Source organism: Mobula hypostoma, chromosome 11 (assembly GCF_963921235.1).
Source record: "Mobula hypostoma chromosome 11, sMobHyp1.1, whole genome shotgun sequence".
Lineage (NCBI taxonomy): Eukaryota > Metazoa > Chordata > Chondrichthyes > Myliobatiformes > Myliobatidae > Mobula > Mobula hypostoma.
This window is the reverse complement of record NC_086107.1, coordinates 49,264,027-49,408,205: the sequence shown is the minus strand read 5'-3', so window position 1 is coordinate 49,408,205 and position 144,179 is coordinate 49,264,027. Positions and strand designations below refer to the sequence as shown.

General features: G+C 41.0%; 1 protein-coding gene across 1 annotated transcript; it reads right to left on the bottom strand.

The window, feature by feature from the left end:
- Nucleotides 1-25,485: 25,485 nt before the first annotated feature.
- On the bottom strand, nucleotides 25,486-138,379 carry saxo4 (stabilizer of axonemal microtubules 4). Its single transcript, XM_063063198.1, has 13 exons — nucleotides 138,300-138,379; nucleotides 111,874-111,996; nucleotides 107,521-107,638; nucleotides 106,548-106,701; nucleotides 102,151-102,279; nucleotides 95,921-95,978; nucleotides 76,729-76,841; nucleotides 74,229-74,300; nucleotides 68,614-68,700; nucleotides 51,936-52,121; nucleotides 47,793-47,887; nucleotides 44,707-44,871; nucleotides 25,486-25,564 (listed from the first exon to the last, which is right to left on the bottom strand). The coding sequence occupies exons 2-13, from the start codon at nucleotides 111,977-111,979 to the stop codon at nucleotides 25,486-25,488; spliced, it is 1,362 nt and encodes a 453-aa protein (XP_062919268.1). The 5' UTR covers nucleotides 111,980-111,996; nucleotides 138,300-138,379.
- Between the last annotated feature and the right edge of the window lie 5,800 nt (nucleotides 138,380-144,179).

Here is a 144,179-nt window from a genome sequence, read left to right as displayed (position 1 = left end):
GGTGAGCTGTTTGATGTCTATCACCCTGTAGCACTCACAACGACCGTGATGAAGTGCTTTGAAAGGTTGGTCATGGCCAGAATCAACTCCTGCCTAAGCAAGGATCTGGACTTACTGCAATTTGCCTGTTGTCGCAATAGGTCTACTGTGGATGTAATCTTACTGGCTCTCCACTCGGCCTTGAGTCACCTGGACAATAGTAATACCCATCTCAGGCCGCTGTTTACTGACTGCAGCTCAGCATTCTCCACAAGAATACCCTCAGTTCTAATCAACTGTTGCAAAACAACATTATTTCACAACACATACAAAATGCGGGAGGACCTCAGCAGGTCAGGCAGCTTCTGTGGAAATTAATAAACAGTCGACGTTTCAGGTCGAGACCCTTCTTCAGGATTAAAAATGAAAGAGGAAGATGCCAGAATGAAAAGATTGGGGGGGGCGGGGGAGAAGGAGCTGGAAGGTGATAGGTGAAGCCAGGTGGCTGGAGAAGAAGGAATCTGATAGGAGAGGAACGTGGACCATAGGAGAAAGGGAACAAGCAGAGGTACTCGGGTGAGGTGATAGGCAGGTGAAAACAAGAAGTAAGAGGCAGAGTGGGGAATAGAAGAAGAGAGAAGGGGGACTGGAAGTTAAAATCAAGGTTAATGCCACCAAGTTCGAGCTATATAAATAAACTAATATAAAACAAGATAAATACCATGACATATGCCAGTGATATTAACCCTGATTCTGATTCTGAATATCAATCCGGACATGAGTGACTGGACTACACATAACATTGTTTGCGAATAATAATTGTTGCTTTGACACTCTCATGCCTTTAGGGATAGTGTCACGTGACACGTGTTCTCAGGGCTGCGAGAACATGTGCGGTTCCAAACTGTGGAAGGCCTGGGAGGAAACTGCATAGGCCTTGTGTGAGTTGCTCATACCTCACATGTATCAGCCTTTACACTGTGCAATGGATAAGAATGAACTGAGCGCAGAGGCTTTACAATGCCTAAATAGTGCAATACTGGAACTCTGGAAAAAAGATCGCTGTGGATTACAGAAATGGAGGCACAAGACCTGAACTTCTGAGATGTAATTTTGATTCAATTAGTATTTAATAAAACTACCATATGTTTGAGTACTGTTCCAGAAGCACATTAATCATATCCTGTCAATTCCTGATTTCAGTTTCTTTTAATAATTTTTCGGTTGTTCTTTCTATTTCCAATGTGTATTGCAGGTTTTAATACCCGAGGTCCCTGACCCAATCTTATTTCCCTCTGGATCACAACAACCATTGAACACGTGGCTAGTTCCTTCACACAAAAAGACTAAGATGCCAAATGATCTTAAGCCAGTACTTTCACACAGTTATGTACAAACTATGGTAACCAAAGGCAAAGGATTTTTCTCAAGTCACCTTCCTGCAATAACTTGGAAAATAGATTGGATGTGATGCTTTACTGGGACAACATGAAGTCCTTCACTGCCTAGGCAGAGACTGACAGATTGCCCAGATGAATGGGCAAAGTCTAGAGGGTGAACATCTCAGGTGGCAAAATGCAGAGGCGCTGGACTGGGAAAAGCAGGAAGGGACAACTTGGAGTCCTATGAAAACTAAGGGGCTTTCTAATATAAAAATTATCTCTGATGTTAAAAGTGATAAAAATATTAAATCAAATTAGGGTAATTCATGGGTTCTCAGGTATTTATAAAAGGAGATGTTGTGTTGACTAAACCTGTAATCACCATAGTTTAGATGACAGTGAGATCTAATTAAATGATACAGAATCCTGATAGTATGGAGGAAGAAGACAGTTCCTGACTGGGGAGATGAGGTGGGGGAAGGATTATTTTGACCTGCAGGGTTTATTGTTCCAGAATGTGGAATAAGGCAATTAGGCCTGAGATGAGGAAAATGTTCTTCACTCAGAGTTCAGTGATCCCCTGGAATTCACCGCAGAATTCATCACAGGATTCAGTCATAGTCATAGTCATAGACATACTTTATTGATCCCGAGGGAAATTGGTTTCCGTTACAGTTGCACCATAAATAATTAAGTAGTAATAAAACCATAAATAATTAAATAGTAATACGTAAATTATGCCAGGAAATAAGTCCAGGACCAGCCTATTGGGTCAGGGTGTCTGACCCTCCAAGGGAGAAGTTGTAAAGTTTGATGGCCACAGGCAGACCAAGAGGAGACCAAGTCCATTTAAGGAAGTGTTAGATCCATTTCTAGTTGTAACAACTGTTAAAGCATATGCAGAGAGAATGGGAATATGGTATTGAGACAGAAGATTACCTATAATAATAATTTGAAGTAGGTAACTTACCCAATCCTTTGCTTGAAGTCCCTACTGTAAATTTCAGGGTCTTGGATCCTAAATCAGGTCTTCCCTGGCATAACATGGTCCAATGATGGAGCACAGTGACAGATGCAGCGCCATCTGTCAGCCACCAAGCCTTGGCCTTCCAAGTTCTGCACGCTGGCTGAAAAAACCTGAGATTCACTACATTTGCTGACTCTATTCAGCAAGATTCACCATAGTACATATGTAACCAGTGAGTATTATTTATCCAGTTGTACCACAGACGGAAGACAAAGATGAGCTATAAATAGGTTCTTTTCAGGTTGGCAGACTGTAACTAGTCGGGCATTTCAGGGACTGTACTTGGGGCTCAGCTACTTGTTAATGATTTCTCACTTAGTCTGATGTATCCAGAAGTGCTAACAATATAAAGTTAGCAGGGAAGTTAGCAATGAAGAAAACAAGGTCAGAATGGTAATCGATGCATGGACCCAAAAGAGATGGGGAGATCTTAAATTAATTTTTTTGCATCTGTATTTACTCAGGAGATGTACACAGAGTCTATAGAAGTGAGGCAAAGCAGCATCAACATCATGGACCCTATACAGATTATAAAGGAGGAGGTGTTTATTGTCTTGAAGCAAATTAGGGTGGTTAAAATTCCAGGGCCTGACAAGGTGTTCCCTCAGACCCTGTGGGGGAGAAGAGCAGAAACTGCCGGGGCCCTTGCAGAGATATTTAACTCATCCTTAGCAACATACCAGAGGATTACAGGATAGCCAATGTTGTTCCACTGTTTAAGAAAGGCTCTAAAAATAAATCAGGAAATTATAGCCAGTGAGCCTTACATTAGTAATAAGATAATTATTGGAAGGTATTCTATGGAACCAGATATATGAGTACATTGATCGACATAGACTGATCAAGGATAGTCAGCATGGCTTCATGCGTGATAGGTCATGATGAACCAGTGTTAGAGAGTTTTCAAGGAAGGTACCAGGAAAGGTGATGAAGCCAAGGCAGTGGATGTTGTCTACATGGACTTTAGCCAGGTATTTGACCAGGTCCTACATCGGATGTCAGTCAAGAAGGTTCAGTTGCTCGGCATCCAAGATGAGATAATAAATTGGATTAGATGTTGGCTTTGTGGAAGAAGCCACAGAGTGGTAGTAGGTGGTTGCCTCTCTGACTGGAGGCCTGTGACTAGTGGTTTGCCGCAGGGATCGGTGCTGGGTCCATTGTTGTTTGTCATCTGTATCAATGATCTGGATGATAATGTGGTTAACTGGATCAGCAAATTATGGGATAACGTCAAGACTGGGGGTGTAGTGGACAGTGAAGAACACTATCATGGCTTACAATGGGATCTGTACTATCTGGGAAAGTGGGCTGAAAAATTGGCAGATGGAATTTAATGCAGAAATGTGTGAGGTGTTGCACTTTGGTAGGACCAACCAGAGTAAGTCTTGCTCAGGGTAAGGCACTGAGGAATGGGGTGGAACAAAGGGCTCAGAGAATACTGATCCATAATTAACTGAACGTGGCATCACAGGTGGATAGGATTGTAAAGAGAGCTTTCGGTACATTGACCTTCATAAATCAAAGTATTGAGTACAGGAGATGGGATGCTATGTTGAATTTGTATAAGACATTGGTGAGGCCTAACTTGGAGTTTTGTGTGTAGTTTTTGTTACCTACCTGCAGGAAAGATGTATATAAGTTTGAAAGAATATACACAAAATTTCCAAGAATGTTGCTGGGTCTGGAGGACTTGAGTTATAAGGAAAGATTGAATAGATTAGGACTTTATTTCTTGAAATATAGAAGATTGAGAGGAGATTTGAAAGAGGTATACAGAATTATGAGGGGTATAGATAGTGTAAATGCAAGTAGGCTTTCTCCACAGAGGTTGGGTTGGACTACAAATAAGGGTGAAAGGTGAAAAGTTTAAGGTGAGCATGAGGGGAAACATCTTTATTGAGAGGGTCATGACAGAACGGAATGAGCTGCCAGCACAAGTAATGCACACAAGTTCAATTTCAATGTTTAAAATAAGTTTGGAAAGGTACATGGATGGTAGGGGTATGAAGTGGTCCCGGTGCAAGTCGATGGGACTAGCCAATTTAAATGGTTCAGCATGGACTAAATGGGCCAAAGGACCTGTTTCTGTGTTGTATTTTTCTATCACTCTATGTCTTGTGTAAATTACTAAATCTGTGACAAGATGACACAAGATTGTACATGGAAACGTGAAGCTATATATTTTGATAATAAATTCAAAAACACATAACAATACAACTTAGTGCTTAAGTATTGATAATCAGATTTATTTGTGGTTCTTTGCACACAAGTCACAGAAAGTTTGCATATAGATACAGTGTGACAGCTGGAGAACAAATATCCTACCTAGCATATAATGCAGGGGATTGAAGTTTTAAGGATAAACAAATTCAATTTTGATGAAGCTCTCTATGTTGTTTGGATACTTTTCCCTTCGACCCAGATATGCAATTAACTTACAGAATGAGTTTTCCTATAAATTGAATAGAAAGAGCTTCTATTCTCTGATATTTCGAAATCGATGATTTCACTGAAATGCTTAAAATTCCAATAGGGACTAAAAGGCTTAGCGGCAGGACAGATTATAACTGGGAACATAATTTCAAAATGAAGTGCCAGCTATTCAGGGAAGAGTTCAGGAGAAAGGTCTTCACTAAAGTTGTCATGAATCCTGGGAATGTTCTACTGCTGAAGAATTTTGTTGTTCACTCATTAATTCTATGTTTTTCCTCAGTATGACTAACTCTCAGACAAGGTTTCAAGTTACATGGAGATAAAGCAGAAAAGCATATTTCAGGCAAATTAACATTCAATCTAATTGAATGGTAAAGCAAGTTTGAAAGTCTGGGTGACCTATTCTTGCTTTTATTTTTTGTCTCTGTATTTATTTTCAACGTGCTGGGGTAAATCAGTGACAGAAAAATCACCATGGTCCAATGGGATAAAGGCAGATTTCCCTTTAATGACTGAGTCTCACATTGACACTGCTTATCAGAAAGAAATATCACTAAATATTAAAATATTTCAAAAGAACTTAAACCACTGTAACATCCACTTGATCAATGAGATGACTAATGTATCATAATCCCACTCACATAAAAATTCAGTTTTGCAAAATAATGCTGATTGCTGGAATTTTTCTATGGGATATTACATATGGTAAGAAACATAATTTTGAATTTGTCAGAGTAAGAAGGTGGAGGGGGGAGGAAGAAACACAAGGTGCGAGGTGAAACCGGGAGGGGAGGAGGAGTGCAGTAAAGAGCTAGGAAGTTGATTGGTGAAAGAGATACAGGCCTGGAGAAGGGTGAGTCTGACAGGAGAGGATTGAAGGCCATGGAAGAAAGAAAAGGGGGAGGAACATCTGAATGAGGTGATGGGCAGGTAAGGAGATAAGATGAGAGAGAAAAAATGGGAATGAGGAACGGTGGGGGGGGGGTGGAATTTCTGGAAGTTTGAGAAATCAATGTTCATACTATCAGGTTGGAGGCTACCCAGATGGAATACAAGGTGTTGCTCCGCCAACCTGAATGTGGCCTCATCAGGACAGTAGAGGAAGCCATGGACTGACTTGTCGTAATGGGAAGTGGAATTAAAATGGGTGGCCACTGGGAGATCCCGTTTTACAGGTGGACAGAGAGTAGGTGCTCAGCGAAGTGGTCTCCCAATCTATGTTGGGTCTCACTGATACATAGGAGGCCACACTAGGAGCACTAGATATAATAGATTACCCCAACAAACTCAGAGGTAAAGTGTCGCCTCACCTGGAAGGACTGTTTTGGGGCCCTAAATGGTAGTCAGGGAGGTTCCACACTCGTGATGAGGCCACACTCAGATTGGACGAGTAACACCTATCACGTGACCGGCAACAATGAATATAGAATTGAATTGAGTCAGGTTTTATAAAAACAATCAAACATTTATTCAACTCCGCTCAATATAAAAAATATAAACAAACTAAAATCTTAACCGGAAGAAATTGCTACGCGGTCACTTAACAAACCGTCACTCAGTACTAGTTCTTAAAGCAATAAATGCGAAAACAGTTCTTAAAGCGGTAAATTCAAACACAGTTCTTAGAGTGGTAAATTCGAAAGTCCAAGAAATTTATACATTCAATTAGGAGGGACTTTCCTGAAGTAAAGAATTCCTCGAAGACACGAGGTCATGCCAGTCCCAGCCGGATCCTGCCTTGTTTGCAGGATTCACGACGACGGAAATAAAACAGTTTAAAGGCACTGATCCTTCCCTCTAGATACTAGATCCTGCGCAGCCTTTTCTGCCACTTTTAGCAGAGGCTATCTCATGCAGATCACGCTTTCTTGAACAAATTCAATAATGGTCGATCCTTTCAATCATCGAACAACTCCTACAGGTTCCTGTCTTCACTCTCCAATACTACTGAAAAGATACATCAACAAACCTGGCAGCGATTGATTAAATTGCCGGCCCAACACTGTTGTACCTGACAATAGAACGTAAAACTCCGTTTTAAATTGAAACTACGTCATAAAGCAAATGCGCAGCGGAGCAGAGTATCTGACTAACATTCTAACTAGAAAGCCAACTGCATCACCACAGGGGTCTCCTTTTATACCCGTGGTGAACATGTCATCACGTGACCTCTCATTGGTGGGAAAATTACATCAGGTGACCTCCAAAAGACCTTTACATCATCCTCACAAGACAGTCACAAGATATCCATGAGGTATGTAACACCTCCCTCCAAAAAAAAGTTTGGTCTTTTTAGGAGCAAAATTTTAACAATTAACTATTTACAAAAAGAATGTATAAAATTTACAACATACACAGTATACACAGTATCATCATACAGCACCTTACAAACTAATATACAGTAGCAGTGTTACAAAGATTAAAATATCACTCCATAAAAAAACTTACATTGTACATTTAACATCTAGATGGACAATCAGCGATCACATTATCTTTACCTTTAATATGGGTTATCAAAATATTATACTCCTGTAACATCAAACTCCAATTTAATAATCTTCTATTTTTGTTTTTCATCTTACTCAAAAACACTAACGGATTATGATCTGTGTAAACTATGAGTGGTTTCTGAGTAGTACCAACATACACTTCAAAATGTTGTAAAGCCAAAACAATAGATAATAATTCATTTTCTATTGTTGCATAATTCCTTTGATGGGCATTAAATTTCTTAGAAAAGTAAGCTACCAGACGATCAACTTCATCACCCTCATCTCTTTGAAACAACATTGCTCCCGCAGCCTCATCACTAGCATCTACAGCTAATGAAAATGGTTTTTCAAAGTCAGGGGATTTGAGCACAGGTTGACTACAGACTACAGTTTTCAATTTATCAAAGACCTCTTGACAAGGTTCTGTCCAAATGAACTTTTCATTTTTCTTCAAGAGGTTAGTTAATGGAAGAGCAATGTTCACAAAATTCTTACAACAAAATTTCCTGTAATATCGTACCATACCCAAGAATCTTCTAACAGTTTTCCTACCCGTTGAAGTGGGTACTTCGAAAATTGCCTGAACAGGAGCTAATTTTCCTTGACCCACAACATAACCAAGGTAGGTTACTGTGGCATGGCCAAATTCCCTTTTAGCTAAGTAAATAGTTAAGTTAGCTTTTGAAAGTCTCTCAAATAGTCTCTCCACTGCAGTAACTTGTGCATTCCACGTATTATTTCCTGTAACTAAATCATCAATATAGGCATCTGTATCTTTTAACCCATGAATCACACTATTAATCATCCTTTGGAAAGTACCTGGTGCATTCTTCATTCCAAATGGAAGAACATTATATTCATATAACCCAGATGGGGTTACAAATGCAGAAATCTCTCTACCTCTATCCATCAAAGGAACACACCAATAACCTTTTAACAAATCAATCTTTGTAAGGAGCTTGGCTTGTCCAACTTTATCCATATAATCATCTACCCTAGGAATTGGATATGCATCAGTTTTTGTCACAGCATTCACCTTCCTGTAATCTGTACAAAACCTAATACTATAGTCTGGCTTAGGCACCATAACACATGGTGAACTCCAATTCGAATTAGAAGGTCTAATCATATTATTCTCTAACATATACTTAATTTCTTGTTCAGCAAGTTCACATTTTTCCCTATTCTTCTGATACGGATGTCGTTTTATGGGTTTTGCCTCTCCAACATCTACATCATGCGTAGCTATGGTGGTTCTTCTAGAAACATCTGGAAATAAAATCAAGTGTTTCATCTGCTCTCTCTGCTCTGGCTGTAAATGAGCTAATTTCTCATCAATATTTTCCAGAATTTTTGAGTTTGATAACCCGGCAGAAATAATGTTGGGTTTAGAATGAGTTTCAGATGAATCATCCATTAAGTTTTTAGAAAGATCAGACTCATTATTGACCACAACAGTCATGGTAGCAGCTTCTCTCTCATAATATATTTTTATCATACTTATATGACACAGCCGTGTTGGCTTTCTCTGATCTGGAGTTTTTATCATGTAATCCACATCATTTACTTTAGATTTAATCTCATAAGGACCATGAGATTTGGCTTGTTATGGGTTCGTTTGCACCGGGAAAAGAACCAACACCTTATCCCCAGGCTTAAATGACCTCATTCTAGATTCCTTATCATACCAAGTCTTCATCTTCTCTTGAGCTAATTTTAAATTTTCCTTGGCCAAGCTATAAGTTTTATTTAATCTTTCTTTAAATTTTAAAACATAATCCAGCAAATTAGTGTGTACCTCTTTATTAATCCACTGTTCTTTCAACAAGGCCAAAGGTCATCGAACTCGATGTCCAAACACAAGTTCAAAAGGACTAAAACCTGATGATTCCTGCATCACCTCTCTTACTGCAAAAAGTAGTAAATGTCCTCCTTCACCCCAGTCCTTTTCATTTTCCAAACAATACATCCTAATCATATTTTTAAGGGTAGAATGGAATCTTGCGATTCTGGATGACATGCAGATGATGTAATCTGTTTTGCTCCCAATTTATAAACTATCTGCTGAAACAATCCAGACATAAAATTACTACCTTGATCCGACTGTATTTCCTTAGGCAACCCAAAATAAGTAAAAAATTTTATTAGAGCCTTTGTCATAGTTTTGGCTGTTACATTCCTAAGAGGTATTGCCTCGGGAAACCTAGACACTGTGCACATAATGGTCAACAGATATATAATAATTTTGGAAAACGGCTCACCAAATGCTGGAATCAGTTGCAGTGGGGCCACTGGAGTAACTTGATTAGGTTTACCCACAATTTGACACGTATGACACGTTCTACAAAATATCGCCACATCTTTTCTTAAACGAGGCCAATAAAAATATTTAAAAGCCTTGTTCATAGTTTTCGTTACACCTAGATGACCACCCAAAGGAATACTATGAGCCACAGTTAAAATCTCATTTCGATAAACTTTAGGAACAACTACCTGGGGATTAACTTCCCATTCATCACTTGCAGGAATTGCAGGTGATCTCCACTTTCTCATTAATACTCCCTTTTCAAAATAATATCCAACTGCCACCTTCTCAATTTCACTATCTGGAAGAGCTTGTCCTTTTAACTTAACTATCTCAGGATCTCTACGCTGCTCTGCTATCATCTCCTTCCGAGATAAAGATAAATCTTCCTGGTCAGACTTACTACCAAAATCCTGATCAAATAATGAAGGTAAGAAAGTTTCTCACACATCCACAAAATTCGCATCCCGAGTTGAACTGTCATGGGTAACAACCTCATCCTGTACATCAGTCTTCTTAGCCATAGCTCGGGTTACAACACGGGAAGAATCTGTGTTGGAATCTCTCTGTTGTTCCTCAGACATAGGCTTTATTGTCAAATGTACATCAGGAAAAACTTGTCCATTAGCTAAGTCATTCCCTAACAATAGAGCAACATAGTTCACAGGTAAACTGGATTGTAGTCCTACGTTAACAAGCCCTGTGTCATGGTCCGGATCGGGGTCCCTTTAAATTTACCTTGTTTATGTTACAATCCAGACCATTGATTCCCTGTTTTCCCGTGTCCCTCGGCTTTGATGATTAGAGGCAATCAACATTCGGCTGAACCGGTAGTTTATAGTCTCCGGCTTTCAGCCGTTCGGTGCGGGAGTGTTTGCAAAGTCACCAAGGTACGGTGTGCCAATGTCATCTGGCCAGAGCAAGCCTAGTCTCCGCCCGAAGCGAGTGCCGGTAATTCACCTTTCCTCACCGGAGCAACCTTGTCAAGTTACCTCGCCAAAGCGAGCCTGCAAAGTTTCCTCACCGAGGTGGGTCCGTCAGTTAACCCACCGGAGGGAATCAAGAACCGCTGTCTACTGTTCCAGGGCCGAGTCGAGAGCTCGCCACTACCCGGAGGCTCCAAGTCAAGTCCTGGCCCTGGAGGCTTCCCAGTTCCGAGTCAAGTCCTGGCCCTGGTGGCTTCCCAGTTCCGAGTCAAGTCCTGGCCCTGGCGGTCTGTGATTCCTGTCCTACCCCCCTGTCTGTATCCCTTCTCTGCCCCTCTCGCCTCTAGCCCTCGTCTGCAGCCCTCGCCTGCACTTCGGTCTAGTTCTATCGCCAGAGCTAGATAGGTACTGTCTGGTGTGCTTTCATGTTGGTCTTGTCTTGTCCTCGCCTCCGTGGGGTAAGTCAGGCTGTCTTGCCATTGCCCCGTAGGGGGTCATGTCTTGTCTGGTCCTTGCCTCCGTGAGGTAAGTCAGGCCGTCTTGCCATTGCCCCGCGGAGGGTCATGAGTCCTGGCCCTATGTCCTGTACCCAAGGAGGGGTCCTGGCTCTCTGTTCTGTGTGCAAGTCCCGGCCCTATGTCCTGTATCCAAGGAGGGGTCCCGACTCTGTGTTCTGTGTATGTGTCCATGGTTCCGTGTACCTGCTCTCCCGAGACCGAGGCTCTGTTTTTCCATGTTCCTCCTCTCCCTAGCCCATGTCATGTCCATGCCTGGTTCTGGGGTCTGAGCTCGAGGCAAGACCCAGGTATTGGGTCCTTGCCCAGTCTCTGGCTCAGAGTCCATACCCTAGCTTCTTCATGTCTCCTGTAGTTCTGGGAGCTTCCGAGTCCAAGCCCAGACCCTTGTCCCAGCCTAGTAGTAGTCCTGAGTCCTTGTCCAGTTCGCTACTCCTGCTTCTGCCTTGCTCTCCTGGTATCAAACAATAAACTAAATCTAATTAACCTCACAAGATGTGAGGTTAAATTTACTCTATGTAAACGTACCGGCATAAGGGCACTCCCAACTCCTCTTATATAGTTTACCTCACCAATGTCGGACTCATCACTAAACTATAGAACACTGTCTAACATTAGTGATTGAGAAGCTCCAGTATCTCTTGTTACGTACCCCGTAACTGGGTTGCCAAACCAGCAGAAATGGATCACTCAGTTGGAGTCTGGAGTACTAGAACTAAGAAAGTTTTATTAAAGAAACAAGCAACACAGTAATCGAAAGGATAATAAATGCAACAATTCAACAATGATAACCACACATGTGCACAGAATTAAGATAACAGCATCAATCAAGCTCTATCGTTGTCTAGGGGTAAATGACCAATTTCAAAATGACTCAAAGTTCAGTCCAGTTAGTAGTTCAGTTCGCAGTAATCGTTGCCATGGCGATGGACAAGGTGGGGGAAGAGAGACATAGAATAGGAACAACTGATCATTCAGAACGGCTTCACTCACAGACCAGCGAGATGGCTCACAAACAGCATTTGGGCGGGTCCTTGGTGATGTCACCTGAGGTCACCGACTGTGACCCCTCCTCCAGATGCGGTCGATCCTCTGCAGTGAACCCGGCACCCAGGCAAGGGCGGACACACACCGGGTTCCCGCTGATCGTACCTTTCCACCCTTGTCGTTGTCTGACACTTCTCACCCACTCGTGAGAGGCGCACCGCTTCCAGGGTCTCGTTACCTCGGGTGGCGTGTGTGTCTGTCTTAGCGAACCTGTCCCTTTTTATCCCCCTGCTGGGGTATCGCCTGTCCATCATTTCAAACAGTTCAGGGTTCAAAGGGGGAGCCGCTCCAGACAGCTCTCTCTCCCACGTCCCTTCATTACACATCTCCAGACGCTGCTCCATTGTTCCTTATCTCTCCTTCCCCTGAGGGCAGGTGGCAGACCAACTGCTGATGCCACTGATGCTAGCCCAGGCCAGCAAACATCTTAATTTTATGTGTATTCTCGTAACACTCTAAGTATTCTTATTGGTACAGGATTGGATCACTCTTTCAAGGATACGAATCCTTCAGCTATAAAATGTTCATATCCCCTCTTAACTTGGTCGGATTCTGACAGAACTTCATTGGTATTTATCAAACTCTGTGGATTTACAGGCATTTCAATATGCTGCACACAAGCATCTGGGACTGCTTCCTTCTCTTTCTTTTTCAATCAAAAACAGCTATCACATGTCCAGGTTTCTTACAATAATTACAAATAATACTAAAATGTCTTTCCTTCACATGTCTCCCTTCATCCTTACCTTTCTCACTAACTTCAGATTTAATTTCTGGTTTACCTTGACTCTCTGTGCTATTTTTCCTTTTAAAGATTCTACCTGGAGAAAATTTATTCTTATGAATTAAAGTATACTCATCAGCTAATTTGACAGTCTCCTGCTAATGTAGCAGTGTCCCTTTCATTTAATTATGTTCTCACTTCAATAGGAATGCTCCCTTTAAATTCCTCCAGTAAAATCAACTCTTCTAATTTATTATACTCCCCATTCACATTTTTAGAGGAAACCCATCTCTCAAAACAAACAGGTTTCTCGTAGGCAAATTCCACGTAAATTTTTTCCACAGATTTCTTCAAATTTCTGAATCTTTCTCTATACGCCTCCGGAACCAATTCATACGCCTTCAATATATGCTGCTTCACAGTATCATAATCCAGTGCTTGCTCAGCATTTAAAGCTGTATAAACTTGTTGTGTCTTGACTCTAATTACACTTTCTAACATCACTGGCCATTGCTCTTTTGGCCACTCTAAACTCAGAGCAACAATTTCAAAATGTTGGAAATATTTATCCACTTCTGTTTCATTAAATGGAGGAACCAAAATATCCTCACGACTTGCTACAAACTGTTTCCTAGAACCAGAAGACTGATTTCCCATCCTTAATTTCTCCATCTCTAGCTGAAATTTCCTCAGGTTTTCAACTTCTCTTTCTTCAAATTCCCTTATTTTATTTGCCTCTCTTTCAGCCATTTCTGCTTTAAATTGCTCAAACTTTATCTGTTCAGGATGTAACTGCATTTCCAGTGTACTCATTGGAAACCTCCCTAACACCTCATCATCAAACTGTCCCAAACTTATATAATGCTCAGCAATTTTTCTCTGAATTACGGGCTTTGTTGTACACTTCATAACTCCTTTAATATCCAACTTCCTAGCAAACTCTGACACCTCAGATTTTCTCACATTCGCTAAAAACACCAGGTCAGGCAAATCCATAAAGTCGTCAATATTCATTGCTGCCGAATACCACTCACACACCAATCAACCAAAAGAACCGGGTATTTCCCTGTTCCAAATCAGGTTGATTTAACAAGCACTTAAGCTCAAAATCGGAACATATCTGAATGAGCCCCCAAATTTATGTCACATGACCGGCAACAATGAATATAGAATTGAATTGAGTCAGGTTTTATAAAAACAATCAAACATTTATTCAACTCTGCTCAATATAAAAAAAAAACAAACTAAAATCTTAACCGGAAGTAAACTGCTATGCGGTCACTTAAGAAACTGCCACTCAGTACTAGTTCTTAAAGCGATAAATGCGAAAAAAAGTTCTTAAAGCAGTAAATTCAAACACAGTTCTTATGATGGTAAATTCGAAAGTCCAAGAGATTTATACAGTCAACTAGGAGAGACTTTCCTGAAGTAAAGAATTCCTCGAAGACATGAGGTCACGCCAGTCCCAGCCGGATCCTGCCTTGTTTGCAGGATTCACGACGACGGAAATAAAACGGTTTAAAGGCACTGACCTTTCCCTCTAGATACTAGATCCTGCACAGCCTTTTCTGCCACTTTTAGCAGAGGCTATCTCATGTAGATCACTCTTTCTTGAATGAATTCAATAATGGTCGATCCTTTCAACCATCGAGTGACTCCTTCGGCTTCCCGTCTTCACTCTCCAATACTACTGATAAGATACATCAACAAACCTGGCAGCAATTGATTAAACTGCCAGCCCAACACTGTTGTACCTTACAATAGAACGTAAAACTCTGTTTTAAATCGAAACTGCGTCATAAAGCAAATACGCAGCGGAGCAGTGTATTTGGCTAACGTTCTAACTGGAAGACCAACTGCATCACCACAGGGGTCTCCTTTTATACCCGTGGTGAACATATCATCACGTGACCTCACATTGGCAGGAAAATTACATCAAGTGACCTCCAAAAGGCCATTACAAAGGCCATCTCAAGACAGTCACAAGATATCCATGAGATATGTAACACACCCTATATTCCAACTGGGTAGCTCCAACCTGATGGTATTTACATCGATTTCGCAAACATCTGTTAATGTTCCACCCCCCCTTCACCATTCCCCACTCCCATTTTCCTCTCTCACCTTACGTCCTTACCTGCCCATCACCTCTCTCTGGTGCTCCTCCCTCTTTTCTTTCTTCCATGGGCTTCTGCCCTCTCCTATCAGACTTCCCCTTCTCCAGCCTTGTATCTCTTTCACCAATCAACTTCCCAGCTCTTTAATTCAACACTTCCACTCCTAGTTTCATCTATCAAGTTTTGTTGCTTCTTGTCCACCCCCACCTTCTTACGCTGACTCCTCATCCTTTTATCTCCAGTCCTGATGAAGGGATTCAGCCCAAAACATCGACTGTACTCTTTTCCATAGATGCTGCCTGGCCTGCAGAGTTCCTCCAGCATTTTGTGTGTGTTGCTTGGATTTCCAGCATCTGCAGATTTTCTCTTGTTCACTTTGAATTTGATGTGTTTTGTTTATTTTGAGATACAGCATGGTAACTAGGCCTTCCAGCCCAATGAGCCCATGTTGCCCAGTTACACACACGTGACTAATTAACTTATTAACCTGTACGTCTTTGTAATGTGGGTGGAAAACAGAACACCAGAGAAAATCCAAGCGGACACACAGAGAATGTACAACCTCCTTACAAGTAGCAACAGAGTTGAATTCTGCTCACTGGCACTGAAATAGTGCCAAATAAACACTGTCAAAGAGAACCTTCATATGACAATTACTTCATAACTATAATTTAGTTCTGTTTTTTCTTCCTGTTCCTTCACCTCACTGTTGTTACAGCTGATGGGATACACAGCAGGGGTGATTGGGAACAGAACAGTGTTACAGCGGTGAAACTGACATGGAATTGGACATTCCTTTTCACTCAAAACAAATTCCACAGGTTCCTACACTTAGTGCAACAAGCTCAATATGTTGCCTGTGCTGTCTCAATTGGCCCACAGCAGTCCCAAACCACAAACCACAGCAAAACAATTCCTTACTAATCATATTAGTTCACAAAGTACCTTATCAGCTCTTAGTGTTTTATGATATTGGTGCATTTCTTTTCTATCTAGAAGTGATATCAAAATAAATTTGAATTCATAATTATGAAACCAGAATCACATATCATAAACCAGGGAGAATCAGAGTCTCAGGATATGCTGTACAATTTTCTTAAGACAGAGATGATATGAATTTTTCTTGATTTGGTCAATAATGTTCATGTAGAGTAAATAGTAGGGGGTGAAGATCAAGTCATTGAATACTTAAGATGGATGGAGTTCTTGGCACAAAAGGCATCCAGAGATATCGGGAGAAAGCTGGAATGCAGAACTGAGATAGAGCATCAACCATCATCCCATTGATTGGTGGAAAAAGTTCAAAGGGCCAAATTGCCTACACCTGCTCTATTTTTTCAGGTTTCTAGGCTTAGTGATCCTAAATTCCAGAGAAATTCTTAGACAATCCCTTTTGCCATGTCTTGAGCTGAACTGAAGGTTAAAGTTACAAGAAAACTTCAATGTTTGTGAAGTCAAACATGCAACTTGAAAAAAATTAAAATAAAACTAAAAATTAAGGTATCTAAAAACAATTGAAAAAGAAGCACGTGACCTTTTATCTACCCTCTAAAGTACCAGTAAATTTGGAGCAACAACCACAAAATGCTGGAGGCACTCAGCAGTTCTTCCAGCATTTTGTGTGTGTTGCTCCAGATTTCCAGCATCTGCAGTCTTTCTTTTGTCACGAGTAAAGTTGGGATTCCTGCAGGAATGCTAAGGTTCCTAACCTGCCAGTGCTTCTCAGCTGCTCACTGCCATTGACTCCACATGGAGCACAATGGCAGAGGGCAACTTTTCTTACAGTACATTCCCCAGCACTTACACCAGGGAATCTATTCCTGATTGGTTAGAATACGGCATGCTTCACCGAACCACATTTAATGAAGATTTTATACCTTAAGTCTTTGCCTTTAATCAGCCATTCAGAGTCACTGAAAATACTTCACAGTTTGACCAGGGTTGTGGTTTTGATGTGCCTAATGATTGCTCAGCTTTCTTTTGGATGGCAGGGTCAAGACAGGTTAAATAAATTTGATAAATTCAGTTCAATGAAACAGTGCAAATTACATGAAACTTACCTTTCAATTTGCATTAAAGCTACTCTTTACGCTGATACAAGATCAGCTGGAAGATTTCCTAGTATTTCCTGGGATTCCATAGCATGCTACTGCTGAAATTAAGGCACTAAATAGCTGTGATGAAGTTCAGGATAGTACATACTTCCCTGCTTGCATGGAAGTTCAAAATTCCTCCTGAATGTGGGGATAAATGTTAGCAGATCCAATTTTTGTGGAGATTTCTGTTCAATTATTTTGCCTTAGGGTGCTTGCTGTTGGTTTTCAAGAAGTTTACATATTTGTAAAAGGATAATATTATATCATTTTTGACAGCTGTGGTATCACTGGTCACTAAGTGTAACGTAGGATAGCCCTTCAAAAGCTCTCTGATCATAACAGGCCATGTTTTAAAAGCATCTGATTAGCCACCACCAACCTGATCAGGATCTTGGAACATTTCCTACCAGAGGATAGGAGACTGCATCAGATGTTGAAAAAAAATTCAAATTAAAATAGAATGCAAAGAGCTTGACCTTCTAGGCAGAAAATGCACCCATTATTAATCATTTGGAGTTGGCTTCCATCAATAACAGGTTGGCAGACAAGCAGGTACAAGCTATGCCGTTTGCTGCAGCTGTACCTTCATGTAATATACACTACAGAGTTTACACATTGTACCTCTGTGGCCTTCTTGGCATGTTGCAATTTAGACCACTGTGGATGACGTTATGAAATGGCACAGATTAGGCTTCACTCCATGCATTCTTTTCATGCAGCACAAAATATTCTATTAACAAGCATCAAACAGTGAACTGTTCCCTAGGATGTTTTCTTCACATGACTGCAAATTCACAATTGTAACCTTAATTTCCTTTCTTCATATATTTGACTGCCTTCCTTCATTCTTCTTCTCTTTGTCTAAACAGAATTTGCTAATGAGTTAGTTTCCAGATCCTTTCAAGCTCCCAAGTTGCCCCACCCTTTTATTTTGTTGCTCCCCTTAAATTGGTTCCTTTTTTTTTGCATTTAACTTCAAGTTATCCGTTTTGCTTTTCTGCTCCCTGAATACGTTTGAGTTTACATCAAGTGTTACAAAATATTCAAGTTAAATTTAATGATCAACAGAGTTATCTAGACAGAACTTTTACCCATTATTAATCACCTACAGCTGGATAATATCAATCCTGTTTAAAACTGTCCTCAAAAGGACTTAGCGAGGCACTGTACAAGTTAAAACAAACATTGTAAAGTTGTGTGGGTGATAAGACCTCTGCAAATCAGGAAACTTTAACATAAACAAAGGTCTATAATTTGCAGTGAGAAATAATAGTGAATCTGTAAGTGCTCCCCATTATGATGAAGGTTAGAAGTAATCTCTGCAGTATAGTTATGTGTGGTTAAAGAGAAAAAAAACACAGGTGTTGCTGATTCAGTGATGCTTTGTGCTTCAATTGAATGCATTGCTGCAGCCTTCTCTGGTATAAACTACAGAAATCAATGAACTTACGAGAAATTCATGACAATAGAAAACTACAGACACTGTAAAAAAAAACTTGATATGTTCTGCTTCAGTGTGTGAGGTTTGGATGAGCTTGGATGTGTACTGAATCATATGTACTGCAGAAAAGAGTCCCAAAAACCCCAACGTTATATATCATTGTTAAAATTACAGAATTCACATGTTAACTGTAATATTTATTTTAGTGCTTATGACTTTTGAACTTCTAACTAAGTATAAATTCCAAATTTTATAGTTGTGGTCTGCAAAATATTTAAAACATTACTTAATAATTGTGCATTTTACTTCTGCTTTGTTATCAGTTGAGATCAACTTATCTGGTACCTGCTTGAGGACAAGCATATTGATGGACAGGAGAAGATATTGGAAATTGACATCCGACAACCACAGATGGGCTAATATGCATCCTGTTAAACTGATGAGATTTTTCTGCGAAGCTTATACCAAGGACAGCACATTGGTATGCAACTGACTGCAGAATTCAGGACAAACAGCACGATTCATTAACTGCTCACATTGTGCACTGAACTAATTCAACTGAGAAACTATTAAAGTAAATATGGTAAATTTTGATAAAGCTTACAATACTGCAAAGAAATCAAAGATCATCCTGCAAAACAGAATAAAAATAACAACAATATAAAGTCAGGCAGTAACTACAGAGTACTTGTCGACTATAAATGATTGCTAAATTGGATATAAAATTTTAGACAAGAAATAAAACTTTCTGAAAGGTTGACATAAAAGGAAAGAAATGAAGAACTAATAGTAAACTTTTTGTGACTTTAGTGTAAGTTAAAGAAAGGGGATGACAATACATTAGGCAAGTTTACTCTTATTAGTCTGCAAAAACATTAGTGTTTTTCATTATTTTTACTATAACCAACATCCTGGACATTATGATTGATCAGCAACTCAACTCTACCAGCCATATACAGTAAACACTAAAGTACTTTCTGACTCCTAAGTCCTTTCTACCATTTAAATGGATGAAGTTAGAATTTTGATGAAATACTCTCCACTTGGCAGGAAAGTTGACATGGAAGGCATTTGATTTTTTACACTATGCGCTACTCTAACTATTCATTCCCTCCACCACTGAATCATTGCAATTTGTACCAACCTCGGGATGTGCTGCAGTAATTCATATACTGGACACACCAGCAGTGCCTTCCAATCCCTTGACCAATACCATTAGGAATGATATGGACTTCGGGTCTACATGAAGACTGCCACATGAGGTTTCCCCTTCCACTTGAACAATATCTAGGTTTGGAGATGTATCACCATTTCTTTAGCATTATTGGATTTCAATCCTGGAATGCCTTCCTCAATAGCACTCTACAAGCATCTTCTTTAAGAAGAATACAATAGTTCAAGAAAAAGCTCACTGCCATCTTCTGAAGTAGAATTGGTTATTAGTAATGTACACTGGCCTTGACAATGCTGTCCAGATTCCTATACATAATTTTTTAAAAATACTGGATGTATCATATGGATGAACTTTAAAAACCTTCTAGCTGACTCACATAACAGAAACTTGGAATTCTGATATCACCTAGACCTATTCAACCCAATAACTAACACCATGATATCTCTGTGTATTTCCAACAGCCACCAGAAATTGCCTCTCAAGTTGTGTTTGCAAACTAGGTCCTTCCCCCTTTGTCTTCTCTTTTCCATCTTCCTTATATACGTAGATATCCCCTGTGAGTGTTCCTTATGCTATATGTGTTACTCCATTCATTAGCCAGCCTTCTAATCCTGATTCCTATTCTGACTATATGTAGTTGCTATTCAACATTCATTCTTTACTTGGGTAAAATTGGTAAATTTGTTTCAAGTGTTGATCTCTTTCTTGAATGTTGTCATCATTCCACATAGATCATGTTCTGGACCCTCTCTGCTTTTTACTGTTCACTATGAATATAACTTTCTTTTAATGGTTTTCAAAATTGATGTCTGTTCCCAGAGCCATAGAAATCTTTCCTTTCACACAGCATTCTTTCAAAACATTCCGCTAAAATCTTTCCATTGGTCTTTTCACATTATTAAAATAGCCAGTGCTTTGTATGACATCATGAGTCCAGTCCATTATTGCTCTATATAATCCTCTGTGATCTTTCATGCAACTGAACACATCATCCTTCTGCAATACAACAGATCAGATCATGTGGAATGCATTACCCTCCTGCACCTACCTTTACAGTGAAAGTTAAATAAATATTCCTCCAAACTTAAGACAGACCAAGTTCAGAGAGACAGGTAGGCTTCAGGCTATGAATCACTGAAGCCATCCTCAAAGGTGTTCTGAAAGCAAAACCAAGTCAGAGGGAACTAAGCCAACTCCAGACAGACTTATAGCAACTTCTTCTTCTGCAGTCAAAGGAGATGGATGTGAAGGAGGACCTCAGAGAGGTGAATGTTAATGTTTTATAACTCCATAAACTAATCAAAAGAAAAACACGGGAGCCTGAGGATAAAAGGTGCCTACTCTTCATTTTTACTTTACTGAGGTGGACTCTTCTGAAGTGGTGGTGTAGTGACGTATCCCATTCATGTATTTTTACATATAATGAATTATGTAAACAACAAGCTTAATCAAACAATATATTTACAATATTACTGAAATATTAAATAGACTACACTCCACATTGCTTAGCTATAAACTCCAACTCAATATAGAATGCATCTCAGCTTACATACAGACAGACACACACACACACACACACACACACACAAACACACACATATAGACACATGGTATTTTACATAATACACTACTATATAGATATCCACAGCATAGTAAGTTTTAAATTGTCCCTTTCAGGCCTATAGATTTACTCGCTGTGGAGCATTTCTTACTCATGGTATAATGTCTTTCCTGACTAGGGATTCATTCTGGTTGGCCAGGGTGACTTGTGGCTGTGAAAAACAATCTCAGATTCCATGGTGGTTGTAGAAGTTGAGTCTGCAACTGCAGGAAATGATTCTGACAGCTCTGGACACCTTTCTTCTCTAACAATTGACTCTGCTCTCCTCAACTGATTGATGTGTTGTCTCCAGATGATAGCAGACACAATCTCCTCTGTGTTAGTGAATGGTCCATTTCTGTCCTTAATCTTTCCAAGTACCCACTTTTGATCACCTCTGTAGTCCCTTGCTAAGATTGCTTGACAAGGAGTAAGACATGGAACCTCCTTGTTTGAGGAACCCTCAATTTTATTTTGGCTGTTTGTCCTGCATATTCCTTCAGAGATTAAGTCTGAGCAGATCCAAGTTTGAGGGCAAGGGATAACCCAGCAACAGCATAGCTAGTATGGAGTGTGATGTATTGCGATAGGCAAGGAGGAAATTGGCGAGGTTCGGATTCAGTGTCAGTGCAGTGTGTTCTGCTGACGTTGCTCTCAGGGCATTCTTTAGACTCTGGACAAACCTTTCCACCAAGCCATTTGTAGCTGGGTGTTATGGTCCAGATGTAATATGACTTATTCCATTCATTTTCAGAATGACTAAAACTGCTCTGCAACAAACTATGGTCCATTGTCACTGACTAAGTGTTCTCCAACACCAGTCCTTGAGAAGAAGCTTCTCAACACATCAACAGTGTGTGAGGCTGCAGAGGAGGCTATTGGGAACACTTCTGGCCACTTTGTAGCTGTATCTACTACTAACAAGAAATATGTGTGCATAAATGCTTCAGCAAAATCCACCTGAGTCTTCTGCCAGGAGAGTTGAGGCCATTCCTAGGATGGGGACGGCCTGTCCTTGGCATCCTCTGGATGTGTTAGCATCCCAAACGCTGCAAGGCAAGCTGTTTGATCTTCTGATCTATCCCAGGCCACCAGACAAAGCTTCCAACCAACGCTTTGATCATTTTGACCATGACATGCACAGTAGCTTCTCTAACACATTAGCTCTCAGCTTGGATGGTACAACCTCAATCCCCACATAGGAGCTAACTAGCTCGATTCATTCATTTGGCAGAAATAAAGTTCCCGGAAGTAACATCTTTCTGGCAGAATTGTGTTTGGCTCTGTGGGACTGGATGGGCCTGGACCTTCTGGATGGCAATATATCAGACTCCATGAGAAAGGTATCATTACTCTCATCAAAAACCAAAAAAGGGAGAGAGTACATCAGGAATTGGAGAACCATTACACTGTTGAATGTGCCAATAAGATCCTGTCCAAAACCATTGCCAAATGGGTCAAGTCTGCTCTGGGACAGGTTATCCACCCAGACCAGATCTGCGCAGAATCAGGAAGGAAAATCTCTGACAGCCTTATGCTATTCAGGATTACCATCACTTATGCACAGGACAAGAAGCTTGAACCAGAAGGCCTTCGACAGGATATCACATATATTCATGATAGATGTACTCTCCCTAAGTGGGTTTTGGGAAGGGAATCAAGATTGAATCCAACTGCACTATACAGATATCTGCAGACTGGTCAAAATAATTGGGTGGGAGGCAAATTTCCCCTTCAAATCTGAAGTCAGGCAATGTTATTCACTCTTCCCTCTCTGGTTTGTGTGCTGCATAGAGCCCTTTGCCAAATCTATTAGAAAGGATGAGAGCATAAGAAAGGTGACATTGCCTGGCAGTGGAGCACCCAAGTCAAATTTCCTCTGTACATGAATGATGTCATTGTCTTTTGCACAATGTATGATCAGTTCACAGAACAATCAGCATCTGTGATGAGTTTGAACTGGCACTGGAGACCAGAATCAACCACTGGAAAAGCAAGGCCATGCTCCTCGGTAGCAGGCTTAACCATTCCAATCTCCCCTTCACTATCAGGTCCGACTGCCTGTGGGTGCTGAGGATCTAGTGGAGAGGGCTGAGGCAGGTAACAAGATTTGGCTGGAGTGGACTCGGAAAGTAAAGCAAAAATTGGACCTGTGGACATGGCATTCTCTGTCAATAACTGGGAAGAACTTACCAGATGTGATATATTCTCAGAGATGCTATATTTGATGCAGGCAAGGCCCATTTTTTCCTATTCTACCCCAGTCTTCATCTGTGATATCTTTCAGTTTTAAAAAAGAGTTTACAGTACTGAATATAAAGACCAATAATGCAGAAGTGATTTTTGCACTGTATCTTCCTTTGCATAAATTTTTATCATGAATAAAGTTTATTTTATAAATATAAAAGAAACCCTTAGAACATCAATTTCACAAACTTCCTGTAATACCCTCCCCACCCCTTCACCATTCCCATCCCCTTTTCCCTCTCTCACCTTATCTCCTTATTTGCCCATCGCCTCCCTCTGGTGCTCCTCCCCCCTTTTCTTTCTTCCATGGCCTTCTATCCTCTTCTATTCGATTCCCCCTTCTCCAGGCCTACAAGATATCCCCTTCACCAAACACCTTCCCAGTTTTTTAATTTCATTCCTCCCCCTCCTGGTTTCACCTATCACCTTATGTTTCTCTCTCCCCTTGTAAATCTACTCCTCATCTATTTTTCACCCACCCTGCTGAAGGATTATGGCCTGAAGCATCGACTGTTCTCTTTTCCATAGAAGCTGCCTGGCCTTCTAAGTTCATCCAGCATTTTGTGTGTGTTGCTTGGATTTCCAGCATCTGTAGATTTTCTCTTGTTTGTGTTTAGAATATCCTGATTGCATTTTGCAACTTACTGTTGTCAAAAGGTTAGGAAATGTTTTCAAATGTCTTTTTTGGCATATTTAAAAGGCAATCAAATCAATGTAATTTTTAAAGAAGATAGAATTAAAATGCAACTACATTTGAAAATATTAAATGATAGTTAAAACTATTAAAATAAAGAAAAATAATCTCCACTTTCCTTTCTCCACATTGTTAGTTATGTCTATACACCAGTCCTTCTCTGCATAAAGTATATTAGGCCACTCTTCAGGATCCAAGTGTGAGCTCAGCCATGGAGCCGAAGGCTAGATGTATGGGCATTTGATCTCCAGCTCATTCTGAACTTTTTCACACATGCACAAATCCTTGGGAGTTCATTTTGATCTACCTTTTGACCCATCTCTGATACAGAATTTTATCTCTCGAAAAAATAATTGTGCAGTGGTTAATCTCCAAGTATATGTTGTTGGCATCCAGCTCTACCTCTCCACTGTTTCCTTCATATAACCAGAATATCGACTGTCTGCCTGCCAGTTTTATATGAAATAAAATTTCTTTGTTTGCATTAGGAAGAAGAAACAATTGTTCTTTTAACCTTGTTGCAGGACTTCCGTCAGCACACTGGGACATTGCCTTATGCTACAGGAGACAGTTCAGTGATTCAGTGGTTCCATTCAATATTAGAGAATGTATATAGCATACAACCTGAAATTATTACTCTTCACAGACATCCACAAAACAGAAGAAATTAATGAAAGAAAAATGTTAGAACTCCAATACCCCTCCCCCCTCCCACACATAAGCAGATAGCTCACGATCTTAATTCTCAACTCAAGTTTTTAAAAAATATAAAGTCAAAAGAAAAAAAATATATTGTTTGTCATATTATCACTCTACAAGACCATTGGCCAAGGTGTTAAGTATTTTGTTCTTCTATATCTAAAATATACTAACATTTTGATAACATTCCAGTCGGCTTAATATAACAAAGTATCTATTACTTTAATGTGCAATTTATCTAACATTCTCAATTAGATTCTTTGGCTGCTTTCCAGTTTCTCATTATGCCATGTATTAACTTTCGAAACTACTAATTTATGTTCTAGTCTGGAGTTTACTTCCATTGTCAACTTTTCTTCATTTACCTTCTGAATAAATTTCTAAGATTCAGTTGTACAATGAAGATCGTTTTAATAAGTAGCATATCAGTTAATCGGAATTTGTTCTATGGTAGCCATTCTCTGTATTTTAACTAATCTGAAAAAATAACTGATTTATGATTGGTAACTTAGTTAAATGCAGTGCACTTTTGAGTTTACTGATCCCCAGTGGAATGTTTCACCCTGTACAGAGACCAGTACTTACTCTCAGAAGGTCAAACCAGGTGGACGCTGTTTATGGTCATGTGTGTGATCATCATGATGTTCATCAACAGACCTTATTGTTCTGTCATAAAAAGAAAACAGGAGGTCCATGACTATTATGTTATGAAGAGGCAGATTGTAGTCTATTATCCCATTGTTAATTTGAAGTGTTCTATTATACACACTTTCCATACACAATTATTTCACAAGGAACAATTGTTAGTTAAAAATACATTTAAGCCCTGGAGAATATGGTATTGAACTGATTTCTTGAATCACTACTAATTTCTGTTGAGGGCCCTTCCACAGTGATGGGCAGGAAGAGGTTAGACCCAGTTACAATGAGAAAACATGTTCTACATTCAAGTCAGTGGCAGCTAATTCTGACAATGTGTCTGCAGGTACATTGTTCCTGCTATCCTTCGTTGAGGTGATAGTGGGCATAAATGAATTTAGTGTTATTTGATGGAGTGCCAATCAAGCTGGTTGCCTTGTCCTGTATGGTATTGAACTTCCGACCACCACTGAGTGTTTGACCATCAGTGAGTGTTTTGACCACCACTCAACTGAATGCATAGATTACCTCCTCACGCTCCTGACTTGATGGTGGAATGGCTTTGATGAGTTCAGGGGTGAGCTACTTGGCATAAGATACAACAACTCAAAATGCTCTTGCAGCTACAAAGTTTATGTGGTCATTCCGGTTGAGTTTTTGTTCAATAATGACTCCCAGGATGTTGATGATTATTAATGTTATTTATTAGGCTGTGTGTGGGCATGTGGCCAAGTGGTTAAGGCATTGCACTAGCGACCTGAAGGTCGTAAGTTCGAGCCTCTGCCGAGGGAACTTGTTGTGTCCTTGAGCAAGGCACTTAATCACACATTGCTCTGCGACGGCACTGGTGCCAAGCTGTATGAGTCCTAATGCCCTTCCCTTGGACAACATTGGTGTCGTGGAGAGGGGAGACTTGCAGCATGGGCAACTGCTGGTCTTCCATACAACTTTGCCCAGGCCTGCGCCCTGGAGAGTGAAGACTTTCCAGGCGCAGATCCATGGTTTCGCAAGACTAACGGATGCCTTTACTTTATTAGGCTGTAGGTGGTTAGAATCTCCTTTTGGAGATAGCAATGTTGGGCATCTGCGCAATGTGTATTATAATTGCCACTTAACACCTGAATGTTATCTGGAACGTATTACAGGTACACAAAGGAAATTTTCTGAACAGCTACAAATGAGTTTGAGCAACTTAGAAATCAGCATTATAATCCTTGATCTGATTACAATGTAGCAAAGATCATCAATGAAACAGATGAACATTATTGGGCCAAGGACACTGCCCTCGAAATTCCTGCTTTGATGTCTTGGGACTGAGATCATTGACTTGCAACAACTACAGATATCTTCCTTTCAAAAAAGTATGACTACAGTCAGTCAACATTAAAATGAACACCTGTTAAACTGACTGCATTGCAGTGCATACTTACTAACAATTACTGGACCCTAAAGACTACTTGCTTTTAAAGGCCTTAATAAATTCCATTATTAAACCCTGCATAAATATTGGAAAAATATGCCAATCAGAGAAGCTCAATATAACTACAGCCAAGCATTTTGTTAATGCATTGGCCCAGTTTTCACCTGCACATAAAAAAGGGAAACACTATGAGCTAAGCACTATGAGATAATGAGAACACAACTTTCTTGAAAGCACTTAACCTGAATTGGTTGTTCACAACTGATATACACTCAGTGGCCACTTTATTAGGTACACTTATACACCTGTTTATATATGCAAATATCTAGTCAGCCAATCATATGACAGCAACTCAATGTTTAAAAGCACGTCACATAGTTAAGAGGTTCAGTGTTGTTCAGACCAAAATGGGGAAGAGATGTGATCTAAGTGACCTTAATTGTGGTATAATTGTTAGTGCCAGATGGGGTGGTTTGAGTATCTCAATAAATGCTGATTTCCTGGGATTTTCATGCACAACAGTCTCTAGATTTTACGGTGAATGGTGCGAGAAACAAAAAAAAACATCCAGTGAGCAGCAGTGCTGAGAGTAAAAACATCTTGTTAATGAGAGAGGTCAGAGGAGAATGGCCAGACTGGTTCAAGCTAATAGGAAGGTCACAGTAACTCAAATAAACACATTGTTGAATGCACAATGTCAAATCGTGAACTGAATGGGATACAGCAACAGAAGACCACAAACATACACTCAATGGTCACTTTATTAGGTAAAGAAGGAACCTAATAATAAAGTGGCCACTTTGTGTACAGCAAAACTGAACGAGTGCATAATTAAAACTGAGCTCCTGAAACTGAGGCTCTATGTACGTAGTTGTTTCTATATGCCATAGCTGTTTGCTGTATATTTGCATTATCATGGAAATATTTTCTATTTAGAATAAGGATTTCTTTCTATGTAATGCTTCAGTGGGTTCTAAAGTTTTATTGCCCTGGCAAGAAAATAAAATGAGGCAAGGGCAATGCTGAGGGCTCTATTACTGCATCAGTTTTCCCACTGCAGTATTATTCTTCAACAATTTTCATGCCACCAATATATTATACCAGGAAAGAGAACACAGCTCAAGTAAATCAAAAGTATTTGTTTAAACAATAGGCCTACTGAACAAGAACCTTTTATTCCATTGAGGAGACATCTGGCTATTAATGATGTTTTGTGTAAATGATTGTTCATTTATTATCCTCAGGTAGTGATTCAGGCTGGGACACCACTCTCACAACATTAGCAAACACTCTTAGCCTGAGTTTAGGGTGAAAATATATATATTTCACAGTATTGTATACTATATATTACACAGTATCTATATGTCAGACACTATGGTTAGCAGCACAGGGGCACCTCAGGGAACTGTCCTGCCCCCCTTCTTGTTCACTGTCTACACCTTGGAATTCAGTTACAACTCGGAGTCTTGCCACCTGCTGAAGATTCTGGCGATTCGGCAGTTGTGGGCTGTATCAGCCGGGCTCAAGAGGCTGAGTACAGAGGAGTGGTGGACAATTTTGTGGTGTGGTGTGGTGTGGGCTGAATCACCAGCAGCTCAAATCACTAAGACAAAGGAGTTGGTGGTGGACTTCAGGAAGGTGAAAACACCCTGCATTCCCATCTCCATCAAGGCAATGGATGTGGAAGTCATTTGGGACTACAAATACCTGGGAACTCACGTTGACAATAAACTGGACTGGACTGAAAATACAGGGTCTCTGTACAAGAAGGGACAGAGCCGACTGTAGTTCCTGAGGTGGCTCCAGTCATTCAATATCTGCAGTTGTTCCATGACTCAGTGATGGCCAGAACTCTATTCTACACTGTTGTCTGCTGGGGCAGAAGGGTGAGAGCAGTTGACTCCAAGAAGATCGATAAGCTCGTCAGGAAGACTGGTTCTGTTCCGGGGGTGGAACTGGATTCTCTGATGTTTGTGTCTGAGAGGTGGATGCTGCAGAAGCTACGGAGCATTACGGTCAATCCCTCTCACCCCTCCATGACATACTGGACAAACAGAGGAGCACCTTCAGTAACAGACTGAGGTGCACCACTGAACGCCACAGGAGATCCTTTCTCCCTGTGGCTATAAGACTCTACAACTCCTCCTTCTTAAGTGTATATGATTTCATTGCACATCTGTATTTTGCACTATTACGTTTTAATGCACATTTTGTATTCTTTTCATACCTCAATACTTACATAGTGTATTTTAAAGTATATATTTCTGACTGAGCAACCTTGCAACAATAACTTCCTAACAGGATAAATCAAGTCTATCTTATCTTATCGTATATATAAGAAGTGAATCCAAGCAATGAGTGCTGAAGAATGGAGCTGTAGCCTCTCCTAGCGCTGCCAAACTAGAGGCTTATTCATGTCCACTTGACAATATGAGCCAAAGGACACCAATAAGAAGCAAAAACGGAGCTCAGGGTTCATTTCAATGGCCCTTTCAACATCAAACAATTATAACATCTCAATGTCCAGCTAAGACTGACTAACTTACTAACTTATTGAATCTTAGTAATCTGTATCGTCATAACATACATTTGCATTTACTGACCCGACATTAGGAGGGTACAAAATTATAGTATTTTGGAAATCTTCATACACTCATTTTATGGGGCCACACTGATAATACTGTTCTTTGTGCTGTGTTACACTATTAATATGTGTGCTAGGATAGATTCAGATCAGATCTAATTGAGCAAAATTGGACACCAAGAAATATACTAGGTCATTAGTAAATTAACTTTTAAAATCCATAACATTCTGTACTTCAATGGGCAATAGCTATCACATTAAGGACTTGGACAATTTTCAGGCATAAGCTGATTACTGGCCAGAATTATACACATCATATATGAGCCAGGCCCTCTCTGACAAGCGAGAGTTAAACCACCTCCCGTTAGCATTCAATGACATTACCAACATCTCATGTATGTCTCACCTTCAACCTTCAAGGGTACACCATTGACATGGAACTTAACTGGGCAGCAGCATAAATGCCATGACTTTAAGACGAGATCAGAGGATGCCTATCCTGTAGCAAGTGAGTAACTTAATGACTGCCCAAAATCTTTCCATAAACTGAAGAGGCAAATCATGAGTGTGATAATATTTCTTCAGTCCCAATAAGATTCAACATTCAAGATTTCAGCACCTTTCTGTATATATGTATACGTCCTTGATAGCACTGAGCAGTTTTGACTACCCATTGTAGAGCCTTCTTGTCCATTCCGTACCAAACAATGATGCAGCCTTAGAATACTCTTTCTGTGCACCTTAAGCAGTTTGAGACACCACCTAGGAAAATGTAGCCTGCTTGGCCAGCACCTTAAAAACATTCTCTTCTTCAACTACTACAGCAATGCTTACATGTACATGATGAACCCAAGGCACTTTCTGCACATCCTATTCTTGCAGCCTCTATCATGTCGAAGGACAAGGATAGAAGCGCTACTAGCTGTAAGTTCTCCCACAAGTTAAACACCATCCAGACATTTTCTTCAGCTCTTTCCACTTTCTCCAGACTCAATGGGTACCCACATTGGCACCAGCTATGCCAGCCCTTTTGTTTGCTACATGGAACAGTCCATGTTCCATACATTCCCTGGTAATGCTCCCCAACTCTTCCTCAGCTACATTACCGACGGCACTGGTGCTGTTTGATGTTCCCATGCTGAGTTCATTAATTTCATCATATTTCTCTAACTTTCACCTTGCACTTAAATTCACTTGGTCCACTCCAGACACCTCCCTCCTCTTACACCCTTCACATACATGAGGAGTAAAATATTTACGTTACATCTCCATCTAAATGTCCATTGTGCAATTTATCGTAATTTGTAATAAGCAGTAGTAGTAAATAGTATGTACAACAGGACAGTCAATATAGCATAGAAATGCAATTGTATCAGTGTGAATTAATCAGTCTGATGCTCTGGTGGAAGAAGCTGTTCTGGAGCCTGTTGGTCCTGGTTTTAATGCTGTGGTACCGTTCCCGGATGGTAGCAGCTGGAACAGTTCATGGTTGGGGTGCCTCAGGTCCCCAATGATGCATCAGGCCCTTTTCAACATATTGTACCTGTCTTTGTAAATGTCCTGAATAGTGGGAAGTTTACATTTAGAGATGCGCTGGGCTGTCCTAACCATTCCCTACAGAGTCCTGCGATTGAGGGAATTACAGTTCCCATACCAGGCAGTGATGCAGCCAGTTATGATGCTCTCAATTATGTCCCTGTAGAAAGTCCTTAGGATTTGGGGACTCATGCCAAACTTCTTCAAACATCTGAGGTGAAAGAGGTGCTCTTCTGCTTATTTCACCATACAGCTGGTATGTATAGAGCATGTGAGATCCTCGGTGATATGTATGCAGAAGAACTTAAAGCTGTTCACCCTCTCAAGCCCAGATCTATTGATGTCAATTGGTGTTATCCTGTCTCCATTCCTCCTGTAGTCCACAACCAACTTCTTTGTTTTTGTGACATTGAAGGAGAGGTTGTTCTCTTGATACCACTGTGTCAGGGTGGTGACTTCCTCTTTGTAGGTTGCCTTGTTATTATTAGAGATAAGGTCAATCAATGCAGTATTGTCAGCAAATTTAATTAGCAGATTGGATTTGTGGGTGGTGACACGGTCATGATCTCAATCTCCCTGTCTATTTCTGAAGAGAAACTGTCAACTGACATCTTTTATAAACCTACCAATTTCCACGGTTATCTTGACTATACTTCTTCCCACTCTCTCTTCTGTAAAAATGCTATTCCCTTTTCTCAGTTCCTTCGTCTCTGCCACTCTTGTTCCTAGGATTGGCATTCCTTTCCAGGACATCAGGGATGTCCTCCTTCTTCAAAAAAGGGGGCTTCTCTTCCTCCAACATTGATGCTGTCCTCACCCACATCTCCTCCATTTCATGAATATCTTTACTCACCCCATCTTTCTCCCAGCTTAACAGTGATAGAGCTCCTCTTGTCCTTACCTACCAGCTTCTGCATCCAACACATCATTCTCCACAACTTCCAACTTCTCCAAAGGGATCCTACCACCAAACATATCTCTACCACTCACTCCACTTTCTGAGGGGATCACTCTCTCCATGAATCCTGTGTCCATGCATCCCTCGCCACGAATCTCCCTCCCGGCACTTATCCCTGTAAGCAACCGAAGTGCTACACCTACCCAATCACTTCCTCCCTCATCTGCATTCAGGGCCCCAAACAGTCCTTGCAGGTGAGGCAACACTTCTCCTGCGAACCTGCTGGGGTTATCTATTGTGTCCAGTACTCCCGATGCAGCCTGCTCTACATTGGCAAGACCCATCAAAAACTGGGCGACCACTTCATCGAGGACCTCTGCTCCATCCACCAAAAGCAGAACTTCCTGATGGCCAAACATGTTAATTGCAATTGCCATGCCCAATCCAGCATTGTCCATGGCCTCCTCTTGTGCCACAATGATACCACACTCAGGGTGAAGGAGCAACACCTTATATTCCATCTGGGTAGTCTCCATCCTGATGGTATGAACATCGATTTCTCCTCCTGCTAAAAAAAAACATTTCCCTCCTCCTCCCTTCCTCTTCTATTCCCCACTCTGACTTTTTACCCCTTCTCATCTGCTTATCACCTCCCTTTGGGTCCATTTCTCCTTCCTTTTCTCCTATGGTCCATTCTTGCCTCCTATCAGATTCCTTCCTCTCTAGCCCTTTACCCTTCCTATCCACCTAGCTTCACCTATCACCTTCTAGCTGTCCTCCTTCTCCTCCGCCCATCTTTCTATTCTGGAGTCTTCCCCCTTCCTTTCCAGTCCAAGAGGGAACTTGGCCCGAAACATCAGCAGTTTATTGATTTCCATAGATGCTGCCTGACATGCAGAGATCCCCCAGCATTCTGTGTGTGTTGCTTTGGAAATATGTTACCATCTCTTCATTATCACTGGGTCCAAATATTGGAACACCTGCCCCAGCAGCAATAATAGATTATGTTTAACACAAAAGGTGCAGAGAGAATCTCAGCATTACCAAGAACAATTACTTTTAGGCAATCAACACTGGTCTTGTAAAGGCAACAACATCATGGTTTTGAATAAATAATCAACAATACACAAAAAAAAACACCGTCTAACACACCAGAAAGAACTTTAATTATCTCTTTTGGCATTATTGTGAGACAGGTATTATCCTTAATAAACTCTCAGTAACTTAAGGAAATATATCCTTCTAATTTTACTACAAAGCATAACACCAGAATAACTATTGTTCTTTAACAAAAATAGTTTGTACTTGTTTATACCTTATCTTTAACAAAATGTTCTAAGACTTTCCACAGAAGGTTTCTCAAATAAAATTAGACATTAAGTCGTGTATGGAGATATTAATGAAGGTGGACACAAACATTATCCAAGACACAGGCTGCAGGGAAGGTCTTAAAGGAGCAAAGATAGTTAGAGGGGCAGAGATTTAAGTGTCATTCTTTTAAAGGCCACCTGTCAGTAGTGGAGTGATTAAAACTAGGGCAAACCAGGAAGCCAAAGTTAAAGGAATATACAGGGCTCTGAAGGACTGCCAGCTGGAAGGGGTTACAAAATGAGAAATGGTCGAGGTTATGGAGAAATTTTAAGACAAGTATATGAACTTCAAAATTAATACACTGCTCAACTGAAAATGAATGTTATCACATGACTAATAGCAAACAAGACATGGACAGCAGAGTTTTGCATCAGCTCTGCATTCATGTCCAGAAATATCAAATGGCATCAAAAAGTGTTGCAGCAACATAATAATGGAGGCAGCGGTGGTAACAGGTGGCATTGTATGGGTGAAATTTGAGATCTTTGAAATGGCACAAATATGCTCCTGAAAATATTATAAGGTGCAAATGTGACATCACGGTGGATAAAAGTCTGGTGCAGGCTTGGACAATTGTTAGACGATTGTTAATAACAGAGTCAGAGCTTGTGATAGAATTGAAAACAATGCCTTGGAATATCCCAACATTTAGTATGGGTCTGCTTATTCTCTACTGGCACTGCATATCAGCCTGTAGACTGACCGTTTAGAGACAATGGTGGGGTCAAGAAAGCTACCTAGAGTATGTGGGTTCATTCTTTGAAGAAAATCCTTTTTGAAAATGAATTCAAATATTAATAATTTCTCATACAAATTATGAAACAAAACTGATCAATACACAGTCATAGAACACCTTAACAGGCCCTTCAGCCCATCTGGTCCATTCTGCCTAGTCTATTGAACCGCATCTGGGCTATAGCCCTCCAAACCCCTCCCATTCATGTACTTATCCAGAATTATCTTAAATGTTGCAGTGGAACACAATGGAACCGTGGTACCACTTCCACTGGTTGTTGTTTCACACTCACGTCACCTTCTGAGTGAAGAAGTTTCCCCTCAGGTTTCCTTCAATATGTCAACTTTCACCTTTCTGTGTTAGGGGGCAGAAGTGAGTGTAGTTGCTATTATAAAGGAGAAAGTGTTTGGGAAGCTGAAAGTCTGAAGGTAGACAGATTACATGGACCAGATGGACTACAACCCAGCGTTCTGAAAGAGGCAGGTGAAGAGATTATAGAGGCACTAATAGTGATTTTTCAAGAATTACTTGATTTAAGATTGGTTCCAGAGGACTAGAAAATTACAAAGGTCACTGCACTCCTTAAGAAGAGAGGGAGGCAGAAAAACAGGAAATTACAGACCAGTTAGCTGACTCCAGTGGCTGGAGTCCATTATTAAGGATGAGGTTTCGGGGTACTTTAAGGCACTTGAAAAATAGCCAAAGTCAGCCTTGTTTCCTCAGGGGAAATCTTGCCTGACAAATCTGTTGGAATTATTTCATATAATAACAAGCAGGATAGACGAGAGAGTCAGTGAATATTGTTTACTTGGATTTTCAGAAGGCCTTTGATGAGGCACCACACATGAGGCTGCTTAATAAGTTAAGATTGCATGGTATTACATGAAAAATGTAAGCATGGACATAAGATTGGCTGTCTAGCAAGAGGCAAAGAGTGGGACTAAAGGCGAACTGCTCTGGTTGGCTGCCGGTGACTAGTTGTATTCCGCAGAGGTTGATGTTGGGACTGCTTCTTTTCATGTTATATGTTAATGATTTAGATGATGGAATTGATGGCTTTGTGGCCAAGTTTGAGGACAATATGAAGATAGGTGAAGGAGCAGGTAGCGTTGAGGAAGGAAGGAATGAGTCCGCAGAAGGACTTACACAGATTAGGAGAATAGGCAAAGAACTGGAAGATGGAATATAGTAGGGAAGTTAATGGTCATGCATTTTTGTAGAAGGAATAAAGGCAAAGTCTATTTACTAATCAGGGGAAAAAATCAAAAATTTGAGGTGCAAAGGGACTTGGGAGTTCTCACACAGGATTCCCTAAAGATTAACTTGTAGGTTGGGTCAGTGGTAAGGGACGCAAATGCAATATTAGCATTCATTTCAAGAGGACTAATATATAAAAGTATGGATATAATTCTGAGGCTTTATAAGGCATTGGTCAAGGTGTAACATATGAGGAGCATTCAGAATCAGAATCAGCCTTCTCCTTCCCACCCTCCCCCCACCTTCTTTATAGGGCCCCTGCCCCTCCCTCTTTAGTCCTGACAAAGGGTCTCGGTCCGAAACGTTGACTGATCGTTTCCACAGATGCTGCCCGATCTGCTGAGTTCTTCCAGCGTGTTGTGTGTGTTGCTTTGAGCCCAGCATCTGCAGAGTATTTTGTGTTTAAGAATCAGAATCAGGTTTAATATCACGGGCATAAGTCATGAAATTTGTTGTTTAACAGAAACAGTATACTGCAATATGTAATAATAAAAACCATTAATTACAATAAGAAATGTATATAAAGAAAGAAAATTAAATTAAATAAATAATGCAAAAAGAGAGGAAAAGTACTGAGTTAGTGTTCATTGGTTCATTGTCCATTCAGAAATCTGATGGCAGAGGAGGAGAAGCTGTTCCTGAAACATTGAGTATATGTCTTCAGGATCCTGTAGCTCATCCTTAATGATAGCAATGAGAAGAGGGCATGTCCCAGGTGATGGGGTCCTGAATGATAAGTGCTGCCTTTTTGACACTGAAGCACCTTCAATTATTCCAAATGACTGAAGTAGGGTAAATACTGAAAGGCTTTTATTCACAGTAAAATATGACTTCCAGCATGTTGCGTGTCTGCCCCTGGACTGAGGGGGAGGAACAGGGCGAAATCACCTTTATTCAGGGGTCTGTGGGAGGAGCCACAGGGGCAGTCAGCAGAGGGGCGTGTCCAGACAGTTAACCCAGTTACAACATATAAATACAGTTTACCACAGACACATTGCCTTTTGAGTGTCCTGGGTGCTGGGGAATCTAGTGTCCATGATCGAGCTGGCTGAGTTCACAACTTTCTGCAGCTATTTCTCATCCTGTGCAGTGGCCTCACCACATCATATGGTGATGCAACCAGTTAGAATACTCTCCAAGGTGGTGGTGGTATGAGTTAGTCTTGCAAGACCATGGATCTGCGCCTGGAAAGTCTTGCTTCAGTCTGTGTTAGAGCAGCATCTGTTGTGGCTGTAGAGACCCACACAGGAGTGACAGTCTCAGCTGCAGCGACTGCACTTGAAGGCGCTGTCCTCCAGTGTTGTCTTGGTGCTGTTTTTCCAACAAGTGTGCTTTACTTCAGCAGCAAGCCTCAGCTTCTCTTCTCCTCTTTTTAGACCTCTGCGTAGTTCCAGCCTCCAGTGAGAGTGATCGCTTGCGATGTCCTCCCACCTCTGAACGTTCATTTTCAGTAACTTCATGTCTCTCTTGCAAACGTCTTTGAAACGAAGATGGGGTCGCCCTTGTGCTCTCTTGCCGAAGGCCAGTTACCCGTACAGCAGGTCTTTCGGGATCCTTCCGTCTGACATGTGGTGTACGTGGCCCAGCCAGCGGAGACGGCGTTCTTGGAGCAGGGTGAAGAGGCTGGATATTTGGGAGCTGGCCAGGACCTCATTGTTGGTGACTCAGTCAGTCCACATGATGTCCAGGATGCGTCTCAGGCTGCGAAGCTGGAAGGCGTTGAGACGCTGCTCTTGTCTGTAGTAGAGGCTCCAGGTCTCGCTGCCGTAAAGCAGTTTGCTGAGGACGCAGGCCCTGTAGACTGCAACTTTGGTGTGCATCATCAGCTTTCTGTTCTCCCAGACTCTCTTTGTCAGCCTGGTGAATGTTGAGGCTGCTCGTCTGATTCGTCTGTTGACCTCGGGGTCTAGGGAGAGGGTGTCCGTGATGGCGGAGCCAAGGTATGTAAACTCGTGAACTACCTCCAGCTCATAGTTGTTGATGGTAATGGCAGGGGGGGTGCTCAACACCTTGGCCCAACACGTTGGTTTTCTTCAGGCTGATGGTCAAGCTGAAGTCCTGGCAGGCTCTTGAGAAGCTGTCCGTAAGGCGTTGCAGTTGCTCTTCAGAGTGTGTTGCCAGTGCCGCGTCGTCTGTAAACAACATGTCCCTGATGAGTACTTCACGAACCTTGGTTTTTGCCTTCAGCTGGGACAGACTGAACAGCCTCCCGTCCGATCTGGTGTGGAGGCAGACACCATCAGTTGATGTTCCAAAGGCATGCTTCAGCATGACTGCGAAGAAGATGCTGAACAGGGTGGGGGCAAGCACACAGCCCTGCTTCACACTGCTGTGGATGTTGAAGGCATCCGAAGAAGAGCCATCGAACTGAACGACGCCCTTCATGTCTGTGTGGAATGACTGAGCTATCCTGAGGAGCCTCGGGGGACAACCAATCCTAGTGAGGATCTTGTACAGGCCATCTCTGCTCACAAGTTCGAAGGCCTTCATGAGGTCAATGAAAGCGACGTAGAGTGGTTGTCTTTGCTCTCTGCATTTCTCTTGTAGCTGTCGAAGGGAGAAGATCATGTTGATTGTGGAGCGTTCTGACCTGAAACTGCACTGAGATGTACCTCTCTGAAACCACACTATAGATGTACCTCTCCAAGGTACATCTACAGAAACTTGCAAGTGTCTTTGGTGACATTCCAATTCTCCTCAAACTCCTAAAGAAATGTAGGCACTGCCATGCCTTCTTTGTAATTGCATTAATATGTTGGGCCCAGGGTAGTTCTTCTGAGATGTCGACACCAAGGAACTTGAAACTGTTCACCTTTTCCACTTCTGATCCCTCAATGAGGACTGGTGTGTGTTCTCTCAACTTCCCCTTCCTGGTCCATAATCAGCTGCTCGGCCTTACTGACGTTGAGTACAAGATTGTTGCTATGACACCATTAAACCAGTTGATCTATCTCCCTCCTGAACACCTCCTCATCACCATCTGAAATTCTGCCAACAATAGATGTGCCATCAGCAAATTTATAGATGGCACTTGAGCTGTCCTAGTCACACAATTGTGGGTGTAGAGAGAGTATAGTAATGGACTAAACATGCATCCTTGAGGTGCACCAGTGTTGGTTGTCAGTGAGATGTTATTTTTGATCTACACAGACTGAGGTCTTCTGATGAGGAAGTCAAGGATCCAGTTGCAGAGGGCAGTATGACAGCTCAGGGCCTGTACTCATTGGAGTTTAGAAGAATGAGGGGGGATCTCTTTGAAACCTATTGAATATTGAAATGCTGGAGAGCATGGATGCGAAGAGAATGTTTCCTACAATGGTTTTGTCTGGGACCAGAGGACACAGCTTCAGAACAGAGTGACATCCATTTAGAACAGAGATGAGAAGGAATTTCTTTAGTCAGAGGGTGGTGAATCTGTGGAATTCATCACCACAGATGACTGTGGAGGCCAAGTCATTAGATACATTTAAAGGGAATGTTGATAGGTTTTTGATTTGTCAGGGCATGAAAGGTTACGGGCAGAAGGCAGGAGAATAGGGTTGAGAAGGATAATAGATCAGCCATGATGGAATAGCAGAGCAGACTCAATGGGCAAAATGACCTAATTCTGTTCTTATGTTTTATGGCTTATGGTCTTAAACTATGGCTTCTAGTTCTGTCTCACCCAACCTCAGTGGAAAATGCCTGCTTGCATTTACTCTACCTATACCCCTTATAATTTTCTATACTTCTCAAGCTTCCCCTCATTTTCTCACGCTGCTGGGAATAATGTGCTAACATAGTCAAGGTTTCCCTATAACTCAGGTCATCAAATCCCGGCAACATAAATTTTCTCTGTCTCTTTCAACCCTATTGATATCTTTCCTGTAGATAGGTAACCAGCGTGCACAGATATGCGCTAGGGAAATTCTAGGCAGTTTCTAGAGTAGGTTACATGGTTGGCACAACATTGTGGGCCGAAAGGCCTGTAATGTGCTGTAGATTTCTATGTTCTATGTTCCATGTTCTATGTTCTATATCTTCTATGTTACTAGTTCACACAGAAGGCAGTCATGGAATATAGTCAGATAATTTGATAAATATTTGACAAAGTGAGCAATTGTTATGTGTCAATTTTGAGCCCAACCCGTTAGGGCGGTGAGTAGAATTTCCTAGACCCTCACTTTCTGTTATCCCTATCCTTGAAGGGTGGCCCACTTCTTGCCTGGATCATGCTCTGCAGCTGAGTCATATACAGTTAATATCTTTATGTAAAATATCACATTTCAATTATGTAAAGTGAACATAAGAATCAAAATGTGAGCTTGCCACATACTTTGAGGTTTGGGAATTGGGTTGAGATCTATTTGTGTTCAGAGACTTATGGATTGACTTCCTTATCTCCACTGACGTGAGGAACCACCAGGGATAACTTGAAGCAAGAGGAAATTAAATGGCAGGAGCCTATTGCACTGATGTACAGAGGGATCTTGGGTGCAAATCCATTGCTCCCTGACAACACAAGCAGCTAAGATGGTAAACGAAGCTTACGACTATTGGCTGATTATCAGTCAGGGCAATGAGTATAAAAATTGCCAAAGCATGTTGTAGCTGTATAAAAATTTAATCAATTCAAGTATAATTGTCATTGAACCATACATGTATAGTCATGAATACAGCCAAACAAGACAGTGTTACTACAGGGTCAAGGTCCAATCACACATTACCAACAATCAGACACAGTAAGCACACAAAAGATCACAATCACCTATTAAGAGTAAAAGTTAGACCACATCTGGAGAACTATGTGCAGTTCTGGTCACTGCAATACAGGAAGAATACGGAGGCTTTGGAGAAGGTGTAAATGAGGTTCACCAGGTGGTTGCATGTGTAAGGAGAGTTTGGATAAACATTAATTGTTTTCTCTGGAGCTTTGGAGGCTGAGGAATGACCTGATGAAAGTTTAGAAATTTATGATGGGCATTTTTTTTTGTGCGTCATACTCCGCCAAAGCCTCGGTGACCACTTTTTCAAGTGGTTATCTTGGAGGAAAGATTCTATCAGTGGTCCCCCACATCCTTCTCACAGTGCAGTTTTTTTTTTATGAGTTGCAAGCTCGACACTCAACTCGGCACGAATGGAAAGTGTGCCCGGGAGCGGCCCGACTGGATTCGAACTCGGGAACCTTCGCTCCGGAGTCCGGCGCTGATGTCACTGCGCCACCAGCCAGCATGATAGGCACAGATAGCCAGAATCTTTTTTCCAAGGAGGAAATGTCAAATGCTGGGGTTAAGGCAACAGGGGGAAAGTTTGAAGATGATCTGTGTGCAATTTTTTTAAATAGAGAGTGGTAGTTGCCTGGAATGTGCTGCCAGGGGAAGTGGTGGAAGCAGATAGCAATGTTTAAGAGGCATTTAGACAGGCATATGAACAGGCAGGGAATTTGCAGAGAGATGGGATTAGTTTAAATTGGTATCATGATCAGCACAGACCATGTGGGCCTGCCCCTGTGCCATACTATTCCAGGTTCTGTGTTCTATGAGTACAAAACTAATGGGAGATTTGGTTGTCTGTTAAGGCCCACTCAATTGGAAAAAAAGAGATTCAAAGGCATTTATTTAAACATAAGAACTTTTCAGTTGGAAGAAATGTGTGTGATGTTATCTTCAATTAGTTAGGTTTCCTTGTTCTGAGGCATCACTGCAGCTAGTCACTGAAATTATGCCTGACACCAGTGGATTTAGGCCTCATCTTATGTAAACTTACTTCAAAGTTGTGTGATTCTGTTATGCTTGTTTATTCTTCAAATCATATAAAGAAAAAATGTGCAAAGCAATAAACAGTCCTGTTCTAAATATTAATCATGTGTTCTATGCTCCACATCGTAAATGGACCCAGGAAAACACTACAAGTATTGCAGTGAAATCTACTGACCTGTCAATGCACAGAAATCTAAATGAAACATATTCCCAAAATATTGATGAGTGTACCATTCTCCTTAGATGTAAAGCAAGTGAACTTCTGGGGGATTGTATCGACAGGAGTTTGAGCTGTGATCATCACTATATTCTTCCCTTCATGAGGAACAGTCCTTACCAAAGAGTAAGGCATCACTGCAGTCCAAAAGCCCCAGTCGTCTGCTCTCTCATTGCCCATGATAGCTATCTCCACCCTTCAACTGTTGTTACAAGTTAAGGTCAGAAGTAGCATCACCAGGAAAGGAGAAGAGCACAGTTGGTCATTGACAGCTTTTAAGACAGAGCATTTTGATTCACAATTTTTTAGAACTAAGGAGAATATACAGATATAGCTTTGTCATTTTATACAGCCCATAGCTTCCCCAAGATTCAGGTTACAGTCGGTGATACTAAAACCACATTGATAATGCCTAAATATATTGAATTAGCTATCTTAGCAAAAAGGCGTTTGGCTTGTTCATTATCCTCAATTGGCTTTCCAAGGGAGAGGATAAAATTAGTAGTTGGCTTCTGGTCTAAGCAGTTTGCCTTCTAAATTGTTGCTGAAACTGAAATCTCTGAACATCAAGAGAAAACCACCTCAATGAGGCGTATGCAGATTTCAAGCCACCAATCAAAAGGTTAAACACGTAGTTTAAAATATGTTTCCACGAACTGTTCTGATTCACAGTATAATAAATTCCTGCTGGAGACTCTTCACAATATAGCAGTTCAGGAAGGATTGAGACTTGATATATTTGCAGAGGAGTCAATTAGCCAGGTATATGCAGACGACATATTATGTCTGAATGAGGAGTCAGGCTGCAGGGCTATAAGGAAAATGCCTTCTCCTCGAGATAACTCAGTAGACCTCTTCATCAGATATCCTATACCTCCACGTAAAAATAAAGCAACATTCTTTAACCCACTAGTCGTTCCACAGCAACACAACACTCTAATCCATTCATCCCGATGATGCCTAGCCATTAATAATCCCTAATTTAAAAAAAAAGTACTAATGCATTTATCCTTTCCTGTGTGACTGTAAACTCCAGGAATTTTTAAATGTGTCTTTTCAGGGCAGCCGTTGTACACATTATAATTATAAAGTGAACCCAGACCATTTCACTCTTTCTGACTACCATGTTTCCCCGGGCTCATTCAAATTGCCACCAAGAGCTTGGATGAGAGGATGTGAGTGGTTCCTCCAGTACAGAAGAGCCATAGAAATACAATTTTTCCACTAATGAATGGCACTTGGCCTGAAATGCTCTTGGCTACACCTCTAAAGGTTGCTCTAAAGTGTAATGGTCTTCACCCTGAGCTCACTGCCTACAGCAGCCCTTCCATATACATCTGCCACTGCCTGACCCACATGCTTCTTTGATATAATGGCCTTGGGGTGAAGTCCACTAATCTGACAAATCCTTAAGTCCAGATGAATATCAGCATATGTCAGGTGGACCCCACTAGGCTCTATCTCTTCTCCCATAGAAAAGTGGTCTTGCCAGCCTCATGTTACACATTAGGTATTAGCAAGGAAATTAGCAAATTCACCTGCCTTGACACCTGGTATTAGTCATAAACCCCATTTGCGGCTATTTTTAAGATTTACGATTTCAAGTTATTAATTCTTTTTTTCTTCCTGTGAAACAGTCAACAGGATTACCTATGTTCATTTTTCCACCCACTCTAGTTCTGATTCTCTGATAAGATGCAATTCCGTCACACATCCCCCTCAGCTCATTACACATTGGCTGGGGGAGGGAAGGAAGAAAGGCAAGAGAAATAAACAAGCAGCGTTGCATGATAAAACAATGTCAACTAGCTGTAAAATAGCAATCACAAACTATAAAACAGCTTTAATCTTCTCTTAAATGTATTAAATATTTTATGTGAAATATTACTGATAAGCATACAATTGCAACACACTTTACTGGAAGCTTATTTTGAGCAGAGAAACCAATGTTTTCTTACTAAATAGATTAATGGATTCTATGCTTTCAGTTTTCTCAGTTAGCTGGTGCTAAGAATTTTCTATGACTGGGTACAGAACTTGTTGAAGTTTTCCCATTTCAACATGGTTGACAAAATGCTACACATCCCAGGAATTACACAATAAGTATCTAGAGGCCCACAGTAGTGGCTCCAAGGACATGAAACTGGAGAACACAGGCTCCCGAGTCTCAAGACGACACTACTCAGTCCAGAAAGATACAAGAAAGCATGCACAGCATAAGAAAACAGAATAGAATGCCAGGACATAAATATGTAAAGCACAGGATCCTGAGGGTAGATAGCAAGGACATCATGAATCTAAAGCCTCAAATCACAGATCCTGAAGAAATATTAATTTACAGCGCAAGTTCTAGACACATGAAAATATGCACATGAGTTTTAAGGTTGCATGTAGGTATAGGAACAATAAAGTGCATAGCACAGGCTGCTGGTTCGAGGGTGTAAGAATATGAAATCCAGGGCTAAAACAGAAAAGGGAGCTTGGTTTATGCTGAAAGAACAGGAGAGTACAAGCAAATACCAAAGAATGTGACTACACTGCAAAGGCAGCAACAACAGTTAAGGCATCAGGATCTATATGCACAGCAGAAGCTCTAAAACAACACAGGTCCCAGAGCTCAGACTGCAAGGTCATCCATGGTGAAGTCAAAAACACAATGGCACTCAAACTCTCTGAGTCAATTACTAAATATTTCATGAGCTGTTCAATCAGGGCTCAAAGTGGGAATGATACATTTTGTTGCTCAGTCTCAGCTACTGTCTGTGTATGCTTGCAATGCATTGACCAAACAATGGCCCCAAATCAAGAAGAGAATCCCCTTACTTCCTCCAACAAGGTCTCTACTTTCAGGACCCAGATACTGGAAAACTAGCAGAAGAGAATTATTATTGTATGAGCAGCTCTGAGTTGGATTCAGCTAAGGCCCATCACTGAGATCCCACTGGTCTCTTTGCTGCTTGAACAGGCAGCCATGTGGTACATTCTGCCAGTTAGAACTAAGTCTCTAAGGTAATTATTTTGTTCAAATCTTTATTGCCAGATCAAATGAGTATTTGCACATTTTTTCCAATTAAAAGAAAACAGTAAAACTGAGACTAACTTTGTCAAAGCAGTAGAGAGGATCATTGAAGAATTCAACAGTTTAGGGTCCTGGCATGTGAAGAAATAGACAAAAATGATAGTATAATTAAAACAGGGGATGCATAAATAGCCAAAACTGAATATGTGTGAAAATGTTGGGGGTTTCAGGAGATGGAGAAATTTACTGCTGTGGGGAGAGGTTAAACAGTAAGAGATCTGATCATCCAACTGGAGGCTAAAGTAGGCCAACACACACAGAACTAATGGTTTAATGGAACAATGAGTACCAGGACACTGGTATCTTCTGGTGAACCTTCAGTTTAGTTCCTACCTGGCCACATGGGGGTGAATCTGATGTAAATTTTCAGTTATGTTATAGTCAGGTCCATGCTTATGAATGATGCTGCTTCGAACAAAACCATCAGCTAGCTGTTTCTGGATACCTCCTCTTGTCCAACCCTCTCTGTCTTCTCCCTTTGGTGTTTTGTCATTGTGCCTTACAATTTAAAAAATTAGGAAAGAATTAGAATGTGAATTTTCAAATTGCCCATTAGATCCAACAAGCAAATATGCTTCCCTTGAATCAGTTTCATCTATTTGCCTCCTCGAAGTATACTTTAATTCCTACTTCCTGCAGAAAAATCTTCCTATGGTCACATGTTTATTTTCTAGTTCAATGGCTCTCTCTGGCAAGTTTTTCATTGCCTTTTGGCTGAGGGAAGCTTTTCAAATTCATTTCTCAGGAATTGCGCATCATTGACAAAACCAGCACTTATTACGTATCTAATCTGCCTTATGAAAGATGGTGGTAAGGTTTTTTTTTGAACATCTGTAATCTTTCGACTGAAAATATTCACGGAGTACTATTTGGTGTGGACCTCCAGGATTTTGATGTTGCGATGTAAAGGAACACATTTCCAAGTCAGGTTCATGTGCAGATTAGAAGTGAAGATATATTTAGAGGTATTCCCATGCCCCAGCTCCTATTGTTCTCAGTGGTAGAGGTTGTAGGTTTGGGAGGTATTGTTGGAATAGCCTGGGTGAATTGAGAACATTCCATCACACTGCTGACTTGTGCTTTATAGGTAAAAATAGGTACAGAAATATCAAGAGTGAATTACTCACCACAGAATACCCAGCCTTAACCAGTTTCTGGTTGATGGTAACCCCGGGATATTACTGGTGGAGGATGTAACAGTGGCAATGTTACAGTGACAATGTCATTAAATGTCAAAGGGATTTCATCAAATTTCCTTTTGTTGTAGATGGTCATTCCCTGTCACTTCTGTGGCACAAATTTTACATGTCATTTATCTTTCCAAGCCTGCATCCTTTCTAGATACTTCTGCATGTGGTCATTGATCACTTAAGTTGTTGAGGTATTGCAGAAGAAATTGAGTATTGTAGAATCACCACTTCCGGCCTTTGTGATGGAAGAAGGGTCAGTGATAAGGCATTGGTTGGATCCCAAGCATAATCCTAAGGGAATCCTCTGACTGGGATTATTAACCTCCAAAAAGCATAACTATCAGCTTTTGTGTGTAGTTTGATTCTGACAATCAGAGTGTTTTCACTTTGATGCCCATTGACCTTATTATCAGAGTCCTTTGATACCAAGGGCAGTTAGTCTCACCTAATCTCTATAAGTCATCACTTTGCTAGATGTTTGGATCAAGGCTGTAATAAGTTTCAAAGTTCAATGTTCAAAGTAAATTTATTATCAAATTAATATATGTCACCATATAGAACGCTGAGATTAATTTTCTTGTGGCCATACTCAACAAATCCATAATAGAATAACCATAACAGAATCAAAGAAAGACTGCATCAACATGGACATTCAACCAGTGTGAAAAAGATAACAACAAACTGTGCAAATACTAAAAGAATGAAATGATAATAATTAAATAAATAAGCAATAAATACCGAGAACGAGATGAAGGGTCCTTGAAGGTTGTGGGAATATTTCAGTGTGGGGGAGTGAAGTTATCCCCTTTGGTTCAAGAGTCTGATGGTTGAGGGGTAATAACTGTTCCTGAACCTGGTGGTGTGGGACCTGAGGCTCCAAATCATTACTGATTTACCCTGGCGTCAGTCAGCACTTGATATGACACCTGCCATTATTTTGTTGAATACTACCTGGGTAGTATTTAGCCAGACTGGATTTGTTCTATATTTTGTGAACAGAACATAGCTGGGCCATTTTCCCCATTGTGCCTATACACTAGTGTTGTGACTATATCCTGTACAAAACAGCCTGGATTGAGGAGCAGCTAGGTCAGAAATGTACAGCACCTGGGACATCGACTGGTCTCTTAGCATTTGCTGTATTCAGTGTTCTCAGATGTTTCTTTCTCCCAAGTAAGATAAATCAAACAGGCTGATGTCTCACTTCTGCAAGAGTGGGAATCTCAGGACAATAGTAAAATGGATCAACTATTCAGTACTCCTGGCTGAACATGGCTACAAATGCTCCACCCAGCCTCTTCTTTACTGCCCTCTATCCTGCCATACAAATCTTCATCCCCACAAAACAGTTAGCAATGCACAACCATTCCCCAAAACCTTACATGGCAAAGCAGTATGTTTTCTAACTTTATCTCCATTTTCTCAAAATTTATCTCAAAATTTGCCTTGTTTGCTCGTCATATTGAAACTGTATTTTTAACAATCTATTCCACATTTTGGATGAAATATCTTTTTGAAGTGCAATTTTGCCTGGCACTAGTACTTAAGAAAGTTATATAATTATACGTTGCAACTGTGTGTTGACTATTCATGTTAAATTGTTATGGGTTTTACTGTTTTATCATGTCTTTATCATATTGTCTCTGATTGTCTCTATTTTCATTGATAGAAAAGGCTTAAGAATATATTGGCCGAACACAGGCAAATGAAACTGGTGGGCATCTTAGTCAACATGGACAAGTTAGGCCAAAGAGCCTGTTTCCATGATGTATGACTCCATGACTCTAAACACAGTCACCCCAGCTTTATTCATACTCTAAGCATATACTGCTGGTAAATCTGGAACAATTTTATCAACCTCTAGTAATTTGTTAATTCTGGCATCTGAATAAAAAGTAGAACAACAATGAGTTGGTAACAATGGGTGATACCAGTACCTATCCTTCTATTAAAAGAGAGTAATTATTTTAAGTTCCTGAAGCCCTTAGGTCTGCTAATATTCATTTCTCTTTGGAGTGGTTTTGTAAGACTTGTCTTGCTCAATGCTTTTATTTCTTTGGCCATTATATAAAAAACCTAGGACAGAATCCATCCACCATCTCACCCCTTCCAATACCAATGAATGAGGCCTCCCACAGGCAACATAAGATGGTAACATCTATATTCTGTTAACATGCTGCATTGTAAAACATTTTACTTATCTTTGTATTTTCTCACACAGGGACTCACCAAAGTTTATAATTTGTCAGGAATCTGTCAGTATCTGTTGCACTCTTGGCTGGATATACATAACCATTCTCATTGCTGGTGAATCCGGTGGATTCCTGAAATTGAGGAAAAGGTCAGAAAATTCCCTGCAGCAGGTGTTTTGAAGCATAATATTATTCAATGCTGGTTATAATATAGATCTGGCATATGTCAAACACACAAACCTATGACCTGTAAGTCAACCTTAACCTTGAATGAGAAATGGATCTTGGAGGTTTAGGGGCAAAAAAAAACACACAAAAGTATATGAGCTCTTTTAGAAAACCACAAGTGTTTAACAGAGGTTTCAATATTTATCCATTTGGAATTTGTTATTTAATTTGGCCATTTACAATTTTTCTTGAGCTACAGTATTTCTTTCTTGGTCTGAAGGATTTGTAAGTAATACTGCTAATAAGAAATCTGGATTATAACATTGAACTTATAGTTTCTGCAGCCTCTTCTATTAATAGTCTTTACATGGGCAAGTAGATGAAAGGATGATAGTAATTATGGATCTATAGCCCAATTAAATCATACCTTCAGAGAAAGATGAGAAAAAAAGAGAAAAGAATTATGAAAAAAAAACTACAAAGATTTTAGAACCAGATGGTACACACGAATACATGGGCATACAAATGGAAGCAAATGAAGGCTACTTGGCTCCTTGACTCAATAAGATTACAACCTCATCCTCACAATTGTTGCCCACCCTCAGTAGTTTTTCAGAATCAGAATTAGGTTTAATATTACTAACATATGTTATGAAATATGTTGTAAAATTATCAAGAATTGTAACACGACCTGAGATTAGTCAAACATTCTAACTTTTCAGGAGATTTCTGAAGAAACTGTTCTCAGAATTCACCTATTTCTGTCCTAAATGAGCAGCCTCCTCTTTTCAACTAGTGACCACTGATTCCACATTCTCTCATAAGGGCAAACATCTTCTTCACATCCACTCTGCCAAGACTCCTCTGGGTCTTAAATGTTTCAATTAAATTCTTTCTCACTCTTAATCTCCAGCCGACAAAAGCCTAAGTTACCTGACCGTTCCCATAAGACAAGCTACCAGTTTCAAAAGTTTAAAAGTTCTAAGTTCAAAGTAAGTTTATTATCAAAGTACGTATATGTTACCGTATACTACCCTGTGGTTCATTTTCTTGCAGCCATTCATGGTACCACAAAGAAATACAGTAGAATCAATGGAAATCTACACACAAACAAAGATCATCAGACAACCAATGTGCAAAAGAAGATAACTAGAACAATGGCATATTGGTATGGCTAGCAGAGCTGCTGTCTCACTGTTCAAGTGACCCAGGTACAATCCTGCCCTCTGGTGTTGTCCATGTGGAGCCTGTATGTTCTATCTGTCACTGTGATGGTTTCCTCTAGCTGCTCCAGTTTTCACTCACACTAATATGTCACCTCCTACATCATACAGTGACCTTTGATGCTACATCATTTCAAATGCTTCTCAACATCACGGGACAGTATATCCAACAACTCCTCTTTACCACAGCAAATATTTTTCCTTCAATGAACTTCAATAAAACTGTCAAGCATAATTTTCCTTTCAGTGTACCATATTGACCTTGCCTGAGTACCTATGATTCAGTCAACTACTGCCTTAGTGTCAAGGACCTTGCCGCTTTCGTCTTTGCTTGGATCAAGACTGTTATGTAAGCTAGAATCAAATAGTCCTGATGAAACCTGAACTGCGAATCAGTGAGTAGATTATTGGTGAGGAAGTACCTTTTGATTATATTGTCAAAATGGCTTCCATCACTTTTCTGATGATTGAGAATAGGTGAAATGAGCAATAATGATTGGAATTGGATTTGTCACCTTTGTAAAAAGGACATGCTTGGTAATTTTCCATACTTTCAAATGAACGTCAGTGCTGTGACTTGCCTGGAACTGCTTGGCCAGCGTTTTGGCAAGATTAATAAGGGCAAAACTGGTATGAAATACGATAGCAGATAGAATAAAAGTAAATTTTACAGGGGCTTTCAGAACTTCATTTGCATGAAATTTAGCTTACAGTAAATCATCTTACATGGATAATAAACTGCATAATGGTAACTAAGAAGACTTTTTTAACTTCCGAAACCATCAGATACAACATTCAAGCAACTGAATAAATTGACATGCAATCAACATGCTAAAAGTTGCAGCAAAGCCACCTAAATCTGTTGTAACTATATGTTATAATTATGTGGTTTTGTTAGTTTTTTCAGTCTTGGTTGTTTTGTGATATCACACCGGAGGAAATATTGTATCATTTCTTAATGCATGCATTACTAAATGACAATAAAAGAGGACTGCGTGTCTTCATAACCTAATCTAAATCTGCATTTCATTGTTTTTGCAATAGCAGTTTATAAGGTATATGCAACTGAATACAACTGTCCAAAATAAGCCAGGAAGCGTATAATTCTTATTTCTTGAGGCACAGTGAAATAGCAGAATTATACTGTTCACACACTTCCAAATATCGTACTTATTGGTTTGTAGAGGACATAACATTTGAAGGTGTAGTGAATTGTAAGGAGGATTGCTACAGGCCTCAAAGATATATTACTAGGCTTGTTGAAAAAGCATACAGGTGGCAAATAAAATTTAATGCTGGAGTAGTATGTAAAGCACACTTTAAAATTTTCCAGGTCATTGGCAATGCTATAAAATTTCTGCTTTAACAGATAAGCGTGCAGTACCTCTGGTCACATCACTGAACTCCGCAAATGACAGAAAAGTGTGTTTAATATGTTTCAATGTTTTTTCATAACTTTAATGAGATGTGGTAAGAAGCATTCCAGATATATGAATCATTCCAGTAACTTTCAGAAATATTAACAGTAATGTAATGGCTTTCTTGGAGTACATAGATGGCAAAGACAATGTTTTAATAATATAACCAGCTATGTGGCATAAAATATATCTGCATCTTTGAGGTATTCCCTTAATAGGAATTCAATCTGATAGTTGGTGTGTTTGTAAAGAACAGAAGCATTTCTCATAAATGGATCAAAAGACTGATGTCATATAACTGTTATTTTTTTTCCAGGGATGTAAGAAAGTTCTAGGAAAGAATCATCCAGCATTGGCCACTGATCCCATCACATTGATACAGGTATAAAAAAGTTACACACAGGAATAGAATTCTCTACTGCATCCTTTTAAGCTCTTTAATTAGCTGCATGTTACATTGCATAGAATGTTTCCATGTATCAAACTGGAGAGTTTAGAGTTCTGAATCACCAGCATCAGCAGGTAAATTGAAGGACCAAGATCTTCTGAATGCAGAATTAAATATAGAATTAAAGCTAAGAATTTGTATCTCAACAATCAAGTAACAGGGCTGAGAAACACAGAAATACTAAAAGCTGGGGTTAAACTACTAGGAAGAAAGTACTGGCTTGTGATTGACAACAAACATTTGTACTTCTGGATAAACTACCAGACTATGCATATTTTTAATATACAGACTTCAGGTAAGACCAGCACGTCTTAAACCAGCTCATAACTTAAACATTTGAGTAACATGCACATAAGTACTTAGCATGCATGTGTGCAAGTATAGCAATAATCTTACATTATACCTTTTTTTTATGATCCTTGAGATGTTTGAGCATATCCTTTTCATACCCAACTTGTATTTGCTCCAACATGTTTAGTTCAACCAACTTCCTGAATAAAATATATCTGCTATAGACGAAGCCAACTCAGTGAATTAAGCCTCGAGGCCTGTATATTTAAAGTTAAGTCTGGAAGCTCAGTTCCTCCCAGAGCTGGGTTGAAGGGTTTAGATTATACCTCAGAATTTAAATAGACTGAATTGCCACAACAATTTTGTCGTTGTACTCCCTTTCCTGAGGCATAAAAATACTTCAGCTGGGAAGTTTGGTGACATTAAAAATGCTAGAGAATTCTCTTACCTTCCTGTGCCACATTTGCCTTTCAAAAAAATCATAAAGAAATATTTCATTGGTCATTTGTTTCGATAATGCTTCTCAAGGTTTAGTGTGTGGTTGAGAACTGCTACATTAACAACTATTAGTGACCACATTCTATTGCACTTAATCCAAAGTTTGACACTGAATGGGAAACTGCTATTCTTACCTGACTTCCAATGTCAAGGCGACCAGACAGTTTTGCCTGCAATGGTTTACGCTCTGGTTTTATGTATGTCAATGAATTGATACTGCTTGGATCATTAAGATAAGTTCTGTGAAGGTATTCAGCAGGGTCTTCCTTCTTTATCTTTGCTATCTTATCAGCGGGAAGATTATGAAGTTTGCTTGGTTGCTGTTAAGAAAAAGTAATACTATTATGAATTCTGAATACACTTACTGCTGAAGACTTTAATTGCTGAGCAGGAATTGGTATAGTAAATATTCGAATAGCCTTAATGCTTTGATAATATGCATTTCTTGGCAAAATAGATAGCACATATTTATTTGTGATCAACAAACAATTTGGAAATAGGAAAATATGCACTGAATGTAGAATTTAGAATTGGCAGTTTGAAAAAGAGTACAGTCGATGTTTCGGCAGGGTCTTGGCCCGAAATATCAACTGTTTATTTATTTCCATAGATGCTGCCTGACCTGCTGAGTTCTGGATTTCCAGCATCTACAGAATTTCTCTTGTTTGTAATTCTTGAGTATAATTTGGTTCCCAGAAATAAACATTACTTTCTTTCTTATCTTCCTTCTTTACTTCTCTTAAATAATTTTATTTATAGATGAGCCTAGAGAGTGAGTGCCAGCTGGATATTTCATTGCTGTAGATATATACAGTACCTGATTGTGCATGTAAGCACTTTCAAGATTCTATTCCTTCTGTACTAAGATACCAAGGAAACCATGACACATCTTCCACAATCTGGGCAGATCAGTTTGAGCAAAACAAATTTTGAAAATGTTTATCTCTTTTTATTAGTTCTACATTTAGCTTCTGATGCAATCATACATTTTAAGACACATGAATCAAGATATAATGAAAATAGACATTGGAACATGGTCAAGAGATGGGTTGAGGAATGCACACAAGATATGAATTCCAGTGTAATCAATGGGAAAAAAAACTTGATTTATTTAAAAAGAACTTTGCAGTCCTTTCTCTATACATGGATGCACTAAAGCTCAACTGCATTTCCAAATTGCTTGAGCAAATTCATTGGGCAAAGTAATCATCGGTGTTGAATACTTGTTGAGAGTGTGAAAAAAAAAGCTAAGGTCCACTTCTCCATACACCCATTCAATAAGAAACATGAGTCTTCTGGCTGGCTAATGTACTTTCAACCTTGCCAATTCAATATTACAATCTGTGAAAATTATACAAAAATGGGAACAATTCCCCAGATTGTTAATAAGATGTCCTATATATTAACCTGCATGCGATATTTCCATTGGCTCTGGCTGAATTCTTTAAAACTACTGCACTCTTATTTTCCCTGCAAGTCCTAACTTCTGGAATCACAAGACACGTGGCACCTCCACAACTGATAATGTCAAATGCCGTATACTTAACCCTTTTACACAAACTATTTTTTTATTTATTCTGATATGGGTTCTGGACATTCCCAGCAAAGAATTTATTTTTCCATCTCTAATTATCTGTGAATAGTTGCAGTCCTTCAGGATTTAGACCCAATGATGCTGAAGGACTGGCAATATATATATCATTGAGAGATCAGCAATGGAAAGGGTGAGCAGTGTCAAGTTCCTGGGTGTCAACAACTTCAAAGATTTAGCCCAGACCCAACTTATTGATGCAATTACAAAGAAGGCACACAGCAGCTACATTTCATTAGGAGTTTCAGGAGAATTGGTATGTCACCAAAGACTCTTGCAAATTTCTACAAATGTACTGTGCAGAGCATTCTAACTGGTTGCATGATTGTCTGGTATGGAGGGACCACTGTACAGGATCAGAAAAAAAAATATATTTCTTATAGCAATTTATAATTTCTTATATATTATGCATTGCAGTGTTCTGCTGCCACAGAACAACAAGTAGCATTACATATACCAGTGATATTAAACCTGATTCTGATTATATTTTCATATGAGGATGGAATGCAATTTGCCGATGATGTTCCCATATATTTGCAACTCTCCTACTTCTTGGTGGTAGAGGTCACAGATTTGGAATATGATGTAAGAATAGCCCAAGAGAGTCCAGTAACTGCTGTGCATTTTATAGATGGTACAGGCTATAGCCATTGGCATTTGTGATAGACAGTGTTAAATAGTAAAATAGTGGATTGGGTGTTATCAAATGGTCTGATTTTCTTCAGAGATGTTGGGCCTGCACTCACCCAGACAAGTGAAAAATATTCCAAGTACTCCTGTCTAATGCAGAGTAAAAAGTGGAAATTCATTAATTGAGAAGACAGAATACAAAACTCATTCACTGCCTCTGACTGGGGCTAAATTTCTGGGTGTTCTTGAGCAAATGAACAGCTGCAGAATAATATGGCAATTCCCAGGCCATGTAAGTGAAAAGCTTTCAGCACATAGTTCAGCTTTGCATACTACGATTAAAACACCTACCTTGTTATTCAGTTTAATAATCCTATATCTTTGCCAGCTTTTTCTTAAATCCAGACCTATATAGGAGCATAATGTATAATGTACAGTAGAAGTTCTTGGTACAGCACAATAAAGTAGTTCCCTATCTGTGTCTGTCTAGAATACCTTCTTTGGGAGCTATATAAAAACCAATTATAGTCATGCAGAGATTGCTTGATATGGTTTTAGTACTGAAGGGAGACATAAACAGTTATGGTGTAATCAGTATTTGAGATGAACATGCTACATGTTTTATTTGAGAAGCTAAAAGCTGGAATAAAAAAATAATCCATGCATACTTTATGAGGCAAGTGACTACGGATCTGTCAGTGAATGGGACTGAATGCTTTATGCAATTTGCATTCAGACAGTATCTCAAAATAGATACAAACCTGTAAGATCTTGACTTTATCCGCTCAGGGGATCTCCCATCCACTGCTACCAACCTTATAGTTCCCACACACCGCACTTCCCGTTTCTAGCTCCTACCCAAGATCCACAAACCTGCCTGTCCTGGCCGACCTATTGTCTCAGCTTGCTCCTGCCCCACCGAACTGGTTTCTGCAAACCTCGACACAGTTTTATCACCCCTTGTTCAATCACTTCCGACCTATGTTCGTGACACTTCTCACGCTCTTAAACTTTTCGATGATTTTAAGTTCCCTGGCCCCCACCGTTTTATTTTCACCATGGATGTCCAGTCCTTATATACTTCCATCCACCATCAGGAAGGTCTCAAAGCTCTACACTTCTTTCTGGATTCCAGACCTAATCAGTTCCCCTCTACCACCACTCTGCTCCGTCTAGCGGAATTAGACCTTACTCTTAATAATTTCTCCTTTGGCTCCTCCCACTTCCTCCAAACTAAAGGTGTAGCTATGGGCACCCGTATGGGTCCTAGCTATGTCTGCCTTTTTGTTGGGTTTGTGGAACAATCTATGTTCCGTGCCTATTCTGGTATCTGTCCCCCACTTTTCCTTCGCTACATCGACGACTGCATTGGCGCTGCTTCCTGCACGCATGCAGAACTCGTTGACTTTATTAACTTTGCCTCCAACTTTCACCATGCCCTCAAGTTTACCTGGTCCATTTCCGACACCTCCTTCCCCTTTCTAGATCTTTCTGTCTCTGTCTCTGGAGACAGCTTATCCACTGATGTCTACTATAAGCCTACTGACTCTCACAGCTATCTGGACTATTCCTCTTCTCACCCTGTCTCTTGCAAAAACGCCATCCCCTTCTCGCAATTCCTCCGTCTCCGCCGCATCTGCTCTCAGGATGAGGCTTTTCATTCTAGGACGAGGGAGATGTCTTCCTTTTTTAAAGAAAGGGGCTTCCCTTCCTCCGCTATCAACTCTGCTCTTAAACGCATCTCCCCCATTTCACGTACATCTGCTCTCACTCCATCCTCCCGCCACCCCACTAGGAATAGGGTTCCCCTGGTCCTCACCTACCACCCCACCAGCCTCCGGGTCCAACGTATTATTCTCCGTAACTTCCGCCACCTCCAACGGGATCCCACCACTAAGCACATCTTTCCGTCCCCCCCCTCTGCATTCCGCAGGGATCGCTCCCTACGCAACTCCCTTGTCCATTCGTCCCCCCATCCCTCCCCACTGATCTCCCTCCTGGCACTTATCCGTGTAAGCGGAACAAGTGCTACACATGCCCTTACACTTCCTCCCTTACCACCATTCAGGGCCCCAAACAGTCCTTCCAGGTGAGGCAACACTTCACCTGTGAGTCGACTGGGGTGATATACTGCGTCCGGTGCTCCCGATGTGGCCTTTTATATATTGGCGAGACCCGACGCAGACTGGGAGACCGCTTTGCTGAACATCTACGCTCTGTCCGCCAGAGAAAGCAGGATCTCCCAGTGGCCACACATTTTAATTCCACATCCCATTCCCATTCTGACATGTCTATCCACGGCCTCCTCTACTGTAAAGATGAAGCCACACTCAGGTTGGAGAAACAACACCTTATATTCCGTCTGGGTAGCCTCCAACCTGATGGCATGAACATCGACTTCTCTAACTTCCGCTAAGGCCCCACCTCCCCCTCGTACCCCATCTGTTACTTATTTTTATGCACACATTCTTCCTCTCACTCTCCTTTTTCTCCCTCTGTCCCTCTGAATATACCTCTTGCCCATCCTCTGGGTCCCCCCCCTCCGTCTTTCTTCCCGGACCTCCTGTCCCATGATCCTCTCGTATCCCTTTTGCCTATCACCTGTCCAGCTCTTGGCTCCATCCCTCCCACTCCTGTCTTCTCCTATCATTTTGGATCTCCCTCTCCCCCTCCTACTTTCAAATCCCTTACTCACTCTTCCTTCAGTTAGTCCTGACGGAGGGCCTCGGCCTGAAACGTCAACTGCACCTCTTCCTACAGATGCCGCCTGGCCTGCTGCGTTCACCAGCAACTTTGATGTGGGTTGCTTGAGATCTTGATCAAGCTTTTTCGATGCATAGTGACTTATGGCTCTCTCAAGTTTAGTGATTCTGTTATAAAATGAGTGGTGTGGCAACATTCATTTTGGATGTTATTACCCCTTCAAACAAAAAAAAACCAGTATGGCTTTCAGAGGGAAAGTCATCAGCTGTTTGTCTCAACCCACCTGCACGTGCATGATATGAGCTCACCTCTCTGCTGCATAGTCCTTGCAGGCATCTAACCAGCTTTAGGAAGTTCTGGAGAAAGTCTGGAACTTTGGCCTTCAGATGGCCATATAAGTGCAGTTATTCTGAAATATGACCTATAATGTCTACGAAAAGAAGCCCCGTCATACAATATTATAGTTTTTCTGGTTCTATGTTATAATGCACAATTAAATGAATGATAATTTCCACTGGAGGAGTTCCAGGAGTTTGCCAGGGAGATCACAGATCTGGGGCCTTCCACTAATTCTCTAAGCTGTCTCAGCTATGCTTCCAGGTTCTAATACTGAACACCACATGGAAATGGGAATGGTACTGTAGAATGGAGGCAGTAGAAATGGCAGTTGCTGGGATCAGGAACAACAAGCAATCTTGCTGGAGGAACTCAGCAGCTGAGCAGCATCTGCTGGGGGAAAGGACTTGTCATTGTTTCGGGCTGAAAGCCTGCTTCTCTCCTGATGTAGGGTTTCAATCCGAAGTAACAACAGTTCCTTCTCTCCCACATGTGCTGCTCGAGCTGCTGAGTTCCTCCAGCAGTTTGTTAGTTACATGGGGACATGGAAACCTGAGTGAATGTTTAAATGTGCAGAGGTAGTTCCTTAGTGTAATTTCAGAAGTACAGTAGTTATTATTGCTGCTGTGATCCAACATACAGGGGGCAGAGTTTGATCAGCGCCTTTGTCTTTCGTTCATTCGTTATGTGCCATGCTATATGACATAGACGATCATGGGATCATGACCATGATTGTTCTTGGCAAATTTTTCTACAGATATTGTTTGCCATTGCCTAGGCAGTGTCTTTACAAGATGGATACCCCAGCCATTATCAATACTCTTCAGAGATTGTCTGCCCGGCGTCAGTAGTCGCATGGCCAAAACTTGTGATAAGCACCAGCTGCTCATACGACTGTCCACCACCTACTTTTGTGGCTTCACATATCTCTAATTGAGGGGCTAAGCAGGTGCTATAAGATGACCTGCAGGCTAACAGAGGAATGGATGCCTTACACCTCCTTTGGTAGAGACACAACTCCACCCCGCCACCCCTTTAGGTTTAAAATCTCACTGTCTCAGACTACCAGGGTGCCAGAGGCTTTGCCAATCTTCAGATCCCCATAAAAAAGATGTTGGCTGGAAATAATTACAGCTAGTGTTAAGGCGGTTCACAGTCAACATACATGTCTTGCAATGGTAGCCAAAGGAACTTTAATGAACTGAGTGAAGCTATCATCAATTTGCTGTTCATGAACCTAAGGAGGATATCTGCTCTTTCAGTGGCAGGTGGGAAGCAACAACACATGCTCTGTCTGCCTTACAGAGTGGCTGCAGGGAGAAATGAACAGATAGTCAGAAACCCTTATTGCAGTGATAGATCACAGGATGGAAGCCTCATCCATTTTCTTGCAGATGAAGAGACACCCCATGACCACTGAACAACAATATTGCCAAAAGGCGTCCATAGCTATCTCCACCAGGAGTGAGAAGCTCCATCTGCTTAAACAATCAACAATAAATCTCATGCTTGTGCTAAAAATATCAGGGCAATGGCACACTCTGAAAATAATCCTAGTGAACTATATCAGTGATAAACTAAATTAGATGCTTTATCCTGACCCATCACACTAAAAAAGTTCACAGCCAAGCAATTTCCCCAGGATTGTCATGTCGATCATCAGGGAGTATATGGGAGCTTGAGAAAATTTTAAAACGTGCTAACAAAAGTTACAAAATGTAATTAGGCAACATACATCAAAGTTGCTGGTGAACGCAGCAGGCCAAGCAGCATCTATAGGAAGAGGCGCAGTCGACGTTTCAGGCCGAGACCCTTCGTCAGTTGCATAGGGACATGGAAGCCTGAGTGAATGTAAATCTACATTTACATTATGCGTTCATAAGCCCGTTTACATTCTACATTTACAAGCCTGTAAAAAATAAACCTACATTGCTAGCTAGTATTTTGGGCCAACAAATTATAGAATCATACAGCAAAGAAATTGTCACTTCATCCACTGAGCTCATAATGAGCACAAAGCACCAAATCACATTCATCTTACATTAATCATTTTTTTCATTCTCCCAATATTTCCATCATCTCCTCCCATCCCCAAAGTTCTACTACCTACCTTCACATTGTGTGCAATTTACATTGATTTATTAACCTACCAAAGTTCACTAGGTTCATTCCCTCAAGCTCCCCCAATACCACCATGAATTCTGGACAAAGCCAATGACACTGGGAAAGGCCTGCAACCACAGTCAACCACAGGTCTCTCACCAATCCCCATCCAATTGAACGGAAGGACCATGACGGACCTGGTTTACCGATTAATGCCAACCACTCACTGACGCAAAGGCTGGGATATTCGAACTTCCAGCAATAGGCTATGGGATTGATTTCCTCTGTGAGAAGACGATGGCAGGGTTAGTACCCAGCAATTGCCTTGTTACTGGTGATACAGCCACCTTCTGAATTGAAATGAAGGTAAATTACAATGTTTACTCCAGTAACTGGTGATCTATGGATAAACAGATCAGGCTCAACAACTCCTTATTCAGCTGGTTCCTTCAGGTCATTTGAGTCCACCTTAATGCAGATACCGTCATGCTGATACTCTCCAAGAACATTAAACTTCCCCAAAGGCTACTTCTGCACACTTAAAATCAATTGAAATCAGAGATAAAATGGAGCAATAATAAGTAAAAAATAGTAAATGCCAAATCATACCAAAATACAAATATCAGATTACTACACTTGAATACAATGAATAGATTCCAACAACAAACTTCTTAGTGATTATCTAATGAAGCATTCATCTTTAATAAACTCAGGAAATCACATATCCTGCCTGCACAGGTTATAGTTTTATTAGCTATTACATCATTGAAAAAGAGTAGAAGAGCATGTGGTCCATCAGGTCCATATTGGCTTCCAGCAGAGAAAGCCCATCAGTTTCATTACCCTTTTCCCAAAGCCCTGCAACTTATTCTCTCTCACATGCCCACTGACTGCTCTTTGATTCTTTTGCTGCTTACCTAGTTTGAGGGATACTTTACAAAAGCCTGTTAAACTACCAGCTTGTCTCTGAGGTGTGAGAGAAAGACAGAGCATCTGGAGGAAATGCACATGGTCACAGAGAACATGAAAACTCCACATAGACAACGCCAAAGGAACAAACCCAGATCCCAGCAGTGCTTGCACTTGCACAACAATGTCATTGTCCATGTAAATGTGTGATAATAGCATAGCCTTACTGGTATGATTTCCAAATATCTAATGAAGCTTACAAGCCAGAGCTTCATAAAGTTCAGTGGCAAAATGCAAAGCAGCATTCCACGGGTATGCTTTGAAAAATGAAAAACTTTCAGAAGCTTTTTTCCCCCTTGACACTTAACACTGCATTATTGAAACACAGTGTCACAAGATATATCATCGGATACCTTTCATTCCATTCCATAAAAGCAGTAGCACTATTCACTTGAGGAGATGTTACTGGTCTTTGAAGTAGGCCTGTTCTTCACAGATAGCTTATTCCATCAATAATAAATACAGTATTCATTACAGCTATGTTAAGTATTATTTGGGAGGAAAATAAGGCTGCAGACAGGAGTTGTAGAGCTGCTGATGAATCTATGAGCAGACTCAGCATTAGTTTGATAGAATTACAGCTTTAAACACATATTGTTCTTTACAAAGTTATGTATTTGATGTTGTTTGCATTTTTCAGTGTGCATGACTGAAATGGGAGCGTGGTGTTGGAGAAAAGGATATGATGCTGAAAGCTGACTGAAGACTGGCATTTGGCATCACAGAGAGCGTCTGCAGCTTTATCTCCAGCTGCCTTTGGTTCATCAAACACCACAACTGATTTATTTATTCCACATGAGATAATTAAGCAGTGTCAAGCTGGGCTGTAAAACAAAATAATTCTGCTTGTTCAATTGGGCAGCTGATGATAGACAAAGTTTACCCGACTCAACTTTATATCATTTAGCTCAGCAATTCTACAGCAAAAGATTTTGCTTTTTTTTGGTGTTTTCAAACAATGCATCTTCAATTCCTGGAGGTATTTGAAATTGCTGGATACCATGTGGGACATTGTCTGGGAATTTATCATCACACTTAATTTTTCACGCTGCCATAAAACCTAAATATCATTCATGTTAAATTAGTGATGTGTGAAGGATATACCGTGTGTGCTACTTTGGAAGTTGACACAAGCATGATAGATATAAAATTGGGTCTTATGTTATATGTATGCACCGGAAATTTCTCTGCTTCTTCCTCATGCCAAATCTGACAGAGGAAGATAGATCATCGTTCACTTGTAATGAGTTGCTACAAAGGGGTATTTGGATCACAGCAACCAGTAGATAAATCAGACCTTCAGCTGCTGAGGAATCAGGACTGCAAGAAATGCTCTGGGACTTCAGGAGGTAGTTATGGGGTCAGGATAAGGATGTGTTCCAGCTTGCGACAAGCAAATGGACTATCAAAGAATGTCTGCAGTTCGACAAGCACAGTGGAGTTGAATTCAAGTATAAGGAAATTCTCTAGAATGATTCTACCTGTTGAAAGATATATGCACCAGAGCACAGTAGCAGTTGGCACTTATCCTATGAAGCCTTGCTTCGGCATTGGTGATCCATGCCATAAATGGAATTTGAACAAATTATATCAATTGTGCAGTGCTTGCTATTTTGTTGTGCTGCTGCACAAGGTCATACATACAAGGGGTGATTTATAAGTTCATGGCCTGTGGTAGGAGTCAATCTTAGAAAACCTAGCACATTTATTTTTCAACATAGTCCCCTCCTACATGTACACACTTAGTCCAGCAGTCGTGGAGCATACGAATCTTGGACCTCCAGAAAGTGTCCACAGATGGGTGATTGATAAGTTCGTGGCCTAGGGTAGAAGGAGATGAGTTATACAGCTCTTGTTACATGCACGTGCAGGTCAACTCTTTGAGTGATAGTGCAGAAAGTTTGAAGTTAATAACTCATCTTCTTCCACCTTAGGCCACAAACTTATCAATCACCCCTCGTAGACTTATTGCCCAACATGACACACGTAACAGTATCCATGAGCTTTCAGCAACTTGGGGTTTGATTTTATTCATTTATACAAAAAGTTGCAGCTACTCCCAAAAATTATTAACCTGAATTTTTCCCAGACAAAGCATCCAAGCATGATCTTGGCCACAAATGACATTCATGCTGTTTCCCAGAAGAAGCCACTTAAAACCATTCATGTAGAGGATTGCATTAACAAGGTTTTCTATGGGCAGCTTGATAAAATTAACAAGGTTAAAAAACATATCAGTTTTGTCAACTTAAATGCGATAAGTAAAGCACAGTGATCATTAGTATTCCTAATTTGGTATCTGCAATGTATGAATCAATTTCTTTTACAGCAATGACCAAGCTCCCCACCCTCTGAGCACTACGTATTGATCTGTTGTCTGTGCATGCACTGTTGTCTACACACGTGCATTGTTTTCTCTGTCTCCCTCTCTCACTCTCACTGAATTTAAAGTGAAAATAATGTGGTGATGCCTTCAGTTGGGAAAGTTGATGAATTTGATAGTGCTAATGAAGGCTGAGAGTCATATATCAAGAGGGGTGAAATGTATTGTAACACAAACAATGTGGAGATGCAAAAGAAAGCCTCTGCACTTGTTAGCTTAATGGGTACAAGTTCCTTACGCCAGCGGTCCCCAACCACCGGGCCGTGAGGAAACGATATGATTTGGCGATAGGAGTCAGCTGCACCTTTCCTCATCCCCTGTCACGCCCACTGTTGAGCCATTACGCATGCGAGGTCATTACAGACGCGTCATCCATATCAGCACGGGACGGAGATCAACTCCTCGAGCTTGCAAATGACGGCGGGCTGAAAAGTATGTTTGACATAACATCTCTGCCGGCATTCTGGATCAAAATCAAGGCTAAATATCCTGAGATAGCCAAGAAAGCACTGAAAACTTTGCTTCCATTTCCAACATATCTCTGCAATGAATGCAACGAAAACTAAATTGTGGAATAGACTGGACATTAGGAACCCTGTTCGAGTATCGCTGTCTCTCGTCACCCTTCGATAGGACCATCTTGTTGCAGGAAAACAATCCCAGGGCTCCCACTGATTCAGCGATATTGGTGTGTTGCAATGATTTTATATGTTCATATGGGGAAAATAAGTGCTGCATGTTTAATATCCAAATGATACTTAAAATGTTATGATGCTATTGACTTATATAACCATATAACAATTACAGCACGGAAACAGGCCATCTCTGCCCTTCTAGTCCGTGCCGAACGCTACTCTTACCTAGTCCCACCGACCTGCACTCAGCCCATAACCCTCCATTCCTTTCCTGTCCATATACCTATCCAATTTTTCTTTAAATGATAATATCGAACCTGCCTTTACCACTTCTACTGGAAGTTCGTTCAACATTTACTTCAAGCTCCCCTGATAATTGACTTATCACTATATTCATGCAAGGAAAATATGCGCTGTGTGTTTAATATTAAATTCGTTAGATAAACTCTTTTAGAAATGAAATTGAGTGTATTAGCTAATTATCATCTATATTCTGGTTGTGATTAACACCCTCCACCGAACAGAATCGCCAAAAATGATTTGTAGGAAAAAATCGTACACACATGCGCAAGTTACGCATGCGCACTGGTGCCCGTGCAAGGCTTCATGGTCATTGTAGTCTTTCTTGGGGAAACCCAGCATATTTGACTGCTACTCTTGCCCGCTGACAACACTTACTCCCCCCCCGGTCAATGAAATTGTTACAATTTTACAAAATCACTTGAGCCCTAAACCACTGGTAATAGCTGAGAGATTTATATTTTACAAAAGGAACCAGTCAAAAGATGAAAGCATTTCTGAATACATTACAGAACTGTGCAAACTTCTCCAGTACTGTGACTTTCGAGATGGACTTTCTGATACCTTAAGGGACAGGCTTATATGTGGCATGCATATTCAAAGCACTCAAAAGAGGCTATTAACCAAAAGAGACCTAACCTTAGAACAGGCATTGACCATTGAAATATTGTTTGAGACAGTAGCAGAACTACAAAAAAAGGTTAGAATATGAAATGCACAAAATGTCCCTGAATGGTGCAAAAGGCCAAAGATGTTATTGATGTGGCATATCCTCCCATGATACAAATGACTGTTTAGTTCAAAGAAAAAAATCTGCAGGAAGTGTCACAGACAAGGACACATAGAGAGAATGTGCAAGGCAGACAAAAAGCACAACTAAGTGAAAAGTCCCAAACATAAAACTAAGCAAATGCATAAAGTTACCAAATGTAAAACAGAATCAGACAACATAGAGTCTGACAAAGGTTAACTGTCATGCCTAGAACTGCATAGTATAACTGAAGCAGATCACAAAATCATCTGGATGACAATAAATGTGTCCAGAGTAAAACTGAAAATGGAGCTGCATACAGGGTCAGTTTTGTCCATAATTACAGAGGCTGACTACAACAGACTGTTTTCTAAGATACCAGTAGAGAAGACCAGAGTGATGCTAAAGACTTGCACAGGCAAAAAAATGTCTCCCAAAGGCAAACTGAAGGTAAGTGGGATGCATGAAGGCTAAACACAACAGTTAGAGCTTTGTGTATTGATAAGTGGAGGGTCAGCATTTTTCAGGCATGAATAGTATTAGTAAATTCAAAGGCATGAAGGCCAGAATGTAATTGGATGAAACAGCAACACTAAGATTCATAAAGCACATCCAGTGCCTTACTGCAGAGCTCAGAGGCATCTGGAATTCTCTCCAAGATTGAGTGGAGCAATTGGGTCATGCCCATTGTCTCAGTGATCAAGAAAGGGAAGGCCAGAGCCATTCACATATATGGGATTTTAAGGTGAGCATCAACCCTGTGCTGCATACTATGCAGTGTCCCCTGCCATGAACGGAAGACATTTTTGCATCTTTGGCAAGTGGGGAGAGGTTTACAAAGATTGACTTGTCACAAGCTTATCTGCAAATGGAGATTGAGGAGTCAAGCAGGAAGTTCCTCACCATCAACACTCGCTAGAGATTGTTCGAGTATCTCATCTTTGGCATCACATAAGCTCCAGTAATTTGGCAAAGAGCAATACAGCAAGTGCTCCAAGATGTCCCAGGAACACAATGTTACCTTGATGACATCATCATGACTGGCAAAAATGATGAAGAGCACTTCCAGAACCTTGGTGAAGTCCTTACAAGGCTGAGTGAGTATGGTCTGTGCACAAAGAGAGAGAAATGTGAGTTTTTCAAGAATTAAATTCTTATTGCGGACATGCCATTGACAAGCATGGCTTACGTAAGTCACAAGAGAGGATTGAAGCAGTGCTGCAGGCACCCAAACTGGGAAATGTTTCACAACTCAGGTCATACTTGGGTCTTGTAAATTACTACAATCCATTTCTCCCAAACATTGCTACAGTGCTGCATCCATTCAGCAGACTGTTACAAACAGGAGCAAAGCGGGAATGGTCAGAAAGGTGTGAAAATGCATTCAAGGAAAGAAAGAGACTAATAACATCAGATGAACTGCTCACCCATTATGGCCCATCCCTGTCCATCGGACTGGCGAGTGATGTGTCCCCTTATGGCATTGGAGCTGTTTTGTCACGCATTATGAAAGATGGATCTGAACACCCGATTACGTTTGCTTCAAGATCACTGATGAGCGCAGAAGGCAACTATGCACACATTGACCTTGAGGCTCTTAGTCTAGTATGGGGAATAAACAAGTTCCACCACTCCCTCTATGGACAAAAGTTTACATTAATAATAGATCACCAGCCCTTTGTATTCATTTTCGATCCCAGGAAGGGAACTCCAGTGATGACTGCTACCTGATTACAATGTTGGGCACTATTCTTAGGAGCCCACTCTTATGACATGGAATTCAAAGGTACCAAACAACACAGCAGCACTTACAGCTTGCAACAGCTTCCACTTTTGGCAACTGAAGAAGTAAAGTCTTCATTCTCTACCGCAGCAGAAGTGTTCCACACCGTATTGTGGACCAGTTGCTGGTAACAAATTCTGAAATACAAACAAAGCAAGGTATGACCCAGCATTGTCAAAAGTCTATGAAATCGCCATGCAAGGATGGCCAGCTCATGGTAACCCTATGTTTCCAGAGTTCTCAGGAAGATGAGACCAACTGTTGGTACGTCAAACAACACTGATGTGTGGATCTCGTGTTGTGGTTCCCTCTAAACTGTGCACCAGAGTGTTAGAAAATCTGCATGAAGGACACCTGGATACAGTCAAAATGAAGAGTCTTGCCCAGAGACATGTGTTCTGGCCAGGAATAGATAAACAGATTGAATACTTGGCCAAAAGCTGTTTGGGATGCCAAGAAGTTCAAAAATGCGCCCCCACAGGCACTATTACATCCATAGGAGTGACTGTCTTCATCATGGCAAAGAGAACATACTGACTTAGCCGGGCCATTCATGGACTCCATGTTTCCGATTGCTGTGGATGCTCATTCAAAGTGGCCGGTGGTTATACCAATGAAGTCAATCAATTCAGCAAAGACTGTACCCGCTCTGAGGACTATCTTCAGCAGCAATGGCTTACTAGAACAAATTGTGAGCGACAATGTAGCACAATACACGTCAGAAGAATTCCGACTGTTCATGAAGAAAAACGGCAACAGACATTTCAAGTCAGCTCGTCACCACCCAGCAACGAATGGGTTAGCTGAAAGGTTTATCCAAACCCTCAAGAAGTCCATTAAAGCAATGGATAAGGAGGACATTTCTCTACAGCACAAGGTAGACTAATTCCTATTTGTGTATTGGAACTCTATTCATGCGATGACAAATCATACACCTACAATGCTGTTCATGAACATGAATCTGAGATCTCACATAGACCTCCTGAAACCAGATCTACAGAGAGAAGTGCAGAATAAGCAGTTCAGCCATTTTCTAAGTGAAGCAGCAAGGAGCTTTGAGTTTAGACAGGAAATACTGGTGCGTGATTACTGAGAAGACAAGTGGACACCCAGTCGGATAGCTACAAGAACGGGATCACTGATGTAAACAGAGGATGTTGGAGATCAGACATGGAGATGTGGAGATGTCATGTGGAACAGATACAGGATGCTTAATCAAATAACACACCCTGAGTCAACTGCATCCAACAAGATGGACACATTAAAGTCACTGGATTTATCTCTCAGTGTGTGGCATGTGGCCAAGTGGTCAGGGTGTTGGACTAGCGATCTGAAGGTCGTGGGTTTGAGCCTCGGCTGGGGCAGTGTGTGTGTCCTTGAGCAAGGCACTTAACCACACAATGCTCCAGTCTACCCAGCTGAGAATGGGTACCGGCAAAAAATGCTGGGGGTTAACCTCGCGATAGACTAGCGTCCAATCTGGGGGGGGGGGGAAGTCTCGTACTCTCAGTCGCTTCACGATAGGCCACAAGGCTCCGCTCGTGACAGACTTTAATAAACTTGTCTCTCAGTGATGATGCAACAGAAATCGAAAACATTGTCCTAGACAAGACACCTACCAAACCTGATGCCACTTCATAGGCCTAGGGGAGCAACGAGAATGCTATTGTTAACAAGACACCTGTCAAACCTGATGCCACTCAATGGGTCCCGCGACACTACACTGAAAGAAACAGAGCACCACCCAAAAGACTGAACCTTTTGAACTGTGAAGTTAGTTATGAACTGTTATTGTGAAAGCATGTTTATTTGGAATATTGCTTATGAAAGGAAATTGAATGTTTTGTACATATACAGTTTTATGTTGCATTAATCTAAAGGGGGAGGAAGTGTAGTGTATGGATCTATTTCTTTTAGAGCAAGAAAAAGGGGGGACTCCCCCCCCCTTAGCATTATGTATTTATCTGTTGACTACGCATGTGCACTGCTCTCTCTCTCTCTCTCATTGCAATCTGACTACACCAGTTAAAGTCATCTCCTGCGTGTGTGCTTTTATTTAATTGATATGTAGTTGTGCATAGACACAACAGTGTCTTTTATGTTTGAAAAGCAAAGAATTTCATATGTTGGAAGTATGAAATAAATGCAAATAATACATTTCAACTACAAGATCAGCTGAAATATTTACTCTGTTTCTCTGTTCAGAGCTGCAACCTGATTTGCTAACCTGCTGAGTATTTCGAGCACTCTCTGTTCGTATGAACGATCATGCTTATTTATTTATTTGGTGACACAGCAAGGAGTAGGCCCTTCCAGCCCTTGGATCCACACCGCCCCAGCAGCCCCTGACAGACCTGATTAATCCTAACCTAATCACAGGACAACCTACCCAGTATGCCTTCGGCTGTGGGAGGACCTGGAGAAAAATCACGCATGTCACAGGGAGGACCTACAGAGACACGTTACAGAATGGCACTGGAATTGACTCCGAACTCCACAACACCCCGAGCTGAAAGAGCGTCATGCCTACCACTATACTAATGTGTTCTATTGGAGAAGAAAATATGAATTAAAATGAATATACCTACCAACCTGTGAATTGTATTAGTTGATGGAAACAGTACTTACAACTGTGTCCAATGACAGTCTGACTTCGTTTGTGAAACTGGTGCCTCTATTTGACCTATTTGCTATTGAAGGCAGAAATTCATCTCCCTGTGTATGAAAGAGTAAAGAAATATATCAATTTTACATGCAAGGAATCTACTTCTAAATGGACTTCTGTCAGTATTCAATATAGCTAAAAGATGTAAGCAAACTGATAATAATAAATATGAAATTCTACTGATTTGCTGCTGTCCTCCATTTCTGTCTATTTACTTTGATTTGCGGTATAGTGTTGATCTCAAATATTATGTGAAGTTGTCAGGCAAGATGAATGAATAATTGGTATGAATGAGAAACCTTACCATTACTAAATCCAGGATGTAGCATCTGGATTAACTGACATCTGCATGAAGTATTAAACACATCCACCAAGACTTCTTGGAAAAGTGTACATTTGACATTTTGGGCCTAGATGCTTCATCAGTCCTACTGAAGGGTCTCAGTCCGAAACATCGACTGTACTCTTCTCTATAAATGCTGCCTGGCCTGCTGAGTTCCTCCAGCATTTTGTGTGTGCTGCTTGGATTTCCAGCATCTGCAGATTTTCTCTTGTTCTCTTGTTTGTTTATTCCAACGGCTCCTCGAGATAGACTCTGAAAGCTTTTACAAATAATATCACAACTCAGGGAGCAGTCAAGCCTCTAATACTGAACTTAGGGTTATCAGCCATAAACCACCAGTTCCCATGTTAAGATTTATACTGAACAGGACAACCAGGAATTGATGATAAATGCAGTCTTAATGTACTATTTGATACACAGCATTAATTTTATCCTGACTAAAGAATTAAAAAGTAGAAAACTTTGTTTTTGATGGTAGGGGGCTGGAAAAAAAACATCAATACATTTGGAGATAGAGGGTCATGACCGGCTAGAAGAGCCTATCGCCATTCACGATTTCCTTCACCTTGAAATGACATTCACGTCCCGTAGTTGATTGATAGTGCATAGCCACAAAATGTAAGCAAACCACAAACAAGAGGAAATCTGCAAAAGCTGGAAATCCAAGCGACAAACACAAAATGCTGGAGGAACTCAGCAGGCCAGGCAGCATCTATGGAAGTAAGCACAGCTGATGTTTCCGACTGAAACCCTTCGGTAGGACTGAAGTACAGCCATAGTACTGGACATTCTCTGGTCCTAACACTCAGAATTCTGCAACACTGCAAAATTGAGTCGTATTGCATCTCCTATAGATGGACTATTACATCAATAAATGATAATACTCCTTCATAATATTTAAAGAAGAGCTAATAGTTATTCAGTATACCTGCACTAATAAAAATCATATTTACCTGTTGTTCCTCCTGGAGTTCATGCAATGCTTCCAAACTTGCTGAATTTGCATGAATCACATTGTGTTGCTAAAAACAATTCATCTTTGGAGCAGTATCATGAGACATTTCAATCTATCTATCTAGGTACCATATTCAATGCGGACTTTGGTGACCATGGTTTTCCATATAGATCTATCCTTCGTTTTTTGGATGACTTCTATTTCCTCGATGTGCAGCCACCTGGCTATGCTTTTGATGTACATAAGCCGAGGTCTTCCTCTAGGTTTGTTCCCCTCAATCTTTCCAGAGAGTATGAGTTTTTCTAGTTCATCTTTCTGCATGATGTGTCCCAGGAATCTGAGTTGTCTTTCTCTTATTGTTAGTATGAGTGATCGAACTGCTTGGGCTCTTCTGAGAACTTCTTCATTTGATGTGTGTGTAGTCCACGATATTTTTAACATTCTCCTGTAGAACCATAATTCAGCTGCTTCTAGTCTCTTTTCCATTTCTGGAGAAATGGTCCAGCATTCACTTCCATAAGTCAGGATAGAATAAATGTAGCACTGCAGTATTCTGTTTTTAGTGTACGTGCTCATCTTTCTGTCTGTTAATATGGTCTTCATTTTTTTGGAAAGCTTCTTTCGCCATTGCTTTTCTGTATTTGATATCAGTGTCACACCTGCCATTACTTGTTATTAGGCTGCCAAGATATTTGAATTTGTTGACTTGTTTGATGTTTGTATTTCTGATCTTGATCACACATTGTGGGATGTTTGTCTTTCTGGAGATGACCATGCTTTCTGTATTCTTGGTGTTGATTGACAGGCCTCTGCGATTACTTTCTGCTGCCACTATAGTGAGTAGTTCTTGAAGTTTTGTTTCTGAGTCAGCTATTAGTACGATGTTATCAGCATATCTGATGTTATTTATATTATGGCCTCCAATTGTGAATCCTTTGATATCTTTGATACTTCTCAAGATATTTTCACTATACCGGCTGAATGTGATAAAATAGCTATCTTCTTCTTCTTCTTTGGTTGTCCATCGAAATCCAATGACGACGTCCACTCCTTTAACGGTGAGATCTTTGATGACTATACTGTTTAATCCTGGACCCACAAGCTCGATTGCAGGTGGGACATGTATATGTGGTAGTGGTGGCTACTATGGCTGCATTTCTTCTGGCTCTCTTCTGCTGTCTTCTGGTTGTTCTTTCCATCTCCAGAGTACAAACCTGTCCCTACACAGCTGTCGACAAGTGGTACGGTCAGCAGCAACATCATCCAGGTCCTTGGGTCTGATCTTGCACTTTCTTAAAGCATTCTTCATCTGATCCTTATAGCGCTTCTTCGGCCCTCCAGCTGAGCATCGACCATGATGTAGCTGGCCGTATAACACTGCAGAGTAGCTGACATGGGGGCATCCTTATCACGTGCCCCAGCCACTGTAGCTGGCACTGGGTGATCATGGCCTCAATACTCCTGCAGTTGGTCTTTACAAGCATTTCAGTGTGAGGCACCTGCTTATGCCAGGTAATTCCCAGGATGCGCTGGAGGCAGCTTATGTGGAAGCGCTCCAAGGACTTGATGTGATGGCTGTAGGTTACCCATGCTTCACAGCTATAAAGGAGGGTGATGACACAGACCGCTTGGTATACGGCGACCTTTGTGGCAGGACGAAGGCTCCTGTTCTGAAAGACTCTGCGCCAAAGTCTCCCAAAGGCAGCTGATGCCTGTTTAATGCGGCTCTGGATGTCGTTGTCAATGCCGCTATCCTCAGAGAGAATGCTGCCCAGATATTTGAAAGATGGCACTACTGACAGCTTTCATCACCAACAGTGAAGGCAGGTAGAGTGGGTGGGACACTGGTACTCCACTGGCAAAACACTTCTGTCTTGGTGGTATTGACAGTCAGCCCCATCCTGCTGTACGCTCTCACCGCCACAGAAAGGACATTCTGAAGATCCTCTGGAGTATGGACCACAAGAGCACAGTCATCTGCATACTGCAGCTCCAGGACCTGCTCTCTATGGAGTTTGGTGGTTGCGCGGAGCCTCCTGATGTCAAAGAGGACGCCTTCTAATCTGACGTCCACTGCCACACCGCTGCTGTCTTCAATCTCATTGTGGAGAAGCTTGGTAACACACAAGAGGAAGATGTTAAAGAGCACTGGCGCTAGCACACACCCCTGCCTCACCCCTGTGCATACAAGGAAGGGCTCAGACTCTTGTCCTCCTACGGTCACCCGAGCAGTCATCCCAACGTGGAACTGCCGAGAACGTTAACAAATTTATTGGGACAGTCAAACCTGAGGAGGACATCCCATAAGAGCTCTCTTTGCACAGTGTCGAATGCTTTGGAGAGGTCGATAAAGGCCATAAACAGGTCCTGTTGTTGTTCCTGGCACTTTTCCTGAAGTTGCTGGGCTGTGAAGATCATGTCGATCGTGCTCCTGTTCTTCCTAAATCCACACTGCAATTCAGGCAGCATTGACTCGGTGATGTTGCTGATGAGTCTCTGAAGCATCACCTTAGCCAGGATCTTTCCAGCAACAGAAAGGAGTGATGTGCCCCTACTATTGCTGCAGATGGCTGCTATTGCTGCTGGCTAGCCTTTTTAATAGAGGGTGAAAAGAAGAGATGAGTGTGTAAGCCTCCTCCTGCCAGTACAGAGCCTCTCCACCACCAAGACTCCTGCAGTGCCTCCTCGGGGCCACACACGGAAACTGGGTATCTTACAGTCCACTGTGTGGACACACCCTGGCGCCCATCAACCACTGTCCCAGATATGGGCAAATAGCCCCACTGCCTTGTGGTAAGTCTGTTGAGACTAGGCTAAGGGAGCACACCCCAACAGAAAAGCAATATGCTGGTGGCGCGCAATAGACGGGCCTTAACGGACCAAGGACGCGGCAGTCTCCTGCAGCCAAGATGTGGGACCGGTTGTCCTGGGATCACCCTTGCCACCAGGATTTACCTCATCATGATGAAGATAGTGCGACTGGGGATGGCGTTCCCTGTGTGGCACTTTAAAATCTTCCTTGCACAGGTCTCCACCTCTGACCACGGTGAACAATACCTGGACCTTACATATGGTTGAAGTCTGATGGCAATGGGGCGTCTGGCAATGGGAGCAGATACAAATGGACTGGGAGCTCCTAGTCAGAACACTGCACGGCAGCAGCACAGGGTATTCGGTCACTGGCAACTGTTTTCAGCAGACACTGTGTGACTGAGCAGCCCTATTTAGGGGCCACACTGCTCACCCCAGTTGGGGAAGGGCTTAGAAAAGGTGGCCTAAAATTGCCCATTCAATCACTCACCTGGATAGGTTACTGCACTTATCAGGTTATTCCTCTACTGCGGTCGAAATAAGAAACAATACAACCTAAAACTGGCAACATGGAATGCAAGGACTCTCCTGGACTCGTATGGCATCTCTGACAGACCTCACCGGAGAACAGCCTTGATTGCTGCTGAGCTGAGGCGCTACATCGACATTGTTGCCCTGAGTGAGACCAGGCTCCTGGATGAAGGCTCTTTAACAGAGGAAGGGATGGGTTACACCTTCTTCTGGATAGCTATACCTCCGCGCACACAGCCATACCAATCTTTAGTTAGGAAATAATTCTTTTTCAATGCCTGAAAGTAATAATTAGAGTGATGGGAATTACCTCAATCATCTTGCCTTCTTTGATTTATATTTCAGAAATATTCTGCAATGTTACTTCTTTAGCCAAACTCGTTGATTCTATTTTATCCTTAGTCTATTAGGATTTGCAGTGCTCCCACTGCCACACATAATACAAGTGAATTCTGAATATAATTCACAAACTGGCAATTTAAGAGCAACAGCCCCATGAACTACTCAAGTACCACTGACATCAGAATCCTTTGTGCTGAGGATCAACTTGTTTACCATTATTGTCTGTATTTGTCATTGGTGTTATTTCCTTTATTTTATCTAAAACAACTACTGAAGTATTTTAAAATACTGTTAAACATTCCTTTAAATGGGGAATTTTATTTTACCAATGTTTAGCAGTATTAATCACTTCCTTTCTTCCAAACTGTATGCCTGAGAGCAAAGTCATCTTTAAATTATACATTGCTTCAACTCAGGCAATGAGCGAATAAAATTATCTCTTGGCACCTAAACAAACTGAAACTTCCAGTGTTTTGTGAAGCTTAATTTAGTGACTCTCATTTAAAATGCTAATCATTTAACAGAAAAATCAGATTGTTTTGAAATGTTTTTCATTCTGTCCCTCGTGAAATTAGCTTATTTTTGGAGTTACTAACATGTAGAGTTCTGGATGGTAGATAGTCTGATTTTGTGAGGGAGATTCCAGTTGGCCGGTCGGTGCAGTATCCCTAAAAAAAAGCATATATTTGAGTCAGATAGAGCTGAACTGATAGAGGAGGAGCTCATACCACTGGTCAGATTGAAGTAGAATGTATGCTGCCAAGAACAATGGTAAAAATCATATTTATTAAGCAGTTTCCTGGCTTGATAAGGGCAACATGCCTAGTATATCAATTCTCAGATTAATGTACATATAAAACAAAAACCACAGCAGCCTTCAGTGTCAGTGATTATATTTCCATTTATTTGTAGCAAAAATATATCCTCCATCCTGAAGGTTCCTTTACATACAATCACAAACACGAGGAAGTCTGCAGATGTTAGAAATCCAAGCAATGCACACACATGCTGGTGGAACTCAGCAGGCCAGGCAACATCTATGGAAAAGAGTAAACAGTTGATGTTTCGGGTCAAAGTCCTTGATCAGATCCTGATGAAGGGTCTATGCCCGAGGCATTGACTGTTCCCTCTTTTCCATAGATGCTGCCTGGCCTGCAGAGTTTCAACAGTATTTTGTGTGAGTTCTTTTACATGTAATATTGCTTTTGGAATTTATTCTCAGATGTCAGTTCTAGGAATTGCCATTCACTGCCGACAATTAAGATCAACATCAGTTTATTTCAATAAATGGTAAATTCTATGTGAAACATGCCATAACAGTGCAGAATTCTCACATGTATGACATTATCACAGAACATATAGAAAGAGCTTTGACAGTCATGCAAGGGTTATTAAGCATAATCTTTCTTTTTAAGTCATGTTTTTTGCAGAGACATGAAGTCAACCAGAATGATTACAACATTTTAATTCTCCCCCAGAGAATTCAAAGTACGACATAATGTAATGTAATATCTGCCAGAGTGATGTCTACACTCTAATCTCAAGCATGGTGGGCCAGTGATGAGGAAAGCAACAATTTAGCTAAGCAAAACTAAACTTCAAACTACAAGCAATTACCAGCTACTGCTCTAATGCTAGTCTCCACTATTTCTCTACAAGCAGTCATTTATTTAGTTTCACTTGGAGTGCAGAAGTGCAGTTCAGCCCATGGTAGTAAGGGGTATCCGGAGGGTAAAGAGGATATGAGGGGAATTTAGCAAGTAATGGGTAAGGAAACCTTAAGAGTGCTACAGCTATATTAATATAAAATGTGGCTATAGCAAGGATAGGGCCCCTTGGAGATCAGCAGGACCACCTAGGTCTTCAGCTGCAGGAGATGGATGAGATTTTTAATGAATAATTCTGCTCTGTATTCAGTGAAGAGAAAATCATGGTTTTTAAAGAGATAAGGGAAACAAGTGGAAACCATCAGTATCAACCAAAAAGCTTTTAAATCTTAACTTCTGTACCTCACTCTGCAACTAGATCCTTGAATTCCTCATCGGAGCCCACAGTCTACACGGACCAGAGATAACATCTCTTCACCAACAATCAACACAGGTGCTCATCAAGGATGCATGTTTAGCTCACTGCTCTACTCCGTCTACAAGCATGACTATGTGGCTTGGCACAGCTCAAATGTCATCTATAATTTCACAGCTGACACTATGTTACTGGTAAATTCCCAAATGGTGACAAGGAGGCATACAGAAGTGATATAGATTAGCTGGTTGAGTGGTGTTGACACAATAACCTCAATTTAATATCAGAAAGACTAAGGAATTGATTATGGACTTCAGGAAGGGGAAATCAGGAGAAAACACATCTGTCTTTGAGAGATCAGCGAAGGATAGGGTAAGCAGCTTTAAGTTTCTGGGTGTCAACGTCTTGAGGGATCTATCCTGGGGCCAATACAGTGATGTAGTCATGAAGAAGGCACATCAGCAGCTCTACTTTATTAGGAGTTTGAGGAAATTTGGTATGCCACTAAAGGTTTGTACCAATTTCTATAGATGTACAGAGGAGAATGTTCGGATTGGTTACATAACTGCCTGGTATACAGACTGCAATGCACAGGATTGCGAAAAAGCTGCAGAGGATTATAAGCTGAGCCAGTTCCATCATGAGCACAACCCTCCCCACCAGTGAGGACAACATGAAGAGGTGATGCATCAAAAACGTGGCATTCATCACAAGGACCTTCACCATCTGTAACATGCCCTCTTCTTGTTACGACAAGCCTGAAGACTCACACTTAATGATTCAAAAGCAGCTTCTCCTCCTCCACCATCAAATTTCTGAATTTCATGAACCAATGAACACTATCTTGTTACTTCTTTTTTGCAATATTAATTAATTTTGTAATTTATAGTAATTTTGTTGTCTTTGTACTGTACTGCTGCCACAAATTTGATGTCATATCAGGCAGTATTGTGAATCTGATGTTGCTAAATGGTATATACTTTTTGACAGAGATTAAAACGAGTATGTTTGGGATGAACCATAAATGTACGGCAGGTGCCAAGTATTAGTTGCAATGCGTTATTTCAAACTTACTGGTTGGTCACCTTGATATGCCGATGGGTGGTGGAAGGTGATGGGGCTCAGATCAGAGCCTTCTGTGAACCCGGTGTTCTCCTTTTTCCCAACTGTTTTATGTTGAGAAAATGCTGTTGATATACAAAATTATCAGTGGAAGTTTGCCAACTTCTGACAGAATATAAATGTGTAGAACATGTAAAATTCATAAGGCATAATCTTCTCCACAAACAACATGGTTAAGCACAGCAAAACTGGATTAATCACAAAGCAAGTACAGAAATAACAGCTAATCAATCTTGATATATCCACCAAAATATCACAAATGAATCAATGAAAATAAATGCAAATGAAAATGCAAAGCCTTCCGGTCAAGATGGCGCCAGCAAACAATGGTTCCTTGGGTGACATCTTCCAGATAGCCAATCTCTTCCATTATTTCACATTTTCTATGCTTTCTGCTTGTTCTTCTTATCTTGATTCTGTTTCAGAAACTGTTGGAGCCTGTGACGTACAGTTTGGAGTTCAATCGAATGATCTAGCGCCCTGCTCCCCTGGAGAGGACTGCAAGGACGAGCTGCCTCGTGCAGAAGACCAGAGCTGGGTGTGAGGCCATAAATGACTCCATTTTGAAGCATCGAGGAAGATTGAAGCACCAAGGGAAATGCAGAGGAGGTCAGTGGGTGCACTCCATGGAGGCCATGGGTTGACAACGGTTGGCAGCCAGGTAGGAGGAGCAGCAGTCACACTTTGTGGAAGGAATGAGATCGAGTGACTGTTCTCCTCAATTCTGACGGGAGCAAATTTTCATAATTCTAAGATTTATGTGAATATTGCACTGTAGTTTATATTGCTCTCCTTCAGTATTCTGTGTTTTCTTTCTTGTTGCTGATTGGCAAGGTGGGGTTCCAGGTGGGCAATATGTTAGTTTATGTGAGAAGGAGGGGTTGGGGAATTAGGGCCTGATGTTCTTATTAGATTTTCTGTGTGGGTGATTTATAGTTTTTCTGTGTGGCAGAGGGGGCTATTAGACCATTAGACCATAAGACCATAAAATATAGGAGCAGAAGTAGGCCATTCGGCCCATCAAGTCTGCTCCACCATTTCAATCATGGGCTGATCTAATTCTTCCAGACATTCCCATTCCCCTGCTTTCACCACATACCCTTTGATGCTCTGCCTAATCAAGAACCTATCTATCCCTGTCTTACATACACCCAGTGACTTGACCTCCACAGCTGCTTGTGACAATAAATTCCACAGATTTACCACCCTCTGACTAAAGTAATTTCTCCACATCTCTGTTCTAAAAGGACGTCCTTCAATCCTGAAGTCGTGCCCTCGTGTCCTAGAATCCCCTACCATGGGGAATAACTTTGCCATATCTAATCTGTTCAGGCCTTTTAACATTTGGAATGTTTCTGTGAGATCCCCCCTCATTCTCCTGAACTCCAGGGAATACAGCCCAACAGCCTGCCAGACATTCCTCATATAGTAACCCTTTTATTCCTGGAATCAATCTCGCGAATCTTCTCAGAACCCTCTCCAATGTTAATATATCCTTTCTAAAATAAGGAGACCAAAACTGCACACGATACTCCAGGTATGGTCTCAAGAGTGCCTTATAGAGCCTCAACATCACACCCCTACTATTATATTCTATACGTCTAGAAATGAATGCCAACATTGCATTCACTTTCTTCACAACTGACTCAATCTGGAGGTTCACCTTTAGGGTGTCTTGCACAAGGCCCTTTGCATCTCTGCATTTTGAATTCTCTCTCCATCTAAATAATAGCCTGCCCATTTATTTATTTCACCAAAGTGTATGACCATACACTTTCCAACATTGTATTTCATTAGCCACTTCTTTGCCCATTCCCCTAAACTATCTAAGTCTCTTTGCAGGCTCTCTGTTTAGTCAACACTACCTGCTCTTCTACCTATCTTTGTATCACCAGCAAATTTAGCCACAAATCCATTAATCCCATAGTCCAAAGCATTGACATACATAGTAAAAAGCAGTGGTCACCCCTGTGAACTCCACTGGTAACCGGCAGCCAGCCAGAATAGAATCCCTTTATTCCCGCACTCTATTTTCTGCCAACCAGCCAATACTCCACCTATGCTGGTAACTTCCCTGTATTCCATGGGCTCTTATCTTGCTAAGCAGCCTCATGAGTGGCACCTTGTGAAAGCCCTTCTGAAAATCCAAGTACACCACATCTACTGCATCTCCTTTGTCTACCCTGCTTGTAATTTCCTCAAAAAATTGTAGTAGGTTAGTCAGGCAGGGTTTTCCTTTCAGGAAACCATGCTGGCTTTGGCCTATCTTGTCATGTGCCTCCAGGTATTCTGTAATCTCATCTCTAACAATCGATTCCAACAACTCCCCAACCACTGATGTCAGGCTAACAGGTCTATAGTTTCTTTCTGCTGTCTCCCACCCTTCTTAAATAGTGTAGTAACATTTTCAGTTTTCCAGTCACCCGGTACAATGCCAGAATCTATCAATTCTTGAAAGATCATCGTTAATGCCTCTGCAATCTCTCCAGCTACTTCCTTCAGAACCCAAGATTGCATTCCATCAGGTCCTGGAGATGTGTCCACCCTCAGACCATTAAGCTTCCTGACCACCTTCTCAGTCGTAATTTTCACTGCTCATACTTCACTTCCCTGACACTCTTGAATGTCCAGTACACTGCAGTTGTCTTCCACTGTGAAGACTGATGCAAAATACACATTCAGTTCCTCTGCCATCTCTGCATCTCTCATTACAATAACTCCAGTGTCATTTTGTATTGGTCCTATATCTACCCTCGATTCTCTTTTACCCTTTATATACTTAAAAAAGCTTTTAGTATCTTTTTTGATATTAGTCGCCAGCTTCCTTTCATAATTCATCTTTTCCTTCTGAATGACCTTCTTAGTGTCCTTCTGCAAGTTGTTAAAAGCTCCCCAATCCTCTATCTTCCCACTATATCTGGCTTTCTTGTATACCCTCTCTTTTGCTTTTACTTTGGCCCTGACTTCACTTGTCAGCCATGGTAGTGTCCTTCTTCCCTTTGAAAATTTCTTCTTATTTGGAATATATCTGTCTTGCACTTCCCTCATTTTTCGCAGGAACTCCAGCCATTGCTGCTCTGCTGTCCTTCCTGCAAACGTCCCTTTCCAGTAAACCTCGGCTACTTCCCCTCTCATGCCATTGTAATTTCCTCTATTCCACTGAAATACCAACACATTGGATTTTATTTTTTTCCCTCTCAAATTTCAATGTGAACTCGATCATATTGTGATCATTGTTCCCTAAGAGTTCCTTAACCTTTAGTTCTCTTATCACCGCCAGATCATTACACAACACGCAATCCAGCACAGCCAATCCCCTAGTGGGCTCAACAACAAGTTGTTCTGAAAAGCCATCCCTTAGAATCCCTTAGACATTCTACAAATTCTCTCTCTTGAGGTCCAGTACTGACATGGTTTTGCCAATTCACTTTCATGTTAAAATCCCCAACGGTTATCATGATATTGCCTTTCTGACACGCCTTTCCTATCTCCTGCTGTAATTTGTAATCCACATCCCGGCTGCTGTTTGGAGGCCTATATACAACTGTCACTAGGATCCTTTTATCCTTGACATTTCTTAATTCAACCCGTAAAGACTCTATACCTTCCAATTCTATGTCATCTCTTTCCACTGATTTAATATTATTTCTTATACACAGAGCTATAACACCCCCTCTGCCTACTAACCTATCTTTCAGATACACCGTATATCCTTGGACGTTCAGCTCCCAATGGCAGCCATCCTTTAGCCAAGTTTCAGAGGTGGCCACAACGTCGTACTTGCCAGTCTGTAGCTGAATTTCAAGATCGTCCATTTTATTTCTTATGCTGCGTGCATTCAAATACAACACTATCAGTCCAGTATTTGTTGTTTTCTGTTTTAACTGCACCACACCTCTATTGCCCTGTAACTCATGCCACTGGCTGTGATTATGCCTCATCTCCTGCCTGTAGTTTCTATCATCTCTGCAGCAGCTGTCTTTGACTTATTTCTGTTTTTCCCTTCCTCAGCCCTATGACTCTGGTTCCCATCCCCTTGCCAAATTAGTTTAAACCCTCCCTAACAGTTCCACTAAATATGCGCGCTAGGATATTGGACCCCTTTGAGTTCAGGTCTAACCCATCCTTTTTCACAGGTCGCTGTTTTTCTTGCGAGGAAGAGGGTTGGGAATTTGGAGTTTGATGTTCCAGCTGCCGTTCTCCAGGAGGGCGATCTTTCATTTCGTTTTGTGCAATGAGGGGGATGGGAGACTGGGGTTTGCAAGTTTTGCATCTTTTTCCTTTATGTGTGGGGAGGGGAGTTGATGTCTTTTCTTTCAATGACCCCCGAGATCTTTTCTGTGTATCTTGGCTATCTGAAGAAGATGAATATCAGAGTTGTATTGTACATTGCATACTTTAACAATAAAATTAACCTTTGAACCTTTGAAAATAACTTCATAAATTGATAATCCCTGGAGAGTTCAGTTGACAATAAAATACATTGTGTGAGTAAAATACAAGTTAGGAAAGCTCGCTGTCTGATCTCCAATCTTTATGAATTATCTTATTTTTTTGCTGATTTAGTGAAGTAGTCAGAAATGAATGAAGGGGACTGATTTACACAATAAGACATAAGACAGAACAGATTTGGGCCATCCAGCCCATTGTGTCAGCTCCAGCATTCCACCATGGCTGATTTATTATCCCTCTCAACACCATTCTCCTGCCTTCACCCTGTAAACTTTGCCGCCTGGCTAAACAAGAGCCTATCAACTTCCGCTTTAAATATATTCAATGACGGTCTCTGTAGTCATCCATGGCAATGAACTCCACATAATGAACACTATTCTCTGGCTAAAGAAGTTGCTTTTCATCTCTTTTCTAAATGGATGTTACTCTAGTCTGGGGCTGTGCGCTCTATTCCTAAATTCCCCCACTATAGCAAACATCCTCTCTACGTCCACTTTATCTCAGCCAAGGGTTCACAACTTTTTTTATGCCATGGATTCCTACTGTAGGTTAATGTAATTGGTGGAAAATGTACAGTGCATAATTCATAACCACCGACATTGAGTAGGGGTTCCCTTTAACAGGACGGTCTGATATGGTGATGTAACTACAAAAGGGGCTTTTACCATGCTTGGTATCTTGGTATTCAGTTTTTGGAGTTCAATAAATGAGTTGTTATGTTTTTTTCTTAAACATAAAATGCCTCACATCATTTTATTTGCAAAAAACTACATTAGTAACCCTGATGCTCTGGGACAATTTCCACAGTTATTGAACATGTCGGCCCGTGCAGTTGCTTTGAAACTGCCAGAGTTTTGGGAGCAAAATGCCGTTGATTGGTTTGTAGAAGCCGAAGCCCAATTCAAGCTGCAAGAAATCAATGTCGATGACACCAAATTCTTCTATGTGGTAGTGTCACTTGGAAACTCTATGGCTGCAAGAGTGGTGAGTCCACTAGAACACATGCCCAAACAGGATCTATACAGATTGTAGAGAATTCACCTTTTACAGACCTTTCGACAACTGGAGTCTGAGCATGCCAGCAGTTGCTCTCCTCGCCTGGCCTCAGCAATGCTCAGCCATCAGAGCAAATGGACCACATGGTGTCTCTCCTGGAAAATCACAATCCGTGTTTTATTTTTAAAGAACTCTTCATGCAGCAAGTGCCTGATCAAGTTTGCATAGCCCTCACTAATGCACCCATGAAAGACAATAGGGAGCTTACTAAAATGGTTGATAGTCTACACTCAGCCAAGCAGTGGTGCACAATTCCTCCTCTTTTCCCTGGCTCAATATGCCTGATCAGCAAGGTCTCCAACAAAAGCATGCGAAAAATACTGCTAACTAATGCTGCAAACAGACTATACCAGGTCTGTGTTTTACCACACTCACTTGGTACAAACACTAGGTAGTGCTGACTGCCTTGCAGCTCTAACAGTACCTGCGCATTGGGACATCAGAGGTCTGTGAACACTGTGGTTTCCAGCTGCCAGGGTCATCTACTGTTCATTACGGACATCCTTTCAGTGTGACGCTTCCTATGTGACATAATAGCTCAGGTTAGTGTGCTACCAGCATCGCCTATTGATGACAAGTCAAAACTTCACTGGAGGCTGCCAACAGCAGAAGGATCCAGACTTATGGGCCACGGGAGATGATGCTCTGCTACAGAGGGAGAAGTTACACCCGGAACGTCATGAAGGCTAAAGCGGCTAGACCTCTGCATGGTGCAGATTTTTTGTGAGTAAGATCCCCACAATGAAATCGTCAAGCACATGTCAAGCACATGAAACACCACATCTGAGTTTACATGACTGAGTTTATTCCCAAACCTCACCAAGTCCACATTCTCCACTGCAGTCACAAAACATGGAATTGAGCGCTACATTCCCAAAAATGACCTACCAATCCATGCCCACACACATAGACTGCACCCAGAAAAGTTAAAACCACAACGGCTGAGTTTGCAAACATGGAGTGACTTGGAATTGTATGCTGGTCGAATAGCCCCTAGGGTTCAACCCTCCATATCGTCCCTAAGTCTGACGGTGGTTGCTGCCTATGTGGGAATTGCCGATGTCTTAATGAAGCCACCACCCCCATCGTTACCCAGTCCCACATAGCTTTTTCCCAAAGTCAGTCTAGCTGTGATAACCCCATTTAGCCTCTTTGAGCTTCTGCACATTCCATTTTGGCTGAAAAATGAAGCAAAAACTTTCCAACGGCTGATGTATTAAAAGACTTACAGACTTTCTTTTAGTTTACCTGAATGACATGCTTGTCTCCAGTGCATCCAAATACAAAAACGTATCTCATCTCTGCACACTTTTCAAGCTCGTAAGCCAACGCAGGTTGACTATTAACCTGCTAAATGCCAGCATGGGTTGTCAACCATTGACTTTCTTGGCCATCGCATCTCTGCACAAAGTGCGAAACCCATCTTGTCAAAAGTACCCACTATTATGGATTTTACACCACCATCTACTACAAAAAAATTACAGGAGCTTTTAGGCATATTGAATTTCTATCATCGCTTCATTCTGCAAGCTGCTGAACTTGTACTCCTCCTGTATAGTGCGCTTCAAGACAATATTGTTAACATAGTGCTTGACTGGGCAGCGTACATGACCAGGGCTTTTGATGATACCAGATGAGCTCTTTCCAATGCTACCCTGCTGGTGCACCTGCTCCCCAACTCACCCATAGCCATTACTACTGATACTATGCTGTGGGTGCTCTGCGTGAACAGTTGGTTGCAGGCATGTGGCAGCCACTCGCCTTCTTCAGCCGGCATCTCTGTCCCCCAAAAAGAAGTACAGCACATTTGACTATGAGGTTCACGTTCTCTACCTGGCTCTCTTCCATTTTTGTTTTCTTCTAAGAGGGTTGCCATTTCACAGTGCTCATTGACTACGTATCCCCCGTGTACTTGATGGCCAAAATATCAGACTAATGGTCTGCATAGACCCGGCTGATGGCGTAGTGGCATCAGTGCCGGACTTCGGGACGAAAGGTCCCGAGTTCGAATCCAGCTGGCTCCCTGGCACACTTTCCATCCGTGCTGGGTTACGAGCTGGTGATCTCTTTAGAAACTCACCCGGCAGAAGGCAATGGCAAACCACTGTTGTAACTTGCCTCATACACGGTTCCCCACTACATCAGGCGTGGAGGGAAATCGGCCGCTAACCAGAGAAACTCCGGATGCGACGTACCTTTCCTTTTCCTTTGGTCTGCATGGCAACAACGCCACCTGGTTTATATATCAGAGTTTACAACTGATTTACAATGTATCAAGGGAAAAAATAATGCTGTGGCTGATTGCCTCTCACGGCCAACCACTGAGGCCATACACATGGTGATTGACTATGTTGGCATTGCAGCTGACCAAGTTACTGACCAGAGATCCGGGCTTACTGACCAGCAGTCATGGGCTTGTGGTTTGCTGACATTAAGTTCGGGGAAGCTGGTGTTTCTCTCTTTTGCAATGTCTCAACCGATCGTCCTCGCACTATAGTGCCCGCAAACTGGATCTGGACAGTTTTTAACTCCATACATGGCCTCTCACATCCGGGCTGGAAGGCTTCACAGAAACCGGCTGCGTGGAAGTTTGTGTGGCACAGTCTTCGAAAGGACTTGCATGACGGAAGTGCCAGCGGGCAAAAGGTAACCATCATGTTCAGATGCTATTGGCAACTTTTGAGGTCCCTGAGCAACAACTGGATCATGTCAATGTGGACTTTGTTGGTCTTCTTCTCCCTCCCACGATTTCACACACCTCCTTACCATGGTGGACTGTACCACCAAGTGGCCAGAGGTCGTCTAGCATTAACAACGGCTGCAGATGAGGCTCGGGTGTTCATTAGCACTTGGGTTGTTCTGTTTGTCACCCCATATAATATTTCCTCTGACCACAGGCCCAAAATTCATTTCAGACCCCTGGGTTGCGATGGCCCAGAACCTCGGCATTAGGCTATACCACACCACAGCGTTATCACCCGCAGTCCAATGGCCTGTCAGCTGTTCCACTGCTCCTTAAACACTGTTCTGAATGTGCTTTCTCGATGGATGAGTGCTGGCATGATTGCCTCCCGTTGGTCCTGCTGGGGCTCAGTACAGCTCCAAGAGAGGGCCCTCAGTTGTCCGCAGCTGTATTGGTATACAGGCAGCTGTTACCAGTGCCAGGTGATTATATTCCTGATCCCATAATCGCCTAGTCAGCCTCTCAACAGTGTTCTACATTCCTCACTAAATTCAATACCTTTGCACCTGCTCCTACCTCCCATCATGGTGCACAGCACTCTTGGGTTCCTGGCGTCCTACATTCTACCTCGTTTGTTTTTGACCGCATGATGCATTCCAACATCCCCTTAAGCCCCCTTACAGTAGCACTTTCCCCATTTTGGAATGGAGAGAAAAGATAAGCAGAGTAAAACTGAATGTGTTTGGTAGATTGTCTAAACTAGCCCACCAAGATTTGGAGGGTTCTGCTGCCATGCCCCTGCTGGACGTCACAACCATCAGTGCGTCAACACACTTCTAGATGAGCCAGAGGCACCTGCTGTTCCTCCACCCGTAAAGTACAGGATCCATGCTGGGTGGCTCAACCAAGCTCCAGACAGGCTCGCAATGCCAGTTTCAGTGAATTCTCAGGGGACCTCTGGAGGGTAATGTAATTGGTGGAAACGTACGTAGTTCACAACTACTGACATTGAGTTGGGGTTCACATTAAGAGGCTGATCTAACGTGGCTTGTGTTCAGTTTTTGGAGTTCAATAAATTATGGTTTTTCTTAAATAGAAAATGCCTCATGTCATTTTATTTGCAAAATCCTATCATTAACCGAGAGGTCCGTGAATTCAAATTGGGAACCCCTGATCTAGGCCCTTCAATTTTAATAGGATACAACAAGATCCCCCCTTGTTCTTCTAAACATCAATGAGTTCAGGCCCAGAGCCATTAATCCATTCATTCCCCGAATCATTCCCATGAACCTCCTCTGGACCAGCTCCATTGCTAGCACAACTTTTCCTAGATAAAGGGGCCAAAACTGCTCACAATACTCTAGGTGTGGCCTGACCAATGCCTTATAAGGCCTCAGCATTCCATACTTTCTCTGGTATTCTAGTTCACTTGAAATGAATCCTAACGTTGGATTTGCCTTCCATACCACCATAGTTAACCGTCAGGGAATCCTGCACAAGGACTCGCACCTTATCTCTCTTCTTCCATTCCCCTTTCTGGCTTCTTTGATATCCATTCTCCTCTCCTCGCCCATCATCACCCTCTGGTATCCCTCCTCCATCCCTTTCTCCTATGATTCATTCTCCTGTCTTATCACGTTCCTTCTTCTTTAGCCCTTTACCTTCTCCACTTATCACCTCCCAGCTTCTCACTTCATCCCCCCACCAACTCAAGTACCTTCCCCCTCACCTAGCTTCACCTATTACCTTCCAGCCTGTGCTCCTTGTAGTCCTCACACCTTCCTTTTCTAGCTTCTTCCTCCTTCCTTTCCAAACCTTATAAAGGGTCTCAGACCATTAACGTTGATTGTTTATTCCTCTCCATAGGTTCCTCCAACTTTTTGTACGTGTTGTGCTAAGTTACACAGTTTGTTACATGACAGCCTCTAACTTTTACAGACACAGCACGGGTTTAATGTTGACTTAAATGGAGAGATTTTAGGAACTTTATAGATTGACTAATTAAATTGGGATAAAAGATTTTCCCTTTGTAACTGGCAACCTTGGAGCCAATGAGTGATTCCTGTCAGAAACTGCATTTGCAGTGCTGGATGTGTATGTCCCACACTACTCAGGTATCTGGTGATAGTCTCATATTTTGCACATTATGAAGGGCAGCTTGAATGAGGTACTACTGACCTCAAGGACCAACATGATTCTCTTATCCTTAACCACAAGAGTGATAATCAATTGCACTACATAAATAATACTGTGATTATGTTAACTAGCCAATGTTAATTACTGAATTTGAGATCCCATTCATATAAAGTGATTAGTAACTTACTTGTTTAACGACCTGGATTTGGAAGAAATTTTCTTTGTAAATGGTAAAACTATTTACATTCCATTCCAATGAAAAAAAACTATTTTCTAAATGGGGAGAAAATCCAAAAATCTGAGATGCAAAGGGACTTGGGAGTCCTTGTGCAGAACACCCTAAAGGTTAACTTACAGGTCGAGTCAGTGCTGAGGAAGGCAAATGCCAAGTTAGCATTAATTTCAAGAGGTCTAGGATCCAAGAGCAGGGGTGTGATTCTGAGGCTTTATAAGGCACTGGTGAGGCCTCACCCTGAGTATGTGAACAATTTTGAGCCCCTCATCTTCGAAAAGATGTGCTGGCATTGGAGAAGGTCCAGAGGAGGTTCACAAGGATGATTCCAGGAATGAAAGGGTTATCATATGAGGAATGTTTGATGGCTCTGGGTCTATACTTGCTAGAATTCAGAAGGATGAGGGGGGATCTCATTGAAACTTTTCGAATGCTGAAAGGCCTAGACAGAGTAGATGCGGAAAGGATGCTTCCCATGATGGGAGAGTCCAGGACAAAAGGGCACAGCCTCAGGATAGAGGGGCAGCCTTTCAAACTGGAGATGTGGAGAAATTTATTTAGCCAAAGGGTGGTGAATTTGTGGAACTTGTTGCCATATGCAGCTGTGGAGGCCAGGTCGTTGGGTGTATTTAGGGCAGAGATTGATAGGTTCTTGATTGGTCATGGCATTAAAGGTTACAGGGAGAAGGCTGGGAATTGGGGTTGAGGAGGATAAAGAAAAAGGATCAGCCATGATTGAATGGTAGAGCAGACTCGATGGGCCACATGGCAAAATTCTGTTCCTATGTCTTATGGTCTTATGGCCTAATTGAATTATACATCTATTGGCTCCTTTATATAAGTATAAACTGAGGGCAAATTTGCTTACATTATAAACTGTCAGATTTCAGTGATATTTGCTAAAATTGACTATTTTTAATAGTTTGAATATTGTATTGACGCATTGCAATGAATGCAAAGAGGACAATTTTACATTTTAGTTACAATATGTGCAAATATTTCAGTGTGATACATAGAATTGCTATGTTTTTCAAACTGTAAAAGTCCTTATTAGCAATATTGCATGAACTCTAGTGCTCTTAGAGTGAAGAAATGCACTGTTCACAAATTGCAACAACTTAAGCATTAAGTTCAAAAAGACTTATTTCTTCCAGCTAGCTATTTCATTACATTTTCTAACTGAAGTGGTTCCGTATTCTGATAACGGTCAATCTTTCAAATCTCATTTGTACATTTAGTACTTCCATCGGTCAAAATTGATCAATTTATTTTGCAACATTCCTGCTGCACCTTAACTTCCACAAAACATGATGCAGACGTGATTGGGCCAGGCTCGGTAATAGATCGCTGGACCAATGCCATTAAAGAGATACGCAGTACGCGAATCTGCACATTTCTATTTATGGTTCTCAAATAGCACAGCATAGAACTAAGCCATTCAGGCCATTGTCTTTAAATTGGTTTTACAAATCATTCACTCCACCATTCTTACCGAACACAACATCAAATATCCTCCTTTTCAAGGAAGAATCTAGTTCTATATTTGCCAACCTCACTAGTATTCTTCTGTCAGCAGAATTTCTTATGGCCCAGCATGAGCCTGGATTCTCAAATAAACTGATACCCTTCTGTGAGCCCTGCAACAGCTAGTGTAATGTTAAGTATACCTATTGAAGGCCACTAAATATGTATCTCGGAGGTCTTTTCTCCTATCCTATCGGATTCCCTTTTCTTCAGCCCTTTATCACTTTACCAGCTCTTTATCTTCTCACATCCTTCTCCTTTCATTCCCCCTCACCTGGACTCACCTAGCACCTGCCAGCTTGTGTTCCTCCCCCTCCTCTCACCTACAGTATTTATTCTGCCTTATGCCCCCTTCCACTCCAATCTTGATTGAGGATCTCAGCCCAAAACACCAAATGTTCATTTCCTTCCAGAGATACCTCTTGATCCGGCATTTTATGTGTTACTATCCATTGTCACATTTGTTTTAGATAGCTGACATATAATTAGATGAATACACAGTTCTAAAATAAATAGATTTATTATGCAGGTACTTTCACAAGATTAGAGGGAAATAGACAGGACAGTCTACCACGAACAGTTATGCCCACCCAGTTATGCTTATTGCAGCTCCGAAGGCGAGCACTTTGCTAAATTGGCAAAAATTTCAACAGGTAGGAGTGGAGGGAAAGAATCTTTCCTTTCTTTAGTTTAAGATGGGTCTAAAATCCATGTTACATGCCATTCTGTAGTACCACCCATAATCTTTACCAATATGATGAATGGCAGATCAAAAGCTGGATATTGGAGTATTTGCCCAATCTAGAAAATGAAATGAATGGATGGAATGAAAAACAAACTCAATCCATGTAAATGAAATGCTTCCACACCATATGTAATAAGACTGTCCAATTTACAGTTACAATTAACCAGAACTAGGGCTGTGGATAGTACTAAATAGTAAAGGGGATGGGTTGAACAGCTTGGAAAAGTATGGATAAACCAAAGGGAAGGAGAACACGGGGAGGATAAGGAAGACTCTAGAATAAAGAATGAAAAAAATGTTTAGAGAGGGATAAGAACTTAACTTCAGGCAATATGGAGGAAAAATTGAAAGGGGTGGTTAATACAGGATTGAAGGTGTTATACAGTTAGTGCAGTTAGAAATAGGCATCACTGAGTCACAGTTGAAAGAAGATCTCAGCTGGGAGCTTAATATCCAAGGATGCACATTGTATTGAACAGACAGATAGGTGGGCAGAGGAGGTGAGATGGTGTTGTTAGTAAAAACATAGAATCCAATCCTTAGAAAGAAGTGACAGAGGACAGAAGATGTAGAATCTTTGAAGGTAGAGCTAAGAAACAGAAGCTAACAAAAGAGTCAATCAGGGTTATATATAGGCCCTGAACAGTAGCAAGGATGTGGGGTACAAATTACAATGAGAGATAGAACAGGCATGTAAAAAGAGCAATGTTATTATAGTCATGGAGGATTTTAATGTGCAGGTAGATTGGGAAAATCAGGCTGAAGGTGAATCCTAAGAGAAGAAATAAGTAGAATGCTTACAAGATGGATTTTTAGAGCAGCTTGTGCTTGAGTCCACCAGGGAAGGGCAATTATGGATTTGGTGTTGTGTAATAAACCAGATTTGATGAGGTAAAGGAACCCTGAGAAGGCAGTGATCATGATATGACAGAATTCATCTTACAGTCAGAGGTGGAGAAGCTAAAATTGGATGCATCCATATTACTGTTGAGGTAACTACAGAGGCATGAGATACAAGCTGTTCAAAGTTAATTGCAAGGAGGCACTAGCAGGGATGATGGTAGTGCAACAATGGCTGGAGTTTGTGGGAGTAATCTAGAAGATGCAAGATCAGTTCATCCTAAAGAAGAAGAAGCATTCTGAAGGGACGATGTGGTAACTATGGCTAACAAGTGAAATCAAAGACAGCATAAATGTGGAAGAGGGGACATACAACAACATAACAAAAATTAGTAGGAAGTTAGAGGATTGGGAAGCCTTTCAACAGAAGGGAACCAGATAGCAATAAGGAGAGAAAAGATGAAATATGAAGATAGGCTAGCTAATAATATAAAAGAGGATACCAAAAGTTTTCTCAGCTATATAAAGAGTAAAAGAGATGGAAGATATTGGACAGCAGAAAAATTACACTGGAGAGTTAGTAATGGGGGACAAGGAAATGGTGGACAAACTGATTAAGTATTTTGCATCAGTTTTTACTGTGGAAGATGCCAGCAGCATGCCAGAAATTTGAGTGTCAGGGGCAGAGGTGAGAGCAGTCATTATTAATAAGAAGAATGTGCATGGGAAGCTGATAGTTTTGAAGGTAGGTAAGTCACTTGGACGAGATGGACTACACCCCGGGGTTCTAAAAGTGGTGGCTGATGAGATAGTGGTGGCATCACTAGTGATCCCTCAAGAATCATTAGATTCATAAAACATAGAACATAGAACACAGAAAGTAAAGCACAGTACAGTCCCTTTGGCCTATGATATTAAGCCAATCCTTTAACCTACGCCATTATCAGTCTAACTCTTCCCTCACATAACCACTATTTTCCTTTCATCCATATGCCTATCCAGGAATCTCTTAAGTGCCCGTAATATATCTGTCTCTACTACCACCACTGGCAGCATGTTCCATGAACCTATCACTCTCGGTGTAAAACTCCTAGCTCTGACATCCCCCATTCCCACCTCTAAACACCTTAAAGTCATACACCTTTTTATTAGACCGTAAGACCATAAGACCATAGACAAAGGAGCAGAAGTAGGCCATTCGGCCCATCGAGTCTGCTCCGCCATTTTATCATGAGCTGATCCATTTTATCCTTTTTAGTCCCACTGCCTCACCTTCTCACCATAACCTTTGATGCCCTGGCTACTGAGATACCTATCAATCTCTGCCTTAAATACACCCAATGATTTGGCCTCCACCGCTGCCAGTGGCAACAAATTCCATAGATTCACCACCCTCTGACTAAAAAAATTTCTTCGCATTTCTGTTCTGAAAGGGCGCCCTTCAATCCTGAAGTCATGCCCTCTCGTACTAGACTCCCCCATCATGGGAAACAACTTTGCCACATCCACTCTGTCCATGCCTTTTAACATTCGAAATGTTTCTATGAGGTCTCCCCTCATTCTTCTAAACTCCAAGGAATACAGTCCAAGAGTGGACAAACGTTCCTCATATGTTAACCCTCTCATTCCCGGATTCATTCTAGTGAATCTTCTCTGTACCCTCTCCATATATATTAGTAATATATACCCCAGCAAATAGTCTCTGGCTACACTCTATCTTTGCTTCTTATCTTGTACACGTCTATTAAGTTACCCCCTCATCCTCCTTCACTCCAAAGAATATGTTCTCTAATTCAGAGAGATTTGTGGAAAATCTCTTCAGCACCCTCTCTGAAGCTTCAACATCCTTCCTATAGTAAGGCAACCGGAACTGAACCCGATACTCAAAGCGTAGTCTAATTAGGGTTTTATAAAGCTGCAATAATACCTCTCAGTTCTTGAACTCTATCCCCTAACTAATGAAAGTCAACATACCCCTTCTTCACCACCCTATTAACCTGCATTGAAACTTTGAGAGATCTATGGACATGAACCCAAAGATCCCTCTGTTCCTCCTCAATGTTAAGAATCCTGACATGAACCCTTCCAAACTGAAACACTTTCAGATTGAACTCCAGCTGTGACTTTGCAGCTCTGCATCCTATCAATGTGCTATTGTAACCTACAGCAACCTTCTATACTATTCACAACACCACCAACCTTCATGTCATCTGCAAACCTATGAACCCACCTTTCTACTTCCTAATCTAAGTCATCTATAAAAATCACACAGAGCAGGAGCCCCAGAAAAATCCCTGCAGAATGGTCACCAACCTCCAGGCAGACAAATTTCTTTGGATCCCATGCTGCCTGACTTTCTGAAAGAGCTTACCACAAGGAATATTGTCAAGTGCTCTACTGAAGCCTCTATCCACTGCTTTGCCATCATCAATCTGCTTTGTCACTTCCTTAAAGAATTCAGACAAGCTCATAAGAAATAACCTGCCCCTCATAGCCACATTGACTACCCCTAATTAGGCTGTTTCTCCAACTGTTCTTAAATCCTGTCTCTAAGAATCTTCTCCAAATACCATCCACTGTTGTAAGAATCACTGGTCTATAATTTCTAGGATTATCCCTATTACCTTTCTTGAATAAAGGAATAAGATTTGACACCCTTCAATCCTCTGGCACTACTCTTATGGCCAGTTATTTTTGCAGCTTTCCAAATCTGACTCCAAATCTGCACCTCAGTCTCACTATTGTTATGGTTAGGCAGCAGTATCCATAGAATATTCCCAATAGAGTGATTACTCTCTTCTGTTTCTTACTTCTATCCACACTAACTCAGTAGACAATCTCTCCAGGATATCCTCCCTTTCAGAAGCTGTGATACTATCCCTAATTAGGAATACTATTGTTCCCATCTCTTTTACCTTCTTACCTGTCTCTTTGAAAATACCTAAACCTGGGAATGTCCAATAGCCATTCTTGCCCTGGTGACAGCCAAGTCCTCTGTAATGGCCACATTGGAGCTCCATGTAATGACCCATGCAAACTCTACGATCATCACCCTTGTTCTTGTTATTTCTTGCTTTAAAATAGACACATTTCAACCCATCAAACCAATTATAATTATTTCTTTTCCACTGCCTCTCCTTCCTCACACTCTCTACATGCTACCTTTACACCAACTTGCTTTAGCTGACCTGCCGCAAGGATTTAGGTCTCCCTCGAGTTTGGGTGTAATCCTTCCCTTTTGCACAGGTCACAGCTTCTACGAAAGAGATTCCAAAGATCCACAAGTCTGAAACTCTGCTCACCATACCAATTCTTCAGCCACACATTTATCTGCTAAACCATCCTATTCTTATTCTCACTGGCAAATGGCACAGGCAGCAATCCAGGGATTACCACCTTAATTTCAGTTTCCTAACTAGCTCACTATATTATCTCTTCAGGACCTCATTTCTTTTCTTACCTGTAGTATGTAACTGGTACCAATAAGCACCATAACTTCTGGCTGCTCACCCTCCCCCTTAAGAATGCTGTGGACTCAGTCTAAGACATCCCTAACCCTGCCATCTGGAAGGTAACTTACCATGCGGAAGTCTTTGTCATGTCCTGACATATCCTGTTTGTTCCCCTAACTATTGAATCTCCTAACACTACTGCCCTCCTCCTGTCCCTCTTTCCCTTCTGAGCCACAGCACCAGACCCAGTGCCAGAGACACAGTCACTGCGACTTTCCCCTGGTAGGTCGTGCCCCCCCCCCAACATTATCCAAAGCAGTGTTATTAAGGAGAATGACCACAGGGGTACTCTGCACTATTTACCTATTCCCTTTCCCTCTCCTGACTGTCACCGAGATGCCTGCCTCCTGCAACATAGTTGTGTCTATCTCCATGTAGCCCTTCTCTATCGCCTCTTCATTCACTGTATGAGCTGAGGGTTATCCAGCTCCATTTATGTATCATGGTCCATAAGGGGCTGTACACAGATGTACTTCTTGCAGTGGTAGTAATCAGGGAGACTAGAGATCTCCCAGATCTCCCACTTCTTGCATGAAGAGTACAGCTCTGACATGTGGTTAATTTTCACTACTCTAATGAGCATCAATATACAACAAAAGAAAGTCCTGACAGAAACCTCAAACTAGCTTTCACCTCTTCTAGCCAAATCCTGTTAAGCCAAAGAATCAGTTCCCCCACTCTAACCCTGTCCCATTCATGCAATGACTGTTCCCATAATGGCTGCTCCACTTAAACCCAACTTCTTTTTATTGGTTTTTCCAAGTGTTTGTTAACCAAGTGCAGAAATTCCCAACAGGTCTCATTTACTTTTTAATTCTGGCCTCCAATTTCTGTCTCCATATTCTCAATCTCTGCAATCTTTTCAAAAGACTGGAAAATTACAAATGTCACTCAACTCCTTATGAAGGAAGGGAGGCAAAAGGCAGAAAATCATAGGCCAGTTAACCTCACCTCAGCGGTTGGTAAGATGCTAAGAGTCTATTACTGAGATGAGGTTTTGGGTACTTGAAGGCACAAGATAAAATAAGCTGAGATCAATATGGTTTCCTATATGGGAAATACCGCTTGGCAAATCTGTTGGTATTTTTTGAGGAAATAAAAAGCAGGATAGACAAAGGCATATCAGCGGATGTTGATTACTTAGATTTCTGAAAGGTCTTTAACAAGGTGCTCCACATGAGGCTATTAAACAAGATAAGATCCCATGGGATTACGGGAAAGATACTAGCATGGAGAGAAGATAAGCTGACTGACAGGAGACAAAGAGTGGGAATAAAGGGGACCAGCAACTAGTGAAGCTCTACAGTGGTCCAAGTTAGATATGGTACTTCGCACTATATATTAATGACCTGAATTACAGAATTGTTGGCCTTGTGGTCAAGTCTGCAAATGACACAAAGAGAAATGGAGGGGCAGGTAATGTTGAGGAAGCAGGGAGTTTGCAGAAGAATTTGAACAGATTGGGAGAATGGGCAAAGAAATGGCGGGTGGAATGCCATGCAGGGAAGTATACAGTCATTCACTTTGGTAGAAGGAATAAAGGCAAAGGCTATTTTTTAAACATGAATTCAGAAATTGGAAGTCCAACATGACTTGGGAGTAATCATGCAGGATTCCCTAAAGATTAACGCAGTTTGAGTCGGTGGTAAGGAAGGCAAATGCAATGTTAGGATTCATTTCAAATGGTGGATCAGACTCAGTGCCTGAATGGCTTAATTCTGTTCCTATAGCTTAGGGTCTTATGGTCCAAATTCTTTGACGTTCTTAAGTAGTAACTGAAATCAATTAGATGAAAAGCAGACCAGTGAGTCAGGTTGTTGCCAATGTTAGAAAGTTGACAAAGATCCCCTCAAGTCTATGGTTTCATTCTGCAATATTACTGCATTTACAGTTGCTACAAGAACAGATGGTTCAGTTCTGTGTTTTAACATACAATAACATTTTAACACTTTTGAATTACATACCTGATGAATCCAGTGGCTTATATTTAGCATTATACTCAGTGGACATATAGAGTGGTCCCTGAAATGACAAAGAAGAAATGGTCAATTCACTTCAAAAGCCTACAGGGAGAACTCAATTCTGAGTTGTTTGTTATCCTTTACATCCTCAGCCCCAAAATTTTAATTTGTTCCCAGTACTGAAACCAACTGCTAATGAAAACACCTTCCATCTATCTACCTCATCTAAGTTAGCCCTGATCTTGTACATCTCTGTCAAATCACCTCTCAACCTTATCGCTCCGTTGTTGGTGCAGCCAAGCTGGAGTAGATAGCGTTACAGTAGTTATTTCAGGCTTTAGCAAGGAGAGGTCTGAGTAAGAAAAACTGAAAAGCTGTAGGTAGCTATATAGATATTTCCCCCCAGTTTATTTACTGTTTTCTTTCTTTTCTTTGCAAAATTAGAACAGTAGGGATGCAGGAAGGATAGTTGAATGCTCAAAATATACTGGAGGAACCAAAAGGCGAGGCAGTAAATGTACAGTCAACGTTTCAGACATCTGCAGATGTTGTCTTGTTTGATCGTTGAATGCTCCTCTAGTGGGATGTGGGAAGGCAGGAAGGTCTCCAGGTGCATCCAGCTGCACCTTCTAAAACTCTGTAATAAGGAGTTGGAGCTGGAGATGGAAGAACTCTGGATCCTTTGGGAGGCTGAGGTGATGATAGACAGGACAAGCAGAAAGGTAGTCACATCCATGGTGCAGGACACAGGAGACTGGGTGACAGTTAGGAAAGGGAAAGGGATTAAAAATTTAGTGCAAAGTACCCCTGTGGCCACCCCTCACAAAAACAGATATACTACTTTGGATACAGTTGGGGTGGGGGGAGTAACCTAGCAGAGGAAAGTCACAGCACTCAGATCTCTGGCACTGTGACTCAAAAGGAAAGGGGGGAGAAGGGGTAAGCTGTAGTGATAGGGGATTCATTAGTTCGTGGTACAGAAAAGAAGTTCTGTAGACGAGAAAGAGATTCCCGGGGGGTATTTGTCTCCCGGGTGCCAAGGTCCGGGACATCTCGGATTGAGTCCTCAACATTTTTAAGTGGAAAGGTGAGCAGCCAGAGGTCACAGTCCATGTAGGTACCAGTGACATTGGAATGTAGAATGACGAGGTTCTGCAAAGTGATTTCAGGGAGTTAAGTGCAAAGTTAAAGGACCTCCAGGGTTGTGATCTCAGGGTTGCTACCCATGTCATGTGCTAGTGAGGCCAGTAGTAGGAAAACCATGCAGTTTAGCACATGGCTAAGGATTCAGTATAGGAGGGTGGATGTCAGATTTTTGCAGCATTGGGCTTTCTTCTAGGGAAGCCAGGACCTGTATAGAAGAGAAAGTTTGCACCTAACCTGGAGAGGAAATAAATATCATAGTGGGAAGGTTTGCTAATGCTGCATGGGGTGCAGGGGCGGTTAAATTAGAGTTGCAGGAGGATGGGAACCAGAGTGCCAGAACAGAGAGTGAAGAGGTTGTGAAGACAGATATTGTTAAGACCTCAGACCATCAGGAATCAAAAGGTTGAGCATGGTACGACTAATGTCTGAGCTACGTATATTTCAATGCAATAAGTATTGTAGGAAAGACAGATGAGCTCAGGGCATGGATCAACACATGGAATCATGATATTGTAGCCATAGTGAGACTTAGTTGCAGGAGGGTCAGGACTGGTAGCTCAATGTTCCAGGGTTCCATTGGTTTAGATGCGACAGAGCAGGAGGGATTAAAGGGGGAGGAGTGGTGGTAGCAGTCAGGGAAAATGTCATGGCAATGCTCAGTCAGATCAGATGGAGAACACATCTAGTGAGGCTCTATGGGTGGAACTGAGGAATAAGGAAGGTACATCTACATAGCAGGTGTAGACAGGTAGGAACAAATGAGGTACTTATGGAGTATAAGAAATGCAAGAGAACACTTAAAGAAATCAGGATGGCTAAAAGAAGACATGAAGTTGCCCTGGCAGACAAGGTGGAGGAGATTCCTAAGGGATTCTACAGATATGTTAAGAACAAAAGGATTACAAAGGACAAAACTGGATCTCTGGAATGGTAATCTATGTGAGCAGCCAAAAGGGATTGGGAAGAACTTAAATGGAGTTTTTGCAACTGTGTTAACTCAGGAGATGGACACATGAACTATAGATGTGAGGTGTTACGTACCCCGTAACTGGGTTGCCAAACCAGCAGAAATGGATCACTCAGTTGGAGTCTGGAGTACTAGAACTAAGAAAGTTTTATTAAAGAAACGAGCAACACAGTAATCGAAAGGATAATAAATGCAACAGTTCAACAATGATAACCACACATGTGCACAGAATTAAGATAACAGCATCAATCAAGCTCTATCGTTGTCTAGGGGTAAATGACCAAATTTCAAAATGACTCAAAGTTCAGTCCAGTTCAGTTCGCAGTAATCGTTGCCATGGCGAGGGACAACGTGGGGGAAGAGAGAGATAGAATAGGAACAACTGATCATTCAGAACACTGCTTCACTCACAGACCAGCAAGATGGCTCACAGACCAGCGAGATGGCTCACAAACAGCTTTTGGGCGGGTCCTTGGTGATGTCACCTGAGGTCACCGACTGTGACCCCTCCTCCAGATGCGGTCGATCCTCTGCAGTGAACCCGGCACCCAGGCAAGGGCGGACACACACCGGGTTCCCGCTGATCGTACCTTTCCACCCTTGTCGTTGTCTGGCACTTCTCACCCACTCGTGAGAGGCGCACCGCTTCCAGGGTCTCGTTACCTCGGGTGGCGTGTGTCCTGTCTTAGCGAACCTGTCCCCTTTTTATCCCCCTGCTGGGGTATCGCCTGTCCATCACTTCAAACAGTTCAGGGTTCAAAGGGGGAGCCGCTCCAGACAGCTCTTCCTCCCACATCCCTCCATTACACATCTCCAGACGCTGCTCCATTGTTCCTTATCTCTCCTTCCCCTGAGGGCAGGTGGCAGACCAACTGCTGATGCCACTGATGCTAGCCCAGGCCAGCAAACATCTTAATTTTATGTGTATTCTCGTAACAGAGGCAAAGCAGCATTGAGGTCATTGGCCCGATACAGATTACAGCGGAGGAGGTGATTGCTGTATTGAGTACAGGAGATGGGATGTTATGTTAAAGTTGTAAAAGATGCTGGTAAGGCCTAATTTGGAGTATTGTGTGCAGTTTTGGTCACCTATGTACAGGAAAGATGTAGGTTGAAAGAGTACAGAGAAAATTTACAAGGATGTTGCTGGGACTGGAGGAACTGAGTTATAAAGAAAAACTGAATAGGTTAGGACCTTATTCCTTGGAATGTAGATGATTGAGGGGAGATTGGATAGAGGTATTTGCATTATGGGTATAAATGGTGTAAAGACAATACAGGCTTTTTCCACTGAGGCTGAGTAGGTCATGGCTCAAGGGTGAAAGGTGAAAAGTTTAAGGCGAACATGAGAGGAAACTTCTTCACTCAGAGGGGCGTGAGAGTGTGGAACGAGCAGCCAGCACAGCAGTGCATGCGAACTGGAGTTCAATGTTAAAGTTGTTTAGATAGGTACATGGATGGTAGGGGTATGGAGGGCTATGGTCTAGGTGCAGGTTGATGGGAATAGGTAGTGTAAGTGGCTTGGTATAGACTAGATTGGCCAAAGGGCCATTTCTGTGCTGTACTTTTCTATCATCCTTTGACCCTAAGAGAGCAACTTCAGTTTCTCCAGTATTTCCAGTCATTGACAAGAACTAGATACAATATTCCACTTGTAGTCTCTTCACAATTTTATTTGAGTTCAACATAACTTCCTTTCTTTTATTCCATGCCCCTGTTCATGACTCCCAGGTTCCTAGACGCATTACTAACTACTCTCTCACACTTTGACTCTGTTTGAGCCATCCTTCTGTTATCACAACTTTACAAAAATCCCACTCACCACCAGTCTGAGCCACCGCTCTGTTGGCTTTTTCACACACACATTCCAAACTTATTTTTGTGTTCTTCACAATTGTTCCTCATCTGTTTTCATCCTATACAGCACAACTTCCTTCTCCCCTACTCTTTGACTCTCGAATTACTTTTTGCAACACTTTATAATCGTTTGCTCCACCTATCCCTTAGCCAATTTAGTTAAACTCACCACAAACATGCCATGTTAAGGCTCAGTTTATCATCCATATTTGGTTGCTGAGCCCCAAGAATCCTGCACTTTTTCCAAGGATTAATATGCCTGATCTTCAAATGTTTATATTGATTAACATGTGGCACCAGATGTATGTAATAGAGCGATAACATCAAGGTCCTACTTCTTAACTTTCAACCTAGCTCCTTAAATTCTGAAATGAGCATTAAAAATAAAAAATGGAGTTACTGATAAAAAGGAACAATCCTGATGGTTACAAAATTAAAGCAATGCCAAAAAATTAATGAAATTCTGTTGGTATTTAATCATATCTGACAATCGGATAGTCATTATGAAAGTAAACCGTCTGAAATACTCCCTTCTAAAAGCTTTTTTTTCCTAGAAGAATTACATATAATGTTAGAATAAGGTGGTATGAGTTACAACATTTTCTCCAAGATTAACTTCCTTTAATATAGTATCATTAATGTAATAGAAATTCCTCCAAAAGCTTCACAAATTTGTTTCCAACTAAAAACAAAACTTCAAGGCCAAGATATTGGAAAAAGATCAAAAGATTTATCTAAGAGGTACGTGCTAAGGAATCCATTGAAGGAGGGAGGAGCAGATCCAGTAGCTGGGGGCTTGAGAGCTGAAGGTCATATTGCTAGTGGAAGAGAGTTTATAATGAGGAATCAGGCAAAATAAAGAAAAAAACAAAAAGTAAAGGAACACAGGTATCTTGCAGGGATATGGAGCTGGTGGAGATTGAAGAGTAGGAAAGAGAGAGGTTTGGAAATAGTGATGAAAATTTGAGGCATTGCTTAACTGTGCACCTCAGTGGTGCAGCAGTTCATGCCACATCGTTCCAAAGTTTGACACTAACTTAGTTGTTACTCCTTCTCCTGTGACTATGTGAGTTTGCTCAGGGTGCACCTCTTTCCACCCACATCCCAAAAAACTTGCTGGAAGGTTAGCAGGCAGCTATATATTAACCCTAGAATAGATGGACGGCAGGAGAATCAGTGGGAAGAAAATGAACAGGGGAATAAGTGGGGGAATGGACTGGGAGATGCCATGGACTTAATGGGTCAAGTGGCGTAAGAAATTATAAGAACATGAGAAATACGAGTTGATATAGGTCAGCAGGCACAACAGTGATGACTGAATGGGAATTAAGTCATGGGCTGCCAAACATACACAATTCAATGTTTAGGGAGCAAGACCAAGGTCAGCCTGGAGTGCATTTCCAATGCAAAGTTCAAAGGCAACAAAGTCTTGGGTGAGGAATGCAGCAGTGGATGAGTGAGGGAGGGGTGATAATAACAATATAAAGGAGATGAAGCAGATGATCTTAACTATGGTTCAAACTTGAAGTGTGAATCTCAGCTCAAGATCAAATATGACACCAAGGTTGTTAACAGTTTTGTTCATTTCCGACCGTTGTCAGGCAGTGCAACAGAGTCCACAGTGTTGAACGATCTGTGAGGTAGAGAAAGGATGCAAGTTGGTTCTTCCCAATATCAAGCAGTGGAAATTTCTGTTTATTTAAGATGTCAAACAAAGATTTTGTTAAAAAATGATAAAGAGCCTGTGGAAGGGTTGAGAGAAGGAGCAGTGAGAACATAAAACTTGACCCATTCCTTGTTATGCATCAACGTTAAAATTCATTTAAAATGTTTCTTCTTTTCTTTTTTTAAAAGTGATATCATAGAACATTAAATTCTAAAAAAAAGTTACAAAATAACAATACCTTGCTCAACAGTTGACTTTTATATTCTGCATTTGAGCGGAAACATCTTACTTGAGCAAATCGTTGACCCTTTCCCCTTAAAGACCAAATGCAGGTCATAAGTGTTTTTCACTAGACATTGCATTAATTAAAGCAATACAGCTTCAACCAGTGCCTGTTGTTCTTGATACTGGACCCCATAGATGTGAGTGAAGTTGATCCAAGATAGCTTAGTCCCAAATGAACTTCGGAATCTGAATGTAGGTATTCATTCTTTGCGCTCATGTGAAGTGAATTTTGGAGAATAGTTGGTAACTGGATCAAGTACATCCAATACATGTTGCACTGTGTATCCACCAGCTAAGACATTCTGTACTTACATGACCTCTATTCTCTTGCATTACTGGGTCCTTTGATTGAATTTGATGTAGTAATGGTACATGCTTGGGCTGAATTCCTGTGATAAACGATGGTCCATGATCTTTCGTATCAGTATGAACCTCTTTCATCTGTGTGATAGAGGTGAAAAATCAACTAACACACGTTACAAATGCAATATTTCATAAGCATGCAGAGTTAAAGGCTAAAACACATCAATCGGTCCTTGATTTGCTGAAATTAAAAATTATAGAAACCAAAAGCATATCCACTCATATAAAGTATAATTTGATTAGGACATAAAATATCTAGGATTATCTAAGTGGCCAGACCCAAAGTTTGGAAAAGTTGCCTATACTCTTCCAGCCCTCAAAGTCCTCAGACTCATGATAATCAAACAGCTGCTGGTGCTGTAAATCTGAAATTTAAAAAAAGGTACTGGAAATATTCAGCAGTATAGGCAGCACATGTGGTTATGGAAAGACACAGTTCAGATCTAAGAGTAGGATCCTTAAGGAACCGAAGAGCTAATCCAAGTGTGGAGCTTGGTGATGTGAATGAGGTCCTGACAGAATACTTGTCATCTGTATTCACCAAGCAGAATGACATGAAATGTAGTAAGTTCTGGAAGGGAACTGTTACAAGTTTAGACAGTGTCTGTCTTAAGGGAGCAGGGTGCTGTAAGAGAATGCATAAGAGATAATAAGTCCCCAGTGCTTGATGAAATCTATCCCAGCATTCTGTGAAAAGCAAGGAACAAGATACCTGGTGCACCTCACAGAGATTCTCGGCATTTTTCTTTAGGTTTTGTTAGGTGAGGTATTGGAAGGTTTTTAGTGCTATTCTGTTTTTTAAGAAGGGAAGTAGGGCTAATACCTCACCTACAAGTTAGTGAGCTTTACATCAAGTAGTAAGGAAATTACTGCAGAAAATTCTAAGCAATGGGATTAATGATATTTGGAAAAGCACGGGCTGATCTGGAATATTCAGTATAGATTTGTGCAAGGGAAGAATTGTTTCACTAATTTGATTGAGGTATTAAAGAGGTAAATAAAGAGCCTGATAAAGCAGGGTGATAAACTGGCCACAAGGACTTCTCTCCCCCTGACCTGAGGAGCAAGCAATACCTCAACTCCTTTCCTCTTCCCCATTTAGTATCTGTGTTATCATGGGTGCATAATAAAGAATTTCAGCTCCAGTGGGCAATACGAGGGATTCACCAGAAACCGACAGTTACGATGGTGACCTGGTGGCACGTGCACATGGGGTTGAGCAGCAGTTCAGTAATAAAATGTTACGTAAACCCACGCCAGATTTGTCTTCAGTAAGAACAAATATAACAGGATCTATTGCAGCACGTGTGAAAGAGTTTATGATGTTACAAACTCAATTTTAAATTACATTCTATATGTCAAACACTTCTATTAGTCAAATAATCCACCAAGCAGCCTGTCACTGGTATGGGAAAAGGAGTTGAGGGGAAACCCAAGTGCACAAGAAGAAATGAAATATATGAAAATCCCATAATGAACAGCACCAGAGATTCAGGTCACTTGTTCTACATGGCAACAACACTACCTGCTGCACAGCAACACCTACCATATATGACATCAAGGTGTTCCTATTTAGGACAGTATTGTTTGTGGATAATCAATTCCAGAAAATATCAGGCACCCCTATACCTGTGCAGTCTGAATTTCTTTTTTTTTTCTCTCTATTTTGCTGAGATTTTTCTCTCAGATGGAATTAAAGTTCACTTAAAAGAAATCAATTGTTCTTCCATTTTCCTACTCTAGTTACTGGTGGAGAGAAAAAATGCATGCATTTACTAGCTGCTGATGGATCCAAAGCTCTTTTAGAAGTCAAGAAAGAGGCATAAAACTTGTTGCTTCATGATCATTTTATTAAGAGTTTACAGAACAAAGAAAACAGAAAAAGAACAGTGATAGAGGTATACTAATTGAAAAAGACAGCGGAATAAAGATGGTACGAAGCATAAAACAGCTATTTTTATACCACAGAGATAGGAAAATTTTCATTCATATCTTTGCTACAATGGAGGAACTACCGCGTGGAACATCCCCCAAAACATACAGGACTGGCCTCTGGCAACAAACAGAAGCCAGAACCTCACCAAACAATACAGTGCAAGACCCCACAGAAATGTTGCCAGACGGGGCACTGCTTGACAGACGGAAGTGGTGCACTCTCAACAGAGCGAGAGCGGGAGTTTGTAGGATGGGAGACAATATGGTGAAGTGGGGATTAAAGACCAGCAAATCCTGTGAGTGTGGTGAAAGAGTGCAGAACATTGAACATGTTCTACGCAACTGCCCTCTCTCACCTGATTTAGCTGACACTGACCTGCTCAACATCAACCAAACAACACTGCCCCTTCCCTCTTCAGTCCTGACAAAGGGTTCCAGCTCAAAACGTTGACTGATCGGATGCTGCCCGACCTGCTGAGTTCCTCCAGCGTGTTGTAAGTGTTGCTTTGGCCCCAGCATCTGCAGAGTATTTTGTGTTAACCGAACAACACTAGAGTGGCTGGCAGTCTGGTGTGACAAGCTATGATGATGATATCCATAGATAAGAATTAACCAATTTGAAAGCTATTATTCAATAATGCAGCACCATGTTAACAAATATGAAAGCACTTATTCACTTTCTGCAGAACTTTCCAGAATTATACTTTGTATAGCCAGCAGAGGCATATTAAACGGCTATGTGCATGTAGGAACTACTTAAAAACCAAGCCTATAATTGATTGTTAAAATGCAAATAAAATAACAACTAAACAGTCTAATCTAAGAATTAAACAGTTGATTTCACACACAACACAAACTTTTCTATTTCTCCACAAATTACCCTTGTACTCTGAGCATTCTCAAAGTGATGAAAGGAAGTGTTGCATGCATTTGTATGTGAGAGCTAAGTTTTCTGCCATGCAACAAAAATAAAAATAAATTAACTGAATATTTTGGACACTTTTTTCCTAATGAAAAACAAATTTTGCCTTGCAGGTTAACTTAGACAGTGGAACAAACTGTTGATTCAAAGAGTTATGAAGACTGTTGATATCTTTGCGTTACTGATGTCTGCTCTTTAGCCCTAAGTTCTTGGAGTCATAAAATCAGATCTTTGGAGATGAAAAATATAAAGATCAGCAACATGATCTTTCTTTAAATTGCCTGAGTGGAATAAAACAAAGTGTTCAATCAACTTTGGTTACAGCTATTTAATTTCAACTTTCTCTGCCAAAAGAGTAGCTATGTTTGTAGCAGTTAATATGACATTTTTTGTAAATTTTAGCATTCCTTATTATGAAATATTATGGCATTGGCACATGGGAATCTGTTTTCTTTTCCAGTTGCAGATGGTGAGAGAAGATTACAAAGTGTATTTTACATATGCTGCTGTGACACATGTTCAATAATTGTTAATCTGCTAACATAATTCATAATGACTTAATCAAGTTGAGCTCCCAAACACACTTAAAGCTTTATATTGGGAGCTTGCATCGTAACTGAAAAATGGCTTGCCACCAAACAAGCCTACTGAAAAAATTTATGCGTTCTTTCACAGATAATTAGTCACATGTATAAAGGTTTCATAAACAAGCAAGTTTCTCTGGATCCCATGCTTCTTGACTTTCTGAATGAGCCTTCAATAGGGAACCTTAGCAAATGCATTACTAAAATCTATATACACCACATCCACTGCTCTATCTCATTAATGTGCTTTGTCATATCCTCATAGAATTTGATCAGGCTCATTAGACATGACCTGCCCCTCACAAAGTCATGCTGACTATCCCTAATCAGACTGCTTCTCCAAATCCTCATGAACCCTGTCCCTAAGACTTTTGTCCCATAACTTGCACATTACTGAAGTAAGACTTACTTGTCTATAATTTCCAGTGTTATCCCAACTCCCTTTCATTAACAGAGAAATAGCATTTGACACCATCCAATCATCTAGTACTATTCCTGTGGCCAGTGAGGATGAAAAGATCATCACCAAATGCACAGCAATCTCTTCTCTTGCTTCTCATAGTAAACTAGGCTTTACCATTGGGCTCCAGGAACTTTCCTTGTTCTGGCATATAAGATAGGTTCAGTACATTGAAATAAACCTTGAAATTTCTCTCTAGGAGCCCAATGCAACTCAGCCCAACTTTCCAAGAACACCTTGTCCTGCCTTATTTTTATACTTGACCACTTTCATGTTTCAGTTTCCTATCAAAAGATGCTGAATTGCTGCCAACTTTGTGTTTAATTTGTATTGCTCAGTCAAAACTCCAATCAGAATCTGGATCCAGTATTAGAAAAGAAAGGTAATTTCTAACCAATTAAATCACTAGACCCAAAAGCTTTTCAAGTTTTGAATGTTTTCTTACATCTTTGAGGAATGGGAAGTTCAATGGCTTTGTCCGCATGAATCCACTGCCTATGGAATGTAACTTATGAGGAAAATCTTCTTTTCCATCTGGGTGTCCATAAGGAACAAAGTGTTTCTTGGTTATTGAGCGACAGTTATCTTGCAAAAGTTGCCTGAAGGGAACAGTACAGAAAGATAAAGTTAAATATTTCAATCTATTCATCCCTACCTAACTAATTTCAATCTGTTGGCCTGTTGTTTCCCGCATGCTACACTCTGCATTGCTCTGCTTTAAGTTTTATTTTCCAACCATGTGCCATCTCCATTAACCTGTCCATGAACCAGAGGCATGAAAGATTCTGCCACCACTGGAAATCTTGAACAATACCCATAAAATGCTGGGGGATCTCAGCATGTTATCCACTCTTACCCAAGGACTGGATTCCCAAGTTTTTCTATAGAGGAGATATAGTATAGGACAGGTCTTATATTGTCTATAGAGGAAATTAAACTGTTGCTGTTTCAGGCTATGTCTTGAAGGGGTCTCAGCCGAAATGTCAACTGTTTATTTTCCTCCATAGATGCTGCCTGACCTGCTGAGATCTCCAGCATTTTGTCTGTGTTAACCTGCCTGTGAAATTCTGTAATCTTCCTAACAGCTGGACAAACCACAAATATTATTGTACAATTAGACCCAGAGCAAACTCACTCATTCCATGAGGAGGATGTACATAGACTCCTTACAGAGGATGCTGGGATTGAACTCCAAACTCCAATGTCATAACATTAATAACATCACGCTAACTGTCATGCTTCCAAGATGCATAATGGTGTAACGTCACATAATGGTGCTGGATACCAGAAACGTTCTGTACCTTTCACCATTTTCTGTTTTTACTCCTAATTCCTTCTGACTCAGACTATCAAAGTCAATAAAAAATTAATGTTTTGATACATAATTCAATCAACTGCATTTATTAAGGTCCTCTTACCCAAGGACTGGATTATCAAGTCTGCCTATAGAGGATGTGTAGTGTAGGACAGGTCTTATATTTGTGACATATCCTGCTCCAGAATGCACACCTGTCCTGGGTACAAAGTGTTCATGACCTAGAAGACAAATACATCATTATTATTGACTTGATCTTTGCCTTTTTTTTTCCTGCTTCACTCAATCTCCCCAACCTAAAACTGCAAGATCATAAAATTCTCCATGAATGCCACTGTGGTTTATTAGTTGATTTTCAGATGTAAAACTTAATTAGTGGAGAATCGGGGTGATTAAAGTATATCCCTGTAACCTTTCCAAAAATTGATGAAAAGGAAAGCTACAAGTAGAAGCATCTAAAGATGCAGTTTGCCCATAGAAAGTGATTTGATCAGCTTTCAGCTATGTCTTCTAATAAGTTAAATGATGTGTGATATTAATAACAATCTCATTAAAGTTATGCCTGCCAGGAGTGCATATCAGCAAACTGCTCAATCAAAGGCCATAATTTTAAAAGTAATTTGCCTACACTGCTGGCAGGCATGGTAAAACTTTAGAAGCAGCAAAAGTGAAAAAGGATTCTGTTTCTACCTGATAAGTTGGCATTGGAGACTACTTGAAGAAATATGCATTTTGTATTAGCAAAACATGTAAACACAACACAAAAAAATTAGAATGATCTTAGAAAGCGCTCTCAGTAAAACATAATTGAATCCAGGGATGCAAACCACAGTCATTTTTCCAGTATTAAACCTTCAAGGTGGAATAAATAATGTAACATAGGCACCGTGTAGAGCAAAGGTGATGATGTTCCATTCTCTTCAACCTCTTCCAGTTCTGATCTCTGTTGTAGAAGGGTGTTTTATAACTGCCCATCTTCATCATCTTATCTATGCATCTAGCCTTCACACAAAAGTCTAGAAATTTACTACCATCAAGCAAACCAAGACTGGATGTCGGTGTTTGGCAAGGTGGGACTATACTAGATAATGAATACATCTGTTAATGGGCCACTAGACAATTACAATAATATTTTACATGCTGTAAGATGGTGGTTGATTTTCACAATGGTTCTATGGAATTTATTAAAGCTATTGCATTGTTAATGGTTTGATGAGTTTTCTCCTAGTGGATTGGAAGCAAAATAAACAGAATAAGTATGAATCTAAATAATCTAAACAGTCATACTTGTCACACAAGTGCACTGATTTGTAAATAACATTCTGGAAATTTCTAAAGCACATGTTTAATAAAGTCATTAACCACCTGATGTTTGCAGATGAAAGATTTCTTTGGTCTGAATAGCTTTGCAGGTGTTTTGTTTCATTGTTTTGCATTTGACTATAGTTATACAGAGAAGTGTTAACATTTCTATTAATAATACAGGTGGGCCTATGTATCATAGGCCAGGGTGCCACTGATGCTCTGCTTGGCCACTTGCAAACCTAGGTATTTTCCAAATTCGGTCAGACATTTTTTTGATGGAACACGAGACTATTGGTTGAACACCTCTGACTGAACAAAGGTGAAGTTTGACAGATGACTTAATTCCCTCCCACACACACCAAGAACAATCTCTGGAAATTTCACACCATAGACCCAGATCCAAAAGGAAGGGTCTCAACCCAAAACGTCAACTGTCCATTTTTGTTCCACAGCTGCTGCCTACCTGGTTGAGTTCTTCCAACAGCTTCTTTTTTGTTCCAGATTCCAGCATCTGCAGATTCTTGAGTCTCCACAGCCACAGTCATTGTTTTCATAAATATCAATATCTGAATTTAACTTAATCACAAACAAGTGAAAATCTGTAGATGCTGGAAATCCGAGCAACACACACAAAATGCTGGAAGAACTCAGCAGGCCATTCAGTATCTATGGAAAAGAGTACTGTCCACATTTTGGCCCGAAACTCTTCGGCAGGCCTGGCCTGCTGAGATCCTCCAGCATTTTGTGTATGTTGTTCTGAATGTAACTTGCTAAACAACACTGTAGTCCAGATTCATTCTGCCCTATGGATAGTGAGGGAATACTCCAATCCAATTTAAGCTTCCATGAATATGAACAGAAGAAGCAAGTTCTGTTTCAGTTTCAGAATTGTAATTAATCCCTTACTTCAACTATAAGTACTGGTAACTTGGAAATTATGATAACACACTCATTGTAGGTCACGACCTTGATCTAACTTGAAGTTCAATGCACTTTTGCATTTAACCTAGCTCCCTCCATTCACTCCACTATTCTTTCCTAGGTCTTCCTCATCCAGAGGCTTCTGCTACTCAGTAGAAACACCTGCTGACCTGATCAGAAGGCAATTGTCAGTAGCTGGGGCAGGGTAATGATGGATCCTGCTCTTACAGAATAGATGATTGTGTTCTGAGGCTGTTGGGTGTGGTGTGTCTTGCAGAATAAATGAGTGTACAGTGTGCTGGACCACATAAATGTCAGATAAGAATAATGGTTCTTGAAAAGTAGAGTGATGGGTATATATGTAACACACACAAAATGCTGGAGGAACTCAGCAGGCCAGGCAGCATCTATGGAAGAGAGCATAGTCAATGATTCGGGCTGAAACCCTCCAGCAGGACTGGAGAGAAAAAAAATGATGAGGAATAGAGTTAAACGGTGGGGGAAGGGGAGGGAGAAATACAATGTGATAGGTGAAATCAGGAGGAGAAGGGATGAATTAAAGAGCTGGGAAGTTGATTGGTGAAAGAGATACAGGGCTAGAGAAGGGGAATTTAATAAAAGAAGACAGAAAGTCGTGAAAGAAAGAAAAGGGGGAGGAGCACCAGAGGGAGGCAGTGGGCAGGTAAAGAGAAATGGTGAGTGAGGGAAAAGGGGATGGGGAATGGTGAAGGGGTGGGTGGATGGATATTCTGTCTGGGTAGCTTCCAACCTGGTGGCATGAACAACGATTTCTTGAACTTTTGGTAATGCCCACGCCCACTTCACCATTCCCCATCCCTTTTACCCTCTCTCACATTATCTCTTTGTCTGCCATCACCTCTCTCTGGGGCTCCTCCCCTCTTTTCTTCTCTCCATGGCCTTCTGTTCTCTCCTATTTCATTCCCCCTTCTCCAACCCTGTATCTCTTTCTCCAAACAACTTCCCATCTCTTTACGTCACCCCTCCCCCTCCTGGTTTCACCGATACCTTGTGTTTCTCCCTCTCCTCCCCCCACTTTTTAACTCCACTCCTCATCTTTTTTTTCTCCAGTCCTGCCAAAGGGTCTCAGCCCGAAACGATGGCTGCACTCTTTTCCATAGATGCTGCCTGGCCTGCTAAGTTTCTCCAACATTTTGGGAGTGTTGCTTGAATTTCCAGCATCTCCAGATTTTCTTTTGTGTAGGATGACAGTATTTAAGTCTGAGCAGTGCAAGAAGCTAGTGACAGATAGGATTAGTAGACCTGTCTACTAACCTCAAGTGAAATCATACTACCTTTCCCAGGACCATGTTCATTTACCTAATCTATATCTGGTTCTTCTACTCATACCACTGACCTCCTCCCACTCATGCTTCTTGGTGCTCCAGGATGACTCCTAGATCGCTGAAGACAATGGACCTCTTTCCCCTCTTCCCACAAACCAAGTTGTTTATAGAAAAGTCAAAGAACAGGGATACAGTTTTCTGCCAAGTTTCACCATAGTTTAAAACAGTCTTTTTGAAGGCTTGGAATTTGAAATTATGATAATCTTTCATTTAAATGGTGAAGTCATGACTTCAGGCAGCACTTGTTGGTTTCAGTATCTAATTGCCTCTTGTGGATAAGAACTAACGCAATAAATAGCATGCTTAGTGTTTGATGGCTGCTACCATCATGCTAATGAAGTGAGAACACAAAATTTGTGTCAAAACAATGCACGTTAGCTGTACATCACAATGTCAGCACTTACTTCCAAACTCAATCCAAGTTTCTTTTAATCTGCACCAAAAAATATGATTTTACCCAAACTTCTGAGGTATGGACCTATTGAATTTCTACCAACAGAGAGCTCGCTAAGTTCGAATTTTCTGTAGTCTGTGTGCCTCATTATGGTTAGGTGTGAGTGATATGAATAATAATTATCTGGCATTGCTCAAAGCCATTTTAGAAAGGGATTTCACAAATATGTGACAGAAAATAATGTCATCGTTGCAGGGCTTATTTTGAATTAAGCCTTATGAGATAGGTTCATGCCAAGCATTGCCAATTAACCAAGCATTGTTAAATCAATCATCTTAGATCACCTATACTGTGAATTGACCAACTAACCAATTTTCCATTGTGGATTCTTAGCACTGGGCTTGTAGTACTGCACACTAATCTCTTCCAATAAACCCCCGGTAGCACAAAGGATCACACTGCACTCTCTTACCAAAGGATGTTGAACATGTTGTAGAGTAGAATTTCATGGGATCAACATCTGCTCCGAAACTCGTCTTTGCATAGTGAGGTGTGCTGTCCACAGAAATCAAAGCCATTTTGCATCGACTGTACTCTGAAACAAGATTGTTTTTCAAAAATATTAGTATGGATTCTCATGGCTGAATTTATTGAAAATGTGTGCAGCTTTAATCAGATTTCAATCCATTTGGCACCCATTAAAATGTTCTGATTGTGATAACACTGGTATCAGTATACTACCTATTTAACAATCAAGTATCCTAAAATTGGGCTGTAATGATTTTTCTCTGAGTGGATGCAATACTTTCCTTTCTAACGGCCTACCATTTGGATATTTCCTTGTCATGTAACCTGGGCTGCTACCCCCCTATGAAGAAAATGGTGGGAAGTCATGAACAAGGGAACATGGATGCAAAATAAGGGGCTGGTCATTTAAAACAATCCTTGATAGCAGTGGAGCCCAGATCATTAGATATATTTAAGGTGGAGTTAGAAAAAATTTCATAGAATGTGGAACTGGAGATTTTGGGGAACTGGCACAGAAGATGAACTGAGACCTGTCTAAATCAGCCACGATCAGATTGAATGGTGGGGCAGGCTTCAAGGGTCTGGTGGACTATTCCTGCTACTACTTTTGTGTGTTCTTGTTGTTACATTTCCTTGGTTTCTTTCTTGTTGTCTTCCAGTCAGTCAGTAGATTTTGTTTAAGGTCTTCTGCTCTCATCATTGTTTTGGTAAGATATAATAATGACCCACAGAGAAGTGCAAGTTACAAGTTTAGTTTCCAATCTATGCTTAATTAATCAATCTCAACTGAAGAAAGTTCCACAATTTTCCTTATTGCTTTGAAAATTTATTGGAGCCCTGGGGATCACGACTGCTCTAGAAGGAACATTAACATGAGTAGTTGCTCGGATACAGAGAACTGTGGGTTATCTAGCTGCCATTTTTCAATGAATTTTATTGCATGCAGAGTAAAGATCGAGGATGTAAAATATTAACAATTTCTCTGCACAGCTGCTGCCTGATCTGTTTCTTCCAGCACTTTTTCTTCCATTTCCTATTTCTAGCTTCCACAGCATTTTGTTTTTGTTTTGTTGTGAGCATTAATCTCAGTCTACTATGTATAATGGACAGAGGCCCTGGCACTCAAATATTACGTTAGCTAATTAACTTCCAACACAGTTCTGAAACCTTTCCCAAATTACTTCTTCTTGCTTGCACTTTTCATCTCCTCCTTAAAAGAAGTGATGTTCTCACAGTGGATAAATTGTGTGGGGTAAATAGCAAATGTCTGTCTCTGGGGTCTGAATTTTAGATATATACATTACTAGGTGAGGGTCAGTAGTGGAAGCCATAACATTCCTTTTATTTTTTTCAGCTTTCTTGTCACATTCTTTCTTGAGCCAATATAGAGCATTGGAATGGCAGTTTCTGTTTATTTTTTATAACATTTGAAGTAATCAGTTGGTGATGTGGTTCTGCCTGCTTATTCTGCCCTTTAATAACTACATCAGTATTATTAATCTGAAAATACTTCATAAATTCTGTGAGATTACCTGCCTCTATCATCCTCTCAGGCAGTACATTCCAAATTCTAGACATTCTCTGGGGTATAAAGTTCTTCACAAGGCCCTCTCTAAATCTCGTATCCAGCTTCCCTAGACCTGTGCCCTCCAGTGCTACAAATTAGCTTTATTCATCACATATACATTGAAACAAACAGTGAAATGTATTGATTGTGTCAACAACCAGCACAAATTTGAGTATGTGCTGAGGGCAGCTCGCAAGTGGCACCAACATAGCTTGACCACAACTTACTAATCCTAACCCGTACATCTGCGGAATGTGGTAGGAGACTGAGCCACTTGGAGCAAACCCACACAATCGCAGGGAGATAGGCAAACCCCATACAGACAGTGGCAGGGATTGAACCTGGATTGCTGGCGCTGTAAGAGCAGTACTCTAAACACTACGCAACCGCGCAAATGAGAAAAAACAGGGAACTATACACCAGTCAGTCTATCTTCTCTGGTAGCTAAGTTACTGGAGGGAATTCTTGGGGGAAGATATAAATACATCTGGAAAGAAAGAGGTTGATTAGGGGTAATCAGCATGGCCGTGTGCACAGACATCATCCCTTAAGAACTTGATTCAGTTTGTTTGATCAGATGGCCAAGAAAGTATTGCAGCTTTGAAGGAATTGTATCATTCAACAACAATGAGGACAAATTTTGATACTGTTTTAAAATATTTAAATACAGAGCAGGGAATAACATAGTAGGGTCATGTGTGGCAACAGTAATTTTAGGTGCTCTGGATTACAACATCTGTAGTCAATGGCATCTCCAAAATATTTTGATAAATGAGCAACATTAAACTATATCTTGACCTAAGCTAAAAATAGACCTCGAAGCTTGCCTCTGACAGATATTGTGTGTGTGTGTGTGTGTGTGTGTGTGTGTACAAATCATAAGTCTGCATTCAATAGATGAAATGGAGGAAAGAACTAACATCTTGAACCGCTTAAGATTAAAGGCGAAAAAAAGTAAGAGAAAAAAATGGGGCAGGGAAAATTACTTCAATAAATTAATATCGCTCATTTCAATAAAGAGTTCTTTCCATTTATAGTTGTGGTGCCAAACATCTTCACACAGCAGCTTTCCTCTTAAAATGTACCTCCACAGCAGACAATCTGCACATATATTTACAGCATACTTCAGAATAATGGCATTTCACTGGAATTTTTCCAAGAATAGTTTATTTTTTGAAAAAAATCTATTGAATTCTCTTCACGTTGCATATACGCACAAATATTTAACTGATTTTGTGATATTTCTTTCACTTGAAGATAAATCATATTCAGATGGAATTCTATATTTGTATAAGAATATAAACATAGAAACTATGTTCAACCTTTCAAATCTCTTTCACAGACTAATGAACAAAAGAAAACTGGCTGCAAACTTCTCCATCAAAAGCTGCCGAACAAAACTTCACAATTTCGACTTAACACCCTTCATTATTGTTGTTTCCTTTCCCCTTTTGATGGAAGGGAAAAGAATGATTTTGTCAATTAGGGAGAAAAACGGAAAAAAAATCTTGAATGTATTTAATTAAAGCAAAGTAATTTTGAAATCACTCTCATTGCCCTCTGAATTTTTACCTCGGGAACAAAACGAGAGGCCGAATTCTAATGACTGAGCTAAGTCTAATCACTTTATTCTTTTATTTAAAGTCTACATAATACAATTTAATATTTTATTTGCCTTGGCTGTAGTTTTTTGACAATGGTTTATTTAAATGAATTGAGCAATCTTTCAACTCTACCACGCAAGAGGGCAAATGCAGTACCACCTGCCAGTTCCCTTGGAAGTTACACATTATTCTGACTCACAAGTAGAGTATTCCTTTACCATTGTTCAAACTAAATCAAGGAATCCTTTTTCAATAGCAATATGGGTTCACCTTCAAAATATGGCCTGCAGTAGTTCAAGAATGAAATTCACTATCACTTTCTCAGAGCAATGAGTCATGGCCATTAAATTCTGGCCTTGCCAGCAATGTCCACATTCCATTTAATCTAATTTTAAAAATCATAAATGAAAATGTTACTCTTATCTGTCAACTAATTCCTTAAGTGCATGTCACTCTATTGTCTTAAATACCATTGCCAGAGTTTATTAAAGTGTATCTAAACCTGCTTGCAAAGATTTGTTCTTCACAGTCATTACAGCCAAGTAAATTTTTCACACCATGTTCCTTGGACCTAGATGTAGCAAAGCAGTAGAGAAAAGGAACTTGATACAAGATCAGAGAAGGCAACAAAACAGGCAATGCCAATAGACAAGTAATAGAGCCACAGAAGAGATAATGGCTGCTTTTTAAGCTTCTGAAATCTACAATGAAATCAGAAATAATGGTACTTTTGAAGGATATGAAGGAACAAGGTTTTTATTGCTCTATGAAGAGATATGAATACAGGATGTAGCCCGTCCGCCAAAGAAAGGAAGGACTGGATGTCGCAATCATCCTAGGTCATACTGAGAAGTAGCTTAGGGGAGACAAGCCTGGTAGAGGGAGGTGGGTGGGTCTTGATACTGAAGAATCAGTATCCCACAAAGTAGGTTAGGACACTGGAGAAAGATTTAGGATTAGTTGCTGGGGTGGGTGGAGGTGGGTAGTTGGATGTGTTGAGATGAGCCAGAATATAGCAATGTGGTATGGAAACTGAGTTGAAATTATACCAGTAACCAAGAAGAACTGGATCAACTGCCTTGACGACTATCGTCCAGTAGCACTCACTTCTGAAAGTGCTTTGAGAGGTTAATCATGTGTGGAAATAACTCCTGTCTCAGCACGAACCACAACCCACTGCAATTTGCTTATCACCACAATAGGTTTATGGCAGAAACAAGCTCATTGACTCCTCATGCGGCCTTCAATCACCTGGACAATACACAAACATTTGTAGACACCTGTGTCAGGATGCTGGTTATTGACCACAGCTCAGAGTTTAACACAATCATTCCTACAGTTCTGAGCAAAACGCTCAAGAACCTAGGCCTCCACCTTCCTCTGCAAATGGATCCTTGACTTCCTAACCGGACGACCGCAATCTGGATGGATTGGAAATAACATCTCCACCTCGCTAACAGTCAACACTGGCACACCTCAGGTATATGTGCTTAGCCCACTGCTCTACTCTCTCTATGCCCATGACTATGTGGCTAGGCACAGCTCAAATGCCATCCATAAATTTGCTGATGATACAACTATTATTGACTGATTTCAGATGGTGATGAGAGGGCATACAGGAGTGAGATTTATCATCTAGTTGAGTGGTATCGCAGCAACAACCTTGAACTCGACATAAGGCCAAAGAACTGATTGGGGACTTCAGAAAGGGTAAGACGAGGGAACATGCGCCAGTCCTCTTAGATGAATAAGAAATGGAAAGAGTGAGGAACTTTAAGTTCTTGGGTGTCAATATCTCTGAGGATCTATCCTAGACCCAACATATCAATGCAGTTACAAAGAAGTCATGACAGCAGCTATATTTCATTAGGAGTTTGAAGAGATTTGTTATGTCACCAAAGCCACTCAAATTTCTACAGATGTACCACAGAGAACATTTTAACTGGCTGCATCACTATCTGGTGTGAGGAGGTGGGGGCACTGCTGCATAGGACCAAAATAAGCTGCAGAGAGTTGTAAACTCAGTCAACTCCATCATGGGCACTCGCCTCCATAGTATCCAGGACATCTTTGAGAAGTGATGCCTCAAAAAAGCAGCATCTATCATTAATTTTCCAGTCACCTAGGTCATGCCTGTTCTCATTGCTATAGCCAGGAAGGAGGTACGGAAGCCTGAAGGCACACACTCAGTGATTCAGGAATAGCTTCTTCCCCTCTGCCATACCATTTCTGAATGGACCTTGAATCCATGAACACTACCTCACTACTTTTTTATTTCTATCTTTGAACTACTTATTTAATTATATACGTATACTTGAATTAATTCCTTATGTTTTCTCTATTATCATATATTGCATTGTACTATGGCCACAAAGGCAACAAATTTCACAACAGAAGCCAGTGATATGGACTTCGGCAAGGACTAGAAGGGCTGAGATGGCCTGTTTCCGTGCTGTAATTGCTATATGGTTATAATAAACCTGATTCTGATTCTGAGAGAGAGCCACCACAGGGGTAAAGACGTTCTATATATTTCATACTTATTGTTGTTGCTGGTTCCTTTCTGCGCCTTATGGCACACTGGGTGGCAACCATGTCATCTCTATTAGCATTTGTCTGTTTTTTATGAGGCCAAGTTGTGAGCTCGATACTCAACTCAGCACAGATGGAAAGCGTGCAAGGAGCCAGTCAGATTTGAACCTGGGATCACTCACCTTGCAAGTCCAGTGCGGATGCCATTACACCACTGGCCGGCTATTTTATACTTAATATATACAGTAAATAAAATTGTAACTTGCCTTTCTTTACATTAACTACACAATTATATCAATTTATTTCATTACAGGGTGTCAATGACACTCATATTTTCTTCTTGAACAATATACCTATATGAAGCTTTTGAGAGGCTGTTGCACAGAGCTCAATACTAAAATATCCAGTGGTAGCAAGCTCCTGGATTGCGCTCTTTCCTCCAGTCTTATGGTGGCTGCACCAAGCTACACTGATTTCCACAGCACCTGGAATGTACTAAAGGACAGCAGTCACTTAGGGACATTTCCTTTTACATTAACATTGGAAAATTTGAGGAAGATTAAAGTCACCTGCCAGCAGCTGTACCGCAGAGGTTAAAGGTTAACCTAAAGGGACTTTTTCTGAAATGGTTCTCACTGACAGACTCCACACACACTGGGTCCCAGTCAGGCAGGTCACCTTTAACATGTGGTGAAGCAGGCCTCCTTCCACAGGAATGGTTTGCGCCACCTATAGGATGAATGGAGGATGACAGAAGCAGTGTCCTGACATGCTTCGATCTCACTGCATCTTTTTCAGACACTTGTACACAATAGTATGTGAGACACTCAGAGGAACTGCGGGGAAATCCACAGACTTATGTACTTATTCTCTGACTTCGCTAATGAAGATTCTTCTCTGAACTTGTTCAGAACATTCAGTTGTTGTTCCATGCAACAGTTTTTAGATTATTTAACTAGAAATTCATCCTGGGTCAAAAATGTTCATTGTACTTTGTACAAGGGTAACTCAGCATATAACACAATCATACCCCCAGTTCTAATCAACAAGCTCCAAAACCTGGGCCTTTCTATCTCCCTCTGCAACTGTATTCTTGATTCCCCACTGGAAGACCACTCTGTAGGGACTGGAAATAACAAATCCTTCTCAATGATGTGTGCTTCAAGGATACATGCTTAGCCCATTGCTCTACTCCCTCTGCACCAATGATTGTGTGGCTAGCACAACTCAAACACCATCTGATGACATAACTATTGTGGGCAGAATATCAGATGGTGTCGAGAAGGCATACAAGAGCAAGATGGACCAGCTGACTGAGTGGTGTCGCAGCAACAACCTCGCACTCAAAATCAGTAAGACCAAAGAACGGATTGTGGACTTCAGGAAGGGGAAGTCGAGGAAACACACACCAATCCTCAGCGAGGGAGCAGAATTGGAAAGCGTGAACAGTTTCAGCTTCCTGAGTGTGAACATCTCTGAGGACCTATGCTGGGCCCAATGTTTTGATGCAATTACAAAGGAGGTTGTGGACAACTAGTATGCCAGCAAAGACATTTGCAAATTTCTACAGATATACGATGGTACTGTATAAACCTGTTGTTTAACTTCTTGTTTTAGTTCCACAGTTTCAGGCTCAGTTTCTTCCATCTCGACATCAGGCATTGTAAATTCTAGCTTTCATTATTATATATAGCAATGAATTCCTGCCATAAAACATGACGTACGAAAGTGATGTTAAACCTTATTCTGATTCTCAAACACAGGGGAATGCAGATACTGGAATCAAGAGCATAAAAACAAATTGTCAGAGGAGCATAACAGGTCAGGCAGCATCTGTGGATGGAAATAAATAGTCAACAATTTGGTCTGAGATAATTCATTTGGCTGCACAACATTCCATTCAGATTGACAGACAGTCTACATGTTCTTTGTAAAAAAAGTTCCTCCAGAAGACACCTTGGACCCCTTATTAACACACACAAGATGCTGGAGGATTCAGCTGGCGAGCCAGCATCTACGGAAAAGAGTAAACTGCGGACATTTCAGGCCGAAACCCTTCATCTGGACTGGAGAAAAAAGATGAGAAGTCAGATTAAGAAGGTGGGGGGAGGGGAGGAATAAATACAAGGAAGGAGGCGATAGGTGAAACCGGGAGAGGGGGAGCGGTAAGGTAAAGAAGTGGGAAGTCGATTGGTGAAAGAGATAAAGGGCTGAAGAAGAGGGAATCTGAAAGGAGAGGACAGAAGGCCATGGAAGAAAGGGAGGGAGGAGAAGCTCCAGAGGGAGGTGATTGGCAGGTAAGATGATAAGATGAGAGAGGGAAATGGGAATGGAGAATGGTGAAGGACGGTGGGGCATTACAGGAAGTTTGCGAAATCGATGTTCATGCCATCAGATCAGAAGCTACCCAAATGGAATATAAGGTGTAGTCTCATCACAGCAGTAGAGGAGGCGTGGACTAACATGTCTGAATGGCAATAGGAAGTAGAATTAAAATTGGTGGCTAATGGGAGATCCCGCTTTTTCTGTCAGATGGAGTGTAGGTGCTCGGTGAAGGGGTCTCAGCGATATGCAGGAGCGAACACCAGGAGTGCCAGATACAGCAAATGACCCCAACAGACCCACAGGTGAAGTGACGCCTCACCTGCGAGGACTGTTTGGGGCCCTAAATTGTGGTGAGGGAGGAGAAGCAGGCCAGGTGTAGCACTTGCTGAGCTAGCAAGGATAAGCGCCAGGAGGGAGATCAGTGGGGAGGGACGAATGGACAAGGAAATTGATTACGGCGTGATCCCTGTGGAAAGCAGAATGTGCAGGAGGGAATGATGTGCTTGGTGGAGGGATCCCGTTGAAGGTGGCAGAAGTTACGGAGAATTATGCACTGGACGAGGAGACTGGTGGGGTGGAATCTGAGGACAAGAGGAACCCTACCCCTGGTGGGGTGGCGGGAGAATGGACTGAGGGCAGACATGTGCAAAGTGTAAGAAATGCCAGTGAGGGCAACATTGTTGGTGGAGGAAGGGAAGCCCCTTTCTTTGGAGAAGGAGGACATCTCCTTAGTAGAACAAGTGCTAGACCTGCCCCTACACCTCCTCCCTCATTACTATTCAGGGCCCCAAACAGTCCTTGCAGTTGAGGTAACACTATAACTGTGAGTCTGTTAGGGTCATATACTGTAACCAGAGCTCACGGTGTGGCCCCCCCCAGTGCCCACTCATTTTAATTCTACTTCCCATTCCCATTCCGACATGTGAGTTCATGGCCTCCTCTACTACTGTGATGAAGTCACAATCAGGTTGGAGGAACATCACCTTATATTCCGTCTGGGTAGCCTCCAAACTGATGGCAGAAACATCGATTTCTCGAACTTCCGGTAATGCCCCACCACCCCCGCCCCATTCCCATTTTCCTCTCTCACACCTCCTTATCCATCCATCACCTCCCTCTGGTGCTCTTCATGAAGGGATGTTCATAAAGGGATAGTACCGACTAGCGGATTTCAGGCTGCAGGGGTGCACGCTGAAAGATGCACTGAAGCTGTAAACAGACTATGCAAAGGCTTCGTGAGGAAGTACTATGATATAAGGTCCTGCTACTGTTGAACACAGAGGAGCTGAGTCCTGCGTAACAGCCTCTCAAACACTTGAAGCATGTACTGTTTCAAAGAGGCCACATGAGTGACATTAGTGCTTTATATGCACAATGTATTAACCTGATGTCAGTACAAATGTATAGACTTGACAACACTATAAATTTATAGACTGGGCGATACTATGAATGTAAGAAATGCCATGTACTGCTTTGTATTTCTTGTATTTTTTTCTAGACTAAACTTTATTTTGAAATAAACAAAAAAGAACTGATTTCAGAAGCAGGCTTCAATGTGCCAATGCAATTACATAGCATGCTTTTATATTGCCAGCTGGGGATGAATCTCCAGGCAACTGTACTTTGGCTTAATTTTCCAATCATTATACCTTCTCTACTGCTGTTCTTCTGCCCTCCAGTGGACTTAACAAATCTGTACATATTGAGCTTTTAATGAAATAACAGCACGATGGAACTGGGAATAAATATAGCTCTGCAGAAATGATAATACCATCAACTCCCAATGGATCAGAGGATGCATTTCAAATAAAATAACACATTTACCTTGTTGTCTCTGAAAGGTCTTTGGAATGGAGCTATATATTTATTAATTCTATTTAGTTAGATTTCAGAGGTTATGCAAGTAAGCATCATGGCAGCATGATTGTGGGTCAGCAGAAATTTGACTGCTGCATATACTAGTACTCCAATGTGCTGTCTTAATTTATTGATTGAATAGTAAATTAGCGACGTCTGTATAATCAGTTCATAAATTAGGTATGTTATTGCAGAACACGTTCCCAGATGTTTAAGTATTCTCTTGCAAGTTATTCATTGTGCACAAGGAATATTATTGATTTGTGTTAATGAGTTGATCACGTACATTAGTACCAAATTAGCTTACCGGTCTTCAGATCTTCACACCACCTGGAATTCAGTAGTCCCACAGATCTTAAAGAGCAGTTTGCTGTGTATTTAATATTTCAGTAATATTTGAGTATTGTCTGTCTCTCTAGGTACCATATCCGATGCGGACTTTGGTGACCATGGTTTTCCATATAGATCTGTTTTTTGGATGACTTCTACTTCCTCAATATGTAGCCACCTGGCTATGCTTTTGATGTACATAAGCCGAGGTCTTCCTCTAGGTTTACTCCCCTCAATCTTTCCAGAGAGTATGAGTTTTTCTAGTTCATCTGGAATCTGAGTTGTCTTTCTCTTATTGTTCGTATGAGTGATCGAACTGCTTGGGTTCTTCTGAGAACTTCTTCATTTGATGTGTGTGTGGTCTGTGATATTTTTAACATTCTCCTGTAAAACCATAATTCAGCTGCTTCTAGTCCCTTTTCCATTTCTAGGGAAATGGTCCAGTATTCAATTCCATAAGTCAGGATAGAATAAATGTATTTGAGTATTATTGCAAATATATTGAAATCGCTGTATCAATGGAAATACTAGACGGCGATACAATTGAGTTGCAGTCAGGAATGAAAGTGAGCATGAACAAAATTGCAACGTCTAAGTAATTCTGAGGGGCTCACGTACACGAGACCAGGGGTTGGCAACCTGTGTGGCTCTGTGGGCCGGATCGTGTATTAATGAGCGGATGGTGGGACAGGTAAATGCCATAAAAAACTTGAAATATGGGAATTATCCATTTAAATACACATAGTTATGTTTTGCCTCAAATTAATGAATAACACATGCTAGAAAATCGTTTGTGCTTAACCAAGGATGCCAATTAGTAATCAAAGAACTCAGTTTAGTTTTTCTGCCCCATCAGTTGTGATGCCAATTAGCTTCGACACATTAAGTTTTATTTCTGACATCATTTTCAGCAAAGCTTCAAAAATATCCGTGTCCTTCATAAGAATTAATTGAATAAACTCTTCAAAAATTTGAAAAGTTGAGGTCACTCCTTGCACAAACACTGCAAGTTGAGCAATGTCTCTCAAGTCTGTACTCTCATCAAGCGCAATTCGTTGCAGGCATCCCTTAAACAACTTTTAACATCTGCTGACATTTCTTCAACTCGCCATGTGATCGTTCTTGCTGACAGGCTGATAGATGCAAATAAAGGTTTCTTTTCAGGACAAACAATATCCACCACTGCCAGTAAATGTTCTTTGACAAACTTTCCATTGGAAAAGGCTTCATCTTTTCTGCAATACGTTTTGAGACTTTGTAGTTGGCACGGGTATTTCCTTCATTTTCACTGCTTTTTTGGCACTCAGCGTCTACCTTCCTGCATATTGCATTCATTGCCATTGGAATTTTTTCTTTGATTTTATTTCGAAACGCGAGTTATTCAACAAGTATCGTAGCACATGTAAATATTTGGATATTTAGCGTGGATTTCTTGTTAAAACACAGTGACGCTGTTTCTGTTTACAAATTTGAATGATCCCATCTGAAAATCTGTGCATGCATGGAGAGTATCTAATACATATTAATAAGGCAGTCTGCCTTCCCGTCATTCGTATATACCAGAGTTTGGTTTGGAACAAAAACAGAACCTGAGGCCAGTGTAACAGAATGCCATGCACGCCCATCAGTGTAGTCGCGTGAAACACTCAGAATAAGGAAAAATCGCTTGCGGCCCGGTCAAAATACCTTTGTGGGCCGTAGGTTGCCTACCCCTGCACTAGACCAATGTAGATCTAAAGGTGAAACTTGCAGAAAATACAACACAGAAGGACACATACAAATAGCATGTTGGGCAGACAAAAATAAATGGACTGCATGGGGAAGAAAAAAGGATAAAAAGAAAAGCTGCATTTTCAAAAAAGCACTAATCCGCATGCTGTTGATAAAAAATCTGATAACGATGAAAAAGATAGAGGTCTAGGTAGCCTTGAGATTTACAATGTGAAAACTAACAATAGCCAAGCAATATGGCTTGCACCAGAAGTGAAAAGCAAATTGATTAAAATTTATTTGGACACTGGCTTAGCTCTTTCAGTCACTTCACAAAAATGATTTTGAATAGCATTATAAAGATACTGAACTGAAGCCTGCGTATATCTAACTAAGAACTTATACTGGAGAAAATATAATTCATATGGGAATGACTGTCATAACAATGAAATAAAACAACTAACAAGCCACATTGGGTTTGTGTGTGGTAATAAAAGAAGGGCCAGCATTGTGGGGACAAGAATGGCTGAGACAATTACAATGTTGTTGGAGATCCATCCACCATTTACATGCCACATCATTTGCAATATAGACAACTGAAAGTGAATTAAGAAAGGTACTGGATGATGCAGTGTGAGGGATAGCATTGGAAAACTCAAACATATCAAGGGTAAAATAGCGTTAAATAAGTTTAGCAAAGCCCATCTGGTTCCTTATACCATCTGTGATAAAGTAGCCAGTGAACTAGTTTATATAGAGACTGAAGGAATTCTTTCCAAGGTTGAGTAGAGCCCATGGGAAATGCCAGTGGCTCCAGTAGCCAAGAAAAATAGGTCTATCAGGGTTTGTGGTGATTTTAAGGTCAACCTCAACCCTGTTCCGAAAGTAGATTAATACCTTCTGTCCAAGATAGAGGATGTCTTTGCAAACCTTTATGGAGGAAAATACTTCAGCAACTGGACTTACTGTAACTGAGGCTTATCTATAGATAGAGATTTTCTCACCATAAACACTCATAAAAGGCTTTATCGCTATAATAGGCTTATGTTTGGAGTAGCATCTGCCCCTGCACTCTAGCAGAAAGCTATGGACTAGGGGCAGCAAGGCTGCCCAGGCACTCAGTGTCACCTGGATGACATCATTGTTACTGGTAAAGATGACAAGGAACATCTCCAAAATATCAAGACAGTGTTAAAAAAAAGATTAGAAAATTATGGGTTCAGAGCACAATGCAAAAAGTATGAATTCTTTAAACAAAACATCACTTGCTATGGTCACACCATTGACACATAAGAATTACACAAGCGTGCTAAGAAAATTCAGGGAGCAGTGGATGCCCCAAGGCCAATGGACATGTCACAGTTGTGGTCCTTCTTAGGATTTGTCAATTACTATAACAGGTTCCTGCCAAACCCAGCTATTGTGCTCAACCCCTTCAACTCATTACTACAGATTGGGAAGAAATGGCAATGGACAAAACAGTATGCGGTGGTTTTCCAAAAGATAAAGGAAATGGTGACAACAGACACTATACTCACACATTATGACCCACATCATCCAGTGAAGCTTATCATGCACTGTTCAGGATGCCAACACGTCCAGAAGAAAGCTGACCAGAGCTGTCAGAACCACTTCCTTCAGTCCCAGAGTCAATTCCTACAACAACTATGGAGGGCGCCCCAGAACCTGAAATTGTTTCACAACCACAAGCCTCACTTGCCAAGCAAAGTGATCTCTGTTGTCAGGAAAGACATTATGGTGATATATTATGATGAATAACAAGCAATACATCATATATTTGAGCTGGGATGTATTCTATATTGAGTTGGAGTTTATACCTAAGCCGGGAAGTGTGTTATGTACTTGATATTTCAGTAATATTTGAGTGATATTGAATATTCATTGTTTGATTCATTCTTGTTCATTTAAATGATTCATTATGGTTATATGTAATATGTATGTGAATGGCATACATCAACACATCACCTCATCATTTGCATATGCTTCGCTTAAAGTATAAACAAAGATAGACTCATGTTCTAGACTGCTTTGTTTTTCTTCCAATTAGTTTTATGTTTTGGAGTACAAAACATTTGTCTTCCTGTATGTATTGTTTTGAATTGTTTAAGTGAACAGTATATCATTATGGCTCCTGACAGTCTCCTTCAGACTAAATAAATCACAAGATCACAAGATCACAAGACAAAGGAGTAGAAGTAGACCATTCAGCCCATCGAGTCTGCTCCGCCACTCCACCATGAGCTAAACTATTCTCCCATCTAGTTCCAATTTGTGGCTTCACCACGAAGAAACTCAACACAGTGGCATAGAAACCCCACTGCCAACTAGTGTTTTGGCAGTGAATTGCAGAGCGACGCAGACACACCAACGCACAAGTATAAATGCTCACAACGGCGTAGCCCACTTGCGTAGGCTAAGGCATAAGCTAGTACGCACAAGTATAAATCAGCCTTTACTCTTATACACTATTCCTCTTGAAATGAATGCCAACATAGCATTCGCTTTCCTTACTGCTGATCCAACCTGATGGTTAACCTTTAGGGTATCCTGCATGAGGACCCCCAAGTCCCTTTGCAATTCCGATTTTTGAATTTTCTCCCCATCTAAATAATAATATGCCCGATTATTTCTTCTTCCAAAATGTACAACCGTACATTTCTCAACATTGTATCTAATCTGCTATTTCTTTGCCCGCTCTCCTAAACTGACCAAGTCTCTCTGCAACCTTTCCGTTTCTTCAACACTTCCTGCTCCTCCACCTATCTTGGTGTCATCCACAAACTTAGCCACAAAACCACTTAATCCATAATCTAAATCATCGATATACATTGTAAAAAGAAGCGGCCCCAACACCGACCCCTGCGGAACACCACTAGTAACCGGCAACCAATCAGAATAGGATCCTTTTATTCCCACCCTTTGCTTTCTGCCTATCAGCCAATGCTCCACCCATTTCAATATCTTTCCTATAATTCCATGGGCTCTCATCTTATTAAGTAGCCCCTTATGCGGCACCTTATCGAGGGCCTTTTGAAAATCCAAATACACAACATTCACAGCCTCTCCCTTGTCAATCTTATTTGAGATCACCTCAAAAAATTCCAATAGGTTGGTGAAGTAGGGTCTTCCCTTCATGAAACCATGCTGGCTTGGGCCTATCTTTTTATGCACCTTGAGGTATTTCATAACCTCGTCCTTGAGGATTAACTCCAATAACTTTCCAACTACCGATGTCAGATTATTAGGTCTGTAATTTTCTTTTTGCTGCCTGCCTCCTTTCTTAAACAGCAGAACTACATTTGTGACCTTCCAGTCCTCCAAAACCATGCCAGAGTCTATTGATTCCTGGAACATCGTTTCCAATGCCTCCACAATCTCCAAAGCCACCTCCTTTAGAACTTCATCCAGTGCACCTCATCCGGTCCAGGAGACTTATCTATTCTTAGTCCATTTAGCTTCCCAAGCATTTTCTCTCTCGTAATCTTGACTGTACCTTATTCTATTCCCTGAGACTCCTGGCTATCAGGTATGCTGCTAATGTCTTCCACTGTGAAGACAGATGCAAAATACTCACTTAGTTCCTCTGCCATCTCTTTGTTACCCATTATATTTTCTCCAGCATCATTTTCAATCGGTCTTATATCTACCTGTGTCACTCTCTTACTCTTCATATATTTTTAAAAACTCTTAGTATCCTTTTTTATGTTAATTACCAACTTCCTTTCATAATTCATCTTTTCTTTCCTAATGACTTTCTTAGTTTTTTCTGTTAGTTTCTAAAAGTCATCCAGTCCTCAATTTTCCCACTAATTTTTGCTTCCTTGTACGCAGTCTCTTTTGCTTTTATTTTAGCCCTAACCTCTCTCGTTAGCCACATTTGTGCCATTTTTCTATTCATGATTTTCTTTTTTCTTGGAATATATTTTTCTTGCACTTTCCTTATTTCTTCTAGGAATTTCATCCTATTCTGCTCTACCATCCCTCCATCTAGCTTACTTTTCCAATCAACTGGGGCCAGTTCCTCTCTCATACCACTGTAATTTCCTTTGTTCCACTGAAATATCGATACACCTGATACCAGCTTCTCCTTTTCAAATTTGAAACTGAACTCAATCATACTATGATCACTACTTCCAAGGGGTTCCATTACCTCCAGCTCCTTAATCGCCTCAGGTTCATTACACAGCACCCAATGCAAAACAGCCGGTCCCCTGGTGGGCTTATGGACAAGCTGCTCCAAAAAGCCATCCTGTAGGCATTCTACAAACTCCCTCTCCTGAGATCCATTACCTTCCTGACTTTCCCAATCCACTTTCATATTAAAATCCCCCATAATTATCTTGACATTTTCCTTCTGACACACTTTTTCTGTTTTCAGCTATAGCTTGTAGTCCACATTCCGGCTGCTGTTTGGAGGCCTGTACATAACTGCTATTAGTGTCTTTTTACCCTTGCCATTTCTTAACTCAACCCATAAGGATTCTACCTCTTCCGATCATATGTCCCTTCTTTCTAGTGATTTGATATCATTGTTTACCATTAGGGCCACGCCACCCCCTTTACCTACCTTCCTATCTTTCCTATACACTGTGTATCCTTGGACATTCAGTTCCCAATCACATTCATCATTTAGCCATGACTCGGTGATGGCCACAATGTCATATCTTTTGAAATGTTGCTACTGAAAAGGGAGTGGAATGACTTAACCACAAGAACAAGTCAGGGCTGTGAGATTGAAACAAATTTTCTTCGTTAACGTCAGTAGTTACTTCTCAGAGCTGAAGGGTATCTTATTAGCAGCAATTAAAAAGCTGAATACTGTCACGAAAGAATGTGTAAAATATTGCCAGTGCAAGGGAGGTTCCCAATGGCAGGCTAACTGCACAAAGCCACCTTTGGTTCATCTTGACTGTACCTCTTTGCCAGTTTGGTTGAGCATCGATGATGGAGAGTTCACAGTACTCAATTTCTGAAAACACATGCACTCAGATTTCACTAGAATACTCTCTGTAGGTGCAAGTCAATCCATTTGCCTCAGTGCTGATTAAATATGGAAAGTAGCAATCATATTTACAATGCACAACCTGCTCATTGACTCACAGAATGTCTGCTGCTCGGGGCAGGTAAGCACACATCTTCCGCCACATTACTATTTCAATATCTACTCTTTCCATTTTCAATACAAAGATGAGTTTGCAATAGTTTAATTGTTACTATTAATTGGAAAATAACTCTGATCTCCAGAAAGATGCAAGTCAATCTGAAGGAAGAAAAATTGCTTTAGTGCAGCACGTCCACCTTGTTTTCCAGGTTGTAAAACTTCAAGGCAAGAGCGTACATAAGCAACCTCAGACTACTGTATACTGTATTAGGTAGTGGTAAGATGAGTAGGATGGACAAGTGGCACTCCATTGTTGAACCCTGCCTGTTTTTGAGGACAGACAAATGAAAATGTTGTACAAAGAGATAACGAATGGATTGAAAATAAGGGAGGTCAAAGGTCACAAATACCCCTTTCCATAATCAACCTGCTACGTGCAAATCAAAATAAGCAAACGAATTACTATAAAAAATAGCATATACATAAACTTACATTGCTAATGCCTCTTACTCAGGGCACCACTGCTCAATACAAGAGGACATGGCTTTAAGGTAACGGGTGGGAAGTTCAAGGGGGATATTAGAGGAAGGTTTTTCACTCAGAGAGTGGTTGGTGCGTGGAATGCACTGCCTGAGTCAGTGGTGGAGGCAGATAATCTCGTGAAGTTTAAGAGATTACTAGACAGGTATATGGAGGAATTTAAGGTGGGGGGTTATATGGAAGGCAGGATTTGAGGGTCAGCACAACATTGTGGGCTGAAGGGCCTGTAATGTGCTGTACTATTCTATGTTCTGTGTTCTATGTTTGTCAATTGGTGGGGAGGAAGGGGGAATTTAAACTAAATTAAAATGTTTAACCTAGCATTCAATTATCTTCTAAAATACCACTGCTTAGTTAGCTGGTAATTATTTGTTAATCTTCTCTTTCCAGATATTGGATTAAAGTTCCTGGCCCGCAGAAGCAAATAATAAAAAAAAGGTAATGTTTCTGTTGATGTTTCTTACTAACGGATCACAAATTTCAATTCCAACCATTTCCCTGCTTCCTGCTCTGCCAATTCCCCATCCCCTAACTCCAACAACCACTGGTCCTGGAATACCACCCTGGCCTTGAGTCCCCTCACTTTCCAGGGTCTCACTCAACCAGAGGCTTCCAACTATTCAACTGAACTATCTGAGCACTGCCTGGAGTGCTGGTAACACAGCCCATCCGCCAGCACGTAGATAGGGAGACTACAAGCACCACGAGTTCAAATAACGCAGTGAAGGACCAACTCCAAAGTTCAAAGTTCCAAGCAAATTTTATTATCAGAGTACATATATGTCACCACATATAACCCCGAGATTCATTTTCCTGCAGGCATATTCAGCAAATCTACAGAATGGTAACTAAAACAGGATTAATAAAAGATGAACCGGAGTGCAGAAGACAACCAACTGTGCAAATACAAGTATAGATAAAAAGCAATAGATAACAAGAACGTGAAATAACAAGATAATGAGCCCTTAAAGTGGGATCATTGGTTGCGGGAACATCTCAGTGGGTGGGAAAGTGAATGTAGTTATCCCCTCTTGTTCAACAGCTTGATGGTTGAGAGATAGTAACTGTTCTTGATCCTGGTGGTCTGCAGTCCACAGAAAGTCGCCAATGATTGCCAGCCCCATCTTGAAACAGAAAGCCTCTGGAAAAAGAAACTTGAATGACAAACAGAGAGCATGGGAGAATGAAGGATAGGAGGTTGATACATAAACCTGCAAAGGCAGCCATCTTTGAGTGTACTCTATATTACACTGACTGTTCTATTTATTATAAAATACTATGATTGCACATTTCACATTTAGACAGAGATGTAACATAAAGGTTTTTACTCCTCATGTATGTGAAGGATGTAAAGAAATAAAGTCAATTCAATTCAAAAATTAAACTATCAGTGATAATTGGCTGAGAACTGGGGCCATTTATTCTTCAACTCAGGCAACAGATAATATCATAGCTTTCCTCACAGAACTTTTTAAAATCCTCATAAACAACATCAACTGGTAACCCCCTCTCCACTAGTTCTGTTATCCTCTCACCATATTTATTTATGCATGTTAAGCATAGTCTAGCTGCAGGCAAATTAAATAAAGTAGTGATGGTCAATATTCTGCTCCATTGCCAGCTGGCCTTCATACAGCTGACAAAATGAAAGTGTTAAAAACAACTTCTTATAAACTTTTACTACTGTAAGCTCTTTATTTCTAGTGAAACCCCTTTTTACCAGGTGTCTCCAAAGATGCAGCTCATTAGCCCCTTGCTAACAGCCACTGTACTCAACCTCGAGAAAATTACCTTTCTCAGACTCCATACATCTAGGGTAGATATGACCTGGGTCCTGCCAAACCGATGAGATTGGGATGTCCTGCCCACCCCATTGAATTGAATTGAATTGAATTGACTTTATTTCTACATTCTTCACATACGTGAGGAGTAAAAATCTTTACATTACGTCTCCGTCTAAATGTGCAATGTGCAATCATAGTAATTTATAATACAAACCCCATTTCCAGAAAAGTGGGGATATTTTCCAAAATGCAATAAAAACAAAAATCTGTGATATGTTAATTCACATGAACCTTTATTTAACTGACAAAAGTACAAAGAAAAGATTTTCAATAGTTTTACTGACCAACTTAATTGTATTTTGTAAATATACACAAATTTAGAATTTGATGGCTGCAACACACTCAAGAAGAGTTGGGACAGAGTTAAAATAAGATTGAAAAGTGCACAGAATATTCAAGTAACACTGGTTTGGAAGACTCCACATTAAGCAGGCTAATTGGTAGCAGGTGAGGTATCATGACTGGGTATAAAAGTAGCGTCCATCAAAGGCTCAGTCTTTGCAAGCAAGGATGGGTCGTGGCTCACCCCTTTATGCCAAAATTCGTGAGAGAATTGTTAGTCAGTTCAAAAGGAACATTTCTCAATGCAAGATTGCAGAGAATTTAGGTCTTTCAACATCTACAGTACATAATATTGCGAAAAGATTCAGAGAATTCAGAGACATCTCAGTGCGTAAAGGGCAAGATCGGAAACCACTGTTGAATGCGCGTGATCTTCGAGCCCTCAGGCGGCACTGCCTAAGAAACTGTCATGCTACTGTGACAATTATAGCCACCTGGGCTCGGGAGTACTTCAGAAAACCATTGTCACTCAACACAGTCCGTCACTGCATCCAGAAATGCAACTTGAAATTGTATTACGCAAGGAGGAAGCCATACATCAACTCTATGTAGAAATGCTGGCGAGTTCTTGGGCCCGAGCTCATCTCAGATGGACTGAAAGACTGTGGAACCGTGTGCTGTGGTCAGATGAGTCCACATTTCAGCTAGTTTTCGGAAAAAACGGGCGTCGAGTTCTCCGTGCCAAAGATGAAAACGACCATCCAGATTGTTATCAGCGAAAGGTGCAAAAGCCAGCATCTGTGATGGTATGGGGGTGCATCAGTGCCCACGGCATGGGTGAGTTGCATGTATGTGAAGGTACCTTTGACTCTGAGGCGTATATTAGGATTTTAGAGAGACATATGTTGCCATCAAGGCGACGTCTCTTCCTGGGACGTCCATGCTTATTTCAGCAGGACAATGCCAGACCACATTCTGCACGGGCTACAACAGCGTGGCTTTGTAAACACAGAGTGCGTGTTCTTGACTGGCCTGCTGCCAGTCCAGCTCTATCTCCTATTGAAAGTGTATGGCACATCATGAAGAGGAGAATCAGACAACGGAGACCCGGACTGTTGAGCAGCTGAAGTCTTATATCAAGCAAGAATGGACAAAATTTGCAATTGCAAATCTACTACAATTAGTATCCTCAGTTCCAAAACGATTAAAAAGTGTTATTAAGAGGAAAGGTAATGTAACACAATGGTAAACATGCCTCTGTCCCAACTTTTGCTGAGTGTGTTGCAGCCATCAAATTCTAAATTTGTGTATATTTACAAAATACAATTAAGTTGGTCAATAAAACTATTGAAAATCATTTCTTTGTGCTTTTGTCAGTTAAATAAAGGTTCACGTGAATTAACATATCACAGATTTTTGTTTTTATTGCATTTTGGAAAATATCCCAACTTTTCTGGAAATGGGGTTTGTAAATAGAACAGTCAATGTAACAGAAATATACTCAAATCAGTGTGAGTTAATCAATCTGATGGCCTGGTGGAAGAAGCTGTCCTGGAGCCTGTTAGTCCTGACTTTTATGCTGTGGTTCCATTCCCCAGATGGTAGCAGCTGGAATAGATTGTGGCTGGGGCGACCCGGGACCCCAGTGATCCTTCAGGCCCTTTTTACACGCTGTCTTTGTAAACGTCCTGAATCATGGGAAGTTCACGACTACAGATGCGTCAGGCTGTCCGCACCACTCTCTGCAGAATTGTGTGATTAAGAGGGGGTACAGTTCCCATACCAGGTAGTGATGCAGCCCTCAATTGTGCACCTACAGAAACTCCTTCAGATTTGGGGGCCCATACCAAACTTCCTCAACTGTCTGAGGTGAAAGAGGCGCTGTTTTGCCTTTTTCACCACACAGCTGGTGTGTACAGACCATGTGAGGTCCTCAGTGACATGGATGCCGAGGAACTTAAAGCTGTTTGCCCTCTCAACCCCAGATCCATTGATATCAATAGGGGTTAGCCCATTTCCATTCCTCCTGTAATCCCCAACCAGCTCCTTTGTTTTTGCGACATTGAGGGAGAGGTTGTTTTCTTGACACCACTGTGTCAGAGAGATGACTTCTTCCCTATAGGCCACCTCATTATTATTTGAGATTAGGCCAATCAATGTAGTGTCGTCGGCAAATTTAGTTAGCAGATTAGAGCTGTGGGTGGCGGCACAGTCATAGGTATACAGGGAGCAAAGAAGGCTTAGTACACAGCCCTGAGGGGCTCCTGTATTGAGAGTCAGAGGGATGGAGGTGAGAGAGCCCATTCTTACCACCTGCCGGCAATCTGACAGGAAGTCCAGGATCCAGCTGCACATGACAGGGTCAAGGCCGAGGTCTCTGAGCTTCCTGTTGAGCCTGGATGGAATTAGGGTGTTGATGTTGAACTGTAGTCCAAGAACAGCATTCTCACATAAGCATCCCGGTCAGTGTGAATACCGTCTGCTCTACAGCCTCATGCAGTCACACGTTGGCAAGAAATAACAGACTGTACACTGCATGCAATTATAGAGAAACTATATTTATGAATGTTAACTTATCCAAAGAGTTATTAAAAGAACAAAAACAAAAAGGGCCCATGATAACTAAACAACCAAATGTGCACATAAGTTAGCACTCATCTTGAATTGGTCTTTAACTCGTGCTCTGGACCCTTCTTCTTTGTGAAAGCACACATTAACTTTGCCAAAAAGACCTCGACCCACACCAGCGTCCATCACAAGTACTCTCTGCCCAGCATTTTCTAGAACCTTCTCCCAATTCCATCATCCTGATTGGCTAACACCACATTCCTAAGTTGAACAACAAAGCCCCTTATCTTAGTTCAAACTTAGAATAGCTGAAACCAGAATAGACTGCTCTTTTTAGAATTGTGAAAATGAAATACCTACAGTACAGCAGTAAAAATCATAACCAGGGTGTTACATGAATGTATGGTCAAATTTTTACTGTTTGTAAATAAATGATAATATACTTATATACAGTCAGTATTTTCTGTCTCACTCGCTAGACCCGTAAACCTGGATCGACATTACAATTCCTGATTTTTCCTTTTCAAAATACATGTGACTAAAATCTGTTTATAGGCAAATTAATAAACATCTTACCACAAATCTTTTCTTCTACTGGAATGGTAGTGTGAGGATAATACTGAAGTTTGTAACTGGGGAATTGGAAGGGCCAAAGATGGAATCTTATGGTGAATTTGTTGATGATTGCCTGAAGCTGGAAAATTGGTGGAGATGAACTGATTATATTCCCTGATTAATGTGGAATCACTCAAAGCAGTCCATTGATGAGATGGTGCAGGAAAATTACACATTTAAAATGTATCATATCTCACAAATTATTTAATTTGAATTGCATTGATTTATTTAAGCATTTAATTTGCAAATTATTTTCTATACACCAATGAAATAGGTGAGCAGCTGAGCTGCTATAATGGATGGAGTTGTTAAAGAATACAATTAATACTTGGTATATTACTAATTTAATTTTGCAAACAGCAATTTGAGAAGTTCGGGTTTCATTTAATTCACATATACCAGATTCCTGTTCACATTCTCTATGTCCAAGTTTTAACACCTGCAGTAGTCTACAGTAGTGATTCCCAAAGGGGGCAGTTATGTGTCCCAAGGGGCGTTAGGGGAAATAGAAGTTGTCGGCATGTGTTCAAGAGTTTGGGGGGGGGTGGTGTTGGTGAACCGCACCCTAACTTGAGGCACAAGACCTGACCAATCGCTAGTAGGGCAGACATTTCCAAAAAAAAAGAATATGGCACTGGACAACAGAAAAAACCATAGGTCTGCAGTCGCTGAGCTCTCATTGTCACCATGTGTCTGAAACTCGGCGATCTCATCCGACCTTACCAACCACTCAGATATTATTGGGGTTGCATAAATTAGCAACCAGGGTGCCAACAGTTCCTCTTGACTCGCAGTACGGAACAAGTTCACGTAATTTAACAGTTGGTAAGACAAGAGCACGCTCTCAATTTTCTCTACAGATGTACGGAAAACGGGTCACGCAACAATACAGCGCCGGACGGAACCAAACCGTGAAATAAAGCCAATGAGTGAACCTGCCAACCTCGAGATTCCTCTTGAGGTGTTGAAAGTGACCTTGGCTTCATATGTGTTGTCAAGAACCATCTTTAGTGATTATGAGGCCTTAAGTTATTGGTCAATCACGCTAACTGGAAGAATATAAAACTAGTTTGCCGAACACCAGCTGTATCACGACTAACAATCAGATTCCAATCCGTATCCTTGTCCACATAATTTTCATTGTTGTGATTGTCTTCATCTTCACCTTGCCGTTCCATCCATGTCAACTCACTACCATCATCAACATCTGACAGGATTTCCCAGTTTGAGTTCATTTAGCCCGTTAATGATAGAGAAATATGTATGGTGCAATCTCTGTGAGTCTGCAGGGCGTGGAGCCTTAATTTCTAGGTCCTGCTGAGAAACAAAAACTACAGAAAGTATGTCAATGCAATGTTACATACCTGGAGTATGGTTTTATTCCCATCCTGTCAGATCAGCGATGCACCATGTGTCTTATTTGTAATATTGTACTGCCTAATAAAGCTATGAAACCATCAAGATTGCAAGAACACGTCTGTAAAAGACACCCTGAAGAGGCTACTTATGGTATTACTCAGTTCCAGAAGATGAAAGAAACATTTGAAAAGCATTGCACATTCCAGTCACTTGCCAAGAAAGCTAAATATGACTTTGATAGTAGTCTCATTGCTTATTACATTTCCAAAACAGCAGTGTGGAAAATCTCATACAATTGCTGAAAGATTAATAATGGCTGCTGCATCAGAAGTTCTCACCATTGTTCTCAAATATCATTCCACTGAGTAATAACTCTGTAGCTTGGCATATTGTCCAAATGAGTGAAGATATTGAGGAACAACTATTCACAAAAAACAGAATTTGGGATACAACTGGATGAGTCAATTGGATGAGACAAATAGGCATTGCTAATGGCAGATGTATGGTTTATCAAAATGGAAAGGTGTATGAAGAGTTTTTCTAATGTAAAAAGTTAAAAATACATATCAACAGAGAATCAATCTACAACAAGTTCAAAATGTATATTGAAGATAAAAGTATTCCAATTCGGAACGTGATTTCTTGTGCAACAGATAGAGCACCATATATAACAGGCCACATTTTAGGTTTAGTAGCATTTATGAAAGAAGAAATTCCAAGTTTGTTTACAACCCATTGTGTAATTCATCATCCACAGCTCACAGCCAAAAACCTCAGCCAGCAACTTCTTTCAAGCACGACTCTTGTAATAACTGCTATCAACAAAATTAAAGCTCATCCATTAAATAGCAGAATATTTCACCAGTTATGCCAAGAAAAAGAATTTGAATGCTTGCTTCTTCACACTGAAGTACATTGACTGACAAAAGGCTGCTGCTTAAAAATTATTCTTTGATCTTTTTGACACTGTGGTTCAATTTTTGCTCAAAACTGACAAGAGCTTGGGAAAGAAGATTGAACTTTTATGTGGAGATGTGGCATACCTAGCTGATCTGTATGACAAAATGAACATTCCAAATTTGAAACTGCAGGGTGAGAATGAGTGAATTTCAAATCAATCCAGGCAAAAAGTGCAGTGTCCACTTTAATCAGAACATTGGAAACATATAAGTAAAACATTGGGAGAAGAATCTTCTCAGTTTCCCTGCACAGAAAGTATGGTACTCTCTTTCACAGATGGTGATTTGCAAGGGTACTGCTTACACCTGCAGTCACTGAAGAAGGATTTTCAGAATCAATTCAAGGATTTGATCAATCTGAAAATTCTGGACTGGGTAATTAACCCATTTATTTGGAAGGTAGAAGAACAGGAAGAGAGCTTGCAAAAAGAAATTATTGAAATTCAGAATGACGAAGAAGCAAAAATGCTTTTCAAAAATGTCAGCTTTTGTGAGATGTAGCTACACTGTCACACAAAGTTTCCTGGACTTTGGAGAGCAGCCAAACTATTCTTCAGTGCATTTCCACCCTTGTATCTTTCTGAAAGAGGCTTCAATGCAGTGATTTACATACTCACACAAACAGAAACTACTTGACATTGTTAGAAGTGGAATCTTAAGGCTTTTGCTGTCACGACTTGAATCATATATTGCAATTGCTGCTAAAAACATCAAGCTCAAGATCCCTTTGATATTGAAACTGCTGTACAACCACAGGTACTGTGCAAGCTAGTTTCAGACAAATAAAAGGAAAAGCAGTCATTTTTCTCATGTTAGCATATGGTAGACATGTTTTTACACTGTCAGAAAGTATATTGTGCCTAAGAGGGGCTTTGAGCTAAAAAAGTTGGGAAACACTGGTCTACAGCATTCAAGACTTTTGACGTGCATTGCAACGACAGAAAACATCAAGATGCTAAAATATTACACAAATTTGCAAAACTTGTTTCATGAACTTCTGCATTTGGGGAATAATATTAAATTTAATGCCTCGTCCTACTGTTGGATTGGGAAGGCAACCCAACCCACGCAGTTTATAGTGACTGGGAGAGAGCAGGGAAGTGTTTAATAAACACGAGAAATTTTGCTAAAGCTGGAAATCCAAAGCAACACTCACAAAATGCTGGAGGAACTCCGTAGGTCAGGCAGTATCTATGGGACCGAACAAACAGTTGGCATTTCGTACCAAGATCCTTCTTCGGGACTGTTCAAAGTGTTTAATAAATTGGAAGCGATCGACCTCTACCCCCTGTCCCCTGCCCCGGCCACTCTTCTCCTACCTGCTGCCGTCGCTCTTGCTGTCTCAGTCCCCTTTGGCGCGTGCAGCGACGCTTACTAGTAACCTAGCAACCGTTACCCCGGTAATAGGGACCTAAGTAACCAGTTAAAGAAGTAACCCATACTATCCCGAGACACAAACATCTACATAGCTTTCAAACTTTGCTCTGCACTTCACTGCAATGTATAACGCACTGAAAGATGTTCCGAACAACATGTTTTATTATATCAGTGTGTTATATTTAACATTAAAACCACCCTTGCTGTTTCTTTATCTTTATTTAATGCCTGCGCGGTATTGGATAATAACCGAGGAGTACAGGGCTTAATTTGTCATTTCTTCATTTTTATTTAATGCTGTTACTTCATAAATATACATTGAGTGTAAAAAAAAAAATCCCCCAATGCACAAGTCCTTTTGAAATGCTTCAAAAACATTCCTTCTCAGATTCTGTTGCTTGGATCTTAGACAGGCTGCAGGAGGCACGTGTCAGGTGTCGTTTTAAACAATTTAAATTCCGAATTTATTGTGCAAATAGACAATGGTTACTTGGTATAGATTTTAAAGTCTATAGTTAATTCATAGAGCTCCTGATAAAAACTGAATTAGCATGGAATACATAACGACTCGACAAAACTGGAAGATCGCATTTTTAAATATAAATGCGCATCCAATGTAGAACAGTTGTTGTCATGTAGCCACAAAAGACAAATAATTTATAGAAATTCAGTTTCATTGAAATATTAACCATTATTTTCATTTTGAATGCTAACATTCCCTTTATACATTTGCAGGTTTTTTTTTTAATTTTTAAGTGAGAATTTCTTTCTAAAAGCAAATACATATCCTTATGTAGGATGCATGCCTAGGTCCAGCTTGGGGCTATGTTTTTCATTGCACTTGAATTCTAAACTCCCTACTTCTTCCTGAGTTGAAAACTAGAAGGGGATTTTTTTTAACAAAATACTGGGTACAGGAGCAACATGGGAGAGTGAGATAATAGGGAGCAATGAATGGAGTTCAAGGTGAAATGCATATTTGGATTCAGAACTGGCTTGCTCATCGAAGTCAAAGCGTAGGAGGTGGAAGGCTGTCACCCAGCATGGAGGATCATGACCAGTGTTGTTCCACAAGGATCACTGCTGGGACCTCTGTTATTTATGATATAGACAAATTCTTTGAATGGATGAATTAGTAAGTTTGTGGGTGATGGGTAGAGTTGTGGACAGTGGAAGGTACTATCAAAGAATACAGCAGGATATAGATCAGTTACAGTATGCACAGAGGAGTAGCAAATGGAATTTAGAACAAGTGTGGGATGCTGCACTTTGAGAGGTCAAATGAAAGGTGAGAATATACAGTTAATGGTAGACACCTTAATAGCTTTAAGATACGGGAGGGGGTAGGCCCATAGTTCACTGAAAGTGCTATGCAAATGGATAAAGTGGTTTAAAAAAGTCATATGACGTGCTTGCCTTCATTGGTAGTGGAATTAAGGACAAGAGTAAGGAGATCATGCTTCCCTCAGGCTGTGAGACTAATGAAAACCCTGCCATCACTGAGGTCTCGTCACTAGAGCAGTGTGCCGTTTACTGTTGTCCGTACTGTTAACTGTTTACACGCACACTGCATGCATTTTGAATTACATTTCATTAGCTTATTTGTGCTGTGTATGATACATGTTTTGTGGTTGCACTGCGGTCTGGAGGAACGTTGTTTCATTTAGGTGTATGTACAGTCAGATGACAATAAACTTGAACCTGAATTTGAGTATTGCATGCCATTCTGGTTGCCACTTTATCAGAAGGATATGGAGACACTGGAGAGAATGCAGATGAGGTTTACTGGGATGCTGCCTAGATAAGTGGGTGTGACCTATCAGACCTCCACTGCCGTCTGTGGCAGAGCATTCCACAGATTCTCTATTCTCTGGCTAAAAACATTCCACCTTTCCTCTGTTCTAAAAAAGGTTGCCTCTCAATTTTGAGACTGTGCCCTTAGTTCTGGATACCCCACCATAGGAAACATCCTCTCCACATCCACCCTATCGAGTTCTTTCAACATTCGGTAGGTTGCAATGAGATCCCCACATATTCTTCTAAATTCCAGTGAGTACAGGCCCAAGGCTACCAAATGCTCCTCATATGTTAACCCCTTCATTCCTAGAATCATCCCTGGACTCTCTCCACTGACAGCATATCCTTTCTGAGATATGGGGTCCAAAACTGTTGACAATACTCCAAGTGCAGCCTGACTAGTGTCTTATAAAGGCTCAACATTATCTCCTTGCTTTTATATTCTATTTCCCTTGAAATAAATGCCAACATTGCATTTGCCTTCTTTACCACAGACTCAACCTGCAAATTAACCTTCTGAGAGTCTTGCACAATGACTCCTAAGTCCCTCTGCCCTTCTGATGTTTGAAACTTCTCCCTATTTAGACAATAGTCCACAATATTGTCCCTCTTACCAAAATGCATTATCATACATTTCCAAACAGTATTCCATCTGCCACTTTTTTGCCTATTCTTTCACATTGTCTAAGTCCTACCTCAGTACTACCTATTCCTCCACCTGTCTTCGTGTCATTCGCAAACTTTGCCACAAAGTCATCAATTCCATTATCGAAATCATTGCCAAACAATGTGAAAAGTAGCGGTCCCAATACTGATCCCCAAGGAACCACAATGCAGCCAATCAAAAAAGTCCCCTTTTATTCCCACTCGCAGCCTCCTGCCTGTCAGTGATTCCTCTATCCATACCAGTATCTTTCCTGTGATGCCACAGGATTTTATCTTGTTAAGCAGCCTCATGTGTGGTACCTTAGCAGATGCCTTCTTGAAAAACTATTACTAATGCCTGCACAATCTTTTCAGCCATCACTTTCAAAAACTTGGACTGTAGACCATCTGGTCCCGGTGCTTTCCTACCTTCTGAGCTTTTCAGTTTCCCAAAAACTTTCTCCCTAGTAATGGAAGCTTCACTCAATTCTGTGCCCTGACACCTTCGTGTTCCATCTTTTCCTTCTTTTTCACTTTTTTTAGTTGCCTTCAGTTGGTTTTTGAAAGCTTTCAATTCCTCTAACTTTCCACTAATTTTAGCTCCATTATATGCCTTCTCCTGTGTCACCTTGCCTTTAGAATACATATTCTCCTTTGGAATGTATCTATCCTGCGCCTTCCAAATTGCTCCCAAAAACTCCAGCCACTGCTGCTCTGCCAACATCTTGTCTTGTTGTTGTTGTTTTATTGCTTATTGTGTTTTGTGTTGTTTTGCCGAGCATTGTGGACATGCTATGTTGGTACTGTTACGTACCCCGTAACTGGGTTGCCAAACCAGCAGAAATGGATCACTCAGTTGGAGTCTGGAGTACTAGAACTAAGAAAGTTTTATTAAAGAAACAAGCAACACATTAATCGAAAGGATAATAAATGCAACAGTTCAGCGATGATAAACGCACATGTGCACAGAATTAAGATAACAGCATCAATCAAGCTCTATCGTTGTCTAGGGGTAAATGACCAATTTCAAAATGACTCAAAGTTCAGTCCAGTTAGTAGTTCAGTTCGCAGTAATCGTTGCCATGGCGATGGACAACGTGGGGGAAGAGAGAGATAGAATAGGAACAACTCATCATTCAGAACACAGCTTCACTCACAGACCAGCGGGATGGCTCACAACCAGCTTTTGGGCGAGTCCTTGGTGATGTCACCTGAGGTCACCGACTGTGACCCCTCCTCCAGATGCGGTCGATCCTCTGCAGTGAACCCGGCACCCAGGCAAGGGCGGACACACACCGGGTTCCCGCTGATCGTACCTTTCCACCCTTGTCGTTGTCTGGCACTTCTCACCCACTCGTGAGAGGCGCACCGCTTCCAGGGTCTCGTTACCTCGGGTGGCGTGTGTGTCGCCTTAGCGAACCTGTCCCTTTTTATCCCCCTGCTGGGGCATCGCCTGTCCATCACTTCAAACAGTTCAAGGTTCAAAGAGGGGAGCCGCTCCAGACAGCTCTCTCTCTCCCACATTCCTTCATTACACATCTCCAGACGCTGCTCCATTGTTCCTTATCTCTCCTTCCCCTGAGGGCAGGTGGCAGACCAACTGCTGATGCCACTGATGCTAGCCCAGGCCAGCAAACATCTTAATTTTATGTGTATTCTCGTAACAGTACCAGAACGCGTGGTGACACTTGCAGATTGTCCCCCAGCACAATTGTTAACACAAATTACGCATTTCACTGTATGTTTCAAAATACATGTGATAGATAAATTTGAATCTGAATTTAATCAGCTTTAAGCAAATTACATTTATACTAAGCAACCTTTTTATGGATAATGGGATAATTTCACAGCGTGTCCGTTAGGCACAAAATGAACTTTGATGTCAAAGAGCTTCAAGGACATTTGAAGTCTTAAAATTCATTATATATGGGATCATTTCATGGGGTCAAGACTAAAAATGAAAGAATTAATCAAATCATGCATCACTTATGCAGTTTCGTGGTTTGAACTATTATTAAGTGCATTGAAAATTACTCATTTTTTCTGCTTAAATAATCTGTTTTTTTTTAATTATGGAGTTTTAGAATGTTCCACTTTGGAAGCAAGCCCTCTGGCCAACTGAGATTATGCCAACCATAAACCACCCAATTACACTAATCCTATGTTAACCCTGTTTCTTCATTATTCTCCCCAAATTCTCTTCATTTTACCCTAGATTCTATTACTCATTCACAGATGAGAGGCAATTTACATTAGCCAAATAGCCTATCAACCTGCAAGTTTTTGGGAAGTGGAAAGAATCCGGAGGAAATCCATGTTATCAAAGGGAGAAAATGCAAACTCCAGACAGGCAGCACAAGAGGTCAGACTTAAATCTGGGTGATTGGAGCTGAGAGAAAGCAAATCTACCAGCAATGCTTCTGTTCCACTACACTCACACTAAAAAGATGTTTTTTCCTTAAATTGATGGTCATCTACCAGCAAAGACATTCGGAAAAGGAACTACTGACAGTAAATATCCCATTTTATAAGTTTCATCACATGCCCACTGCAAAATCATAAATCATATAAATTATTTTGTTTGCCTATTTGGAGGTGTAACAAGTGTGCGTTAAGCGGGGAAGGGATGAAGAGGGTGAGAGAGAGAGAGAGAGAGAGAGAGCGGGCATTTGGTGTGATATACTGCATCCGTTGCTCCCGTTGCGGCCTTCTATATATTGGTGAGACCTGATGCAGACTGGGAGATCGTTTCACTGAACACTTACGCTCTGTCCACCAGAGGAAGCAGGATCTCCCAGTGGCCACACATTTTAATTGCACGTCCCACTCCCATTCTGATATGTCTATTCATGGCCTCCTCTACTGTCACGATGAAGCCACGCTCAGGTTGGAGGAACAACACCTTATATTCCGTCTAGGTAGCCTCCAACCTGATGGCATGAACATTGACTTCTCTAACTTCCGTTAATGCCCCACCTCCCCTTCTTACCCCATCCCTTATTTATTTATATATTTATTTATTTATTTTTTCCTTTTTCTCTCTCTCTTTTTTTCTCTTTCTGTCTCTCTCACAATAACTCCTTGTCTGCTCTCCGTCTTCCTCTGGCGCTCCCCTCCCCCTTTCTTTCTCTCTAGGCCTCCTGTCCTATGATCCTCTCCCTTCTCCAGCCTTGTATCCCTTTTGTCAATCAACTTTCCAGCTCTTGGCTCCATTCCT

Excerpts from the sequence above, each read along its gene's own strand:
- saxo4 (XM_063063198.1), bottom strand. The coding sequence starts at position 111,979 with ATGGCTTTGATTTCTGTGGACAGCACACCTCACTATGCAAAGACGAGT. Across the intron at positions 76,842-95,920 it reads TAAGCCACTGGATTCATCAG|CATTTTCTCAACATAAAACA; the intron begins GTATGTAATTCA and ends GTATATCAACAG. Across the intron at positions 74,301-76,728 it reads CATATCAAGGTGACCAACCA|GGATACTGCACCGACCGGCC; the intron begins GTAAGTTTGAAA and ends GCTTTTTTTTAG.